This window comes from Amblyomma mixtum, chromosome 7 (assembly GCF_055824585.1).
Source record: "Amblyomma mixtum isolate Tamu chromosome 7, ASM5582458v1, whole genome shotgun sequence".
Classification (NCBI taxonomy): domain Eukaryota; kingdom Metazoa; phylum Arthropoda; class Arachnida; order Ixodida; family Ixodidae; genus Amblyomma; species Amblyomma mixtum.
Window position 1 is genome coordinate 93721449 of NC_143018.1, and position 144179 is coordinate 93865627.

General features: G+C 46.5%; 2 protein-coding genes and 1 pseudogene across 3 annotated transcripts in view; all 3 read right to left on the bottom strand.

Annotated features, from left to right (window-relative positions):
* Positions 1–15846: 15846 nt before the first annotated feature.
* LOC149336877 (ATP-binding cassette sub-family C member 1-like) lies at positions 15847–76225 on the bottom strand. Its single transcript, XM_089554783.1, has 26 exons — positions 76070–76225; positions 73734–73868; positions 62666–62806; positions 61323–61454; positions 60894–60961; positions 60130–60246; positions 57317–57445; positions 53477–53633; positions 52048–52305; positions 50339–50542; positions 49526–49672; positions 47730–47823; positions 45424–45620; positions 40559–40735; positions 38883–39050; positions 36677–36855; positions 35435–35510; positions 33094–33301; positions 31640–31950; positions 30600–30947; positions 29675–29776; positions 27114–27320; positions 25575–25733; positions 24321–24487; positions 18964–19158; positions 15847–16182 (listed from the first exon to the last, which is right to left on the bottom strand). The coding sequence occupies exons 1-26, from the start codon at positions 76223–76225 to the stop codon at positions 16011–16013; spliced, it is 4404 nt and encodes a 1467-aa protein (XP_089410909.1). The 3' UTR covers positions 15847–16010.
* A 12273-nt stretch (positions 76226–88498) lies between these two features.
* LOC149336878 (uncharacterized) lies at positions 88499–109343 on the bottom strand (annotated as a pseudogene). The gene is made up of 11 exons (XR_016284523.1): positions 109273–109343; positions 106626–106652; positions 106223–106314; positions 101372–101533; positions 100565–100811; positions 99124–99280; positions 98449–98561; positions 93670–93798; positions 92810–93013; positions 90864–90986; positions 88499–88697 (listed from the first exon to the last, which is right to left on the bottom strand). The product of XR_016284523.1 is annotated as an uncharacterized LOC149336878 (transcript).
* Positions 109344–129930: 20587 nt separating this feature from the next.
* The window catches only part of LOC149336879 (nose resistant to fluoxetine protein 6-like), a 55800-nt gene continuing 41551 nt past the window's right edge, over positions 129931–144179 (bottom strand). Inside the window, exons 9-14 of the mRNA XM_089554262.1 lie at positions 143445–143610; positions 142957–142962; positions 142550–142632; positions 139517–139642; positions 136396–136516; positions 129931–130134 (exon numbers count right to left, since the gene is read on the bottom strand). Coding sequence (XP_089410388.1) covers positions 129931–130134; positions 136396–136516; positions 139517–139642; positions 142550–142632; positions 142957–142962; positions 143445–143610 — 706 coding nt within the window. The remainder of the gene's footprint in view (positions 130135–136395; positions 136517–139516; positions 139643–142549; positions 142633–142956; positions 142963–143444; positions 143611–144179) is intronic.

Consider the following 144179-nt stretch of genomic DNA (forward strand, 5'->3'; position numbering starts at 1 on the left):
CTTGATTGACAGCTCTTCCAATGTTATTCCAGCTAACGAATGTGCGTCTGTACTTAACGAAGTTTTCCTGCGCAACTTTTCTTCAACTACCAATATTACGCCCCAATCTACGCACAACAATGTTTATCCAGCAATGTTTCCCATAACCATTGAAGCAGAAGGCATCGAATCAATAATTTCATCTCTAAAACCATCTTCCGCTCCTGGGCACGATTTAATCAACGCGAAATTTTTGAAAAACACGAGCTGTTATTCTTCCATTTTTCTAACAAAGATATTCCAGCAGTCGCTCGAAAAAAGTTCTTTGCCGGCTGAATGGAAGGTAGGGAAGGTGATCCCACTCCATAAATCAGGTGACAAGCATTGTCCTTTTAACTACCGGCCTATCTCGCTCACTTGCATCCCATGTAAAATTCCAGAACATGTCCTTGCCTGAAATCTAGCTAGCTTTCTCGAATCTAATTCATTTTTCTCACCATCGCAACATGGCTTCCGCAAGACTTATTCATGTGAAACACAACTAGTATCATTCACGCATGAGCTAAACGTCATCCTTGACCGCTGTTCACTTGCCGACTGTATATTTTTAGATTTCTCGAAAGCATTTGATAAAGTATGCCATAACCTTCTAATGTTTAAGTTACATCAACTTAACATTGATCCCAAACTGCTTGCTTGGATCGAATGCTTTCTTTTTAACCGTTCGCAATTTGTTTCTGCTAATGACTCAACCTCGCAGCCAAGTAAAGTACAGTCCGGCGTACCTCAAGGGTCGGTACTTGGTCCTCTACTTTTTTTAATTTACATTAATGATCTACCCTCTTGTGTTTCCTCTAACATTCATTTATTCGCAGATGATTGCGTCATCTACAGGGAAATAATTTGCGACGATGACATATCTTCTCTTCAATCAGACCTTAACGCTATCTGTATTTGGTGCCAATCATGGTCAATGGAATTAAACATCAAAAAATGTAAATTTCTGCGTGTATCAAGAACATCCGGCCAGCTACCTTCCTATCACCTTAATAATGTCCCTCTAGATCCTGTTTCTTCTTACAAATATCTTGGTATCCATATTACTAGCAACCTCACTTGGTCCATTCACACATCTTACGTAATTAATAATGCTAATCGCATGCTGGGATATCTAAAACGTAATTTCTCTAAGGCACCTTCTTCCCTAAAACTACTTCTATATAAGACACTGGTCCGCTCAAAGCTAGAGTATGCTGCAGCAGTGTGGGATCCCTTTCAACAAAACCTAATTCACTCATTAGAAATGGTCCAGAATAATTCTGCTCGTTTTATTGTATGTAATTATAACCGAACTGCCAGCATCTCTGCAATGAAATTAAATCTCAGCCTGCCATCTTTAGCATCTCGCCGTAAAGCCCTTAGACTATCACTTTTTCACAAGATATTTTATCATCCTTCACTTCGCCACGAACTGATCTCCCCTCCCCAATACATTTCATCAAGGCTAGATCACAATAACAAAGTCGGAATTCCATTTTGCAAAACCAATGCCATGTTTCAGTCATTTCTTCCGCGCACATCTGCTGAGTGGAATCACCTTCCTGCATCTACCGCTACCATTACTGACAACCAACGCTTCAAAACAGCATTAGAAAACTTTGTATAAGTAGGAGCATCATCTTCTTTTTTTTTTTATTCTATATTCTTGTTGTTTTTTGTACGAGCGTTTTGTTTGTTTGTTTTTCACTGTATTGCTGCGCTGTATTTTGTGTATTATACACTATTAACCAGCACACCAAGAACCCAACAGCTAATAATGTATAACTAGGAGCAATCATTTTTGTATTACTAATTAGTTTGCTGCACTGTACATTTTTTTTCTTAAATTTTTGTAACCACTCCCCTCTATAATGCCTCTGGCCCTGAGGGTACACGAAATAAATAAATAAATAAATAAATAAATACGAGTAAGTTTTTTATTTTGCCGTGCTTACGTTTGCTGATGTGAATTTCTGCAGCGGCCAGCAGCAGTGGCAGGAAAGAACCTAGTGATCCGCGGGTAGCTGACGCCTCGTTTTGTCTGTGATGCTTTGGAGGACTGCTGTACTTTTTTTCTTCGTAGGCGCTGCGATTCTCGTTTGTCCTGTTTGGGAAACCGAATATTGGTTTATAGTCGCAGAAATGCAAGGCTGCTGACATTGTCGACATTCCTGACACCCGTCTTTGTACACGCGTCTTTGAACACCGCTACTGCGGATAAGCGATTAAAGGCGATACTCTGAGCTCACTTATATGATATGCGGTGGCAGGATAAACTGCGTGGGCAATGTTTCTTTTGGTCAATAATCTTGCTGAGAAGCTTGAATGTGCCCTCTGTCATCGGCTGTTGTCACTAAAGCCAGACGTAGGAACATGTTTGAAACATTGGGTTGCAGTATGATCCATTGTAGCGCCCTTAATTGTTCTAGTTAACAGCAGCACTGTCTTGTTTCGTGTTGTTGCGTTTTATTCTTTGAGTTCCAACAACCTTTTTTGAAGCTCGCTGTCACCGTACAGGCATGGTCGTTAAGCTTTGTTCCTGAAGGAAAGGGTGGTAATGCCTGGTTACAGGGTCACTGCTGGTACCAGCTACAGGTGTTTGCTGGTTACTGGAAGCAGCACAACAGAAAATGAGGCAAGTTGGCTCTACGAGGCGGTCCAACAACACATGCCGTCGGTGGGATCCGAATCCACGACCTCCGAATTTCGCGTCCGGTGCTCCACCAACTAAGCTGCGGCGCGGCTGTCCAATCTTTGTGGCTTTACAACCGCTAGACCTCGCGCGGGTAATTAAAACTCCCGAGAACGATTGAAAGAAAAGCGGTCGAGCCGGGACTTGAAACGCAGTCCCGGGGTCCTCCTCGACGACTGAGGAGCGTTCATAGGAGGCACTCTGTGTCCTGCGGTAAATGAAAGAAAATATACAATAAAATAAAGAACAGTGCCCGTGTATGAGAAGCGAGACGCAAAGAAGACCCAGAGCCGCAGAAGGGATTGGCAGAATTGCATTGTCGTTCGAATTCTGTTTCGTTCGAATGTCGGCAGCGCTACCAAACACAGATAGTTATTTCCCATTCGTATTATTTTCGGTCCTTTGACTACTCGATTGATATTCGATTTCGTTTTAGCACCACTATTCGTAATCGATTTGTTTCTGAAAAAGTGGTATTTGTGCCCCCCTAAATAAAAACTGTTGCAATACATTTTCTTTAGAAACATATAGCTAATATGAGCAAATTAACACATTTTCGTGTCTAAGAAGGGTAAAACTGCATAAATACTCAGGTGCGGACAATAAATCAATAAAGCAATCCGACTGCTCAATCATCTGCAGGCGCAGCACTGCTATCATGGAGATTTTTCTAACTTTTGCTATCGGCTAACTGCTGTTTGTGATTGGTAGGTCAGTAGCATTAATCGCGGTACTTGCGGTGTACTCTTCTAGGAAAGTAAACACTGGAGCTAAATAGCAGTTTGCCGAATGGGCAACATTTCTACGATAGGAGCTGTTCTTTTGAGTGGAAGGTAGTTCGTAACGGGTGAAAAGAGACTTTTACTCTGTTAAAATATGGCTTCCTGGAGACGGTGTCGTCTCTTCGGTGATACCATACTTTCGTAACATTTAACCCAATTAATAATTCTTTGAGGATTTAAGATTTAAGATTCACCACAGCCAACAGTGAATTAGGTTCCTTCAGTTTATTCTGTCTGAGTAACTTCAGTGGGGGAGAAATTCGCACAGTATGTGGGCGTATGTGGCTTATCATTGCGGCATGACTTTTTTCGAAATTGCGTTTTTCGTAAAGAATGCGCCAGTGGCGTCATTTCTACGTCTGGTGCGCCAATGGTTGCCTGGAAAAAAACGCTGCAGTGGTGATGGGCAGCTACGTTTTTATCTCTACACAAGATAGCATAACAAAGAAATGATTATCACACTAACTTGGAGCCGGCAATTATGGTAACATGTTGTCCCCTTCTGTAAGGACCGGCACCTTGAGCTGGTTCTGTTCCGCATACTTTCGGCTGTTTTCTGTTTCGGTATACTTGATAAAAGCCAGGCTTGCAGCTGCGCAGGTAGATGATTCTGCAACTCTGTAAACTTTGTGTCCGTTCCATCAATCTCAAATCACGTAGCAATCGCAGCCTAAGCACACTCACGTAGTTGGAGAGGAAGGTGGCACTGCTTTCCATTAGTAATGCGGTTAGTTGTATCTTGTGCAGCAACGTCCCTTCGTCATATATTTTTCGGAGATTTAGGTTGCTCACTAAGACAGGTCTCATCGCAGTTGATTGACTGGTGCTGTTAAGCTTGAGATAAGACGTCTTTTCGGGATTAATAATCAGGCTTTTTTTTTATTGTCTGATGCTGAAAACATAAGCTCATGTATAGGCTGAATAAAGATTTTCTTTTTTTTTGTTTCTAGTGGTGACAAGGACACAGACGAACCTCCCTCCAGAGGAGAGGAGGAATTCTGCGCTTTTCTCCGAAGTTTTCCCTGCGTCAGCCTGTCTGATCTGCAGGGTCTCATCGGGCAGTTCAGAGGTGAATGGAAAAAAAGTGTCGGCTTGGATATCTCCCATCCCTGTTCCCACTCCAGCAGCAGCCCGACTGCTGGATTCTTTGCTGCCTGTCACCGCTAAATAATTACCTACACCAAGCAAGTGTTGACGTTGCAGAGTATGTACCGGCCTACTTGAAACTCAGCTCCATCGACACCGGCAAAAAATATCGACACGAAACAGATTATCTTGTCGGCTCCTTCGTGGCACTTTTTCTGGTGAAGACGCATCGATGTGTGCAGTATCTCGAGTTTGACAGCACAGCACTTGTGTTCCACTATTCGGACGCTCTGGCCTCGTCGATAGCTGAAGCACCCGGTCTGAGATACTTTAGAGTGAACCCAGATCTAGATTTGCTGGAGTTCAGCTTTCTTTCTGTCATAGCTGCACTGAGGCAGAGAAGGGAGTTAGAACATCTTGATCTATCTGGGTTCGTGCTTGACAGCCGCAACTCAAGTGAATTAGCACAAATACTGCCGAATAGCAGCATTCGCGAGCTCTTCCTGACGGACATGTCTTCTACGGCGGCTAAGAAGGTCCTAAGTGCAATCAACAGTTGTGCTTCTTTAAGGACACTCTGTGTACACTACCGGCTTTCCACGTCAAACAAAGTGTCAAAAGTTCTGGCGAGTGCATTAGCAAAGAACAAGACTCTGACAAGTCTATCGGTGACCGGCGTCACGTCCCACGGAGCGGACAGAATCCTGCGGGCATTGAAAACTTGTGCTCTTAAAAACTTGGTATTGCTTGGTCTGTTCGGTATGCAGGGGTCCCTGTCGAGGAACGCGCTCCGGCATACAGCCGCGCGACTGACGTCCCTGCAGTTGTCACTCCCAGTAATTGGTAGCCCATGTGCGACTTTTATTGCCAAAGCACTCCGAGCGAGCTTGTGTGTACTTGAGAAGCTTGATCTTTCTTACAGCAGTGTTGGCGACCGGGGTGCAGTACGCCTGGCTCAAGCTCTGCTCGTAAACAGCACACTGAAGGAACTTAATCTCGAGGGGTGCCGACTGACTGCGCTAGCTGTAGAACCATTTGTGGCATCCCTGGCGCAGAACTCCACTATAGAGTGTATCCGGCTTGGTGCTCTGCCCGTGGACGAGACCCGGTCGTTTAGCCCCGTGGAGAGAACGGTCGGGAGACTGGTCACCTCGTGGAATACGTGTGGCTCTCGAGACCTCGGCCGTGTGCTGCGCAGCGAGGATTGCACCGTCACCTCACTTGAATTGGCTTGGACAAGAGGTGTGGCGATCAGCTGTGTTTTGGACGTTTTTCAAGCCTTGTGCGGGAACAAGAACATCATTGAACTGCACGTGCGGTATACTGAGGGACTAAATTTCACCTCAGATCTCGTGTCTTTACTGCAGAGCACGCAGTCACTAAGGCGGCTGATAGTCCTGAGCGTATTCAGAGCCGCTGATCTTGTTGAAAGGGTTTTGTACGCACTGTCTGAAAATGAGACTGTCACGGAAGCTAAGTTCCCCGACCTTGCATTGTTCTCGGACGAAGCTGTTAGTGCTCTGGAATCTGTGCTGAGACTGAACAAGCAGGTCACCTCGCTGACCTTTAAGAGGTACTACCTTGACGCGAGCACTCTAAGGCTCTTGGCACAAGCTATGTTGGACAACCACGTGATAACAAAACTGAGCTTTATTGACCCCATGATTCACACTGAAAGTTATGCTCTCATTGCTGACATACTAAATAGGAACCTGAGCCTAATGAACCGCGCTACGCAGTTCCTGAGGTTTGAAGTGTTGGACTATCTTGATGCCTTTCGAAAAATTTGTGATAGCCATGCGTTTGCAGCTAAGTACGCCGCGGCTGAAAACATTCCTGTGCAGGCAGCGAGAGTCGCCATCGCAAAAGCATTGGATTTGTATGGTCGTGGCACAGAAGGTGAACACGTCCCCTAAGCAGTCCACTATTTGCCAAACTACAGGCATATGCACGGTGTGATTCCTAGTTTAGGTTCATCTTTTAGGTCGCTAATATCTTGAGGACAGTTTTTAGCTGTGTTTTATGTGAGACATGTCAAGTAAAGTGATGGATTTTACTGTTTCTGTGATTGTTTGCATGATCCGTGTAAACTCACGGTGAAGCACGACGATAACAGCTTTTGGGTCTATGACGAGTTTCGCACAAGCGTTCTCCGTACTCAAAAAAGAACACGGATATGTTTTGAACGATGCCGTATTGGTAGGAAGCCCACTAGGGCAGACTGAAAGGTACTGAAGTGCCCACCACAAACCGTCTGTCTCCTATTTGGCTGCTCGTTATTGCCCTGATCAGAACATCGTTTACTTCTTACTGCATTGAATAATGTAGTCTGAAGAAGTTCTCACTTTGTCAAAAAAACGAGGTGATGCGTCTAGTTGAAAAAGGAAGAACTTGCGAACGTTTGTTACCTACTCGGACAGTTTCCTTCTTTCACCACATCGTTCTTAGGCAGCAGATTTCAGATGACTCCAGTAGTAGCTCACTGAGTGGTTCAACGGAGGCCGAGGAGAATATATATTCAATCTTCGTTCGTGGTGAAAAATTGGCTGTGGCTGAACTCAGTTACGCCTGGATGTGCGTAGCCAGAGGTACGGTTAATCTTATTGTTTAGCTTGGTTATCTCTACGGTTACATCGTTATTGTTTAGCTTGGTACGTTAGTGTTTAGGTTTTCTTGTTACCTATCCTTAAGTCATGGTTACAATAAAGACAACATTTTTAAAGTGTAACGCATTTGGTTTCAAAGTCTTCATCTTGTTGTTTCTCAGTTGCGACAAAGACGCTCCTATTGTCAGTGAAGTAGCAAGTAGCCGTCTCAATGGCTCCAATACAGTACTTTGAGGCCAAGGTTTGTGTCTGGTAAGCCCGGTCAATCGTGGTTCCCCATTGTGTAGTCTGCATGTTAGGGTCACTGGCCAGATCTAGGTTGAACTTATATTTAAGTGGAACGTTAAACAAGTCCGTGGTCCGGTTAAAGTGTCCTGCCACGACGGACAGCTCCTCGGTAAATCCACGCTTGGGGATACAGGTGGCCATTACTTCAATGATATCCTGATTGGTGGTTCTGAATGGTGGGGTGTGACGAAGTCCGTGCTCAAGTTTTTGTGTGAAAGAGGCCTGGATACCCGTCTGTGAGCGCCTGTCGCTACCTACATGGATTGCACATTTTACATGGTTCCCATTTGTGTTTTCACGGAGCCACTACTTCAGTATATGCTAATGACATATGTCGGTGTGTGTTTTGAAGACACGAGTTTTACATGCGTCTACTCACCGCGATGCGAGTGCCAGCCAGAGTGTGTGTGTGGACATCACCCATGAAACTCTTTGTGTCATACAATCATCAACCTTCATTCGTGCTTTCCCTTTCCTCTGTGTGGAGTAGCAGACCACGGCCGTGTTACCACCGGCCGACCTCTCCACCTTTTCCTCTGATTAAAATTCCTTTCTCTCTCTCTCGTAGATGCAGTTGCTTAGTGACACTGCCAGACAACTTTCTACCAGCGAATTTTTATGAAGGCGAAATTCTAGAAGCCCGTGTACTGTGCGATGTCAGTGTGCGCGAAAGAAAACCAGGTGGTGACAATTTCCGGGGACCTTCACTACGTCGTCTCTCATAGTGTGAGTTGCTTTGGGACGTTAAACGCCGATAAACCATTACGCCATCTACCAGCCGGACGGCACATGCATCACCGTTGGAACTGCTATGGAAGGCAACGCACTGGCGGCGATTCCTTCCTTAACGTAGACGCAGACTCCGTCGTTCTTGAATTGAAGAAAATAGCGCCAGAGCATGCAGACCACGAAAAGACAAGGACGATAGACACATAGCGCTTTGTGTCTCGTCCTTGTCTTTTCGTGGTCTGCATGCTCTGGCGCTATTTTCTTCAATTCAAGTATGCACCAACTCGCCCAAGAAGAAGTGTTAATCCGTCGTTCTTGTTAGAAACTCCACGGCAACGCCTGCTCCTCCTCCGTTGTTGCAACGCGGTTTCAACGGCTCCTCCTCTGACGTCATTTCTGACAGCGTGGCGAGCGGCACTGCCAGTTGCGGCGGTTGCTATACAACGGTTCAGCTCGCGGTGTGGCCACCGGGCACAGCGAAACGGCAAGAATACGGCCAATGTAGCTCTCGCTACAAAATTGGGTTGTCAGGGTGTACAGCCGGCGTGGGCAGGACTTTCTTGCAAGTTCCTGACCAGTCCGCCCCCTTGTGCGCCATGGTGGGTGGCTGGCACCGTTGCCGAAAATATTGTATGCGTCCTGCTCGTTCATCACAGTCGCCCACTCAAAACAGGACGAACCGTTGTTGCTTTAGAAAAAGAAGCAAAATTCGCCGAGGTTCCATGTGGCCCACAGGGAAGAAACAGAAAAATCCACTAGAATAATCTCCCCATTCAGCGTGGAAAAATTTCTGACATGTACCTTGGACTAAAGGCTATAAGGTTTCAAAAATGGCCACCTTTGAACTCAGATAATATCCGACACTCAAAACTGTCCAAAACATCGTCCACATACCCGTGTCTGTTACTACCCACCACTCCCTCAGTCCGTGGTGCGATTTCGGAAAACAATTTCCTCTACCGTACTTAACAAAGAAAAGCTTGCTGAACAAAACGTCATTGATCTTCGCAGGATCAAGATAAGAAAAGCGAGCGAATTAACCCCTACAAAACATGCCGTTTTGACATTAGTGCGTAGTGCTCTCTCCAGGTCAATTGATGTGGTTTGGTTTGGTTTGGTTTATGGAGTTTAATGTCCCAAAGCGACCAACGTTATGAGAGACGCCGTAGTGGAGGGCTCTGGAAATTTGGACCACCTGGGGTTCTTTGACGTGCACTGACATCGCACAGTACACGGGCCTCTAGAATTTCTCCTCCAAAGCAATTGAACCGCCGCGGCCGGGACCGAACCCGCGTCTTTCCGGTCAGCAGCCGAGCACCATAACCACTGAGGCACTGCGGCGGCTCAATTGATGTGGATTACCGAAAAATCAATGTGGGACAATACATACCTAACCCTCGACGATGCTTTAACTGCCAGAGGATCGACCGTGGGACGCGGAGCTCTCTCGGCGACTAAGCATGTGCAAAATGCGCCTCTAAATTGACCGGTCTTAAAACTGCAAAGTTCCAGTGCACTGCGCTTACTGCGGTAGGGAACACCCTGCATATTCGAGGTCTAGCCCAACGTGGAAAACAGAGAATGAAGTCGCAACTCTGAAGATCAAAGTGGGCATATCGTTTTAAGAGATGCGGAAAGAAATGGCGTTGACAAAGAGCACTTTCTTGTTCATAGCGAAACCGATCTTCGCTGATGTGGTGCGTGGGGGTGGTGCACTACACCGGACTCCGGCCACTGCCCAGACAAAGTCTATAGCAGGGCCCTCCACGTCCCTGGCAGGTACAACTGATTTTGCCCTGTCATCTTCCTAAAGGTCCCTCGGGCCCTTGTGGCTGCGAGCAACCAAGCCTCTACACCTCGTCCGACGAGGCCCCAATTCCGTACACCCTCCTCGCGGGCCTCCAGCGCCTCGAGCGAAGTGATGGATGCAAGCCCCAGTAGTTCTGCACTGCAGGGGCGGCACAACTCCCTGGAGCGTGTCTAGACAAAACCAGAGTAACAGGTCCGAAACAGAAAACTTTTTCATTGAAATCGTAAAAACTTACATATGGCTTGTCTAGTTGAATGGAACTGCCGAGGGGTCTTTATTACCCATAGCGTTATGTCTCTAAGAAACCAGTCGAGGTTCACAAAACAAGAATACCCTGAAGAAATACAAAACCTTCCATCGAGACCTAGAGAAAGCTCACCTTTCAGGTGGCGTCACAATCAATACACAAAGCGACGTTCCAGCACAAGAAATAGAACTAAAAGCTAAATTCGAGGCTGTTTCGGTCACTCGTCAGCCACAAAGCAGCAATACGCTCTATGTACATCCCAGAAAACCTGATAGCATCAATATAAGAACTAGAAAACCTTTTCGAACAACTACCACAACCACACCTTGTACTCAGCCGCTGCGGTGGCTTAGTGGCTGTGGTGCTCGGCTGCTGGTCCTAAAGACGCGGGTTCGATCCCGTCCGCGGCGGCTGAATTTCTTTGGAGGAGAAATTCTAGGCCCGTGTACTGTGCTATGGCAGTGCACGCTAAAGAACCCCAGGTGGTCGAAATTTCCGGAGCCCTCCACTACGGCGTCTCTCATAGCCTTAGTCGCTTTGGGACGTTATACCCCATAAGACCAAACACCTTGTACTCGGGGACTTCAATGCTTGTTCTCCTTTTTGGGGAAGCGAGTGGATCGGCAGCAGAGGACAAAACGTTGAAGATTTTGTATTCCACCAAAACGTGCTCATTGAAGATAGGAAAGGCCCAAGCTCTAGAAAAAGAGCTGTCTTGATTTATTATTCACAACTGCTTCAGTTTTAATGTTTTTATGGGATATTTTAGACGACCCCTGAGGAAGTGATCATCTGCCTGCAGTTATAAAGTTACCCTCCTCATCAGCGCCTATCATCCTAACCAGAAGACGACGCTAGGAATTCGATTTAGTCGATCGATCGCAGTTTGCAACCCATGCCACATTAGGCAGTGTTCTGTGAGGAGCTCAGCACAGATGAAATAAATGAAAAACTCACACTTGAATATTCTCTGCTGCAACAAAAGCTATCCCTCAAACTTCAGGGTTTGTGCCAAGAACAGAAGGTATAGTGGACTCAGTGATGCACAGCTGGAAACAAGAAACAAAGGAAAGCATGGGGTGTATTTCGGAGGTATCCTATGGCCGAGAACATACTCAGTTTAAAAGAAAATGTTTGGGACAAAGCGCCCCACATTCGTCTAAACGATTGAAAAGCTCACGGCAGGAATGTTTCTGGGATCAATAGTTTGAGGTGTTGAAAGATATTATGGGAGCAGGCCGATAAAAAATGGGCCCGCATGTCCCCGACATTGAAAACTGGCCGCTGTCTGTTTTGCTGGCCGAAGTCGTCGGGTTTAGTGGAGCGGCTCTTCTGTTTCAGGAGCCCTCCAAGGAGCCAGCATAGTATGCCTGCTGGCCAAAGCAACTGAGCAGCTTTTCCTGGTGTCCGAGGCGATACAAAACAACACGAAGCTACATAGTCAGAAGCATGGGAAGCGAATATGCATTGAGATTAGAGTTTGCTAGAGATTCCTTTAATATGTGGGAGAGAGTGATTCAAGCCGCTCCGAGTTCAGTTGAATACAGCAATGACTAATTTCCAATAAGTCGCCGACATCAGTGGCTAGAAGTTTTCCGTGTTATTTGCATTACGAGTGTCAGCTGAACGACTTATTGAGCGAATAAATGGTTCACTGGAAGTCTTTGTTGTCTTCATGTCTCTTGCTCCATTTCGTTCAGGGTCAACCATCTGGAGTGACATCCATCTAGCTCATTTGATTTTGTTACTTCACTGAAGCTAGGAGCGTCTGGCTAAGGAGCAAGGCTGATGTTCGCTTTTCGTCGGCTACGGTATGGCGCAAGAGAATAGAAAGAAAAATCGCACTTAGTTTAAGACTCGCTCGTCACGGTTTCCTTCAGCCAGTTAAGCCTGCTGGTCAAGGTAAAAAATATTGTTTCATGGGTGACATATATGTAACATCTAGTTAGTTCTCGCATAGCCGAGAAGGTTTTCAAAGTTTACTTAAAATACAAAAAAGGGTTACAAACACAGGAAAGCTATATGCTGTAAGTGCAGATAGTGTGGCATCATTACTAGCCAGGCCTGGCTACAGCGGGGATGCTTCTCACAAATAAAATCATGACGCGATAACTCATGGGGTATGAATTCAGGAATCATACCCGGAACACATGCACAAACAACCTGCATGGTCCCGTCCCAAGGAGCAGCGAACCTGAGAGGCATGCAGCGGCCGCTCACAGAACGTCAAGCTGAGACATGCTTACACCACTGCATGTGTTCTGCAAACTATTAATAAACAGCAAATGAAGAACTACATCAACGGCAATGCAGCAAGCCGCAGCTACTATTCAAATAGACAAGCTTTGTGACTAAAAAACTTTCCTCGCGTTTTAGTTCTACAGCTGCTACATATTCATCTCCACTATAAGGAAACTCGCGTTCCCGAATAGGTTGCCATGTTATGAACGTCATAAAACTCGTGCCTAATCAGCATGAGGAGCTCATTCACGATCATGTGATTATTTAACCTCAGATCATAGACTTCTTTGATTGGATAGGCGCTCACTCGACCGCACTCATCCGGACTCGAATCATGATCGGAATTCGAGCCTGGGCTCAAGATTCACATCTTAACGTGAGCTCAAACTGACGATCCGAATCGTGATTTGAACATGATCTGAATGTTACTCCGGACTCACGACTCGGATCATATCTGAGCGGGCCTGAGTGAGTGGTCTCATAAGTCCGCCCACCTGAGAAAGCAACAGTTTAAGTGGCTGCTGACTTTACGTGTGTGTCGTAACGAGCCCCACAGTCCGCTGTACTCCTTTACTAAACAGCTTATCGGGAGGCTCGATTCAGGCAGTCTTGAAGAAATATCAAGCATACAAGGGTTCTTGTACAACTTCCTTCCTCACCTTTCGTTCCCCTCTTAAGGTGGATGTTGCTGTTACTCCGCCGCATGCTTATTGACTTCGCATACTGACTTCATTTTCCTGCTCTTTGACCTTTGTACCAACTCATTCCTTTCCTACAATGCAGGGTTGCGAACTGGTTTGTTGTTCCGGTTAACCTCCCTGCCTTTTCTTCTCCTCTTCGACCTCCTCCTGCTACGGCCGCCGCTCTAGGCGAGGGTGGCGCTGGTGAACACACTGTCTGAATTGCCTGCCGCGCGGTGCGGATGCAAGATTGGGTGCGTTTAGTTATGCGCTTGGTGATCGGGACGCGACGGACTGACGACAGCGGGAACGACGTGACAGCGTCAGTAAATGAGTTCTTTTGTTTAATAATTTAGTAGTTACGTGTATTTAAGTGCAGCTAGGGACAGAACACCGATGTCAAGAGCGCAAGTTTTTTGGGGCACAACGGAAAGCTTTCTCTCTCAGGTAATCAGGAAGAGTTTTCGGAAACGCAGTAGGAAATTTTTGCAGAGAACTTTTAAATCAGGGCATACCCCGTTGTTATGTATCCTAATGCTGGAAACCATGATCAGGAAGCGCGAGGACGATTGTACGTAGCCAAGAGTGCTGTAACGAAAAGTTATATACATCTCACCTGCCAGAGAGTGATGAGATATTTTTAGTATATGGAGTAGCGTCCATTTCATTTTCTATACAAAAGGTGTTACGGCACAGTGATTCACGCCTCGTGGACGAAAGTTTTAGTATGGACCGTTTCCAGCGCGCACTTCTTCCGTTTGAGACCAGATGGCGCCACAGGTGCGCTCGGGACCTGGCTCCATGACGGGCCTCGCAAGTCGCCGGTGTGAAAGCAGCGACGTGTCAATAGAAATCATGGTGCCGAACCGGAACCGAAGCCGAATTTTCACCCGGAACCCGAACCGAACCGAACGAATTTTTTTTTTCGCCAACTTGGAAGTGAACCCGAACCGGAAGGAGCGGTTCCGAAACGGTTCGGGACTCGTTTCAGCCCCACTTTTTTTTTGCAACGCGGCATACTTTTTTTTTCATGCCAAATGAGATGGTCTGGCGCATAGGTTTACCCATCCGGAGGTGTCTGCGCTGGAAAGTGGACAAATGGCACCCGTTTTGTGCGACAAAAAAAAATTTAAATCTCGTGTATGGGAAGAATCCTAATTGATGCTTTTGTGTAAATTACTAGCGCCAATTCTAAAGATCGTACGTCAAGCTTACGTGAAATCTTCAGTTATTGCTACTCCTATTTTACAAGTTTGCTTATGGTTTAACTGAAATTGTTAGCACTGATCTAACTCAGTAAAGGGCTACTGACACCAAATTTTTACTTGCGTGTTTAATTATTTCAAAGATGCTTTCAACATTGGTGTACATGAAGCACCGTGGTATTCGCTTACGACGAATAAATAATTTATATTTTAATTCCTTTCTGACGCAGTTCGTGCTTCATCAACAAAACAATTTCTGTGACGTGCAGTTGAATTTCGGTTACCCGAGGGACGAAAAAAAACGCAATATAATTGCTAATACGTCATTTGTTGTAGTTCTAGTTCTTTAAGTAGGCTGGTTTATGTGCGTTAGCGAGTCAGAACAACGTACCAGCGTTTATATCACACTTTTTCCGCGCCTCATGAGACCCAAAGTTCAACTACACGTCACGGTCATTTTCTTGATGCAATAGCTGCCTGGCCTAATGGGTACGATTGTTGGGTCCATTTCAATCCAGTTGGGTCCAAAAGGTGAAGTTTCTAAAACACAACAGGAACCGATTGGTTACAATTGAGGAATCCAATTGGAACCAATTGCAATGTCTAAATGGTTCCAATGTTTTTTTTTCAATTTATTCATGCAGAAATAAAATAAATCTTGCCGCGACTGGGTTTCGAACAGATCAGTTTCGTTAGCTACTGCACGAGAGAACTATGCTATCGCGGCAGCCGATAACGCCTAGTGTTGTTGTTGCCTTAGTGGCATGGCACATACGCACGACGGGGAATTGGCCAGGGTTCAGGGAGGAGAGCCAAAAGAAGGTAAACTGGGTCCAAACTAATGGTTTAAACGGCAAAATACTTGCGCTGTGCATTGCACATCATCGTCTTCATCATCCTCCATCTGCGGCGCTGAACATATCAGATCAGCTTAACGTGTATCACAGCTTAACGTGAGCCTGATATTTTCGCCAGAAGAGCTGACGACCCAGTAAAGTAGAACCATGAGCCAACCAGGCTAAACACATGCTTCCGTACGTCTTCTCTGTTGAACTACGCTAAAACGCTACCAATTTTTCAAGTATATTTCGCTATCCGTTGTTTTCCTTCGGAAATGTGCCTTTAACTACGGGGTCATTACTCTCTCATGAAGGAGAGGACAGCAGTCTCCAGATAGTGTTTTTACTTTTGTAGCTTGATTATATGTTGCTATTTTAGGTTTAGCCAAGGTGACCCACAAGGTCACCCGTTCATTGGCTACAGCTGGCGTGACGCTCCTCCGAACTAACCCGAGCTTACCCGAATTACTCCGAGGCTTCACACAAGATTTTTTGTTGGGACCGTGTTAAGTTGCGCTTTCGCACTAAGACGTTTGCGACCAGAAATCCTTCAAAGAAAAACGCCAGGATCGACACAACTCATTGTTTTTAGTGGAATCGGCTGAAGTGGAGTTTATTGAAATACGGCAGTCATCATCTCATTAACATTCAACATACGATTTCAAATAAAAATGCTGTACAGGTTTCACAGAAAATTTGTAGTGGTGAGACATTGCGCTCATTGACACCAGTGCCTCTAGCAGCTGTAGTGAGAAAGCTACCGGGCGCGTTGCGCAATAAGATATGCCTAGAGATGCGTGATGGATCCCGTGAAAGGCGATGGGTCGTCGTTGGAAATGCGGCAAGGAGGTGTGATCCCAGCCTTGAGCGCCATGTTGTGGAACTGCGAGGTGCGGTCGCTGAGCAGCTTTTCGACGGACCCATATTCCGCGACGCCTCCGTCGCTCATCACCAGAATCCTGGGAAAAGGAGAAGAAAAAAGTTGCTGGCCTCGTCGCTGCTGCATGGTTTGTACTACAAAATGGAAAACGCTGTGCAGGCAGCCTCCTTCTCAGTTAAAAGACCGTATCTCATTGGCCGAAACATGCTTGGAAGAAAGGAAGACAGTCGCGCAGATTCGGGGACTTCAACTGGTGCCTACTTCAGGGAAAGTACGCAGCATATGCGGCGGGAAAGACGAAAAACCAGAACATAAAGGCATGTCGCATATGTTGAGGAGTTGTGGCACGAATTAGGTACTGACGCCATCTCCCTCGATAAACAACGGGCCAGAGGTTGCGCTTTTAGTGTTCCTGGCTTGGTGCGACAAAGATAGCGACCGGCGGTGACGTGGTTCCTCTTTTTCTTATTTCATTGCCCCCTTGGAGAGCTTGGCTTAATGTGCGTGAAAGTGAGCTCTGAGAAATTATGCTTGACTTTCGGACGAAGTCATGCTAAAAGCTACGTACGTAGGCTGTGCAACACTTGGCATGTAGGAAATTCGGCTGTCCGGGTACATGCCACTGTGACAGGTTTCGAAGAACACTGAGCGTTTCTCAAGGCAACACCTGGCGGGTCAGCACCTGTCCAATCAGTGACTGGAGCAAGCGTCTATCGAATTTTGTTTCCGATCTGTGCATTTCCGTTCGGAATGAAAATATGCGTAGTATTTTTGTGCGACTCTGACGGAAGGCAGAGCAACAGACGTATGCAATAGAAGAGCAGGCTGCCACAAAATTCTGCTTATATGTGCGAACTTGCGCTGACGAAGCGAAAAAAAAAAAAAACTTGGACGACGCTTTCTACCCTTAAGTGTGCCATAGGATAGCAATAGAGGTCCCTCCTTCTGTCGCCTCTGTTATGCCTACGCGCCGATGTATGAGGAACTGGTCATTTTATGCTTTCATAGTTGAAGTGTTTACTTGGGTGTAATATTTAGTCACTTAATTTTTTCAAAAATGTGGGCTGCTCAGACGCGAGAGTAGAGACTCAAAAGAAAGGAAATAACTTCGTTAATACCGCTTGTGCGTGCCAGCTCACTCAGCATCCGTTGATTAACCGCTCGTGATTTCGAGGAACAGCCCCTGTTTATTTCAGAGCTGTACAACTGCAGTTTTTCTAGAATCACAGTGACCACATCCACAGCCTAATGGTTAAAGTTACATAGGTAGATATTTTCAGGGGCCAAACTTACACTGCTGCATGTGCGTGTTCGGACATCTGATATATTTTGACTAGTCGGTGCCCTAGCCGTCGCCAATCATAGTGATAGTTACAGGAAAGATTGGTGCGTAAAATCGGCGTATGCTCGCCACTATAGAAGACAAACAGTGCTGTATCCAAGATGCGATCAGTCCCGAACCGTGTTTTGTAGCAGGCAGCACTAAATACTTCTTTTCTACCGTTACATTTAGCTGAACATCTTATATACGAACATGGTGCCAGCTTGCTCCCGACTTTCGGAGGCAACAAAGCGGTCTGGCTGTATCTCTAGAGCAGTGGCACCCACATACGAGGAAGAATAATTTTTCGACGATTTGTTTATTGCTAGTAAATCAAATTCAGACTATGCAGTGCCTGCTGCGACTCACTGCCGCAAGTTGAGACAATTCTGAGAACCATGGCGTTGAGCAAGAAGCATTGTTAACTTGATTAAGATAATTTCAAACAAGCGCCACTAAATCTTAAACTAATACTCTACCTGACCAATGCCCAGCCCATCCTCGAATACTCCAGTGTCGCGTGGGACCACCAGGTAAAAGTTCTCAATAATAGATAGGAATGAATTAGGAATTGCGCCGCTAGCTTCGTATCGAGATGTCACAAATTTTTAAGCATATCTTCGATTTTAAACGTCGGCTCAAACGACCTATCTTCACTTTTCGCAAGATTTTGCGTCATTTTCTTTAGGGAACTCAGTTCTCATTGAACAGCCTTAGATACAGATTCATATTTCCAGGCTTGAACTTACGACTCCGAGCGGCGTAACCCCCCCAACATTCAGGAAATATTTTCCTATAGTTCATTTAGAATGAGCCCCCCCCCCCCCCCCTTCTTTTTTCTTGTGCACATCAGCCAGTGCAATAAACTTTTTTCCGATGCAGTGCTATCTGCCATAGTTGCAACGTTTTATCCAGCATTAATAACTCTCTGTAACTTCCTTATTTTCTGGATGTGCATCTTACAGATATCTTTAAGCTGCTGCTCTTCCGATGTTCATGTTCCAATGTGGGTTGCGCTTTCCTGTGTTTTCTGTAATTACATCTTTTGCGCAATTCAAGTGCTCCTTTTTTCGTTTGCCCCCCCCCCCCCCCCTTACTGCAATTGCCATCAGTGATACTTTGGCATCAGAATAGTTTAATAAATAAACTCGGTCTATATTACACCTGCCCTTTATCCATTCACTAGCAACCGCCTAAATATCCACGATCTAATACAATCACCACATAAGAAATACTTCAGTAGCTTACCATTCCCGGTGATATCTTGTGACTCCCGGCCGAGGCGGCCGAATTTCGATGGAGGCGAAATTCTAGAGGCCCGTGCAGTGTGCGATGTCAGCGCACGTTAAAGAACCCCAGGTGGTCGAAATTTCCAAAGCCCTACACTCCGACGTCCCTCACAGCGTGAGTCGCTTTGGGGCATTAAACCCCGCAAACCATAAACGATATCATATGGCTACCCTTAGTTCGGCTCGTTAATTCGGCTTTGTGCCTCGTGCAGCGAGTGAAAACCTCTACTGTGATCCTTCGTTAGCTCACCTGTCGTAGTCCAACACCGAATGAAGTCGGTGCGCCACGGTGAGGAGGGTGAAGCTTCCGAAGCTCTCCCTGAGCGTGTCCTGTATGAGGCGGTCCGTGTCTCCGTCCATCTGGGAGGTGGCCTCGTCAAGGACCAGGATGCGCGGTCTCCGCAGGAGGGCGCGCGCAAGGCACACCAGCTGCCGCTGGCCGGCACTGTTCAACGAGAAGATGCGTGTGAATTAGTGTTGACTGTCACCTGAAGAGTGACACTGCTGCTGCAGTTTGACACTTGATATAGAGTTTTCAGTAGTGGTAACAGAGGATTTTTGAAGTAAAAGACAGATATCTAAGCGGTATCTGAAATTGCATCCGAATGTCCATCATTTTTTAGTGGGCTTGCTGCCTTGTCGATCTCCGCGACGTCACCGTTGATGATGGCCCTAGGTCCTTAGGGTAAGTGACTGCTCGCAACGTGGTCTAACATATTGGATGTTTTCTCAAGCAGCCGTTCCGCGCAGATAATAACCCCTTTCCACTTTGTGAGGGCAGATTAATAGGGAGCAAATACCTGCTTTTCTGTACTGTACCCGCTAGCGCAGTAGGACAAGAAGCAGTCGTGATATTGGTTGATGTTGAGCCCATCTCAGAGGATAAACCAGAGAGACGCCGTTTAAACGCTCGGGAGTTCGGTAAGGATAGCACTTCCAAACAATGAGGGGCTGTATGTGGTACTGCCTGATCATGCCACTCATGGGACCTTTCAGACTTCTCCTTTACGGATATGAAACCGCGAAGGAGAAAGACTAGTCATTACTGAAAGCCATGAATAATATGACGTGTCAGGAAAACATCAACGGGACGCAAAGAAACAAATTCTGCCAGCATATCTAACGAGGTGCTCGCTACCACGTGGTAATGTCATCCTGTTGGTTCCTTTGCTTCTTATTCTTTCCTTTTCTTCGTTTGACTAGCCATATGGCTATCGGTGTAAATGTTTTTTATGCAGTGCCTTCTACGAAAAAAAAAATGTAGTTTGGACATTGTTCTGCGCCAGCATCGTTCTAGCCTGTAATGGACATAGTGCTGGCCGGCCTCAAGTGGAAAATTCATATCGGACACTTAGATGATCTCGTCGTCTTCGCCTCCAAATTCGACGATCAACTGAAAAGACTGCTAGTAGTACTGGATGCAGTCAAGACCAGGAAAGTGTAATTTCGCTTAGGAGAATCTGTTATTTCCCGGCCACATTTTGGGCAAGGATGGAGTACGCTGGAACTCGCGGAAAGCAGAGGCTATTCTGTCGTTTCCACAGCCGGCTGACCAGAGAGTGGCATGCAGATTCCTGGCATTGTGCGCATATTACTGACGGGTTGTAAAGAACTTTGCGCGGCCCGGTAAAAGGATTGACGCAGCTCACAGAGTCAGACGGGCCATTCAGTTTGGGTACCCCACACCTTGAAGCATTCAAAGTCCTTCAGCATTGCTTACAGTCGCTGCATGGAGACTTCGACGAAACCTCCAAAACTGATTCATACAGACGAAAACAGTGTGGGCCTAGGCGCAGTTCTCATACGGAAGAACGAAGACCACGGGAGGGTCATCACGTATGCCAGCCAATCTTCCTAGAAGCCAGAGGCCGCCTTTTCATCGAGAGAAAAGAAGCGCTTCGCGATACTCTGAACCACGTCAATATTCCGCCTGTAGTTGGACGGCGGTCTTTTCGAGGTTGTGAGCGTTCATCATGCATTTTGCTGGCTAGCAGACATGAAGGATTTGTGTGGGCGTTTCGCTCGATAGAGCATGCGACTGCACGAGTCTGATATCACCGTGGTCAACAAATGTGGGAGCAAGCACTCCGATCAATACTGCCTGCCAGAAGCCCTCGCCGATATACCAAGGAATTATGATAATGACGACGCCTTCCTGCGACACTAGTATCAATTGGAACCTGAGCTGCAATCTCTTTTCGAGGCCATCGAAGGCAAGGCTCACTTCCCAGATTGTTCAAGCGCTAGTTGGCGTCTTCCTCCTAACGAAACGCCGTCCTCGTTAACAACAACTTCGCACCTAACACCTGTTTGTTGCGCCTACAAGCCTTCGAGAATGAATTATGCAGGCTTCACACGACGAGCCGACAGAAGGACACCTAGGTGTCAGGCGTACGCTGCACCGAATTCAAGACAGGGATTACTAACCGCAATTAGCCGGTGATGTCGGACGTTGCGTCAAAACTTGCCGTGAGTGTCAGCGACAAAGGCGTGACCGATGAAGCCAGCTGGAAGATTGAGCCCCATACCCCCACGGAGCAGGCCTTTTAGACAGATCGGAATGGATTTCTTTGGCTCCTTTCCAAAATAAACATGTGGTAACAAATAGATCACTGTAGCGAGCGAATACCTCACCTGCTACGCCGAAGCAAAAGCCCTGCTAGTGGTACTGCTGTGGTAGTCGCACAGTTTTTTGTCCAGCGTATCCTTTTGCGGCAGAGCGCTGCAGAAGTGCTCACTACGGATAGGGTAGCATCATTTCCGGCCTAACTTACCCAAGCTATTCTGAGCAACAGCTGTACAAGCCACTGGCGAAGAACTGCGTACCATGCACAGACTTGTGGCCTAACGGAGCGTCTGAACAAAACCATCGCGGACAAGCTTCCCATTACATCAATACCGAACACAAGACATGGGACATCGTCTTGCCTTACGGGGTCTTCGCCTACAACACCGCCGTCTAAGAGACAACCGGGACGGCCACATTCCAGCTCGTATATATAGGGCCGGGAGGCCACGACAACTATCGGCACAGTGCTGCCGGTCGTGACAGAAGAGAATTAAGACGTCACCGCCTACCTGAAACGCGCAGGAGCCTGACAGCTAGCCCAGCTACGCAGTAAAGACCAGCAAAGCACCGACGCCCGACACCGCAATCTACGCTGACGCCACATGTAATACAAACCGGGTGAGCGTGTGTGTGTCTTGTCGCCGATTCGCCACCGTGGACTCAGTGAAAAACTTCTGTGCTGCTATTTCGGCCCCCACATGGTCCATCGTAGTCTAAAGGCCCGTTCACAGTTGCTAGTCGCAGAAGTTGTGCGACCTTTTTGATCTAAAAGGTGCAGTCGCAGGCAAGTCGCACGCTACTCGATTTTCTAGCCCTGCAACTGCGAGCCGCAGACGGCTAACCAATCAGCGGCGACGCGGTGGTGCACAGAAGTGGAAGCGGACGAGTGCGCGGCTTCATTCCTCGTGGTCGCGCTCTTTACCAGCGTTCCTGTGCCCTTTACCGCTTCCGCAGCGAAGCAAGCCCTCGAAGCGGACGCTGACCTAGGCATCAGGACGAGCCTGAACCCACAAGAACTCTGAAGGCTTTTGGAGCTTTGACTAAGAAGCACAGCTTTTTCCTTCAAAGGAGAATTGTAAGCCGGCCAGTGGCACTGACATGGGCGCCGCAATCTCGGTGACTGCTGCCAACCTTACAATAAAGGTCATCGAAGAGGAGGCACTGATGTCATTTCAAGAAAAATCAAAAGTTTTCATTTGTTATATTGACGACTGCTTCTGCATTCTGAAGACGTCGCAGGTCGAAAATTTCCTTGCACACCTCAACTCATTGGAGCCTTCTATTCAGTTCACAGTGGAACTAGAAGTGAACAACACTTGCCATTGCTGGACGTCTTCATAAGAAGAAAGGGGGCAGATCTAAAGCTCGGTGTCTACAGGAAGCCAACCCATACCGGCCGCTACCTAAATTTTAATTCCAACCACCCTACTAGCTGCAAGGGATCCGTCGTATCCTCTCTTCTGAGAAGAGAAAAGTCAATGTGCTCCTCCAAAGCGGAGAAAAAAGTAGAAGGGGCTACCGTTTTCGCCGACTTATAGAAGAATGGTTACACACGTGGCTTTATTCAATTCGTTGGTCGCCGTCAGGCTCGGAGGACAGGGGGAACAGCCAACAATGAAACAACGAAACGCGCACGCGTGGTGCTTCGATACGTGAGGGGAACCAGCGAGGCACTTGCACGCATTCTGGGAAAACATGGAATCTTCGTGGCTCACAAACCTGCTTCTTACCACGACCAAAAAAAAGACCGCGTCTCCAGAGAAAAAGAACCGTGTGTCGATTACAAACTCCCATGCTCCAAGTGCCCGGCTTCATACATCGGCGAAACAAAAAAACCTCCACCAAAGAATAACGGAACACAGAAATGACATCCGGCTAATGAATTCCGAATCCAACCCCCTCGCCGAACACTGCGAACCCGCCGACCACCGAATAGCCTTCGAGAAGGTGGGCGTCTTGGCCGTGGAGCCAAACCTGTGCAAGAGGCGACACGTGGAGTCGTGGCACATGCGGCTCACAAAGGCGGCCATGAATAGGACTCCAGGAACGCTCCCCTCCGCGCACTTTAGTGGACTGAGCGAAGTGCTAACAAAGGGAGAGCGAAGGCAGCACCTCGCTCCTGCTGGCACACTTCAGTCACCCCTGAAGAAGGGACCGAGTTAGCACCGATACGTTGGGCAAAGTTAAAATATTGGTAGGCGTCAGTTTTCTCTCAACGATAAACGGTCTTCTTTGTACTTGCAGTGTTTGTTTTGGATTGTTCGAGTTTATTTTTGCTCGTCTTTCTTTTCGTGAAAGCATCGGGTCGGTGATTCTTTGAGAGATGAGTAATACCGCAAAGATTTGTGCTGTTGGCTTGTTCATGCTAAAGACGCGGGCAGAAAGCGTCCTGCGTACATCGAAGGTGGAAAAGGTAAGTGGACGGAGCCAGTGCAACCGGAGAAGTCGTCAGAAGAAGACGCGTGTAACCTTTCCTTGATATATACAACGTTTCTGTTATCGTTATTCAGTCTTTGTCCCCGTGTGATTTATCGGGTATTTTTCGAACCCTAAAGTTTGAAGTTCAAAGTTGAAGTGTTATTAGACACCTTTATCATACCGTGTACTGTGTTACCGTTACCGGAGTACCGTAGGCCCGCGCGCAGCCAATGCGCATGCGCGAATCGCCTTGACGGCGCCAGATGGCGCCACATACCTGGCAGCTGCGCGCGAGCGGGGAGCATCTAAACTAATCAGCGCGGGCTCAGCGGCGGTGGGCGGGCACCCAGTACTCCGGTAACGGTAACACGGTACACGGTATGCTAACTGTGTGTATTGTTAAATTGAGAAGCTACTACAATTCCGTCAGCTGTAGCACGCCTTCGGAAGGGCGGACGCTGTTGGTGGCTCGCACTGTGCGTGAATGCGCGTGTAACCGCGTGATGCTTAATTTTACTTTTGCTTCGATGAGGACTTTGTTGCGTTCGGAGTTATGGCAAGCTGAGGTTCGGTACTGGGTAAAACTTGGAGTGTGGGAGCCAACAGCCCGCCACTCGTACCTGAGGTTCCCACCGCCATCTCCGGTTTCCAGGAGTAGCTTCAGCGGCTGCTTGGATACGAAGTCCGCCAGATGCGCCTGCTGTAGCACTTGCCACAGCTCGTCGTCCGAGTGCTGCTTAGTCGGGTCCAGGTTTGCGCGAAGCGTCCCTCGCACCAGACTTGGGTCCTGCGTGGCGCATAAGATGGATCCTATGATTTAGTTGAAATTTTTTTCCCCACATCTGAGCACAGTTACACTTCTGCAATGTTTCGTTACAACCAAGTAGATGAGACCAAAGTATTGCCGCAAAAGTTTCGTAGCCTACTGCTCAAGATCACACGTTGATAGACGGTGGGTAGGTCATAGCACTTACCGAAACACTGTGCGAAAAAATGCATGGGTGAGACAGGGCAAAGGACAAGCAGAGAGTTTCGCCCTCCGTCATGTTCGTCTTTTTACAATCGTTCAGGAAAACAATGCAATACAACAATTGTGAGAGCACGAAGAAGCGATAACCATGCTTGTCTGTAGCGATAGTTTCAGTGCTTCGATGGCGCTGCGTACTACGTTGTGAGGTTGACGCATTTGCTACGCGTGTTTGTGGTGGACATAAAAGGAGACAAGAGTTAGCTTGATTATGGCATCGACCGAAATTTTACAGCGTTAGAAGTTTCCTCCCACTTCACGGACAGAAATCAACGATGCAGCCAGCAGTTTTATAACCCTAGTGCGCCGAGTGGTTTCAACCGCTCAGTCCGAATTCTCGCCATATTCATTGCGTTTGAAGACGTCCTAAGGTTTTGCAGTCCATGCATTAGTGAAAGGAACAACGCAAAAAAACCAATGGACAAGAAAAAGAAACAGACCCACAGGCGTTGTCACATCATAGGTCAATTTAAATAAAAAGCAAGAGTCTGTGGTACACGACACACTCAAGTTCCAGAAGTGTGTACGATGCCCCTGTTTTCGCCAGGAGCGAGCATGAAAGGAGCACTGGAATTCTGCCTCTTTTACGAGAAAATGGATTTATTCACGGAATGTTTATGTCATCTGGAGATTGCAGTAAGAACAGTGTCCACTTGTATTTCGGGTATCTGTATTCCAGCTTGCTCGCCTTAACACAGCGCCTAGTTGTTTGTTCACAGATGTAAAGGTTTTAGTGTTTTTGAGAAATCAGTTGATATCATTGGAAAACCAGCAGTTTTGGAAAACGCAGAACTGCCCTCTCGGTTGTTGATCTTCTAATTCATTCTGCGGAGAGAAAAGTCCTTGCCTGCGGTATGACTGTGATGGCTGTGCGGAGCCTAGAAAGCGGAACCGAGGCGATGTCCACTCCGTCGATGAGGATGCGTCCCCCGGTGCTCTTGAGCACCCGAAGGAGAGCCAGCACCAGGGACGACTTCCCGGCTCCAGTGCGACCGACGATGCCCACCTGTGATGGTGGGAGCGAAGCGTGGTTGCGATTAAAGCACTTTGGAAACTCTTATCAGTATGCAGTTAGGTGCTTGAGCGGTGTGTTCGTTGAAACGAAAAATAAAGGTTCGCGCATATAGCGATTACTGGAAGTAACGTTTCAACTCCGAAGCGTGTACTAGGGTACTGAAAAAATCTTAGCGTAATAAAGTTCAGTATTGATTATGTTAGGGCATTGTACTCAGCACACAGTTTCCACAGGAATTGATGGGAAAACTCATCTTCCGCTAGACCATCCTGGGGTGATTTGGCTCTGCCCTGCTGTGTTGGCGTCGAGGCTACACTATTGCAAATTAACCCTTCCCCTGGAGAACTGTTCTAACCGCGAGCTCATCACAGTGTGGTCATGATGGCACTGCAGGCTCGTCTAAAGAGCGGAAACGACATGCTCCTAGGAGCCATAGGGAGGGGACGTCGGTGGGACATCGGTATCGCCTATAAAATGTTACTTCATATAGCGTAAGCAGAGACGTAGGGGTGACGGCACGGGCGCTACTGGCGCTCGCTTCCTCGAGGTACCTAGAAAGGTTACCATTGTTGACCAGCACCGCAACCAACTTGAACATGCCACAACAGCAAAGAAAGGGTGTGCGAAAACCCAAGTAAAGCGCGGCGCGCGGCAGCGCGCAGAGCAGGCGGACGACGATAAATCCACCTGCCTTCCCTAGCCGCCCCGATTTTGGACCAGCCCGGGCGTGAAGCAGATGCCATGCAAATTGCCCCCACGCCCGCGTATTTCGGTCGTCCGCTATCATGACGATTAATACGTCGTAGCTGCACCGCCAACAGTTATGAACGTAACTGAGGGAGGAATTGTCGCTGCCTTCTGAACTGGCGTGAAATGTCATCTGGCAACATTATAGTACATCTGATCAGGTAATATGCTAATAAGAACAATTGGAGACGCTGACGGGACCCAATAATGCTGTCATGTTATATCGTTAAAGGCGGTGATTAAATGTTCTCCAAAATTTTTTACACCGTAAAAATGATAGGCGTAACGTTAAGAGACTGGAAGCGGGCAGAGTGGGTGACGGAACGAACGCAGGTTAATGACATCTTAATCGAAATCAACAGGAAGAAATGGGCTTGGGGCAGGGCATGTAATGCGAAGGCAAGATAACCGCTGGTCCTTAAGAGTAACGGAGTGGATGCCAAGAGAAGGCAAGCGTAGCAGGGGGCGGGAGAAAGTTAAGTGGGCGGATGAGATTAAGAAGTTTGCGGGGATACGGTGGCCGCAACTGGCGGAGGACAGGGTTAACTGGAGAGACATGGGAGAGTTCTTTGCCCGGCAGTGGGTGCAGTCAGGATGATGATGGTGAGCGTACAATGTTCTCACCTTCTCACGCGACGTCACGGTGAAGGTGACGTGCTTGAGCGAGTCCTCGAGCACAGTTGGCCGGTACGAGGCGGAGAAGTCCTGGAACTCGATCCTACCCTCAGTGGGCCACGTCGGCTGGAGTCGGGGCACAGGAGGGGCGGAGCCGCCCTTGGGTTTCCAGTTGCCATTCGGCGTTTTGTCGGTGGACTCCCATTCAACGTCTTCCTGCGTGAGGGACAGTTTTTCTCATTGGTTGTCGCGAAATCGGTTCCAGACGTTTGACTTAGTGGGCGCACGTATGTCTACAGGTAAGTTCAACATGAAAGGGAACACATTATCTGGCTTCAAGCGAAAATTACTCAAGGAGTCGGAATGAATTGCACACTTTTTTTATGGTCCTAAGCAGCTATTTTTTGGAGGGACAATGCCTAGCCGAAATTTTGACCTTCAGTGCTGAAGTAAAATAGAATTCACTTACACTTTCCCTGCTCGAACTATAGAGACCTTCAGAAGCTTATATTTAATAGATGCTCATCAGAATGCGTGAGTTAAGTCATTCCATAAATAACCTCAACTTGAGCGTTACTTTTGTAGGAGAGGAAGTAACCGTCCCGCCAGGAAAGGTTCATTGTTCTATTTCGGCCGAATGAAAGCGACCTCTCTCTTAATTCCATGATTGCGCCTGAACAGAAGCACCTAAGTGTTAGGGAGTATCGTTCCTGTCTGCGGGCGTGGCGTGTGCGCTATGCTGCAGCACATATGTCAACAAAATATATCGACACGTCAAAAAGCGCATGAAAATGAGTCGAACGGCGTATTTCCTGCTAACTGCTAAAGGTTAAGTAAAAAAGACTAAGAAAAGATTTTAAAAAGACGTGTAAGACATTAGAGGCGAAAACAATTTTGATTTTATTTCTAGTGCTTGTTTCTCACCGCAGCTGCCACACGTTCCACATGTATGATGTATGCGAAACGTGCGTTCCTCTGCATTTGCAGTTGCGATTTGAATTCACACTTCGGCACATCTTGTCTCGGCGCCAGAGGTAAAATGCAGGCAAGCGCGGAGTTACTTTAGTGGAGATGACGCCTGGCTGCTAGGAATGAGCTCTCTGCTGCATGTGTGTGCAGCCAAAATGCAAAAGCACCCTTGTTCTTAGACTTATGTCCTGGTTCGGCGGGATCTACACGACAGCCTGCGTTACCATGAATTCAAGACAAGCGTTTCTAGTTCCCTTAGATGCGACCACGTGGCGCGTGGCTTAGAAAATTCAAATATAGCGCGTGGACGTCATCAGGGAGGTAAGAAATGGTTTGGTTTGGTTTATGGGGTTTAACGTTCCAAAGCCACTCAGGCTATGAGAGACGCCGTAGTGGAGGGCTCCGAAAATTTCGACCACCTGGGGTTCTTTAACGTGCACTGACATCGCACAGTACACGGGTCTCTAGAATTTCTCCTCCAAAGAAATTCAACCGCCGCGGCCGAGATCGAAACCGCGTCTTTCGGGTCAGCAGCCGAGCACCATAACCACTGAGCCACAGCGGCGGCCAGGTAAGAAATAATTACAATGACTGAATGGCTGTTTTTGATGCGCTACAGGCCGCTAGGCTTAGCGATACTGGCTGACCGCCGTCCCCAATTCCTGGTAATGAACCGCGAATGAAAAAGTCCTGTCAGGAGTGACGTGCCGATCGTCCGGCAGTAGCTCGCATGACCACGGCGGACCCCGAGAAGTAACAACGAAGTGGACGGACCAGAAAACTGTTGCTGCCGCTGCCTTTCTGGCAGCGGCAGCGACTGCCTTAATTGGCAGACTGTGATTATTTCCCTTTACTTCTCTCTTTCCTCTTTAATTCCCCTCATTCCCTTCCCCTGTGCAGGGTAGCCAACCGGAATCCTTTCTGGTTAACATCCCTGCCTTTCCCTCTCTCTCTCTCTCTCTCTCGAGGAGGAAGACAGGTACCGCAGCCCACAGGTACACCATCATATAGGAAACGGGCAGGCGATGGCAGCACCACGTTGCTTTGCTGACACAAAAGCGCCCTCGCAGTAGTAAAAAAAAAGAACGCAAATACCATTGCTCCTTCACTCGGAAGTGTTAGTTATAGAAACGCCGCCCATTGCCTCGAGAATCCCAGAGGGAAAAGGCGCTCGCCGTCTTCCGCTTGCGATGTCCGCTAGCAGAAGCAGCAGTTTTCTCCGTCTTCTGGATCCCACTTTGAAGAGCACCAGTTGGTCTAAACTAATGTCAAACCGATGTACTAAATTGACACGAAAATGTTAAACACTTTCTTGTCAGTTTTTTTAAAGCTTATCGCAGAACATGGCGGCAGCGACAATCATGAAATTCTGGTGTTCATTGCGGGAGCCGGTGTGCGTCATGCAAAGCTTGTGCTTTAAGCGTGCAGGGGCTTACAAACCCCGTTGCCGTCTACAGTCTGCATCGCCTGTGACAATGAGATAACTACATGACTCGAACAAAATCACAAAGCTGACGCTCTTGCTACATGGTTTTGGAATTCCAAAAGCAGTATTCATCTAAGGTAGACTAAAGTTAGAAGCAGTGTCTCATGCGACTCACCTCTTTCCGGAGTTCTGTGAACTCCAAGTTTCGCTCCAAAGCCACCATAATTTGCGTCATCCCGAGGTAGGTGACACACAGCAAACCCATCGTCATCGGAATCTAATCAGTGGAAAAGCAACGGTAACCATCGCCGTAAGCGTGAGAAGCACATTTTACTTCATGTTTGAAAGCTGCGAATTTCTCCTAATGTCATTTGCTCAGCACATTGAAGCATTCCAAGTTTCCATTCGTTTCGCGCTGCCATCTTCCAGCCCCCTGGCCAACCCCACCGTAACAAGGCTAGACGAATTATTTATGCGCCAGGGCGCGTATTTGTTCGGCTAAAGTTTGCCTAAGTCTCCAAGGTTTTCTTAGTTGCGACCTTGGAGACACAAGAAAAACTTCGTGCCTAAGAGAATACCTCCAGACAGAGGGCAAAATTCTATCCAAATGAAAGCTTTCTACCCTGCAGATTGGCAATAACTTAATGCCCTCAGCCAATTTAGGCATACTAGCCTTTGCGGCAAGGTAACCAATTCCTGTGTGCCCACTACATTGTATTCCCAACGATCTCGCTCGCGTTATTTGCGTGTACACTTATCTATTTTCTGCACCAAAAAACATTACTTCGTAACTGCTTAATAGAAAGATGTCCGACCGCGATAACTTATTTACCACGTCAATCATCTTCCTCTATGCCCCCGAAATGATGAGCCACAGTACCTGCTCTTTCCAGGAGACCGACTTCTGAGAAGTCCGTAAGACTCGGGTGCTACGCCTACACATCTATCGACAAGGTAATGCTTTTTTGGCGCACTAGTTCTAATATTCTGCGCTGTTTGCCAATACTGCAGTTGTCCTTAGTTTCAATGCTTTAGCCTGAGAGCTCGCTGCTAGTAACACTGTAAAACAGGCTGCTAATTGTGGGCGCTTCCGCACTCACCGACAACGACGAGTTGAGCGCCAGCCCGATGCCGCTAGAGCGTGACACGTTCCCGGACTCGTCCCCTTCGGCCCCCAGTGCCACGGTGAAGATCAGCGTAGCCAGCACCACTGTCTGGCTGCACCCTACGGCGAACGTCCTCGTCAGCCGGCTGCACGTCACCGAGGCGAGGGAGACGCGCAGATTCTGGTCGGCCAGGCGGCAAAAACGCCTGTAGAAGCGCTCCGTCATGCCGAACAGGCGAACGATGGTGAGGGAATCGATGGTCTCCGTCACGTGCTGAAGCATCCGCGAGAAGTGGGCGCTCCGAATGAAGCGCGTCGCATTCACCGCACGCGTCAGCAGAACCTGCGGCAGAAAGAGTCTTGATGCGCGAGTTGCTTCGCAAACACTTATTCTCATGTAACTGCAATGGGAGACTCTCCAGCGTAGTGTACTATGTGTGAAGAGACACCTTCGCAGCCCCCTTCCTGTCCAGGTTGAGGGAATGGGCCGGGCACACACTAGTCTTCGGTTTGAAAAAAAAAAAAAAAATGCTGCGAGCGCTTATGCCGTTCCGAATGAAAAATCAACAACTTCGAGAAATTCTCTGGCTCTGAGGTGCATCAAACTCGAGATTTTCGCGGAATTTGTACCAACCACATTCCATGCTGAAATGTTTCTGGCACATTAAAAATTTCCACAAAAAGGAGATGTATCGTTCCAAGTTTTTTTATTCCGCTCCCTGCGAACAATAACTTTCGAAAAAATATCGGTTTTACAATATTTATCGTTTCCAACGCCTGTGCAATATAATGAGTTTTAAACTTGCGAAGCCAGTTCTCGCTGTGCTAGCAGGATGCCTGGTTTTGACCTATGCATATGTGTTCAGCTCCAATGGCTGAACGCGATTTTTACGTACCGCCTGCTCTGCGTGGTAATATACCAACACCGGCAAGCTAATGAGGTTAAGGGTCAAAGGCGCTGTCAAAACAATTTTGCATCTTTAGAATAAGGAGCACAATCAGAATACTACTCTGCTATGATAATATACAACGCACCATGCCGGCGAAGAACGCTATCAGCACCACGCCTCCCACCACGATGACGGCGAGGCTCTCCGTACCAATGACCGCGAGCCGGGAGATGGCCACCATGCTGTTCTGGATCAACTGCCGACCCAGCGTAGCCACCCGCATGTCCACGCAAGTGAGATCAGAGGTGAACCGGTTCAGTATCCTGCCCCGTGGCGTCGCGTCGAAGAACGACACCGGGCTCAAGAGCACGTGTTCCAGCATCACGTGGTGTAGAACCCAGGACAGTCGGTGTATGGCGAATGAGAGCAACACGTTCCCCGCCATTCTTGTGACCACTGCGAAAGAAGGCACACGTTACGGTCTCGAAAATCTTCTGCAAGCTGCCCCAGATGCAGGTGACATGAGTGTGTATGGTGGACAAGGAACTAGGGACACCCATGTTCTCTGCACAGATCCTGCACCACTACCTCACCATGCGGGAGACGTAACAAAGGTGGTGGACAGAGACGGTGCTCATCAGTTAGCCGCCTCATAGCTAGACGTCAACTGAATAAGAATCGCAAATGTTTCTAAAAAAATCTAGAAATAAAGGCTTAAAACTCTGAATTCGAGTGATTTTGATTCTAACCTATTTTTGGCATTGTCTGAGAGTATCATGACGCCTTTATGCTTCAAAATTCATTATCTCCATAACACTATTTCTGCAGTCATCACTCGTATTGGAGTTCACCGCTTTGAGCGAGTGCACTGCGTTACTTTGAACTTGTCTTACCTCTTTTTAGTAGGCCTCTTTGGAATTTAGGCACCTCCTAGAAGGTCAGCTGACAGATGTCCCCACTTTTTGTTCCTGATGCCTTTCACGGGATTTTGCTGATTACAATGGCCACATTAGCTAACGGCGCTCCTCAGCCGGCTTCCAAGGGAAGGATTGGGCGTAAACGGGTACTCTTCTCAGGCCTTTCTCTGCTAAAGCAAGCGCAAACTTGCAGCCCAGCGCGCACAGTTATAACCATTACAAAAATAAGTCGCAGATGTGGGATCTAGTCTAGAGCTGCTTTGAACTGGCCATCTGCAGGTGGGAGTGCAGTGTAATAAACGCACTGATTTTACGAAGCGGAGTTGCCAAAGATAATTTGCGGATTTTGGCTGGTTCCGCATCTTTAGTTTTTATCACGCGTGCAGTGTGATGCAGTAAGAATAATTGAAATATAAACAACATTTTGATCTCAGTTTAGGACCTCGCAACATAGCTGGGGTGCTGATAATCATGCGCTAACTTTAACTTGGTGCGAGAACCGAAGGTTATGGCAAATGATTAGATGAAGGATAGGGGGCGCCATGTGGAGGGCACTGAGTTAATTTTGACCACCTAGGATACTCTCATTTGCACTGCTGCTGATGCAAGTGCATGTGGGCAAGGATCCAGGGACCAGAGGAACATTTCATGAAAACGATGCTACCCTTCTGTCACCACTTACCGGCGGCCGCGGATATTCCTACCAGGCCTTGGATCCAGCGGCTGTCGTACGGGCTACTCTGGCTGTCGGGGCTACTGGCATCGGTCCAGTCCTTGATCCACACCAGCTGCCACGATGTCGCGATCGCGCTTGCGGCCAGACAAAGCGTACCTGGCCACAGCCATACTCCGCACATCTTCACTGTCTTCCATATCACCTCGAAGACGCTCTGGGGAAAGAATTAGCGCATGAATGGTCACGTACCGGCATCAGCGGCATCGCTGGCGGTGAAGCTCCAACACTGATTTTCAGTTCTTGCAGCTTTCTTAGCCGGCCGCCGCTCTTTATGCTGCGGTTACCGATGCCGTAGTGGTCCGTTGGCCACTGCACCACCTGCTGTCCCGAGTGTCCCTAGCATGTGATCACTTTGGGAGTGGCGGTCATTCCTTATTCTATAGCATAATCAACGATATCGACCGCTTGGTGCTACTAAAATGCTTCGTTGATTTTAACGGCAGTCTGATCGCTCGTTTCGGAATGGGATCCTACCCTCTTTGCTAAGACTAGTCGCGATGCAGCGCCACTTGTGGGTAGTGGTTCCTTACGTCACAGCGCGATCTGGTTACGTGAGCACTCCTCTCAGAGGGCCTGCTCGCGAAGAAATAAAAAAAACAGAAATTTGGTCACTCAGTAGCCCTGTTGTATGACTACTTAAGTCATGCTCTCTGCAGTTCACGGGCGGTGGAAGCACGCAGGCTAGCTAAAGGAACAAGATGAAGGAAGTGCATTAGGAAACGGGTTTATTTAGGGGAATGCACGCTGTAGCTGGCACCGATATCTAGAAGGTGTTAGCAACAACAGATCGCATAAAAAGGAATGCACCCTGATGTTCTCGGGCTAGTTTGCGTCTTTTTATACCCTTGTAATGCTGCTGTTCTCAACGACGAAGTTTTTGTTGTTGGAAATCTAACCCTGTAATGCAGAGAGAATACAAATGTCGGATATAAGTGGTGAATATCCTGCACTTAATTACTACTTGCTCCCGCAACGCATTAATATATTTTAAAAAATTCGAGGGACACTTTAGCGCCGCTGTAAGGCGAGATGACGCGTAGCGTAAATGCGTCCCTTTAGCTGCCACGGGTCCTCCACAGACAGTGTTTCTTGTTTTTGATTTGATTTATCCGGTTTATATTTAATTTTTATTTACCCCGAGACACACAAGGCCTCCCTTTACCCAAGTTGAACGAACGTTCCTCAGTGGTCAAATTTTATGTATGTTCATTAATTTTATTAAAACACGTTGCGGGGATAGTTGGTGATGCATTTTATTTTCTTGAGATTTAAACAGCGCTATATTTTAGCCGAATACACGTCCGGTCCTGTCTTTCTGTGTATTTGTCTAAAAGTGTAGTGCTGTTAAATTTCATTAATTTTGACTACTCAGGAGAGTTTGTTCAATTTGAGTAAAGGGAGACTGTGTATCTTGTGGTAAATGAAAAATGCTACCAATTTGGGCTGTTTCTGCACTTGTCGTAACAACCAATAAAGAAAAAAAAGTTCCTCAGTGGTCGAGGGATAGCGCGCCCACCTCACGACTCAAGGAGCAGCGGTTTGAGTCCCGGCTAGGGCATTGTTCTTTTCAGTGCAATTGATTTTATTTTTTTCAGAGGCACTACGTAATGGTGCTGGAATGACGTCACGATCCTGCGGACCATTGAGAAATTGTGTGATTACGTCATCACTAGTATGCTTTCTGATCGTCGAGGGGTTCAAGAATTACCCGTCGTTGCGACGTTTCTGAACGCCCGACCGTCTCGACCAATTCGGATTTTCTCGACACAACACCAACAAACTACAACGGCGGATTTTCAGATGAGGGGATACCTTAGCATTATCGCGTTGAAAAGTAGTGGCCTTGTTGGAAAAACGTAATTGCTGTGAAAATAAGTTTAACAGAGACGCCCAATTTCTTAACGTCTGAGAAAAATAGAATTGCGCTCTCGTACTCAAGCACGTACATGGAGTCAATAGTAGTATTCAAATTCATTGCGGCTTGCATCGATGCGGAAGCAAAGCCGCTGAATTTTGGGCTAGTTGTGCCGGTATCGTTAGCGCTTGACGTCAGATGTCTTTCAAATTGTCTTCTGAACGTCTGGCAACTGACATTTGCGCTTCGCTTTAAAGATCCGTTGTAAAATTAGGGTTTGTGAAATGCCTCGACGATTTAATAATCTTCGAAGTGAAAAGTTTAGCCTTTTTTACCGCCTTTATCGCGCGTGGTGCTCTTGGTGTTACAACCTGTTCGTAACTGAAACTGCAAGAAACTCAGAAGGTGACGAGAAAGCATGCACGCTCGCACCTTGGTCGATACGCTTTTTTCTTCCTTGATCATCTTCCCCTTGGATTCGTCTCCGCTGAAGTCTCTTACTTCGGGGCTGGAAGCAGATGGGTAGAATTTGTCACCACGAAGTTAGTCAAAGTGGACTCTAAATATTATGGACGTTGTCCTTCCAGAACGCGCTAATTAACAGAAATTAAACACCTTTCTGTCGACTGCTTAAGGAGGAGGACGTCAGACAACAGAACGTGTAACACAATTACAGCGCAAAGAAGCCAGAAGATGTTTAGGCTAGATTTTATTGTGTGAAGTTGTGATTACTGTTTATGGTTAATGGGTTTTAACGTTCCAAAGCAACTCAGGCTATAAGGGACGCCGTAGTGAGGGGCTCCGGAAATTTCTACTACCTGGGGTTCTTTCACGTGCACTGACAACGCGCATTACATAGGCCTGTAGAATTTCACTTCCATCGAAAATGTATAGTTATTTACTGGCCTTAGCAACGCTTTCTTTTCGTTCCTTTTGTATGAACGAGTGCAAGGCCTTGACTTTTTTTTATCTTAGAAGTAAAACAGAAAAAGAATGCGTGACGTAGGGCATAATGCTTTCATTTGCTTAATAGTGCCGACATGAATAAATTCAAGCAATCTCTTTCATTCAGTACCTCGGTTTTGTAAAAGAATTCAATTTGCAACCATTTAATGGTGTCACAAATATTTCTGGAGGAGGGGCTCAAAATTATTATTCTCAACGAATTGCCCAGTTTCTGTCGCCCCGAGAACATACACCAAAAACGCGATAAAATAAAAATTGGGTTTGCTTTTGTTTAACAACAACGCATCAGCTTAGGCTGAAAATAAACATGCGCTGATTCATCTTCAGCTGTTGTTTAAACTACATCAGCGCATGAGTCATTTTCTTATACACACGTAAAGTGACTTGCATGTTGTTTAACATGAATCTTGCAACGCTAGTTAGGCATCTGTAGGAATAAGGCGGGTAATTAAGTTGTTCGGTAAACATTTTAAACTGGACTTGAGTGCAACACTGTAATATAATTTCGTAATACACTCGCCATTTCTCGCCCTGGCAAGAATTCTATCCATTCAAGCACATTATGCAAATCTGAGAGTGTAAGTACAGTTATGTTCCAGTTTTTATCATTGTGCCAGTGCAGACTGTAACTTCATTTCGCCTAAAGCGCTTACCCTTGAAACTACTCGTGCATGCGTGTAAACGTCAACGTTATGACGTATGGCTCACGTTTTCTCCAGTTCCAGCGCGGCCGCGCCGGACAGTCCGAGCGCCAGAGTGGCCGGCGCCCGGGTGTCCTTCAGAAGCTGCGAGGTCCTGCTGTACGAGACGCCGCTCTTGCCACACATGAGGTACAGCTGGTCAGCGTGCTTGAGCAGGTACCCCTGGTTGGTCACGAGCAGCCGTGTCTGCGGAATACATCGCGGCTTTGCTTAGTCAACTCTATAATAATTTCCCTCTATTGGGTACCTTCTCACGAACGAATATTTTTCGTGTAGATGACTTGAAAGAGCGTAAGCTGGCAGTAGACTTTATTATTCCTACTCAATGCTGCATCCACGTCAGTAATGCGACCGTGATACCACCGAATGTGCAGTAGTTATCTGATGGGCGGCTTATTTACGGCATGTCAGACATGACTTCACCAACGGAAGTACGACACATCAGCAAAAGAAGAACACAGGACAACGCTACCGTCCTGTGTTCTTCTTCTCCTGGTGTCTCGTACTTTCGATGGTGAAGTTATGTCTGATATACAGCAACTAGTCCACATGGTTACCTTGTTACAGTTTATTTACGGCATGGCTTTGCTTAACGAAATTTTGAAATCCATCTAAATCTGCAGAACTCATGAATAAGATAACAACCTGGAGCGGAATGAAGATTGAGGTTATCAATAAGTATAATGATCTTAAGTCGCCGCTGCAAACTACTTGCAGGCGCCGCTTACGATGAGTGAACCGCTCAAATCAACGACTTTTTTCACTTTTTGTAAATAGCACGGTGTTATATCACTTGTCCCTTTTTTATCTGAAAGGACTACCGCTTAAAACGAGGACGAAGAAAGTAAAAGAAAAGCCGCACAAGCTATCTATTAGCGTGCGTGTTGTCTTTGTTTTCCTTACTGCCCATTTGACACGATGGTCGCTTGGTATTAAGATGAACCACGAATTATCTCAACATCCCGGCTTAACCTAGCTCCCACTTCACTTTTATCTTTTGCAGCCCGTTCTGTTAACGGCGTACGGTTATCAAACAAGGCAGGGGGCAACGACAACTTGGTGCGTTTGCCATCGTCAGTCGTCCAGGATGTCTGCGATTCCCCATTTCTGGGAGGAGCTTCTGGTATATATAGGAGCGTCTGGAGTATATCACTACCTCTTTTACTTAGAAGGCAAGCAATACTAATGCTTGATTTTTAGTTAAAAGACAGAGAAAATCATTGATATTATCCTGCTATGATGAGTGAACCTTTTAAAAACTGGTTTCCTTTAGCTGCCTGGGGTTCCCTTTACGCATCACTTCGCCTATATTCTGCCTACATGTGCATATATCAGGAATTGGTCATTCTCTACATTTCATTCATAAATCGCAGGGAGTCCTCGTACCATTCCTGGTGCAGTGGTGTAACGGTTAAGCGGTGCGCCGCTGCCCGGGCAGGTAGCTATTTCAAACACAGCCACCGGTCGGGCTTGGGAGTCCCAGGCTGACTGGTTCGAGCAACCTCTCGCCACAAGTCATTATTTAACTGCCACCAGTCACGGTGGGCAGTTTGCGTACAATCCGATGGTCATTTTGTGACCGTGTCATAAGGTCACGTGATCGAGGTGGCAGAAGGGCCACCTGGTTATGGCTCACAACACCGACGCTGGGTTTTCAGCAGAACGGGGGCCTTAACGCTGTAGCATTAAAATTTGCCTTCTGGGCGCAACTCTATTGTAACTAAGCTATTGCAGCAGCGTTCCGACTGACGAATTTCACAGAGCAGCTTACTCTTAACTGGGTGCAGATTTGAGAAACCTCGTGCGTTCAGTGAAGTTCCAGAAAGCGGAACTATCTATAGTCTGTACGGCGTTTTGCAGGACTTCTGTGCACGTGACGTCAGTTTGATGTCTTGCTACTGGAGTAGTTGTTCGTGTGGAGTGATTGGCCCTGCATTACCAGGAACGTTGCATGCTTATACCACATCTTTTGATGCCAAGTTTCCCGGAGAGCTCAATTTATATACTTGCGTTTACCATCAAAATAACCGAAGTATATAGACCTGAACGTGCCTTAGAGTCACACGGACATCGGTACACATGAGGGCCTTCCACCGCATGTAATGCAGGGAAATAAAGGTCGCCTACACTAGCTAGGTACGCATCGTTGTGCATGTTATTCGTTCGTGTCTAATATGTGGCCACCTACCCCCTTCTCTAAAGATGCCACGTACCTTCTCTCTCAGCAGGCCGTTCTTTCCGAGCAGCTTCTTGAAGACCTTGGAGCCGACGTGGGGGTCGAGAGCGCTGAGCGGGTCGTCGAGGACGTAGATGCTGCTCTGGTGGTACGCCGCCCGGGCAAGGGACACCCGCTGCTTCTGGCCGCCGCTCAGGTTGTAGCCCTGCGGGGTGATCAAGGTGACTACGCAGTTGCGCGCGCCGCTTGACGGTGGAGAAACTCGCAAGGCTCTGTCACTGCGACAGCCTTCACTTCGATAACCTGAACTGGTTAAGAGTCGGAAGGAACTTGTGTATTCGCTTGTTCGCGCTAGCATACCATGTATTTTCAGTTGCGGAAATGGCGTTTGCGGCATATTAGTACCAGTGTTGGCAGACATCAGAAGACAGGTGAATCTTATTGCTGCAAGCTGAATAGCTATATTGTAATAGCGTTTGACTTTTATAGCTATAGTCGCGTTCTTAGATATTTGGGATCTTCAGAATATTTAGATATTCACGTTGCGTCTTTAGGATGATATATTTTTTATACCCACTTTAAACTGATATATAAGTTTAAGAGTTTCACGAAAGGGGCTGTCCTCGCTGCTGTTCATCAGGAAATCTTGATCACCTCGTGAGCTATTCAAAAACATTGCGGGTGTGGACCGGACACACACATGCCCATGCATAGACTTGACACCGCGGTGCACGTGTCACGTGACCTTGTCATTCCAGCCATCACTGCGGTCCTTGCGGCTCCTGCCAAATCTGGACATGCTCATGCGCGCATGTTACTAACGTGTTGCGATGTGTTAGCAGTGAAAAAAAAAAAAAACGTTCATACCGGGTGCTTTTCGTAAGATTTTACACAACTGAAAAAAAAATTAGCTTTTCAGTTAGGACATCGCTATTTTGGTCATAGTGTTTTCAGTGGTGTAGTACATCAGAATACAGCTATGAGCTATCTAGCAGGCTAGTTAACTAGTACTGAAGAGTTAAATTTTTGACAGTTGCTGTTAGGCTCCTTAATTACATGTAGCCCACCGTAACATCCATATCAGTTTTTAGAATTTCGAAAGCGGGTTACCCTCCGCGCTGTGGCCCAACAAATTTTGCCTACATCAGGCGAAGCTTGCAGGCAAAGCAACCTCTTCAGTGCATATGACTTGTCGAGATAGCCGAAATTGTTGGGTCACAGCACCGAGGGGAATCGCGTTTTCGAAATTCTGAACTAATATAGGTATTACTCGCGGTGCGCAACACGCGTCTTAATAATTAAGGTGCCTAACCGTAATAGCTAAAAGTTATCTTTTCAATATTAGTCAACCAGGCTTTCAGTTAGCACGTCTTAGCTGTAACGTGATGTACTACATCGCTGACAATGCGATGCCGAAAAAAGCGTTCTTCTAACCCAAAAAGCCTATTTTAAAAAAAAAATGTGCAAAATCTTTGGTGGAGCACCCTGTATACTTAACACCCCTATTTTTAAAACTGAGGCATCTCCCGGGCAAAAGTATTCCTAGCGCCCTTTCTCTCAATAAGGCTGGTTTTGCCCTGACGTTAAATCTTACCAAAACCAAAGGAAAGTTCGACTGAGAGGGTCATGACAATATTTTCTCAGTGTTCGTGAAAGCGACACAGCTTCATTCGAGTCTATTTAGTATAAGGTGACTATTGAGCGTCAACTCACTTTTTCGCCGATTTCGGTCAGGTCTCCGGCTGGAAACGTGCTGATGTCCTTGATGAGTTCGCATGCCTCAAGCACGTCTCTGTAAAGGATCGGGTCGTACTGCTTCCCAAAGAGGATGTTGTCCCGCAGCGTAGCGTTGAACACAGTGGCCGCTTGAGGAACGTAGGCGATGCTACCCTGAGAGTTAGAAGGCATCTCTATCTATTGGTCTATTGAGGTTTAACGTCCCAAAGCGACTGAGGCTATGAGGGGCGCCGTAGTGGAGGGCTCCGGAAATTTCGACCACCTGGGGTTCTTTAACGTGCACTGACATCGCACAGTGCACGGGCCTCTAGAATTTCGCAGTCTCTTCAGCAGAGCGCACTCTTGGAGTGATTGGTACTATTCGCTAGTGGTGAATTGTTTCAAAGGGCGGGGTACCTTTCCTTGAGGGTATAAAGGGATTGCGTTCAGACTTTTATCGACCGCACTTTCTAGGCAGCAGTCGAAAGCACCTTGCCGAAATAAACGTACATTTATTTATTTTATTTGTTTCAAAATACTGCAGGCCACCGCAGGCCCAAGCAGGAAGGGCACGGAAAAATACAAATCACAACACCACGTGAAAACATTTTATGTGACACGCAGCAAAAATAAAGCTTAAAAGATGAACATGGCAAAGACAAGTAGAAATACATGCTGAAAATTGAATATTGGAGAGTTAATTCATTTTTAGTGCAACAAAAAAGTTTTTAGCGCCTGTTCCACGTTAGGAGAGTTAAAAATCGATTCAGGGAGTGCGTTCTAATCTGCGGTAGTTTGAGGGAAGAAACTGTGCTTAAAGGCGTTTGTTTTAGCGAAAAAAGCCTGTAAGTAGTGCTCCCTACTATGGCGGATCTTTCGAGCCGTGGAGTGCCTGGGGAATGAAGGGGGAGAAATGATAAGCCTACCTGCGATAACTTTATGAAGGAAATAAATACCGTCAAGTTTTTTGCGCGTACGAAGCAACGAAATGTTATTGTCTTTCATGACCTGTGGTGGGGGGGTCAGATTTTCTATATTTACGAAAAATGGAGCGTACTGCCTTCCTCAGGATGAGCTCTAGTTGATAGACATCTTTCTTGGTGTGCGGGTCCCAAATTTCAGAAGAATATTCAAGTTTAGAGCTGACAGAAGTTTTGTAAGCTTACAAAAGTTTAATATTGCTAGGTGTATGTTTTAATTTATGTCACAAGAAACAAAGCTTAGAGAAAGCGGCTGAGCAGATCTCATAAATATGACTTCCCCAGGTTAATCGGTTTTTAAGAGTAATTTCTAGATATTTATATTGTGAGACTGTGACTGTGGTGACCAATGTGACTAATGTGACTGTGTGGTGTGTAATGTAATGTGACTGTGTGGTGTGTAAAGATTTTTAATGTGACTGTGTGGTGTGTAATGTAATTTGACTGTGGTGACTAATGTGACTGTGGTGAAGACAATTGGTAATTACTAACACTTTTTTTTTCTCGTAACTCGGAGAATTACTCTCTTTTAAATGTGTAAATCCATGTTTCATTCTTCACACCAGTGACATATTTTGAGCAAAGTTTCTTGAAGAAATTGATGATCTCCAATTGATGCTATTTTTTATATACTACGCAGTCATCTGCGAACAATGGCATTGACACAGACGGAGGAATGATATCTATTAAATCATTTATATATATTATAAACAGCAAAGGTCCTAACACACTACCTTGAGGAACACCGGAAGTACCAGGAAGCAATTCAGAAAGAGTACCATCTGTAGGTCTCAGAAACCAGGGAGAACAATTGAAAATGCGTTTTTCTTATATGACAATGTTGCTTTCCAGCGGCAGTCGGCGTTTGTAAACAATGACATGACCGACGGTACGCGGCGGGCAGTGGCAATAACCAGCGTGACGCTAACCGAGGAGCGTAGGTTTTGATAAACTATTGATCCGAGCACCACGTCTGTTTTAAGAATATTGCCAATGTGATCATACTGCTGTTTTACAACACAGGCAGCAGCAATCGTTTTTTTTCGGTAGCAGCGCTGCCGATGGCAGCACCAATGTCAGCTTAGTGGCCGTCTGCTTTTTCAATACATCCCAAGAGATGAAGAAATATGCATGGTTAAGCCGCACCAGAAAAGGTGACTAGTGGCAGGAGAAAAAAGTGGTAGGGTTTTAACATAGTTAAATCGAGTAGACGTGCGAAAGCATGTGTTTAGTCTGGTTGTCTCATGTTATTGCTTTGCCGGGTCGTCGGCAGATCTAGCCGCGATGTTAGTTCGGTACTAGAATTAGCTGATGAAGGCGACGATGGTCAATGCGCAGCACGAGAATGTGTTGCAGTTTAACACGAGATGTGGTGAGCTGCAGTGATTGCGTAGTGCAGGCATTACTTGTCCAGAAGCGGAGCGGATCGCGAAAAATAAGCATTTGGCGCCATCGTTCAAATTGAACGACTTGACTAGCCCCGGTATGGAAAGAGTTAAGGCGTCTGAAGTTTCTTCCAACTGGAGTAACACTCTGTATTGTGCTCAGTCTTATTCGTTAACTGTAGTGTGCCTACTCAGGCGGCATAGCCTGACTGCTCGAAGTTTGAACACAGGAAGAAGCCTCCTTCGGCTCAGGACAAACCTCGTTTGCCAATTTCAAATATGAATTTCTGCCAAAACAGTGGTTTATTCCCTCGCTATATAAAGATTTACACGAATATGCTAATACTTTTGTAGTTGTCTCTAATTGCAGACGGTCCGTTGATACAGTAGTCACGTGGGCTGCATTTGAACGATTCTTTTGTAGCGGCCATCAGCCGGCTGTATAAGAGTCATTATTGACGGCATCTATTGGGCGGCACCGGTAGTAGCAGTTGTCAGCTGTGATGGAGCGGGTGTCTTCTCAACAAGGCCGAAGGGGAGGGAACAGCCAAAAACTTTCGGTTATCGTGTACAGTCAGCGAGACGCGGTGAAGAACAAACTGTCGTTAACCTTTCGTCATGGAAATAGCGACTTTCGTTCAGCTTCTCCTCCATGTTCAGGGAAGTATGCTCTGCGTTTGCATAAAGCTGCGCTTCTACTGCTTACGTGTTCATAATCTTGTCGTTCCTTGTTAAACTTACTCTTCAAAAATATCTGGCCTTCGCATATTTTTTTTTTCCTTGACAGCATAAGCCAGAAAAACCATTCTCAACAAGCGTATAGTGTGACCTGGCTGTTACCCGACATTTTATGAAAAGAAAACTTTCTGGCTGTGGCTGCGCTGGCAGTGACCTTAAAGACCTATGATATGCTGCAGAGATCGTAAGTCTGTACGTATAAAACTGGTGTTCCATCGGGATCTCAAGTTTGAACGTTCAAAAGGCTTCTTCATTCCCACTACCGTTTCTTTCCGGTGTTTATTATTTTGCCTGCGGTATTCTCGCGTCGTGCAGATGTTTTATCGCAGTGACATCAGCAACAACCTTCTTAACCACGATAATTATACCGGCTTTCCGTTTTAGCCGTTCATGCCAGAGCCCTTATGTCAGAAAGAACTCGCCGTGTTGGCTGTGTGTTTACGACGTACGACTACTGAGCTTCAGGTAGCGGGCTCAAATCTAGGCTGCGGCGACTGCGTTACAGTGAAGGGGAAATTCCAAAACCGTCGTGTGCGGTGCAATGTCAGCGCAGTTAAAGAACCCCAGGTGGACGAAATTGATTCGGAGGCTTCCGACACAACAACTGCCTGCTGGTTTGGGACCACTCTTTATTACGATACGCACATTAAACATTGTTTTGAGGAAGAAACAAGTTATACTTTATAGAAATGGGAGAAGCATGCTGCAAGCACCGTAGGATAAGGAGAAAAAACTTGAAGGGACATCTAAGCTCCACCTTAACAGTATGACACAGTAGAGTTAACGGGGGATCGCTGCAGCGGCCTGGGGTCCTCTATCATTTCGAAAAACAGCCACTGTTCTTTCTTTCTCCACCATAACATTTGAGATCTTTCCCGCGCAAATACTCCTCTGTCGCCTATGTTCTGCCTACATGTCCATATATGCGAGACTGGCCATTCTCTACTTTACCTTCATAGATCGCTGGGAGCCCTCATACCACTCCTGGAGCAGTGATGTCGCGGTTAAGCGATGAGCCACTGCCCAGGCAGGTATGTGTTTAAACACAGCCACTCGTGGCGCTTGTGAGACCAAGGTTTCTTTTCCCGAAGAACCTCTCGCAACACTCATTAATTTATCCGCCGCTTGCCACGGCAGGCGGTTTGCTCTCAGTACGGTGGGCGGGTTGTCATGATTTCACAAGGTCACATGAACTCGGTGGCACGTGGGCCATCTGCTTCTCTGGGGATTTATCATTCACTTCAGCGCCGCCGACAACGACGTCGGATTTTTCGCTGATCGGGAGAGCATAAATATTGTTTTACATGTGAACGCTAGAAGAAGGCTATGGGGTGCGCGTTAATACTTCCAGATTGAATTCCGCCCCCCGGAGTTCTTAAAAGCGCACCTGATTTTCACTACACTAGACTGTTCGCCTTTTACCGCCATCAACAGGTGCCAGCTGTAGAACATAGGCTTCCCCCACTTTGTGGTCGTCAATCATTGATTTTCTAGGCCAGCTGTGGCCATAATAAGCTGGCAATTTTCCAGTCTGACCTGCTAGTTGACTCTGCCGTTTCATGCAACATTTACACTTCACATCAATAAGAAGACGGCCGGGCTAGCAACTCGCGACCTCGGTTGGAGTAACTGCACGAAGTGTCACTGCGCCAGAAAAGCGCTGTATGTTGCTTCCAGGTACCGCTAACTAACACCCCTGTTTGGCGTAGATTATGCCTACCGCCCTAAAGTATGCTTATCGCCCGTGAGTCACACTCACGCTGATGCGAACAGTGCCTTCCACTCGGTGCAGGTCTCCCAAGATGGCAGAGAGTAGGGTGGACTTGCCGCTGCCCACGAACCCCACGATGGCCACCAGAGAGCCCGGCGGAACGCTCAGATTGATTCCTTCGAGAGCTGGCGGGCAGTCATCCCGGTTGCTCCTAGAGAAGGTGCAGTCCTTGAGGAACACTTCGCCTGTACAGAAAATTGCCGTTGTTAATTAAGGATCCAGTGGAGCCGCACTTTCAGAGTGTCGAAGGTTCGTACTTCGTTTAGATCCAAAATGGCTGGTTCATTATAGTTAGAGCAATTATCATTGTGAAGTTGGCCCGAACCTCAAACACTACAGGCCGAAAAAGTGCTTATGTCTTGTAATATGACTCTCGTTATCCGATAAATTAGATAGCCATCTCTATGTCGAGTATCTCCGGCAACTTTCCGAAACTCTTAAGCAACATGCAGAGCATACAATGCATGATTAAGAGCGAAACTGATTAAGAGCGAAACAGCAGCGAGACTGTTGATGCAAACTCTTTTTAGCAACGGACTGCATCAAGGATTCAAAACATGTAGCTTTGCTGCAATCTCAGTGCTGTATATGATCAGCAAAATGTTTACACAAGACCTGGGTTGAAGTCCTCATTGTCTGTATTTTTCTTTCCAGCAACATAAGGCTGCCACAGGCCTAGAAGCAATTAGAAATCCCACAACTGCAGCAACTGATCAAAAAAAAAAGGAAAGCAGTTGGATTGCGTCTACAGGCTTAAAAGAACAATCGTTGACTTGTAAGGGGAGCGCCATCTATCTCAAGCAAAGTTTCTTTAGAAAAATGCAGCGTTTCTACGCCCACGCAAACGCAGCTAGTAATCTCAACATCAAGAGTGCCCGTCCGACCACTTTGTGTTGGCTTCCCTTTAACAAGGCACATGATAATGCAACCGTCGGTTTGCTGTGGGCAAAGTTCACAGAGTGCTACATTGATTCGGGTATAGAGCGAAACAGTCGTCGGCGGTCATTTTAGTATCCGTATAAACGACCGGACCATGGTGAAGCCATGCGTCTACACATATGCTACGAGCAATTTAGTGCGTATTCCAAGATGGAAGATAATACTGAACAGCCTTACGGTCCGTTTAATTAGAGGTAACTAATTAGGATAGGCTGCGCCGGTAATTATAGCGACCGCTGTCGCAGTGCTGCGCTTGCAAAGGATGGCATGCTTAACTATGCACATGCTATCCTTCCAGAGGTAATCAGGCAAGGCACGTGAATTTAGCGGAATCTCTCAAGTTAATAGGTGAGTAAATATTTATTCGCATCCACCTGTGAGCAGTCACAGGCTAGACAAAAAAAGCTACATATATTTCTCAGATATTTATTATCCCTAATGTGTCATGGTGGGTGGTCAGGCGGCAGAGTCCGTCGACGCCATCAGTCTCGTCCGGCAAGAGTTTTTGAAGTTGTTAAAGAGTGTTTAAAGCTCACTACGTGCGCGTTTATCATGGTACCGTCGGGAAGAATCATAAACCACGCCCGTCCTCTGCGCGAATTTTACATGAACTGACCGTAATGTTGTTCGAGTCCACCCATATCATTTTCGGCGAGCCGTCCGGAAAAAATTACATATTTCCCGAAAAACCTCGAGCATTGTCGTAGGCAGTCGTAGGTGGTCCTTGCTTTCTGAGCGAACTTTACAGCGTGCGTAGCGAAGAACGTACAAGGGAGGCATGGGTATCCGCGTGATTTCGCATTCTACGTTGCAAGCCAACAACTTCCTTCCCGTCGCCTTGTTATTTTTATAAGTCAGCAGGGCTAGGTCCATGCGATTTGACACGTGCTGCGGACAACCCGCCTTATCGGCTTCATATAGAGTGGACCGGGAATATGCAGTTGTATATGTCTGTATTCTGGTAGGCTTCTTAAGGTGAAATAGACAGTTGCGGTGTGAACGAACCCCAGAACGAGTTCACTGGTTGCTTCGACAACCTTGACAGCTGTTCGCTAATTCTCTGTTTTTTTTATTCAAGTCGTTGCTGAATCGTTTTTAAGGTTTATTTTTACTGTTTACTTCCCTATTCTGTGCAAATATTCTGCCTAATCTATGCATCAGCACCAAGAATAATCCGTCTTGCATGACGTAATTCGCCTTGAAAGGCACACCAAGGAATTAACTCTTTTTCTCTTACTCCATAGAAAAAGTTTTACGTTGAAAAATTGTTATATATTTATTCTGAGAAGATGGCCGCTGTTTAAGTGCTTGCTAAAACTTTGACCGTGAAATTGGGTGCATTAAACGGCACATACCTCTTTCGAGAGCGAAATCTGCATCCTGAGCCTGGTCGTCCGTGGCTTCTTCACCAGTACAGAGGCCGGCTACTCGGCTCAGTGCCATGCTTGTCTGATGAACAAAACAAACATACACAGGAAACTTCACCATAAACTGAGTAAGGAATCTGAAGGTGGTCGTTTTTTGAAACCACTTTCTTTCATGGCTGTAGAAGCATGTTCGCATATAGCTAGTTTTATAGCTCTTCACTGTTGGAGATCGACCCAAAAGAAAAAAAAAATATTTGCCACCGAAATGAGTAAGTCTTGCGGCTAAACTCTATATTTACCGTACGAGTTAGATGAATCATATTCTCTACTTGAATGAAAATAATGCCTCAGAATGGTGCCGCTTCATGCACCACAGCCTGAGAATGAGTACTGCTTAAGACACATCATCAGAGCCTTATGCTCACACAGCAGCAACTTGGCTTATGGTTTATTAGGGTTTAACGTCCCAAAGCAACTCAGGCTATGAGAGACGCCGTAGTGAAGGGCTCCGGAAATATCTACCACCTGGGCTTCTATAACGTGCCCTGACATCGCAAAGTACATGGGCCTCTAGAATTTCGCCTTCACCCAGATGCGATCGCCGTGGCCGGAATCGAACCCGTGTCTTTCGGGTCAGCAGCCGAACACCATATCCACTGAGCCACCGTGGCGGCTGACACAGCAGTAACTGCTCATTAATTTCCCCGTTGGTTTCAAGTGGGCGGTTTCTGAAAGATCACCTCACTCGTTAATACACTGAAGCTGGTATTCTGGGTGCGCAGGTGATTTTAAATTAAGCTTGCCCGATGACAGCGTTCTCGTTACGGATAGAACCAGATGTTGTTCGTTATAAGGCTCATTTTAAAATGAGCTTGTTGTAGGGGCTCGTGGTATTGCATCAGAATTTTAAGGTTGCATCAGAAGTCTACGTCTGGAAGCAAGAATGTGCGGCGCCTTAATCCACAGAACGAAAATGCTGGCTTTCGAACTGTAGTATCGCTCCTGTGGCTCCAAATGGCTCAGATATCCCCATATTGAATTGGGAAGCCGGGATTGGCGTGGCCCTATTTTAAGTAGCATGTTAATATCGCTTGCGTGAGTGCTTCCATGCTTGAAATTCGCTGTTTCTTAGGAATTTCTGATCGTAAATCGCGAAAATTGTTGGAAAGAAGGAGCTCCCTTTCAACCTAAAAAAGCTAGTTCAGACTGGAATCATATGTTCGAGTCGAATTCATTGCAGATTAGAAGCTAAAGTTTGCTATTTGGCACAGGCGCAATTGACGTGCAATGGGGATTGTTCTTTTAGCCATGTTGTCTGATATCGTTTGTTTAATTCATCGTGAACGGGGAGGATCATAAAGTGAATCGGTGTTTAAAGTGCAGAATGATAAAGTTACCGTCAACCCTTACCAATTTTCGGACATTACGCTTGTGGTCTTTAGTGATTTGAAACGTAAAACGGTTTGCCTGTACATATTCGCTGCATCCAAAGGATTTTACTTAGTAGAGCTGCAGGCGATGAGTGTGAAAGTAATAGGGTTTCTTTAAGAAAGTGATTCAATAGCGCTCCTTAAATCCAGAGTGGTCGTTTCTACATGATGGTGCTAGTGGATTGTATACAGCATGGTGTAATGTTTGAACATTTATGCTAAAATCAGTGAAAATTGTCATGGCCTAGACATCTCGTGTGAGGCTGCTAAAATGATTCTTTACTGCGTGCTCAGTGGCCTGCAAGAAATAATTGCCAGTGTGAAGTTATTCCATAAATGGAATATGGAACTCACCCCATTCATAGATCGCATGGCTATGGTTAGGCTGCCGCAGAAGCCTTCGATGAGGGAGAGGAGGTACACGCTGGAGAAGGCCTCGGAAGCCGTTAGGAGTCGCGTCGGATCGAAGAGGGCCAGTGTCCCGTACATGATCATGGTAAGCTGCGCGCGCGTATGTTTGAAAGAAGGAGTAATAAATATATCGTCCTAACGCGTGGAGCCGTAAACTGTGTCAGCGGTTGTTTTGAAACGTTTAGGGTACGATAATTTCAGTCGCAGAATAAGGCTGAAAGATACGTTGTGTTCCGAAATTTTGGGTGAGCGCTAGGAAATTTTGAGCATTCTGAAAATTCTGAAATTTTCGAAGCATAGCAGAAAATTATATTTTGGCAGCTTAAACATGTGCTTAAGCATGTTGCCTCCCCGGTTACTAGTGCTAATAAGCGTATAAAGGGGTTTACCACCCAATGAAATGAATAATAATAAATCGCCTGCTTTTTTACCGGCACCGTTAAACGTTCTCTTTCTGACTGCCACTTTTTTTAGAGGTCCTCAAGAGTAGGACAACAATACAAATCTGGTAACACTCATTAGATGGCAGTACATGCTATAAAAGTTGTGAGAAAAGGTTTTTTTTGGCACCAAACGTCCTTCCATGCCTGTCGTGCCAGCCGTGCAATTATTGGACAGATTTTCCATTGGCTTGTTTTAGGAGCATGCTATATAAAATTCTAATTTATTATCCTACAGAAGTCTTAGAAATTCTCCTATGGCGCTTTGGCGCTAGCAAACACCTGCGGTAAAAGCATGGCCGCAGGAGCGGCTCACCAGAGAACTGATGGCGCTGTAGATGGCGTCGACGGCTCCGTTCGTGACGTTGATTTTGAGCACTTCTGTCAGTTCCCGCTCCCTAAGTCGCTTGAGCGTCTCCAGATGGCTCTGTTCCCAAGCGTACATCTTCACAGTCCGGATGGAGCTAAGCAGGTCCATCATGCGCTTGATTCGTTCGTCACGAAGTTTTATGCTGCGTTTCTGCATCGTGAAACGGCGAATCAATGCGAGGCACCGTATATTATGCGGAGTAGGATTTTTGACACTTTGTCGCATTGATCGCGGCTGCAGCTAATCAACTCTGGAGAAATTTAACTGCTCCTTCTCGCCCTTGTCCGGGGATTGAACCTAATGCTTGTCCGCGACGAGTATCTGTCTGGACCAGTCGCTCTGGGAGCGTACCAAACCAGGGCGGGTAGCATATTTCTATTGGTAGCTACTGCAACTGCTCCGGACAGGCGGCGGTCCGGGGTTTGATCTCTGGACCAGGGCAAATTGTTCTCGGATTGTCAAGTTTCTGGGAAAGCTGTACATCTCCCTCTGTAGCGGCTTGGTTGTCCTTTGCTCTAATCAAATGCGTATTTGCTCCCTCATTAGCAATTTATTCCACCTTTAAGTTTAACGCAAAACTAAATATTGTTTCACTCATGTATGCATGCCGCATGTGCGGGCTATTCAATGATAATCTTCAGCCGAAAGGGTGTCCCATTTGGGGAACAGTGGCTTCGAAAATCGTAATACTGACTGGCATTACGGAAGAACCTAGCAGATAACGCTCAAGAGAGAGAGAAAGGAGTTTTAATCAGGGGGAAAGATGGAGATGTCGGCCGGTGCTAACATGGCCCTGGCCTGCTATTCCGCACAGGGGAAAGGGAAGGGGAGGAAAGGTAAAGTGCTAATGAACGTTCACATCTTTGTGGTACTATAGTAACTGCGAAGCTGCGCTCAGAGAACTGGCTTACACTTCTCGGACATATAGGGAGCGTATACGCCGTAATGAAGGTTTTTTCGCGGATAATGATAATATTTTTATCAAGCTTCGCAGTTATTATGACCAAATGCGAGTTCCAAGCGCATTCGGTTAACCCTAACGCCCCAAAATGAACACGATAACTCTCGCATAAAGAAAAGGTTCTATTCTCTACTCCCCATGCCCTCCCAGCTACCGAAGACAGTGCACTTTTTACGCTACTCTTGGACATTAGGCTATCTCGTTGCTAAACAGAACGAATTGCTCCCACGCTCAGAAAACATATGCGGCCGTTTGATTTGGTGTAAGCGCAGTGAAAAAATTGATGTCCTCGAAATTGCGTCTTGTCGAAACAGAGAAACTTGGTAAAAAGTCGCGAGGCTCGACGGCAAGCTGTAAAAACACTTGAGCGTGAAATAAATGACCTGAAGTTAGAGTATCACTATGACTACGACGTGTCCACAATTCTTCCTGTGGAAAGGGTGTTATTAATTGGGCTTTTATGGGGTGCGAAATGTCATTCCTTTCTTATTAAGCCCTCCGTTATTCCAAAGACTATTGCGAGTTGGCACAGCAGTCATATTTTCTGGCGCATGCAGTCCGAGGTTATATTAAGGATGTTCCAGGACTGCAGTTGACATCTTTGATCATTATCAACTCTCGCTGGGTGAGCGAGCATTTTTATTACCCGCCCGGTATCGAGAATCGATTCCTCCAGTCAGGAGGAGGCGTTTACCTGGAAGGTGTAGAAAACTGCGACGAAGATCCAGAAGCCGAGGAGTGCAGCCACGAGCACCGATGCGCAAGACAGTCCCGGACCGACACCCACACGAACAGTGAGCATGTAGATGACGAGGGGCATACTTAACATCCCGGACAGCGGCGAGAGCAACAGCTGAGCGCTGAAGGCGATCTGAGAGCAGTCGACCCCCATCACGGACACCACGTATCCCGAAGAGATGGATGCCCGCGCGATGGGAGAGTAGTTGAGCACCTGCACGCGACAGCGCGCAATCGTACGCGAGATGGGGAGCAGTCTCTGTGATTTAATCCCCTAAAAGAACTATAGCATGCGAACGCCATGCACGATGGGGTAACATTGATCTCACCTACGTTAGGGAGAGGCCAGGGAAGATTGAATGCTTGACGGCACAAAATGAACAATGGGGGCGGAGGGGTAAACTTTTATCCGCTGGCAAATTTTTCAAGAAAAGGACGCGCCCAGTCGAGGACGGGGCTTCTTGTTGAAGTGTTTGCTAGTGATTTAGAGTTTCCACCCGGCGTTGCTCATTTTGCGCTGGTGTACCTACAGACTCCACACTTGACTTCTTTCAAATTAAGACCAGACTGTCCAAGGCTGAATACTCTACTCATTGTGTTGCGAATTTCTGAGCGCCTATGCCGGCATCCGGTGGCATGTAGTCCGAATATACATGCTATCCCCCGTCTTCCTTGAAAGATTCCGAGAATGCTAATAAAAGCTAAGCTGCAGTAAAAAATGGCAATGAACATAACTTTCTTTTCAAGTGTTCTGCACAAGTGAGCAGCGTAGTGGCTTTTGTTAGAGAAAAATCATCTTGATTATACAGCCGCTCATTGGGCTGAGGAATGTCGATCAAGAAGACCGCAAAAGTTCACCATTTAAAGGCTGCTGTGTTTTTCTTTACCTTCTTCGCTATTTACTGATTTGTGGATTGTGATTTCCAATCTAAAATGCTCCCTGTCTTCATTATAGAGTAATAGCGGAGGCAAATGTGCTGTTCTGACGACGACTAAACACGAAACATTACCAGGAATTCGGAACAGGTGCTTCTAGGTTCCCTGGCTACCAACGCGTGGCTTTCAACGTTCAAAAGTACCGCGCTGACATCATCCGTGACGCAGAAAGATAATGGCCGTGTGGCTGCCATTGATGCGCTCTAGGTCACTGGTTGGGCACTGTCCCGAATTTCTGTCAATGCTAGCAACATTGGTTCGGATAAACTGTCGGCATTACCAGCCGTTGGAGAGTTTAATTTCGTGGCGTGATCACGTATGTTACTGTATACATACAATGTACCTCTTTCGTAATTTCAGTGCCTGGCTATGAAGGAGTTAAGTTGAAGGAGTGAAGGAGTTAAGGAGATAATTTCGCGGGCGTAATTTTGGTTGTTGTCGCACTCTACCTTTCTTAGAATGGCACCTTGCGTCAACACCTGGACTCGTTCTGCGAACCGCAGGCCCAGATGGTTCGAATAACAGGTTAAGGCTCCCTCGGCGATACACGTAATTGCGAAGAGGAGCACCATGCACGACGTGTAAGTTGCTCCCGCTATTAGCGTCCTGCGAAAAGGTGAAGCACACTCAAGTTACGTGCAACTGAAGTCTGTGTTATAAGGAGCATCATCTGTATCGATGGGTTACGCCATCAGCCCCAAGTTTCTTCGCCGGAAATAAGCACTGGCATGTATGAATTCGAAGACATGGACAGAGCGCTGTTCTTTTTCAATACAGACGCCATGTGTCCGGAACTGAACTCTTAGACGTCTTCGCGTGCGTTCTGTCGAAAGAACAATAGGTGTTTACTAGCCATCACTTCACGGTACTGAATGAAGCTGCATCCAACTCCGCAGCGGGTAGCAAGATGGGCTTTTTTAGTAAAACAGCGCGAACAACGTCTGACAAGAACACGAAGGACACGGGACGAGCGCTGTGCCGTGTCCTTCTTGTTCTTGTCCGACGTTCTTCGCACTGTTTTACTAAAGATTCATATTTACCAACTTGCCCAACTGAACGTTCTACTTAGCAAGGTGGGCGTTGTCAGCAAAAGCTGGGATTGTTGTCAGATTTCGTACCGATCGTCACTTAACTACATCGGAATCAAAACAGCCGTTGACAGGATCGCATTTACAGGCCCGCTGAGGGTTTGCGGTTTTGGCTTCCTTGTCTGGTCGGATGCTGCCAACTCAAGCTACTGTCCGCCCCTCAGAACTTAGCTTAGCTACCTGGAGAGCAATCGCTGTGGAAGGAGCCCTTCTGCCATTACTGCACTGAGCCAAAAAATTCTTGATATCTTTTGCATGTTTTTTTCGATATGCGGGCAAGAGAGAGCACATGAAGGGACTGTCGCTCACTTACATCCCCACTGCCTTTCATCATCAGCCTGACTACGCCCACTAAAGGGCAAAGGCCTCTCCCATGTCTCTCCAATTAGCCCTGTCCTTTGCCAGTTGCGGCCACCGTAGCCCCGCAAACTTCTTAATACCCTCCGCCCACCTAACTTTCTGCCGCCCCCTGCTACGTTCGCCTTCTCTTGGAATCCACTCCGTTACCCCTAAGGACCAGCAGTTATCTTGCGTTCGCATTACATGCGCTGCGCAAGCCCATTTCTTCCTCTCGATTTCAACTAGGATGTCATTAACTACCGCGTTTGTTCCCTCACCCACTCCGCCCTCTTCCGATCTATCATCGTTACACCTATCATTTTCCTTTCCATAGCTCGCTGCGTTGTCCTTAACTTAAGCTAAACCCACTTTGTTAGCCTCCACGTTTCTGCCCCATAGGTGAGTACCGGTAAGATACAGCTGTTGTATACTTTTCTCTTCAGGGATGCCCCAAGTCACTGCCTTTACGCTGATAATATTGTGGGCGTCACGGCGGAAATTAGTCTGAACTAGCGCATAGCAGAACCGGCTGTCCAGTTTTCGATTGAATTCGGTATAAAGGCCCGTTCTCGATGCGTTTCAGGACGATGTGTGTCTATGTTGTGTGTCAGGTGTTGGCACTGCCTGTGGTGCTCATCGTGTTGTGAATTCTCTCCGTCCATGCTTAACCACTTCCCTTTCTGTGTTTCACTCTTTCCAAACTATGGAGCTGTCGCATAGCGTTGTGGTCCTGCCGCCGAACCCACTAAACTCCCCCTAATTATAGAGGCCGCTAGGGCACCTTAAGAGAGAGGTGCCTTGGAAAGAGTCTGTTCTAAATGCACAACGGAGGCAAAGCATCCACGTGTATAACACTGAACGGCTGCCATTTCCATCAAGTAAATGCCTTCTCCGTTCTTCAAACAATTGCATCTGTGCCAGCATTGTACTCCGCTTGCGACGCCCAGGGCTTTCCGCCATCATCTCTCTACACCCAAATGCAATCTCCTCTGTAGCTGAATTGGTTGTCACCAACAACAGTCCCAAACATCGCGTAGATGTTGCCGCGCAATACGTTGTCGTGCAAGATAGGGATACTTTATCAATATCCTGCTGGTGTTTTGTGAACGCACGCAAAACAACTCGCAGAGCGCGTTGAACATAATGTCTGTTGCAAAAAAGACCAGCGCAAGAAGAAGACGGACGCAGAAAGAACAGACACCATAAGCGCTGATTCGCAACTGGTGTCGTGAGATGTCTGGCGTTTCTACCTCCGTCTTTCAGAGCAGCTTTTTTCAGGATTCTGTACCAAGCAGCTCAAGTTTCGGCATTATTTCTGAACGAAACGTGATTAAGGCCCGTACCGGTGGCGATAATGCGATAGCACAATTAAAAAAGTTAAGGTGCCAAGAACATTGCGTTTGCTGCGTTGAACTAAACTTATTTTAAACGGGACACATGTCGAGCCAGAGTAGCTTCAATGTTATGTGCTGCGATACGTGACAATTCTAATAATGCAATGGGCCACCATCCTCGAGCTGCGTACTGTACGATAGTACGATATGTTTGCCCGTAGTCTACCCTGTTCAAGCCGTTTAAGTACTTCGCTGCGTTTCGACGTCGCAACTCTTTATGTAACCAGCACTATCCGCTTGTTTCTTGTGTGCTATATCTACAAAACGCACTGTATATTGCTCCTTCTCATTGATAGCGTCTGTAGGCACAACGCTATTGTTTCAGTTCCCGCGTGCCGATGGAGCGCGTAGTCGGCATCACACCGGCACTCGCTCGCATGTCTTACTTAGTCCATGTCTATTCTTCCGTCCTAATCACTTCTCTATCGTACTACTTTTGATATCAGCACCATTACTGCACTAAATATTTCGTCGGAAATTTCAGTTACGAATGGTGCCATGGCGATCTCTTATGCATCGCGCACAAGGGAAAACTGGCGAAGTATATTTCTGAGCAATTAACCCGCGCACACGTAGATAATGCTTCCATAGAGTGGTTAAAAGCACTTCTGCTTTTAAAGCTCGCTGTCATATCCAATGCACAGCCGGTGTGCCAAAGGTTCCGTGGTAACATAGGCACAGATGCCGCGCTAGTTCGTCCCTGATATGTCCGTGTGCACTAAGCGTAGCTTAGTCAGAACTGAAACAAGTTTTGTATAGTGGTTCATGCAGCCTTTCAAAGCAACGTGTGCTGAGCCATATGCAACGGAACAAAGCATAGAGAAAACTGCACTACAAATGTGCTCACCGATGCATCATATTCCGATGCGGCATATTCCGTGTGGTGTCTTTGCTTTTTAATCCCTATTATATCACAGTTCTGCTAGGGGTGCCGTTACGTTATTCTGACTTTCAAAAGAGCTTGCATTTTGCACGTCGCTGGGAAAACTATCCCCGAATGACCTCGATCCTACTGTAATTTTGCGTGCATTCATGAATCCTGTGGACCAGTAGGGATCCATGGCTGAGAGAGAGAGAGAACAGGGCAGATATACTTATTGAATAATAAAAGGCACGATCTTCGTTTTGTACTCTTGGCCAGAAGTCTAAGACTTCTCTCCATCCTGCCTCGTGTTCATCTGGCGTTTTATAAGTGTTATGCGTAGGAGCACGCCAGTAGTGTACATCGAGATGAGTGGGAGAGTCTAAAGGACTTTCCTACTCATCTCCAACTAGACTAGTGCTGCTTGCATCCGCGACCAACCTGTCTCGGCAAATTAATATAAGCCGCGCTAATTAAAAAGCACGTTGCAAGACAAAGCTGACAACTTTCCTCCTTCTCTTGTGACGCTAAAGATTCCCTTCTTCATGCGTTCCTAAATGCCAGATCTGTCGGCTGCTCTCAATGGCGCATTGCAGTCGTACTCACTCCAACACCAGAGCCCTGCCGATGATGACGAGGTAGTAGGCGAAGCCGGAAGCCATGATCCACATGAGCTCCGGCCAAACGATGCACCAAAGGGCGAACATGAGGCGACGCTTGCTTCTAGAGGGTATTCTGCGTTTGGTCCGAAATACAGTATAGCCACAGTCCTTCTCAAAACAGCTGGAACAGATGGGACTAAGGAAACATTCAGGACGCTTCACACTATTTGAGCGGAGGTGTTAAAAAAAATGCGGCACCGCAAATTCTGTATTTGTACATATACACTGCTGCCATACTTCTCACTTTCTTACTATCTATTGCTCCACATTTCTTTCTTTCTCCCGGTCTTCTCCCTGTCTTTTTCTTACACTAGACAATACAGGTGCTTGAGGTATCGATGGCAGATGCGGCGGCTAGCAACATCTTTTCCTTCTATTGTTATTTTTTTAATAAATAGCACTAACGACAACAACAACATATGCATGAAATCCGTCGAAGGGAGCGGCGGCCGCTCAGTTCGAGTCTCTCAGCGCGCAGCATTCGTTCGTTCAAAATAAGGTTGAGAGTGCCGCATTACAGCAGGGAAGACCGCCGTCACGTGGGCTTGTCTTTTTAAATACAGATTTTCCGGACGTCGTGCGTTTTTGTCTGGTTCTTGGCTTTTTGGAAAGGAAATGGCGCAGCATCTGTCTCACATATCTTGTTGGGACCCCTCAACTACGCCGTAAGGGAAGGGATAAAGGAGGGACTGAAAGACAGGAAGGAAGAGGTGCTGTAGTGGAGGGGTGGCAGTCCCGGACTTCCTTGAAATGACAGAAAAATGGGCTGCGCAGGAGGTACGTTTTTTCAAAGCCCTAAATCATCTGTTTCTCAGACCCCTCGTTAACTCACCTAAAAGCGATTAGGCTTGTAGCAAATTTTTAAAAGTTGCGTGATTAATATTTGCTAATTACTAGTTAGGCGGGATGGATAAAAAGTACCCTGAGCTGCGCCTAGCGACGGCAAACAATATGCCGTTGGTTTAGTACGCATCGGCGGTCTACCTCTCTTTTTGAGATTTTCACAAAGTTACGTGTCACAATCCCCTACAACGCAAGGAGCGAAGATAATTTTATTCTTTAATAACGTGGGAACATAAACATACCATTTCTTTTCCCCACAATATTCTCACTAAGCAAGACTTAACTGCTGAACCATTGCTCAAAACAAACCACCTAATGAAACAGCTCAGATCCATTTTTTTTTTCAGCAGCTCTACAGACATATGACCGAAAAATTAGCAGGTGCACTTGCCGATTCAGCAAGCTTTTACTTGCTACCGCATGCTCGTCCGAAGTAAAATCTACCCCACATAGTACAAGAGCGAGTGCCCGTGGTGTGGAGACAAACCAACATTATACCATACCACATGGGCATGCCAGAAAATAGACAAGCTACCGATAATTGAAAACCCGAGTGCGGAACAATGGGAGAGGATGCTATCCAGCGACATCCTGAAAGTCTAACAAGGACTAGTAAGGCGTGCACGCAGGGCAGCTACCCTCAGCGGAGCCCTGGACTAGGGGAACCGACCCTGATGATAAGATGGAAGACTCCATCTGAAGCCGCAAAAAAATATTATAAAATAGAGCAAATAAACGTTTTCCATCACCACCACCGCCTTGTCTGATGTATAACGATATTTCTCCCAGGGAATACTAGGAAGAGCCTGTCGGCTGTCTTCCTTACGTTTTCTTAGTCCTTCACGATCGCAATTTATTAAAGTATGGAAGTACGTCAAGTCGTCCTCCTGTGTGCGTCGCTAGTTACGTGGAAGGGCGTTAGAAAAGCTTTCAACAAAGACTCCGTTCCGAGTCGGCTGGATACGTTCCTACACTAGGGAGTGACTGAAAAATGCTCCTAAATAACAAAAGAGCAGAAGTCCATTTGCGTCAATATGCGTATTTTCCTGCGGTCATATACCTCGACTTTTTCGCCATTTGCCGACTCCACAAGCGAAGAACATCCATGAAGGTAGTGGTACCAGGATCCACAGTTTTTCCAGAAAAGCTCTGGGTCTTGAACTTATCCGCGATTGGTTTGGAATCTACAATGCGGTGATAGAGAGGAGCTTGGGTGGGACGTTCACTGCAGGCACAAGCTGTCATTATTATCGACCTCAGCTTCAATGTTTGTTTGAACGTCGTTGCTTGTGAAAGGCAGGGGCCTATACCTCTCCTCAGGATGGTCCCTCCAAAGATCCTTAATTGTCGGCGTGGATGTACTAAGGGTTACACTACACAGAGGGAAAAAAAAGACGCAGGAATTCACTTCGCTATAACAGCAGCCAGCTTTAGTTCTGCTGTGCTTAGGCCAGAAGAAAACAGGAGCGGTAAGCTTCACCTGAACCATGCCAAGTAAGTATGTAGGAAAAGCCCACTAGCGCCATCTTCACCGCGCCGCGTGGCGCTGTGCTCTCGAATGAACATATAACAGAGCACAATGTCACGTGGTCACTCGTGGCCCCATCATCCGCACTTCGATGAATGCGAGATGGAAAACAAGTGATGTGCTGACCTTTTGATCTAAGCTAAACTACTGCAACAAATCTACATCAGCGTGCATCCCTACAGTACCATGCGCCTCATTGCCCATGGTGTTCGTTATGAAATGGATTCAATTTTTGATCGATGCGTTGCATTTGTAACTTCAAGAATGATGGGATTTAGGAGTTTTAACGGAGCCGGAAAATCAACGCACTTCTTTTCTTCACGACGCTGCTGATCGTAAAATATATAGCATGCGCACTGCAAGCCTTGATGGGAAAGTTAACTTACCCTTTTTTAACTCTAGCGTATAGCTTCACGACGGTTCTTGAGCAAAGACTGTGGAGGCTTGGCTTTACGAAACGGCGGACTTCAGTCTTGGAATTGCTGATGATGTTCTTCAGGTTCCTGAAAAGTAGCAGTTGCCATGTTAAACACTCTTGCGCTTTCTTTGTTTCAGTCAAGTGTACACCTAGAATTGTCCTACACTGGATGAACACCTATTTAAAAACAACTCAATTATAAAACTTAAGGCGCTGCCCACTGATAAAGCGTTGACTTGCCGCGACGTCAATAAGCACAGTGATGACTTTTCCTGATTTTTGATTGTGATGTGCAAGGCACCACTCCTTGTTTACTCATAGCAGGAACAAATCAAAATTCGTTCCTGCTCAGTGGTTATGGCGCTCGACTGCTGACCCGAAAGACAGGGGTTCGATCCTGGCCGCGCCGGTCTAATTTCGGTGGAGATAGAATTCTAGAGGCCCGTGTACTGTGCGATGTCAGTGCACGTTAAAGAACCCCAGGTGATCGAAATTTCCGGCGCCCTTCACTACGGTGTCTCTCATAGCCTGAGTCACTTTGGGACGTTAAACCCCAATAAAAAAATGGTGTGATTTTCTTAAAACTTGTTAGCTTTTGCTTTTGGAACGAAATGGTGAATATCGGAGAAACAATATCAAGGTAGGCGAAACAGAACGAAGTAACAGCGAATGTGCTTCCATCCGTAAACAACCACGGGTAAAAGTAAAGAAAAATTTGACTGTGCATCTCACCCGTGTATCGGTGCACACGCGAACAGGCCCAACGGAGACCACGACTCTTCTTCCCCTGAACGCTTGAACTGCAGTAAAAGAAGGTTGCAAATTCTTTGTCTTAAGGCTGTTGAGACGGAGTGGACGTACAGTTAGTCCATAAACGCATCTGCGCTCGACAAAAACCGAACAGAACTTGCGGTGACATTCCTAAACCGCATTTAACAGCTAGCATAGGCGGCTAGACAGCTTTTCAGTTTGCGACGGCTTTCAGTCGTCGGAGGCATTGGAGTCAACTTGCGTCAGGTGTAAAAGAATGCCTTGTCGACTACAATGTCATATTTTCTTATTACATCGACATCACGTCAGCCTTGGTTAGTATAGTTCATTTCTGCTATAGACACAGGTAGGAACGTTTCCAAGAGTATCAACTCTGGAACCGTGCCCTACCTTGCATGATTGGCGATCGAAGACGATGGTGTCCCGCAGCGCGCACAGCACCATGTTCCCAGCTGTGGCACAGAAAATCAGAAGGTTTAAGACCAAGAGGCTGTTCTTGAAGTCGTCTTCTTCCGCAAGTGCCTGCACAGGGTTCACAGAGTTGCTGCGATTAAGAAATCGCGGTTGGAGCATTTCGGCGTTAGATACACGTAGAAGTGCCGGAAATTGTTTTCGGAACAACAAGAAAAACAAGAAAAAGGTGAAAGGTTTCGGAACAAGAAAAAGGTGAATTTACTTGCTGCGTAGAAGCCCAGCGGGCGATTAAGGTGTTCATTGTTCGTGTTGGGCTGGGAAGTACAAAGCACACCCTTCAATTCATGGTTGCATGCTTAAGCTGCGTGGCAGTTAAGTTTTTTTTTTGTAATTTACATGTTGCGACAACGTGTCAGGGCTCTTCTATCTGCACTGCACGAGGTAATATTGAAATATCTGGCCAAAAGAACGTGGCGCTTGGGTGATGATCTGCTGCTTACACTGGAGTAGGAACAGTTATAAAAAAAAATTTATAAAAAGAAAATAACATGCTACCATCTGTTGTTGAGTTAATGAAAATTATCCGCCTCTTTATTTTTCGAAAATCGTGCCCACTGCGTGAACATTAAAACTAAGTCAGACTACTTTCTTGCTTAATTTTAATTTCTAATTATAAACTCGTCCCTCCAGTGCGCTTAGCTGCGTTATTTCCCCCGGTGGTCTCATCTAACGCAACTATTTCTGCACTCACTGCACTGTGATAGGTATGCCTTTGTATTTCACCTAGTATGAGAAGCTAGCGACCTCAGCAGTGGCCTTGTGGTCAGAGCATCCGCCTCGCAAGCGGTAGGTGCGCGGTTCGATCCCCAGTGTCGCCGGGGGCCCGCCGGTGATACAATGGGTAAAAGGTTTACCCTGGTCTGGTGCTCGACCTATTTAGGATGAAATGCTTGGGGAAGGGGTCTTTGACCCCACGCTGACTAGAAGAACATACCTTGTGCTATGGCGTTTTTTGGCCACTGACGCCTGTGTGCCATAAAAATTCATCATCATCATAATCAAGCTAGCTCTTATCATTTGATGGCAAAGCATCGTTTTAAAGTTCGTGAGCGTTCTCCTGGGAACAGTAAAGAATGAACTGCTGTTGTTGACCCAGGTAAAGTGGTTTCTGGATTTAACCAACCTTCACTGTAATTGGCAGGTGGCCCGACGTAATTCGTGCATTCACCGTGAGTGCCGATTCAAGGGGGATTTTGGAAGCAGTAACACTACAAGAGAGGGCATTCGAGTTGCTTAAATGTATGCAGACGCTTACTGACCCCAGAGTGCTTCAGTCGTCCTAGAAACCTGCAGAGGTCCGTGGCCGACGCCGTGAACACCACAGCGAGCACGAAGAACAGGAAGGCGGAGGTGTATTGCGCCGCGAAGTATCGGCGCAGGGACGCCACACAGACGATAACCTGCATAGAACGTTGTGCGGTGGTAGAAATCAACAAGACCGTTGTAGTGGCTGAATTCAAAGGTGTCATCTTGAAGTCGAAACTGGAGGTCATTTTGTAAAGTGCCGAAATTCTTTATTTAGCCTTCTAGAGCAAGATGAGCTCATAGACATGCTTGTATGAGCAATCTCAACTGCAAGGCGGACGAAATAATTTTCTGCGTTTGGAGAACCAGTATTAAAGTTCTAATCAGACTAATGAATAAAGGCGGGAAGGAAATAAAACAAGCGAAGTTAACTGCACCGGCCACTTTTTTAACACAGCGTTTTCTTCCATAGGGGAAATGCACAACCCCAACACGCAGCTGCAACGGTAACATCCTATAGAGCTTTTATTCTATAGCATAAGGAGCTCGTAGGCTCAACTGGTAACGTCCGGTGGCACACTCAGCCGGGGCACGACATAAAACAAAATTGGGCGCGAAATTTGAGCCCGCGACACCGCGAACAGTTCAGCTTCTCTGGCTGCTCCAATAAATCACTACGACATCGCCGCAGCCTTTTTTTTTTCTATATAGGAAGGAAATGCCTCACCTGCTTGCTTCACAGATACCGTGTATACGCGAATAGAACTGCGACATATCGACACACATTCTCGTGCCTTCATCACATCATTCCACCCCAACATCAAAATTGCTCGAGACATATAAATGCGCCAAGAACCGGCAAGCATAGAGGAAGGTGATGCTGCGAAGGATAAATCCCCATCACCAAGGCAAACTGTCCTCTGAACAGAGACGCATGGCGACCCATCCGCCACGCGGTACTTCCTCAAGCTAAAAAGTCCAGATTGCACGGAATCTTAGAGTCTTTCAGTACAAGCAGGAATCTTAATTTTGAAGGTGAGATCGCAATGTCCTTTTCAATTGTCTCTCGAAGTATGTCCCAGAGAAACACTGCATCACGGCACCTTACAAAGCAGTGATCGATCGTCTCTGGTTGGTAACACAGGCGGAAGTTCACCTGCCATGGCACGGATGTCCCCTTGGTGCGCATCCAAGACTTGCAGTGTAGAAACGAAGGGTGGAGTTCAAGAAATAAGGTTTTTGCGGAAGATTGAATGTACAACCGCTGAACTCGCTCCGATACACTAGATTTGATAAGCCCAAGGTACGGCTGCCGATACAATGGCACAGGGAAAGAGAATTGGTACCTTTGTCATCTCACTCCTTGACAGGTCTACAAATATTTTTGCGAAAAGCAGACAGTAAGGAAATTAGATGTATGCCGCAAACTCGTACAGGAAGCCTCGCAAAGCTCGCTCACGGTCATGACCAGTCGCCGAAAACAGATAGGCAAACTACAATTCAGTCTGGTTTTAAGCACAACTAGCGGGAAGGGATGGCTTGCAGTTTAAAAAACCGAAACAGTGATACAAGCTGGTGAGCAAAACTACCGGGGCACTTAAGTGTCCATGTCCTCACGTGCTATAAATGCGAAAACTTCGCGGGTGGAAGCCCATATATTCCGAAATAGTCATTCTCTACTAACATTCATAGATGGCGGTGAGTCCTCATACCACTACCAGCGCAGTGACACAGTGGTTAAGTGATGCGGCACTGCACTGGCAGGAGGCTGTTCCTCTCACAGCCACCGGCGGGGGTTGTGCGACCGATGTTGCTCTTCCAGAGCAACTTTTCGCGCAGCTGGCGCGACGCTCCTCAGAACTTAACCGAGCTTCCTTCCATTGGGTGCGGCTTGCGGGGCGCTCCTCCGAAGTTACCCAAGTTACTACCGAGTAACCGTGTAACCGGTGTGGACAGGAAGTATGGACGCTTTCAGCGGATCCCACGCATACGCAATGTAATGTTTTCGCATTAAAACTAGTGAATAAGATCAGCTCCTTGCGACTACAGAGGAGGAAATAAATCGTCTTGACGGACAGGCTTCGATTGAGAGACCCACACAAACGGCGGCGAAAAGTCGCTGCAGCGCTTGTACCTTCTTTCCTGCACTGTGCATGACTTGCAATACAGAGGTGCACCCTGGAATAATTTCGACCACCAAACGAAATTGTTCCGGAGCCCCCCTCCCTCCCATTACGGCACCGCTCTCTTTTTCCTCTTTCACTCCCATCTTCCTCCCTTCCTTCACGGCGCGATTGAGGCGTCCACGAGAAGTGTGCCAATTACCGCGCCTTTCATTTCCTGATAAGCAATTATTTTTAGGCGGGCTCTGCAACCAAGAAGAAGATCGCCGAAGCCTAGCATCCCACGTGTTGAACTGCAGTCTCTCGTTCCATGCTTTGGGTATAGTCGTCTTCATATCTTCCATTCGTGCGCAAGTCATTCCGAAAGGAGCAAACCGAAAAGTGAAAAAGCCAAAATTTTGGACGCGTGGCCGCTTAACGGACAGCAACAACAGAAAAGATGCTTCCGCCATCTCGCAAGCACGCAGCACATCACGCGAAACGGCGGAAGGTTTGAACAAATCAGATTATCATTGTGTGCATTCTATGCTATCACATTCTGTGTCTGGGTGCTCAGAGTCCTTAGAGTTTTTCTAGTTGCTTTTGTGTTGTCGAAACCCTCTGATCTGTCGAAAAGATACTAGCGTCTGCTCAACCAACCAGCAAGACATATTCGGCCTAATCTTTCAAGCTCGTGTTCGTTCTAGAGTACCATGACCGTGACAAACGCACCGTTTATCCGGACCATCTTTTCTATTTCTGCAAATGGACATTCTTGTACCGTCTTCACGAAGGGCATCATAGTTATGTCCTTGGGAGCCCTAAAACACCAGCAATAGGGGTGACGGAGGGGACCAAACTACAACACTAAGAGTTGAATGTTGGAGAGTTGTTCGCGGTCTGAAATCGGGGCCATTTTTCAGGTGTAAATGGACGGAGGCAGAAAGAGAACAACGTCATTTTGGGGTACGCAATGAGCTGAGCAGTGTTCTAACGTAAACAACTTGCCGAAGGGCTGATTAGCTAATAAGCGCGCTTAGTGCTTCAATCTGCTATTTACTGGTTTATTGGGGTTTAACGTCCCGAAGTAACTAAGCAACTCAGGCTATGAGGGACGCCGTAGTGAAGGGCTCCGGAAATTTCTACCACCTGGGGTTCTTTAACGTGCACTGACGTCGCACAGCGCACGGGCCTCTAGAATTTTGCCTTCATCGAAATTCGACCGTCGTGGCCGGGATCGAACCCGCGTCTTTCGTGTCAGCAGCCGGGCGCCGTAACCACTGAGCCACCGCAGCGGGGCAATCTGCTATTTAGTACGTAAAATGAATATAAATTTTATTCTTAACGCAGCAGCGTTAAGGCTATCGTTTTGCACAAACTCTTGTGTCGCCGCTGTTGTGCGCGAAAATCGTCGAAGAAGCAACCAATGTGGGCTACCAAGATCACATTACCTTGTGGCGTCATAAACTGCCCGCCGGATTGTGAGCAAACTGCTTGCCGTGGCAGTTAAATTAATGACTGGTCGCGAGAGGTTGCTCGGGAAGATCCGCCTGGGTCGCACAAGGCCCACCGCTGGGAGCACCTGCCATCGCAGGGCAGTGGCGCATTGCTTAATCGCTGCACCACCGTGCCTGGAGTGGTAAGAAGACTCCCAGGGACGCATGAATGCAAAGTCGACAATGAGCGATTCCGATATATGGGCACTAAACCATTATTGCTATCGAATCCAAACACTTGAAGCGTTGCTTAAAGGGGCCGTGAAAGGATTTTGATCAACATATTCTCGTGGTTCCTTGTAGGTGGGTTTTGTGGTCTTTGTGGTTGTTTTTGCTGTCTTTGTGGGTATTCTAGTAAAATTTGAAATCGTTGCATCGTCCCTATAATTTGGAGACACTTTTTAAAAATCGCAGTTCGCAGTAGCTCGCCATCGATTAGGGCGCGTTCCCTGGTTCCATCATTGCGCGCTCCCTACCTCGATTACGTCACTGGGAAATGGGGCGAGCTGGAAGGCTAGTTCTCCTGCCTACTGACGTTATCGTGGTAGACGACGCGTGGTGAGGCGTATCGCCCTAATCGGTTGCGAGCTACTGTGAACAGTGATTATTTTAAAAAGTATTTCTAAATTACAGTGCCCGCGCAGAGCTTTCATATTTGACCCGAATACCCAAAAAGGCCACCTCCGCAGATCTGTTGCTCTAGAATATGCGCATCTAAATCATCTCAGGGTTCCTTTAAGTGTCCTTCCAATCTTTCTGACTCAGTGTTCTCAGCGCCGCTCTACTGACGGATGAGCCACACACCGAACGACGACACTGAAGGGAGTACACGCGACATTTTGTGACCTCCTTTGAACGGCTGCTGTGACCTATATCACATTCACACGAACTCGCAAACATCACAGCTTGTGCAATAACGCCGCACATGTGCCCTGTGTCTCCTTGCCCTTCCCCGCGTACAGATTGTTCCGGAATCATACGCTCACCCATTACATTTATGTGGGCACGTTCGCTACGTTTTGCTTCAAAACCAATACCGGCAATGACGAAGTTTCTTATTTATTTCACCTGAAGCTGCAATCACAGCTACCCAGAAATGTTTCACCTTTGCAAGCGGAAACGTGAAAGCCGTGACGCACTTTTTGCTGTTTCTTTGGCGCTAGCCACGTGTAGAGCATCACTCTGGTGCTTGCTGTTAAAGTGTACTTCCGCTGACGCCAGCTGTGGCAAGTTGCCTTCAACTCGGAAAGCATTGAAATGCTGCTGAGCTTTTTGGTACTGAAATGCGCTCCTTTACCACGAAAATTTCAAGCGAGGCTTAATGCAAACGTAATGGGTTGAATGAGACAGAGAACGCAGTGAGCATAATTCGAGTCCGGTAACAAGACACCAGCTCATTAGTCGGGAGACTAACAACCAGGGTTGTGTGGGATTGCATATGGAAAGCTTGCAGCAGGATAGCCAGTATGCACACTTAGCGGCGAGTCGGTAAAACTCGCCTCCTCTACGCCCCCTCAAAGAAAAGAGAGAAGAAAAGCCGAGGCCTGTTTACATCACATGCCCACAGACCACGTTATCGGGATTGCCCGCCCACTCACTGACTTGGAGTTTTTAGTAAATGTTTTGCACGTTACTTGAGGGCCATTACAGTAGAAGCATTAAGAAAGAGAACATACAAATATCAAGCATTTCTGTCAGCGCGTTCTTTGTCCGTCGTCGGTGCAGACAATGCGAATTTCTTATGAATTTTGACCCCGTCACGCATGTATCCAATCTAAACAAAAATTACCGCCAAATGCAACATCTGTGTTAAATTTGAGGGCGATTAAGACGGTTCAAACGAGATCAGCATTTTAGGAGGCCGCCTGAGTGATGCAACGCTCTGTAGTTAAAACAGTAAAAAATAACAGCAAAAAAGCAAATAACAGACGGACAAGAAGAAAGGCGGACACAGTGCGAGCACTGACTGTCAGCTGTCTATATTAGCAAAGCGTGCCATTTACAACAGGGACAATAAAAAATTCTGCGCGCGGTCATGAGGGGTGAAAACAGACAAAAACTGAAGACATGCATCCGACGCTCAAAAGTTGTCGATAAACGTAATCTCCTTACAGACAGACAGATTGAGGGTTTACTAGCGCAGTTTTCCTGCTCACTCGCGATATGAAAAGCTTCAACCACTTCCTGTGTTTACTGCTTCTTGTGGTTGTGCAGTATCTGTGTGCGACGAAAGAAAGTAGTGCCACTTTTTTTCTCTTCGCTGCTTCGCACCCTTGACAATGAGTCACCATATCAGAGAATCCGTTGTGGTTCTATAAATTTTTTCTATGCTCTTAAAACCGTTTGTTCAGGCATCGCCCAGACTGGCTGATGTACCGGACTCCGCAGGAGAGGGGAATGCTCTACACGGCACTTGTGCTACAGGCAACAAAGTTCTCGCTATGCGCGACGCGGCGTCCTTTCCTTGCCTTGGAACTTTTTTTTTTTCCTATTGCTGGGCAAATATGCTTTAGCTTTATAAGATCTGTATATGTACATCGTACTTCCTTGCTAAGTTCTACTGCCCGTGGGAGACGTGGTGCAAGCATCTCAGAATTGCAACCTTTTTCTTCTATTCAACACAACTAACCAGCCATTGCTGAGCGTCCTGTCGCTTTACGGCCTGGACTATTCGAGAGAAAATCCTGGTTAATGCATGGTCTTGGTATTCTGGAATCCTAATTCTGGACAACTGCGTACAAAAACTATCTCTACAAGCGTGGTAGCAAGACTTGGTCAATGCGTTTCGCAGGCACAAAATTTAAATGCAGTTTTTTCAGTAGATTAGAGTGGCCTGAATATGAATAGAGAAGTGCCTTCGTCGATCCCGAGATGTATTTCAAGCATACATGATCGCGGTCGATACGCAGCCTGCAAATCCAAATATTGCAATCTTTCGCCTAATGTCGCTTCGAAAGTGAACTGCAACCCTGGTCAGCACTACTGAACACTTCGAGAATGTCAACCATGCGACCCACAAATCTCCCGCTTTCCGTAAACACCAAGTAGTCACCAACAGACCGAATGTTCATAAGGTGTTGCCTTCCAGGTCCATGTCGACATAAATAACGAAAATGTCGCTGAATAGAGGGGCAACGCTGGACACAATAGAGACTGCATTTTTCTGTGAAAACTGCTTGCCTTGCCACTCTATACGAATGTGGAACGCAAATAAAACCCCAGATTCTCAACGAAACGTTCAACCGCCCTTCCATTTTGCGAAAAACGTGAACTCGTCATACTCTTCTGTTATGCGCATTTTTACGCGTTTCAACATGCAGTCTTGCAGTAGCCTGCAATACAAGCCTGCCACGTCGTCGCTGGAGGTCACGTAATTGCTTCGGTTGTGATCCGTTAGGAAAGTCACGAGGGTGTCAGATTTAGGAATCCTCAGAGAGCTCAAGGCGGTCAAGGACGAGTAGTTTTTTTTTTTTGTTTGTTTATTAGGGTTTAACGTCCCAAAGCATCCTTGGGCTATGACGGACCCCGTAGTGAAGGGCTTTGAAAATTTCGACCACCTGGGGTTCTTTAACGTGCACTGACATCGCACAGCACACGGGCCTCTAGAATTTCGCCTTCATCGAAATTCGGCCGCAGCGGCCGGGGTCGAACCCGCATCTTTCGTGTCAGCAGCCGTGTGCCGTAACCACTGCGCCACCGCGGCGATCAAGGACGAGAAGTGTCGTTGCAGAAATTTCTACACGTGGTGTTGCCAAGGGCTCTTTTTTTACATGATGACCCGAAATGCGATGTCACCTTAGGAGTATTTGGATTAAAAAAAAAAAAAAACCTCTAGGTGCAATTTCTTCCCCTGGTTGTTCTGTGTACAAAACCGTTCTAAATCGAGGTCACTAAGAAACGCGACAGCTTGCTTCTTAGCAGTGGTTTCTTTCAGGGGAGATAACTCGAAGTTCTTCATACCGCTGAAAGGATTCTTTTTTAACTGACGTTCAGAAAAGAGGGTAAAACATCCTTCTTTATCGGATAAAATGACTCTAAGCTAGGTCATTTCAACACGTCTATTTGGATATGGTGTTGACTGTACTTGGTTTAACAGGTTTTGTTTATTGCACTATAAACCTTTCATGCAATGTGTAACTCAACGGAAGCTTTCATTTTCTTCCACATTTGTTGAGAAGTTTATGGCTGTAGCGCAATAGTTGTGTAAAAAATTACTCTCACCTGCAGAGCCCGGTACATAGGCGAGACTGCGCAACGCCTGAACATGCGGTTGCAAGAGCATAGAAATCATTTATGGAACGGCAACAAGTTGTATTTTGTCAATGATCCGAAGTAACGAAGAAGTCAAAGCAAAAGTGGACAGCTTTCTTTCGTCACACAGTGGCAGTGTACTCCAAAAAGAGTCCACACGGGAACTGGTTGAAGGTTTTTACATCGCGAACGAGCGGGAAAACCGCGATTAATCCGTCTTGTAAAGAGATCGTGTTTAAAGACAATCATCTGCGCGTGCTTTTTAAGTGTTTTTCACCCCGTATGATCACGTGCAGGTATTTGAATGTTCCCTTTATTAACGCCAGATTTTGCAAATAAAGCTTCAGTTGAGGATCGGCGCTTGTCCTGTGTAGTCCTTTGCTCTTTTCTGTGCGGTATTTATTCACTGTGAACCTTTACCAACTCGTCCGACTCAACATTCTTCTAAGGAATGTAGTTGTGGCCGTTTTGTTCATTTTACATCTGCACATCGGACCCGTATGAGTCGCGAAAGATTGTTTGCTTTACATTTTTGATTTCTTGTTCGTTCTTCCAAAGGGTTTTCTCGTGTTACCGTAATGTTTTAATGTCCTAGCTATGAAGGAATCAAATAAAAAAAACCCTACCTCCTCATTATGCTAGCTCATGTACCCATGTTCAAAAGGGAGTCTCAAAGGTATGTTAGGGAAGTTAGAATTTGAGAAGTCAGTATATCGCCAATTCGTAAGAATTTGCAGTTCGTCCATTCTAAGCAGCTGGTCGTAATTGTGGGAAGAATTAAACCATTGGCCTCGAACCAATTCGAAGAACAGAGGACTGCAAACGATTTTTTATCCATCAAATGTCGTGATATTTTCCTCGCCGTGTGTTTAAAAAAATGGGAAAGGAGGAATTGTTGGAGTCAGGCTTGAAGTCGCCGATTTGCGCGTTCCTTTTGTTCACGCAGTTCGCTCAGAGTTGCGCCAGGCTTTCTGACCTCACAGCGCTAGCTGGTGAAAACAAGCGGACATTCAAACCGGATATCGCAAGTTCACCACACAGGGCTCTAAACTATTAAAACAAGACCACTTGCAGAATAAGCAGTATTAATATGGTTAAGATGCTCATGGAATTTAATAAAAGCCCGAGAAAACCCAGAGCCACTCAGCGCTCTTAGATTTCTGCGAGCTATCAAGTGTCAAATTTGAAATGCCTTCCTCTGGAAAATGTAATGTATCCTATAGATTTTGAATGTGGATATGGATCCTATCATTCCCGCTGCTAAGCTTACCACGTTTTCAGAGCACGAAGTTCGGTGTCACTGCTGAATAGTTACTGTAATTTCTACTGGCTTGTTACAGAGATCCTGCATGCGTTGTGGTACGTGTTGAGCGTTTAAAAGCGTTTGCAGTGCAGGTTGCTGACGGCATCCTTGTATGATGGAAGGCCTTTTATCTGGATGTTTTTAATCATGATGAGGACGATGAGAATAGAGGCCACCGACAAAAGTTTGCTGTTTTCTTGACTTGATGAACAGAATAAAAGCGTTGGAGGACTCCTATGCTGCCCTTATGAGTTGACGCAATAGCGTACGCCGTTTGGTGCGCCATCTGATGGTGATGCGACTGTGTAGGTTCTTTTCTGCAATTTTTTCAATCAATTAATTGCTCAATTACACATTCTATTTTTGTTTAATTAGCATCACCTGAACATTTTGGCACTTTTGAACCCCCTTTTTCTAAATGTTTCGTTTTTTCATTACTTTAATGAGCAATTAATAGATTAATTACAATTATTTAATTAACTCGTCAACGCCTATCACACACTATTCTGTGATAAATGACTAGAACCAAAAAATACCGTGATATACGGAGCCCCTGATTATTTCCGACACGTGGTGACGACTACGCCGACGATTTGTCGACCGAACGAGCTGTGTACGCTATCGCGTACTATAGATCTCACAGAATGTTGGCCTCTACAGCGAGGCGACTTGCGAACTATGGTTAGGCGTCGTGGCGCAGAAAAGCACAGAATGCATTCAGTTTTACAAAAGAGGTGAGGCATCGGTGTTCTCTGCTTCAATACAGTGGCGCGGGCCCCTCCGTGAACTAAACGTCTGATAGATAGCCTGATAGAAAAGTGGTATGCAGGCTCATGCTCAACCGAAATAACACAACGAATGCACGAGCGCTCATCCGATTCCTGGTTGAAGTTTAACTTTACCGATGTGGTATGTGTGAAAAACAGCAGATGCGTGGAACCCTCTGATTAATTCCACGGTCGTGTAGTGTGCTCTTCCGGTTGTGTATTCCAGCTTGAGTTAACCTTTTTGTTATCGTACCGCTGTGCACATATGCACCAATTTAAGCGTCTACGTTGCCATTGTCATCTGCGCAACGAGTATTTAAGGAAACGCGATGCCTACAAGCGCTTAGCAGCGGCTTCGTATAAATTAAAGCATGCTCCTGAAGCACGTCCTTCAAGTCGCATTAAATTTCCGTCTACTACAAGAATGGTCAAAATTAAACTGCAAATGATGCGTAAAGGCGTGAATTCTCGCGTTTAATTACTTCTTAGTGTTCCTTTTTATTGTGAGAGCATGATGTGTGAAACCGTGTGTTGTTGCATTTAGTTACTTCTTAGGGTTTCTGTTTATTGTGAGAGCAAAGAAGATACCACAAACTTAGACATTTCAACTTTGCGTTTATCCTTTGTCTGTATCGTAGTTTGTCTGTAATGTGCGTCATTTGTGGCGCTAGAGAGGTGACAGTATAGAACACAACATTACTTCTCATTCGTCTTTCGTGTAAATAAAACTTATTGATATTCGGACTTTAAAACGGCAGTTAGCTTTCCGACAAGTGCATCCAGCGCAAATATAAATGAGTTCAGGTTTTGCGTATTACTCTTTGAGGCTACATCTATTCTCAAGCACTCATTAGTGTAGCATCTGCGTAGTCGCTGTTCTGCCGGGGCAAAAAATAGCATGAAATACCTTTGCTACAGAGGTGTGGCCACTTGAAGCTGTTTTCCCGGTCTCCCTTTTTGCGTGGAATTACGCAGAAGAAACATTTCAGATGGGTTTCTTTCGCGTACTCTCTTCCTGTGTTATAGGTGATTTTTTCCGTAGTAGCTTAGGTTCACGAGTACCGACTTCATAAATTTACGATTTCAGTACATTTAGTTCGCACTACACAAATCATTTCTCTCCTGTTAGAATTAATAACCAAGCAGGCGAGTCGTATTCTTACAATGGTGATGGACACGAAGCAGTCCCCGACAGCCGCACTGAGTAGAGCTCCTGGACCTTGAAGAACAAGCGGATCTTGTGGCCAGAGGATGTAACACTTTGCAGAATACAGAAACGCTGAGAAAATGCATACCACCTGCGGAAGAAATAGAAAGCGGAGTACTTTACTGCATTTCGGCAAGGTACTCAGGCACACTTAGTGACATGCACGTGAAAATTGTCCTACAATGAAGGCATCCTTTTTAAACATGAAATTGTCCCGAGATGCCCTAATTAACATGAGAGGAAGCCCACGTTGCAGCAGCAACGCTAGCGTCATAGACTGTTGCGGCCGCGGGGAAGAACAGGTTGATCTTCGTCGGCCTCAGGAAGTACAACGCGTTCGGACGTTTCGGCTCTGACTCCGGTGTACACCAGCGGGGCAAAACTTCGTGGGAACACATCTTGCGAGCTCGCGCCGTCCTGCGTCAAATCACAGAGCAGCACCACTTCCCCGCAGTGTTATAACTTAAAACTTCTGTTTCGGCAACTGAAATAAATGCTCCTAAAAAGGAAGCTTTTGGCAGGCCCCTTGTGACCACTTTGGTTCAACGACACCCTGAATGCATTCTATCCTTGAAGCACCGTTAAAATTCAATAGCAGCCGACTCTTTAACTCGCAATTTCTTTTTTTTTCCGTATTCATCCTCGAGTGGTAAGCAATACAAGGGGAGAGTAGTAGAGGATAAATGGGAATTTACTGCACGGTACGTAATATTTTGGGCAACTAGAGAGGAAAATGGATCGGCTTCAATTTTACAGTGTTCAACCGGTTATATGACGTAATATTTCTTCACTGTGGAGTATACCATTCACTTTAAACCATTATATCGCTCAGTAATAAGATCTCGTGTGAAAGGACCGCTGATTTTTCTCTGGTCGAAAGATTTTTGCACTTTGGTCTTCGCTAAACATCGCACAAGAATTGCACTGTCGCAGAGATTTCCTTGGAACCCTTTAGTTGTCGATAACAAATGGTAGGAAATAAAAACCCATTTTTCTCAAAACGCTCTCATGAGCTCGAAAAAATAGCTCTCCCATGACGTGATGGAACCGGTCAGTTAAATTCGGAGTTTGTTATAGGGTTAAACTCCCGTACTTGCAAACTGTGGTCGGTTAAGCTTTAAGCAGAATGAAGAACTTTGAATAATGGGTCTTGGTTTGCCGCATGTTTTTTTTTTCCTGTCCGTTTTTCTACCTCTTTTTTTAAAGACGTACTACCTCTGCGAAAACCATGCTTAGCGTTTGATGCTGCCGGTGTGCTCGAACTAACATTTCCGACCATGAACCCCACTCCTCCTCCCACCAAGAAAATAAAAAGCTAGTGCTGCTGATGTAGGCCTGTCCGAGCATCTAATGAACTAAAGAATGCGATTTCTCTGAGCAAAACCGGATCCACACAGTGGCATGGTTGGTATCGTCGCGGTCAAAGGCGTTCTGTGACTGAATCGATGTCGGGAAAAAATGCGTCGAGCAAGGTCCAAAGGAACTGGTGGGATGAATGAGCGCATCAAGAAGTAGGATGCATCGTTTCTTGTCGAAGCGCACACTTCAAACTTGCCCGGGTACTTCTTGTTATTAAATATCAGCCGCAAATATCCGAGTTCTACACATTTATGAGCAGTAAATTTCGGAAAATCGGAATGACTGGGCCTAATTGCTCTGTTGTAGAGCGAGCAGCCATGCTGATGTGTTTTCCTTAGTTCCCTAAAACTAATTCGGCGTGAAACTATCGTGATGAATGCTCTAAAAAGAACAGGATAGCGCAAGTTAGAACAGAAACAAAAGGTGCCGGTTTTGTTTTGCACTCTTTCTACAGGGATACAAAAGTTTCAGACACAAACACTTTTCGTTCGCAACAACCGCAGAAAAGATAGCGGCTTCTTTTTCATTTGCCAAGTGCACAGAGCACATATCAGCGAGCATTTAAGATTGCCTAAAAAAAGTGAGAAATAAAGGCAACTGTGTTTGTTCCCATCACGTATCGCTAATCCTGTGCTTTATCAATATAGAGGCAGTCAGTCTGAAAGAATCTGAACAGGCTTTCATTACTGCATAAAGGTGTGCAAAGAAACACTTGTTACTCATTCGAAACCGGGGGCGCTTCTAACATGCTACACGAAGCATATGCTGCGATGACCAAAATGCGTGAAAGAGTTTTATATTCATAGCTTTATATTGACTTTGCTGCCAAAAAGGTCAGTCACGCAGGGGCCGACAGGAACCTGCAGGAACCAACAGAAGCGGCTATCCAGTAAGGTATGAGATGGCGGTAAGAACGATGGGAAGCTCCCTCACCAGGTTCCCGAGATCCAGTATTGTCGCGCCGCGCGTACGGCCCCGGATCTTGGTCTCCTTGCGGCCCAGTTCAGCCCAGCCGACCAGCAGTAGGGCAGCCAAACCACCTGCCTTGAGGGCGGCTGAGGCATTCTCTGGGGTCAGTGTGATGACCATGTTGCTTCAGGAGAAGAAGGCTGAAAAAATTATTGGTTAGTTGATTTATTGACTGAATTTCAAGTGGGAAAGCAATTCCGCGGATTGTGAGTAGCACCAGTGTCGCGGAAGCTGGTCGTCCAGTGTGGAAGACCAGCGTCAGCTGTTAATAACAAAACTGCCATGGTTTCGCTATGTCTGCGGTCACTTTACCTCCACTACAGGTGTGAAACAGGAGTTCGGCAGTTAAAGAGGACACGGGAAAAAGGGAAATGCACGTGTGAGAGGCGGCACAGCTGGATGAGATGGCATGGCGCTTCAGACGCACGTCACAGGATTCAATGGCCAATCACGGCCATGCGGCCTGGGTCTCTTGCATGACGCGCCGATGTGGCAGGCCAGTCGAGGTCCCGGCTGCCGCTTTTTGATGCAGGCGGAACGGAAAGGGCAGCCGTGCATGTGCTGTACGATGTAAGCGCACGTTAAACATCCCAAGGAGGTCCAACATTATTCCGGGGTCTTCCACTAAACTTTAAACAGAGAGGAGTAAATAAAAAATGAGTAAAGCTGTCCTCTATCGCACATCCTTTTATAAAACAGAGTGCGCTTTCATATAGGCGCATTTGTGATAAGTGTGTACGGTATCTTCCTCTCTCTTCTTGCACTCCGACCTTCCTACCTTCCCTCACGCAGAAGTTAAGGTGACCATCGTGAAGTGAACCTCCTCTCTTCAAAACCAATTTTCAGACAGGCTAAATGCAGGGCATGGTCTAAAAATATATGCAGGTGTCGACAGTCACCTCCCGCCATGGCGACAGTGTAACGTTCTTGACTGCTAAAAGATATATAGCGAAATTGGGGCTTCGTTGAAGGAAGCTATTTTATTTAACTCGACGTTTCTATCGGAGGACCGGTCTTTTTCAAGAATCATTTGTCTTCGTTGCCGTTTCTCTTTTTATAGGGGTTGGACACAGAACACGTGAGCGAAAAAAGGACAGAAAATAGAGAAAGAGGTAAATAGAAGTAGAAAAATAAATGCACATGAGTAGGAAGGAGGATAAAAGGCGTGACAAATGGGAGATGCATGAAAAAGATAGTGTGCGTAGAACATGTAAGCATTATGGAAACACAGTACCGCGTCGCGACCCCTGCTTTGTTAAATAACGCATGCTTGCTTTGTGACAGGAGTTCCGAGCATAGATGGGCGGCAGCGTGCGTGGGCGCGCAGCTACCTTTGTGGAAGAATGCGCGGCCTTGTAACTAATCCTGGCCGTGAGGGCAGGGGTAGATTACTGACCCAGCGATAACGGAAGCAGGGAAAAAATGCCTGCAGAGACGTTTTTTTTTCTTTGAATTGGGCACTGTATTGCCCGTCTCTAATTTAGCCGCTGAAGCGGGATTTGGGAAGTAAAAAGAAAAAGAAAGAAAAAAAGGGGGGGGGGGGGTAATCCAAAGGAACGTTGCAAGCGTAAAAGATAGCTGGTAGAGCAGTAAAAATGGAGAAACAAAAAAAAATGTCAGTCGATTCGGGTAAATAGGCCAAATGTGGATATGTGCGCCAGCATGACTTTAGTTGTCGTTTGTAGGTACGACCTACTAGGTGGTACCAAGCTACCACTTAATTAGCGCCCCAACTTCTTCCGTTTACTTACTGTAATAATTTCAACAGCGCATGCTACACACGGAACCAGGACGAGAAAACACACACACGCGAGCGCTGATACTGTGCAAGCATCATTCCAATCTCGTTTTCCTCCTAACCGCTGCTGCTCATTCCGCTTAGCTCGATGGGCTTGACTTGGGGGCGTTGCCGCTTAATTAGAGCCCATGTGCTCACCTGGTTACTACCGGTTACATCCTGGCAAGTAAGCCACCCGGTGGGTAGGTGAGGAGTGGCACAAGGCAAGTGCTATGGCAGGTGTTGCTATCGGTGGAATCTGGGTTGCTCTTCCAGAGCAGCCTCTCATGATTAAATGGGCCGCCGCCTGACACGGTGGGCAGGTAAACAGCCTGCCACAAAACCGGCTTCAGACAGACAGACACACACAACACCCAAATGCGGGAACTAGCGGTGCCAGGGCACAAAAATTTCGCGGGCGATTTAGCATTGCACAGCATGAAATATTGTGCGAAAGGTGCTTCTTGAAGGTGGACACCATCGCCACGTACCTGAACGCTGAATTGAAGTGTCTACTGATCCAGGGAGCCAGTTATGAGCGTCGTCTACTTTTAAGTGTTAATACGAATTCACCCAATGTACGCCGGCGGCCTATGTTCCACTGCCGCGTTTCTGCAGCAATGTTGTGAACGCCAACACGTATTGCTCTGGTGCCGTGTTTCTGCCACAACGTCGTCCACAACGCATGCAATGCTCATCTCTGTCACTACCGCCACATAGCTCAAAGTGCGACTGTTAGTTTGACAGTAGTGTTAGTTAATGGAGAAGGCGATGTGCGATGCACGGCGCAATAGTGTGTTGCAGTTTAATGCGGGACATGATTGGCTGCGGCGATAGCCTAGTGCTCTCGTGCAGTGGCGCGCGAAGCTATGTTGGCGACGCCGCGGGTTCGAATCTTAGTAGCAGCGGTATTTACTTTATTTATCATGGATTTACGGTTTGTCGAAGGTGACCCTCAAAGTCAAACCACATACACCGGTGATGCGGTTTGACCTCAATCAGCAGTGTTTTCGCACAAAAAAAAAGGGGGAAGGGGGGACATGTGGCCTTCGCGAGGAGTGTTTTCCAAGCCTGCGAGGCAAGGAGAGCTAAACGGCAGGTGGAAATAACTACCCAAATGTTCCATGCAAAAAGGTTATGACCTCAGAAGACGCAGTCAGGGGTGCTTTGTATATTAGAGTTGGAATTTTTGTAGTTCGGTGACCTTTGAAGAGTAGAGAGGTTCCATGGCTTTTGTTTATGCGCGCTTGCACAGTAGTAAATTTAAAAACGCAAAGTATTAAATACAAAAATTGCAAGTAATTGGAGGCATGGATTGCGAACAGTGGGGATAACAGTTAATGGAGTAGACCTTAGTAATCAGTGATGCGTTGATGACATTGGCTTGCTAAGTGCCTCGGGAGATGAACTGCGAAGCGTGATAAGTGAGTTACGCAGGCAGTGCACAACGGTGGGCTTAAAAACAAATAAAAACAATTGGTAGGGAGGGTATGGAAATGGTAAAGGAATACGTCCACTTAGGGCAGGTAAGGACTCCAGATCCGAATTACAAGCGCGAAATAACTAGTAGAATAAGAATGGGGTGGAGCGCATTTAGCAGGTTCTCTCAGATCATGAATGGTAGTTTGCCAATATCCCTCAAGAGAAATGTCTACAACAGCTGTATGTTACGGGTACTAGCCTACGGGACAGAAACGCGGAGGCTAACGAAAAGAGTTCAGCTGAATTTATAACAACGCAGCAAGCTATGGAAAGAAAAATCAGAGGTGTAACGTTAAGCGACTGGAAGCAGGCAGAGTGGTTCAGGGAACCAACGCGGGTTAATGATATCCTTGTCAAAATCAAGAGGAAGAGATGGGCTTGGGCAGGGCATGTAATGCGAAGGCAAGATAACCGCGGGTCACTAAGGGTAACGGAGTGGATTCCAAGAGAATGCAAGCGTAGCAGGGGGTGGTAGAAAGTTAGGTTCGCGGTTGATATTGCCAAAAAGTTTGCGGGGATACGGTGGCAGCAGCTGGAGACGAATAGGGTTGATTTGAGAGATACGGGAGAAGCCTTTGCCCAGCCGTGAACGAGGTCAGACTGACGGTAATGGTGAATACAAGCTTTAAATAAGGCAGGACGCTAGAAGCAGCAAAATACTATACGTTCTGCTCTAAAATGAAAACAACCTTAGCATTATGTCGGGTGCGCGCTCTCAAATGTGGAACCGTAGTGTGCGGAATCTCGCCCGCCTTCAGAGGCCGCTCGTTAAGCACAAAATGTATTTCGCTGACACTGTCGGCTGCCTACTCGCTCATTTAACAGAAAATTTATTTCGCATACATTCTTTACTGTCTACTTAGAACATCGTCGGGGAATCGCGGCAACGTTTGGTACTCACACCAGAATTTCAGTAAAAAATTTGTTCTTGAGCTATCGCTCTTTTCAATTCTTTTAGGGTTCCTTATTGTTCAATTTCTCTGCTCTAAATTTCCTCCCTGGTAAACATATGCCTTAAACCGTTCGCTTTATTAATTTTTTTTTCCTTTGGAGACTTAAAACACAAACCCTTTCCTTAGCCATTACGCTTGATAATTACCGGAAGTAGGGTACCAAGCGCTTCGAGCCGGGCCCTTCAAGAAATATCCGGTATACAAGCTTCTCCGCTTTGAAGACGGCAAATGAACGATTTCTGGTGCACAATGCTTTTATTTCCGCTTTCTCGAAACCGCTACTGAAGAAGCCGGGAAATGACGACATTAAGGCCGCCACACTTCTCTGAATAAAGTGTGACCTGTTTTGTTTATTTGTTTGTGTCATATTCCCTGTCACAGCGATGGTCTACAAGTAGCACTCATGTGCTTCCACTTATCCATTTGTGCATGCGCAAACTATGCTGATAAATGTCTTCCAATCCTTGTCTGCTGTATTCTGTTTGATTGCATCTGTATTTCCAACTCCTGACTAAGGGCTCAAATGAAGGCTGGCAGTACCTTCGCAATAAATCAATAAATTCAGGTAGTACATGTGCATGTCCTCATCCACAAGAAGCTTCCTAACTTAATCGCAGCGGGAGAAGTGAAGACAGTGACTTTGATCTCAGTGGAAGGCAGAAAAACAAGTTTACGTACCGGTTCCCGACACCAAAACGGCGTAATCTTTGAAGAGCGGTAAAACGTCCGTAGCACAAACTGTCACAAACTGTTCTGCGTCCGGGGAAGCGTAAGGAAGTTAAGAACTGCCAAGAACTGAAGTAACGGCTACCGCCGTTGAATTGTTCTCGGGAACTTTATCTGCCTTTCGTGAGCCTCCATGATTTTGTTTTGTCGGCTCTGTTCCGTTCGTCAGCCTGATGTTGCTTTCCGAACGAAGCTCACACTGCACTGAGGATAATTCCGACTGTGCCTCTTCCGGTCTGAACGCTCCGAGCTTGCTTGTGCGTGTGCGGTGCAGCTTTCGAACAGCTGCTTCAGAAAGACAAGGATGAGTAAGTGTCATTTATCTTTTAGTATGGCCTTCCTGTACCGTGCACCCGTAGCACGTGAGGGCCGTGAAAGTTTCCAGGGGCGCCAGATGCGTCCCTAAACAAGCCTGAAAACACGCACTCTGCACTGAACGAGCAAGGTAACCAGCTGATGACGCGCCCAACATTGGACCTTCTCTTTTATCGGGACGCAGTGAGATAGCGCTAATTCGTAGCTTTAAATGTGGGCAGAATAGCCACGTGTTTGCGTAACCTCGAGGGCACTGCATCTTTCCTATATTTGTGGTTTTGTTTTATGACCATAATGCAGGAAGCATGGAGTCTTGTGTTTATAATATCACTTATTTAGGCGAGTGGCTGTCTTTAGGTTTGCTCGTTATTGTCAATGTTTGTTGCATTGCATGTTTTTTGCTGTTTCAAGTTTTCTCGTCTGTACCATCCTGACCCCCTCCCCCCCTCACCTCTGAGAGTACGAAAGTACCTTTAGAGGCATGTAGAGTAAATAAATACATTACACCAGTGTTTTATGACCGGGCAGCAAACTGTACGTTTCGCCTGTCGAACGATGAAGATGCAATCCAATTTAAAGAGGGCCTTCCTGACTAAGGAGCCATGTGTACCGAAGTTATAGGAGGGGCGGAGGCTGCAAGTACGATGCTAGCACACTTGCGCAGTAACCGTGTGAGCCAGAAAGGAACCACCGTTTTATATGAGTGGGATTGCAAGTGTCGCTCTTCCGCGTGGTGTAAAGAGTTCTTGACACCTTTTAGTCCCGGATTACGACGAAGTGAAGGAGTAGTTCTTGTTCGCGTTCATGTGCTCTATGTGCTCTTTTCCCCCGAAAAAAAAACTGCCGTTTGGGTGCCAGATGCTAGATTGTTTGTTTACTCTAAACATATGCTCGTAAGCCACCAAAATATCCAAAGGAAAAACCAGCAGCCTATCTGGTCGTCGAAGGTAGGAGTATGTTCGAAATGCAGTGCAAGAAAGGCTTAGAACATTCTATGGCATCTGATAGATAGGGGTATGTGCACCTGCGTATTGGCCATGCCTTTTGGCTGCTTGAGGCGGGGCCATCTTTGCCCGTTTCGTTTCTTCGAAACTCCCCGGCTGAGGAGAGGTGGCCATTAGCACTTTCTCTTCCAGCTAGACAGCGCACGATGTGCGCTTGATGTGCTCCATATTCAGCCGGTTCACTTTTTTGTTCTCTGCAGAGCGGACAGCGTCCCTCACTCCTTGACGCGCCGTAGCGCTCATCCGCTTGTTTTCGGCCGTAGCAGCGGATTCGGCTGCCTTCTGACCTCCCTGTGCTGTTACTTAAAGCTCTAGTCGGCGATACAGGGGGCCAACTAACCTCTCAACTCATCTGGCCCTATTGTTCGACATTGAATGGATGGTACGTTTATTAACTGGAAGGGCAAAGAAATCGGCCGGAAAGATGGCATAGCTGGCCTGTTGCATTTCAATGCGAAAAGGGGAGAGGAGGAGAAAGGACGTCGTTCCAACTGACGGTGTGGGGAGGAGAGAGATGAAATAAGCGAATCTGTTGACATCACAACCGCGAGCTGAGGCTCGCGTCGCTCAAAAAGCATCACAACGAGCGCGCTTTGCCTGAGGAGCTATCCAACTCTGCAACCAAGCCTCTAGCGGTAAATACTCTTAAAGTGGCCTGCTTCGAAACTCTTCAAGGAAGCCACCAACATAGTCTTTCGGACGTGTAGACTGAGCACGCCACTAGTAGTGTTTCCACAGTCTCAGCTAGGCCGCAGGTGGAACCGTTTGAGGAGTTCTTTAGCCCAAAGAAATGTAAGTGCTTGCGCATGAATGCTACGTCCAAACGAAGTCCACGCATCAAGCAAGGCAGATGTGCCTGGCGTCTGCCTAGGCCCACTCTTCGTAAAGGAGAGATGACAAGTGGTGTCTGGTCTGGAAAAAGGCCTGCAGCAAAGACAGCAGTGTGGCTATCGCAGATTGTTTGGAAGCGCATAACGAACGGTTGAAAGACAACAATTTAGTCGCTATCAAGACAACATACCAACCAGAATACTTGGCGCTAAATGCTACTGCGGTGACTGGTTGGTCTGAAACATCCGAAAACGAAAGTGACCGATTTGTGCCGGAAGTAGTTCCAATCCAGCTCGGAATACTTAGATGAAAACATGGTTGCCGATGGATTCCAATGGTTCGGAAAATTTTGGTATGTCAAAAAAACAACTCTATTTTGAGTTTCGTGTTTAATTCGGTCCTGAGCTTCGGCATTGTCTTTGCCTCAAATGTGGGACTGTGTTCGCCTGAATTTGCAAAGGGTGTTACCTAAAAGCACTGAATGCTTGAAGTGCCCCTCTTGTTGGTCCCTTTAGACAATTGAGTGCGAATCAGTGCCGCAATTGGGGCTGAAGCTCGCCAGCTTTTATTTGCGGGAAGTATTCTGAAACAACCGCTCAGCTCTCACCTCACATTTGTATCCGCCCGGCAGCCTCGTGCAGCGGATTTGACCCGAGCGACCCGACGACCGGAAGCTGCACTGTTTCATAGTCTCCTTGCATCGAGGTGAAAACTACAGGTGGCGGCAAGCCTGCTGGCTCATTCAAAGGATGTCCTTTATCGTGGTCACGGATATCACGACTCACTAAGAGACGGCCTTGGTCCCATGGCGAAACGTTCTAACATGCGAACATGCTCGGCTTTCCTGGACGGACGAATGGATGGTCGGATAGATGGATGGAGAGAGTGAGAGAGAGAGAGAGAAACTCTTTAATGAAATACAGAGAATTTAGCCGGCGTTTAAAAATCGCTGGCATGCTACTGTACGTAGGGAGGGGAATTTGGGAGATAAAGACTGAAGGAGAGCAGTGTGGAAGAGCTAAAAAAACGAAGATAAAATGCAGCCATGAAGTGGGTACTAAGGATGCAACAGCGAGTATTGATGTAACCTATGGAATGATGGTGTGCATAGTCCGACAAATGGGCTGACGAAGTTCACTGCATGAAGAACGCATGAAGGTAACGTGCAAGTGAATTTAGAGCTTATCGAGATGTCCAATGTCTTTTAAATATGTAATTAGTTCATTGCAAGTCTATGTTGCCTGAGTCCCATTGTTAGGGGCACTGGGCAGAGTTTCTGCATGCAATGTTCATAGTACGCACGCTCGTTAGCATACGCAGGGCACTCAAGCAGGATATGTTCCACAGTTTCTATCGAGGCACAGTTGTCACAGTACGGACTGTTCATTTGTCCAAAACGGTATCGCAAGCCGTTTGTATATGGAGCATTCAGACGAAGTCGGTGATAAAGTGTTTCCAGATGGCGAGGAATTCTGGGTGAGTCTTGATCTCAGATGTGGGTCGATTGAGTGAAGAAATTGATACTGATGTGTCGGCAAACTCCAAAGCCGATACGTTTCTTCGGAGGCAAATCTTTTAGCCATTTGGGACGCATGGATGAACACGTGCGACAAAGCGATCGAAATGCGCAGAGCATTCAGTTTAACTACCCTTTGTCTCGAGGTCAAAGCTACAGCTGGCGCAAAACATTCTGGCTCAATCGAGCGATGCCCCTGATGATTCTCCTTGCCTGGAGATAGAAGCGAATGTGTTAACCTACGGCTGAAACAGGTGTTGCGCTTTATAGGCTTTTGAAGGGAGAAGTGTTTTGAGGCCACGACCATTTGTTTCCCTGTTTGCATTTCTGTTAGAAACACTCAATAACCGTGCCTATCGTAATCTGGTTTGGTTTGGTTTATGGGGTTTAACGTCCCAAAGCGACTAAGGCTATGAGAGACGCCGTAGTGGAGGGCTCCGGAAATTTCGACCACCTGAGGTTCTTTTACGTGCACTGACATCGCACAGTACACGGGCCTCTAGAATTTCTCCTCCAAAGAAATTCTAGCCGCCGCGGCCGGGATCGAACCCGCGTCTTTTGGGACAGCAGCCGAGCACCATAACCGCTGAGCCACCGCGGCGGCTATCGTAATCTCAGTTTTATTCTAACACAGCAAACTGTTTCTCCACTGTGTTATTCTTGGCAGTGTGCTAGGTGCAGCACAAGTACGTTTTCTGGTTTCCAGGAATTATGGGTGGGTATAATCACTTTGCCGCATTGAATGACAATTATATTGTCACAGAGGTATTGCTATTCTCTGTCAGTAGACTCAATAGGGTTGTACACTGCCGCTGCGAACACTGATTTGACCGATGTATTATAAGCCCTGCGACTGCGTCGCTTTCATGGACGGTGCTTTTGGAAATTAATTGATCGCTGCCCAAGAGTACTGAATTATTATAGTGCTCAAAACGTCGGAAACGCGATGTATGTGCCGTAAGGTGCGAGAGGCGCTAGGCTATATTTAAGGGCCTGCTAGGAGGGCAAGCAGGCCCTATCTGGAACGCGTTCTACACAGTAGAAATAAAAATATAACCGGAACGGTGTTCCAGAGAAGCGTATGCGGAACAACCTTCTCCAGAAAACTTGCTATCTTACCGGCATGTTTGGATGTGTAAAGCTGTTATTGCACTGAATGAAAGAGCCAAAGAATCTAGGAGGGACCTTACGTTTATAGAAACGCAATATATATAAAGGAAAAACACAGCAGTGGCAGCATGAAAAAACAAACAACCAAAAAATTCACACTGATAAGTAAACGAAACAAAACTGGCAATAAAATATACGAGCACGAGAAAGTACGCGAAAGCAAAAGAGAAAGCAAATTATTTTAAACTGGTGTATCGAACACTACTCTTGAAAATAATTTGGAATTGTTGTACAACCTGAAGCTGCGCGAAACAAGTGGGAAGTTTGCCGTAAGTAGTCCTTGCATAAGGAAACAGGTAATTGTTCGGATATGCAAAATGTGTTTGAGTTGAGGAAGTTTGTTACGTGTTAGTAAAACGAACGGCAATTTCTCATTGTAAAATGTGAATACTACGGTGCCAAGAGAATATTTAATGAAATTGCAAATCGACAATATCTTATACTACCGAGTAAGGGCTATACACAGCCCTTAAAGCTACGGAATGTAATAATTTAAAATTCTCGGATTTGAACAGTTAGAGTAGATAAATGCGTAATATTTGACCTCAAAATGTGATACAGTAATTGATATGGCTGTGAAAGAAGGCGTAGTAGAGCGAGAGGAGTGTGGGAACCTTGAACTACAAGTTTACAAGTTCTGACTCTTATTCGGATTCTGGTTTGATAGGTTCCTTCTTTTTTTGAAAGAAATGCGCTCAAGAAATTTTAATTCTTTATCAATTATGACACCGAGAAAGACAGTTTGATCGACAGCTGTGATAACAGTAAAACTGAAGACAAAAGATAAGTGATCAAAGGTGTGTTTTTGGGGGGGCGAAAATGAAGCGAAGACGAATTTTAGCACATTGATTGGTTGGTTGGTTTATGGAGTTTAGAGTCCCAAAGCGACTCAGGCTATGAGGGACGCCGTCACGAAGGGCTCCGGAAATTTCGACCACCTGAGGTTCGTTAACGTGCACTGAAATTGGACAGCAAACGGGCCTCTATAATTTCGCCTCCATCGAATTAGATTGGTTTGGTTAATGGGGTTTAACGTCCCAAAGCGACTAAGGCTATGAGAGACGCCGTAGTGGAGGGCTCCGGAAATTTCGACCACCTGAGGTTCGTTAACGTGCACTGAAATTGGACAGCAAACGGGCCTCTATAATTTCGCCTCCATCGAATTAGATTGGTTTGGTTAATGGGGTTTAACGTCCCAAAGCGACTAAGGCTATGAGAGACGCCGTAGTGGAGGGCTCCGGAAATTTCGACCACCTGAGGTTCTTTAACGTGCACTGACATCGCACAGTACACGGGCCTCTAGAATTTCCCCTCCAAAGAAATTCAACCGCCGCGGCCGGGATCGAACCCGCGTCTTTCGGGTCAGCAGCCGAGCACCATAACCGCTGAGCCACCGCGGCGGCTAAAATTAGATTAATAGGAAGCAAATTTCTTCGGCACCGCACATAGTTCTAGACGCGTCAGCATTGAAGTTGTTAGTCAAAGAATCTTATCATTTATCAGAGCTGAAAATTGTGGTGCCATCAGCATATAAAATACACGTAGAAGTGAATTTAGGGAGTACATCGTATAAAATAATAAAAAAAGTTGGCAGAGACACTTAACTGCTTACGTGTGAGAAGGCGTAGGCCCGCTCGCAGGCTTGATGAACGCAGTCGCCGCGCGCTGCGGCGTGACGTAACCCGCTGCCACGCAGCTGGCAAATCTACCTCTGCATGGCTTTACGTAGCCCCCGCCGCGACGCCGCCGCACCGCTTCTGATGAGTTGCTAGCTGACAGCCGTGCGGTGTGGACGCATGTTTCGGAGCTACTGGGATTACTCGGAGTGACAGGGACCGGACGGACTGACGACTACGAGAGCGACGTGACTGCGCCAAATAGATGTGTTCTTTTCTTTAATGTTTTGAAAGTAAGGCCTGTTTAGATTTAGGCTAGTTAGGTGAAGTGTAGACTAAAAAGCAGAGTTTAGGTCACTGACGTAACGACCGGGTCTATTCTGGCCTGCAGCTGTAGGAAAGAAAGTGGCGCAGTATCTGTCTCACATATCTCGGTGGACACCTGAACCGCGCCGTAAGGGAAGGGAGGAAGTGGGAGTAAAAAAAGAAAGAGAAAGAGGGACTGTAATAACTATTTTTGTAAGAATATAATCATTCCTTTTCTAGGTGATCGGCATTTGCGGTAGGCAGAATTTTATTTGAAGACATGTTTGGAAGTGTTTTTTTTTGCGCCTGCAGATTTTCTAGCATTTTGTGGTAGCAATAGTCGAGTGCTGCTAAGATGGTCAAACAAGTGAAGGTTAAATAAATGCAAGGAGTGTGAGGCGTCGGTGAATTCGAAGGAAACGCGGTTCAAATCGGTCGGGGAGGCCGAAGGCGCGGAGATTAAGTGCAAATTTTGCATATTAAGTGCACGCCTGGACAGGGCTGACCAAGCCAACATCAAACTTTCTTTGAAATGCGCCGCTTCCACTTCATCGGCACTTGGGGTAGATTTCACTGTCATAAATAAAAGCAGGACTGTCCTTAACCGGTTCATCCTTTGCGATTCAAGAAAAATGATTACAACAGTTTATTTTTTTTTTCATTTTCAATCCATGCGTTCGGGACGCATCAATTCCCAAGTGAGTACTTCACAACGCGCAGTCTTCCATTGTCGTAGCTGAAAAATTGCGGGCGTTGAAGGCGTTCAGCAAATCCTTGAGCGCCCGTAGGCGGGAAAAGCTTCCCAGGCCGCAGTGGTCTGTGCCGTCCTCGTATTCCACGTTGAATGCAGCGAGGCCGTAGTTCACTGCGCTCACGTTTGCCCTCGCAATGCACAACTGAAAACATAAAAACAAAAAAAGAAACAGGAGAGGTGAAGTAATAAGGGAGTAATTACTCATTGACGTCCACCCGAGCGCAGCCATACGGCCACAAAGGAAAGCTATACAGCTTTCACAATAACTTCGTAGTTAAAGAAAAATTCGTCCTGGTCCGGGGTTCGAACCCGGGACCACCGCCACACCGGAGCAGTCGCTCTACCAATTGAGCTAACCGGGACGGCAAGCTTATGGTAGGGCGAGAGCGAATTGATCTATAACTCGAAGTGGGAACAGTGTTGACCTGGACGGCAAGCTTATGGTAGGGCGAGAGCGAATTGATCTATAACTCGAAGTGGGAACAGGGTCAACACTGTTCCCACTTCGAGTTATAGATCAGGTCAACACTGTTCCCACTTCGAGTTATAGATCAATTCGCTCTCGCCCTACCATAAGCTTGCCGTCCAGGTCAACACTGTTCCCACTTCGAGTTATAGATCAATTCGCTCTCGCCCTACCATAAGCTTGCCGTCCCGGTTAGCTCAATTGGTAGAGCGACTGCTCCGGTGTGGCGGTGGTCCCGGGTTCGAACCCCGGACCAGGACGAATTTTTCTTTAACTACGAAGTTATTGTGAAAGCTGTATAGCTTTCCTTTGTGGCCGTATGGCTGCGCTCGGGTGGACGTCAATGAGTAATTACTCCCTTATTACAAATCTACTCCACCTTGGGGGATTCCCCTAAAATATTTGGTCAGGAGAGGTGAAGCTTTGCTATCTATCTAGAGATCCTATCGTAGCTGTGTTCTATGATGTGTAACATGCTAGCGCCCCCTCAGGGTTGCCAGCGACAGCTCCCGCAGAGGCACCGCCCCAAAGTTCTTCGATACATTCTGTATACACCGTCATCGCCGGTGTGTGCGGAAAATCGCGATGGGTCGAGAGGGTCGCGACGTCCCACGTTGAGATGTGGAGTGAAAATGATCAGAGCAAATTCAATTGTGATCACTAGGTAGTAGAATGACTACAATGCCATTATGACAAGGAAGGATGTAAAATAAGCTAATTACTTCGAAAAGAAAATTGCAGAAATTAAATGAGAATTGAACCCATGATCTTTCGGTTGCGAGTTAGATTGCTATAGGCCATCCATGAGGCACGTTCTTTCGGCTTGGTTAAAGGGAGACCTTGTGTATCTCGTGCTGAAAAAAGTATTAAAAATGGTTTAGTTTTTAGGGGTTTAAATTCCAAAGCGACTAAGGTAATGAGGGACGCCGTAGTGGAGGGCTCCAGATAATTTCACCACCTGGAGTTCTTTAACGTGCACTAACATCGTACAGCACAGTGGCCTCCATCGAAATGCTACTACCGCGCCTGAGATCGAACCTGCGACACTCAGGTAAGCAGCAGAGGACAATAACCACTAAGCGACCAAGGTGGCAAATATAAAAATAAAAAAGGCAAACAATTAAAATAACAGTAGAAAATAAACATCTAGAAATAAAGAAGATTGGCCGTACCCGCGAAATGACATCTAAAGAGGGTCGTAGGGTGCTGAAGGGTCCCGTTAACGCTATCGCTTCATACCCTTAAGGCGGAGCTTAAGTATTCCCCGAAATTTTTCTACTCCCTCCGGCAGCTGGAAACAGGCGGGCAGTTAGGTCGAACGCTGTATATTTTCCGCTAATTACTAAAAGGAATTCAAGAACGTGAAATTTCGACGTGCATGATGAATTCGGTCGAGAAACGTATCTGCGATTGAGCAAGGTGGTACAAAAATAAGACAAAAAATAACCCCCGCGTGTGGCGCTATACCGGGAAACCAGCAAGTCTACCTCATTACCAAGGAAAGAGCTAGTGCGTGAGCTCTGGCAGAGGCTGAAGGTTTTGCAAACGGATACTGTGGTCTTCGCAGTAAGCATCGGAAAGCGTTGCCCTTGATCGCTTTGAAGATGTGCTTTATTTGGCCAGCCAGACGCTTGCAGAGACTTAATGCAGCTTGTGAAGTTTCTACTTCGCTGCTTCACAAGCAAGGACGCTATTCGGTGAAATGGTTTGATTACGGAAGCGAGTCGTCAGGCGCCGCTTTCTCTCAGGGGTTGGCTCCCTTCACATGGAAAACCACGTATAAATACACATAAAATATTTCCTTTAGATATATACAAACGATTACCCATTTTCAGCTATTACCTTATGCAGTAGAGATTCAGCGCTGTCGTAGGCGAGGAGTTTTCCAGCCGCCTTGCTGTACGCCACGGCACCCTGGGGCTCCGTCTTGTGGTGGGCTACAGTGTACGCCGAGTCGCGGCAGACCTGCGCAGTTATCCGCATTGAAGACGGGTAGGGGAGTCACCAAAGTCTAGCACCCGTTACTGCCTCCTGCGTTTCGGGTCCCTGAGGTCAAAACGTTGTCCACCTGATTGTCTGTAATAACGAATTGTGTTAACTGATTAAAATTTCTCTCGGAAGACATGATCGCCGTGCGCCCCCTTACCCATCTCACAAGCGGCCTTCTATCACGGGACAAGCGAAAGTCTCGCCGCGTCTTGCGAAAACTCGACATGGAGGAGACACATGTGCCGGCATTGTGTAAGCTGGCACTAAACGCAAAGAAAAGAATGCAAAAAGAGTGTTTCCCCGGGGGCGTATACGGAATTGACTGCTCAAGCTGAGATGGTGTTTACGTCGGCGAGTCGGGAACTCAATTAAATCATCTTGTTAGGCCGCATGCTTGCTATGTGTATAACATAGATGTTTGCACAAACCCTCCCGCAGAACAGGCTGTCAAGATTGGCGGTCAGACTGACTTAGATGAGGCAGATATCACGGCAATATAAATATCAACATCACAGCTAGACCTAGAGTAAGTTATTATACAATCCACGCCTTATACTTAAATCGTATGGACAGCCATGTGAACCTGATATATGCACAAAATTTGAGTTAGTGTATCTAAATGATTTAAAACCAGTCACTTTGATGATCACATCACTGTGTACAAGGCTTCCGTCCCGGAAGAAAAAAAAACAATGTTTGAACTTAGGTGGTCAGCGTTCATATTTTTTCCCTAATATTGCCTATTTTCTCATACAGTGTACTTCACCTAACACTTAACACAATTTTTAAAAATAGCCTTTTTAAGTGAGAAGAGAGCTTCTTTTCAGCACATAATTGTCGTCGGAGTAGTACATCAGAAACATGAAGTGCTAACAAACTTTTTACCTATTACTGTTAGGCTGCTTACATGTACAGGCGTGCAGCCCACCGTAAGAAATATTCATTTGAGTTTTGGAATTTCGAAAACGCGGTTACCCTTTGTGCTGTGGCCCAACAAATTGAGGCCATTTCGACCAGTTACGTGCACTGGAAAGGTGCTTCGCCTGCGAGCTTCTCGAAAACGCATGTATTCTGACGCCATGTAGCGAAAATTTCTCGGGAAACTGCGCCGAGGGTAACGGCGGTTTCGAAATTCTAAAAAACTGATATGGATGTTACTTACAGTGGACTACAACTGTGTAAATAATTAAGGAGCCTAGCAGTAATAGTTAAAAAGTTACCTATTCAATAGCAGTTATCCAGCCTACAAGTTAGCGCGCCTTAGTTGCATTCTGATGTACTACACCGCTGGCAACGCTGCACCGAAAAAAGCGTTCGTCTAACTCGAAAAGCGTATTTTAAAGTATTGTGTAAAGTCTTAGGCGGAACCAGCTGTATATACGAATTTAAGGAGCCGGAGTACTGCGTTCTTGAGCTTATCAGTTTTAAAATAAGGTTACGTGAACTACCGCATCGTATTGGGAATTTTTACAATCTAGAGGGTGCGCCTAAGTAGTCCAGCATACAGCAATTAGCGATAGCAATTAGTTAAGCCTACAAGCATATATATCAATTACACCAATATTGAGTTTGACATGATGGGTTTCGGACTAGCCCACTTCAAGCCAGCATGTGAAGTACATTCACAACCAAGGACAAATATTCCAGTGGTTAGTCACGGAGGTACTCATTGTAGCTCCGCTTTTCTAGGTTGCAAGCAGGAAAATCGCTGCGCACATTACGTGTGTTGCGCAGCATAGGCTCCTCTTTAGACGTTCACGAGGAAATCTTCGGGTGGAAGCTGAAAGTAAGAGACGCACCTGCACGGGGCTTCCGAGGGCTTCTTCGGAGTCGTGCCTGCACTTCTGGAGGAATCCGAATCCGCTCCGCGACCCACTTCGAGCGCGCATCTCCGCGTTCTGGTAGCGCGGCTTGTACCACCGACCGAACATCGCAACCGAGACGAACAGCGCAGACTGGATGCCCCTGGTATTCAGCTTACGGACGGTGATGTGGGCGTCCGTCTGGGTAAAGAGCGACGACACCATCACGGTGTTGGATTTCCTATGCGGCATTATGCATCGCACTGTTGCATAAGTCCAGGTGCCATGCTGGTGTTCTCACTGGCATGCTTTGGTCTGTTGATAACTGCAAAGAAGTGCTAGCAAACAGTGGCATTAAGGCTCAGTACCAGCGTTATCGACGTATATCGCTTCACTGCTGAACGGAAGATGTACACGTGCAACTATGGAGAACTAATGGTTTGACTTGGGGTCTACGTAGCTTACTTCTAAAGGTAGAATACATGGCGGCGGCGTAGTCAGCCGACCAAAATGGCGACAGTTCACAGTGAACAAATATTATAACATGCAAAATGTGTAAACAAAACATGGCACTGGAATGGCCGGCGCCATACCGCAACTGCTACACGAATGCACAGTAGTGGAGCGATGGCGTCTAACTGTCCGAAGGGGCAATGAAGAAGTATAGACCGAAGTTCTTCGCACAACCGGAAGCCGTGTCTGCTGGGGGCAGAAGATGTCGCAAAGCGGTATACAAGAAAAGCGACGGGAGAAATTGAGCAGACTCTCTCGACAAACATGTCTTTGTCAGTGCGCAGAGGGACATCGTACATGTCTCTAAGCACTTGGCTGACGTAGGCAGGTCAAGCCGCTCTCACCAGGCTTGGTGAACCGCGGCGCGAGAAGTGCACGAGCGTCGTTGGCGGTAATATTTCGCAGCTCACGGACTCGCTCTCAAGGCTGGACAGGTGACCCACCAACACACAGAATCGGGCTCGAAGGTGTCCCTGGAAAATGCAGGGAAATATTGGTTGAGCAATGCCCAGAGGTTTGTGTAAAAATGGGTTGTTTATCAGAAACGAGCCTAAACTTTGGAAGCATGCATGTCTCTAGAGATGTCCATGCCATCTGAGAGGAGGATAGGAGATAGGAGATAGGAGATAGGAGATAGGAGATAGGAGGATAGGAGAGGAGAGGAGATAGCTTCGGTAGCTGAATGCTTGCATCGCAAAAGGAAGGAAGCTTCTCGCCTGAGTCATGAACAAAGAGCAGAGGACAGGAAAAAGAAAAAGGATAGAAGTGAGAAAGAAAAGTTGGCGGTGATACCTTACATGCATAAGGTATCACACAACCTCAAGAAGGTGGGTCAACGGTCTCATGTGAAGGTCGTGTTCACGGCTCCTGAGAGGCTGGGGAGATTGTGCAGAATGAGTTGCCCGATCAAAACGCGTAGACCCGACTGTAATATCAGACATAGGCAGTCCTACGTCCATTGTCGGCTGGGGGTAGTCTACAAGATCCCCTTGTCCTGCGGTAGATTCTACATCGGGCAAACGGGCAGATGCCTCAACGTACGCCTAAAAGAGCACGCGAAGAAAGTCAGAGGTGGTGTCGACGGGCATTTGGCTTTGCATTGTAAGACATGTGACTGCGACCCTCCTTGCCGTCCAATTTTTGAAGATACTGTGATCTTGTATCATCACCGCGACCAACTCACCAGGGAGATTGTTGAAGCGTCGAACATCGTGCGCTTTGGACCGGATTGTGTCAGCGAACCTTCCGTTAATTTGTCGAAAAAAGAGCTTGCATATCTGGCACGATAACCAGATGGCTGTCGAGGGGGTGTGTGTCTTTTTGATGTTATCTTCGATCCTGTTCTTTGTTGCCTATCTGGACATGTGTATATATGCTCCCGATTTTGCAATAAACCGTCTGTTGAAAGTTAGCGCTTGTCTGTGTCTCCTCGCTTGTCCCGTCTTCTCTTGTGCGCTATTTATTTCCCTTAAGTATGAGAGGAGGAGCTTGTCAGTTAAGCAAGTCAAAAAGACGGTAGCCAATATAGAAGCAAAATGAACGCTGGCAACATGCGGCTCCTGTTAATACGCTTCATTGTTGAACATTAAAAAAAGTTCGTTTTGAAACCTAAACATGCCAGAGTAACAACGAGGGAGAAGGAGCCCTACTAACGTTTAGTATCGAATTGTTATTTTTAATCGCCTCGCTCGGCCTGCGGGTTCTGGTGCCAACCTCATCACTGAATTGTGGCCTGGGGCCACAATACGCCGCAAGGGGGCGCCACTGAGGCTTACTATTACTTAAAAATTGGATGAATTCAATGGAAAAGAAACATAGTGTAGAACTATATCGATACTGGAAAAGGCAGATCAGGAAAGAATTTTTCTATGATAACTCAAGAGGCAGTGCCCTACTTTTGGAAGCTAGGTCAGGGTGTCTTAGAACACGCAGCTACAAAAATAAATTTAACGAAGAAGATGACACATGTGCAGTGTGTGGTAGATCTGGTTAAACAATTGAACATCTCATACTAAAATGCGTGTGATGGTATCCATCCGGATGTCGATGCAGGCACAGTCACTCTTCCTGAGGCCCTAGGGTTTAAAGATAACAATGGTCATGTAAATAAATCTGCAGTGGAAGTTAGCAAAAAGCGATTGGAGGATTGGTGGCTGAAAAACAGAGATGTGGGATAAGGTTAGAATTGTAGAAAACCGTAGGTAAAGTTGATGGCGAATCTTAATGAGAATTGCCAACACAGTAAATAAAAAAATAATACAGAAAGAAAAGCTGAGCATGGTGGCAATTGCCACCACCCTGTTTCAAAGGGGGCGCTCCTATCCATCCATTCATCCATCCATCCATCCATCCATCCATTTACTTGTAGTTATCGTGATAAGAGCAAGAAATTCAAGCAGCGTGCTAAATGAACGCATGCATCCTGCTTAGAAAGGCGACTGCGAGTTTTGTCTTACGCCCTCTTATTGGACGTGCATACCGGTTCCTGAAGTACGGAGTAGGCATAGGGTTGTTTGAGAGCGAGTCTCAAAATATAATCATGTTCAAATAGGACACGATCTTAGCTCCGAGTTGGCCTCACGTAAGCAGTTTAGGCCGGGTGGCATCTCCAATATCTACATATTTCACAGTACTGTTTTCCATTATCGCACGCTACCATCTTTGAGACACAAAATGGCTGCATGTTCCTCACAAACGTCTGAATCGTGAGGTAGTTTAACGTCTCCAAGTGATTTTACGCTAACAGTAGCCTCCCGACTCAAGCCCAGAGAATACTCAGAGACCCGAAAGCTGCAATTTGAACCAGTGGAATTCTTTTCCATTGCTCTACTTTATTTTCGGTTCTCGGTTTTCGGTTCGGAAAGTTAAACTTTTCAACAACTGAAGCTCTAAAGCTTGATACTCGGAATAACGCTCCCAGAAAGGTAGTGAGGTACCATAATCTAATCAGGCCCAGACAAGCCTATTTTTCGACGGGAAATTGTTTATGAACGCAAAGTTTACATGTATTGTAAGATTATTTCGATATATCTGCAGATCTCTCTTCGGAAGGCTTGCAGTGTTTCCCTGGTAACGTTGTTGTCGTATTAAAACACGTTTCCTATTGGTTTACTTAACTACTCGATACGAGTGATGCACAAATCTTCGTATCGCTTCTATGCAATTTCTATGCATCGAAAAAATGGGCCATTATTTTCAATATTTTGGTAAAAGTACCTTGCAATATTCTACAGTTGCCTCAATATTAAAATTTATGTCCAAAAATCTTGTACGCATTTTCTGTTGCAAACATATCGAGAAGGCAGTCATTCGCTTTCCAAGAAAGCGGGTGTGGAGAGAAATAATAGGGTAGTCTTAAAAGAACTTCCAGACGCACTCGGACAGGTATGAGTGTGCTCTTAAATGGTCTAGTCACTGTGGATCTCATATGGATTTTATACCAGTAGCGGAAGGGCTGACTGAGGCGACATTTATGCATTCGAGTGTATAAGTCCCCTTCCGTTGTCCTGATAGCATATCCGGTGGAAATGTAAGCTCCGTACAGTGAAATTCTCGCAGTTCGAAATTGGATTGCCCCACTATGCTGCGGTTGAGGCTACATCGGTCGTGGAGGGGCTTAAATTTTGTCATGCCTGCGCCATATTAATATTTATCTCTTGTTGGCTACTTAATAGCGTAATGAAAGCAAAAATAATGAATCCTATGCACAAAAAGTGTCGCAGTTGCTTGGACTTCCAGCAAGACGGGGCTGAACAAACCCGCATTCTTGCGCTGCATGTGTGGTTATTCTGTCCACATGCTTTTTTTCTGTCGATGTGCATGAGTGACTGCTTCAAAACAATCTTAATACTTGCGAACCTGTTCACAGTGCTTACATGTGCTTACCTGTACAGAGTGTTTTTACAGTGCTTACAAGCATACATGTAAAGCGCCAAGAATCACGTTGGGAGCAAAAAAAGAAACTAGAGCGCTCGTACTAAACAGCAACAGCACCCAAACTAGAACCCATGCGACTACAAGTGGACTGATCAGCTCAGCACAGTACCCATTGCGTAGATCTAGGCTGCATTTATTATAGTCAATGTGGTACCACTAAATGAAGCCGCTGTAGGCTACCTACATGAGGCCGATTAACGGAGCACACATGGGCTTGAACGGCCTCCTTTGTTGAAGACTACAATAGGCCTGCCCACGATGGAGCAAAGTGACCTATATGTGCGCAATATAAGATTTGTAAGGAGCACATGAAAGGCGGACATTAGTCCGACGCAGGCCAAATTTACGAGACCGATATTGGTCCCAAATGGATTGCCTACAACAGTTCAAAATAGGACTGGTGTGGATACATATTACAAAAATCTGTCGCAGCGCGAACGAAACGGCGACAACAAGAGACAACAAACACGACACGAAGCAGCAATCGTTCTGTCGTGTTTGTTCTCTCTTGTTGTCCCCGTTTCGTTCGTGCTGCGACAGATTTTTGCATTATGAAACTTGCCGACGTATGTGTACAGCGACCGGGGTACGAAAAAGAGTGAACACAACACCAATCAAAGTTTCGGCGGTGGTGGGCGTCATAAACTGTTCAGAGGAGTCCTTTAATAACAATATAATTGGAACCCTTTTAGTAAGGAGGAGGTACGTGACGCCTTAAGTTTAATAGTTATGTGTATAAAATGTCCGCTCCTTTTGGACTGGGAGCACGGATATTAAAATTGTTTCTCGAGACCAGATATTTTAGTTTAGTTTAGTTTAGTTTATGGGGTTTAACGTCCCAAAGCGACTCAGGCTATGAGAGACGCCGTAGTGAAGGGCTCCGGAAATTTCGACCGCCTGGGGTTCTCTAACGTGCACTGACATCGCAGAGTACACGGGCCTCAAGAATTTCTCCTCCAAAGACATTCTAGCCGCCGCGACCAGCCATCGGCCATACCATGCTGAATACCAGATATTTTCAAATTCGTGAAAAGCAAGTATGTTGTAACGTATATCTTCATGAAGCTTTCTCCAATCAAAATTTATTCTTCGCCAGTTGCCTTCTTTCTTGGCATTGCAACTATGAAATGCTCTGAGCGCCTGCTTGGGGTGACCGTTCTATTGAATGGGATAGCGCCCGTGCCCACCTGAAAACGTGCGCGGCATGCTTGATCCAGAGGTCGGTGTGCATAGCCGCCACCAGGACGGTGTAGGAGGGACGTTCGTCACCCCTCCTGTCCCGTATCATGGAGGACACGGTCTGCGGAGCAACCGAAAGCGTATACACTGAACATGCTTTTTTTTTCGAGCTTGACATTTTTGCACAAGACACAAACTCCCCACCTAATTTATACCTTTTTTTCAATTCTTAGTGAAAGATGGCACTTGTACAGCTGACATCACATGAAGATGCTAAGATAAGAAATCAGTGCCAACACTGTTTTTTCAGCTTTGAGCATATACAACTGAGCTGGCAGGTACAAATGGCGGCCATAATTTTTTATCCTAAGCTACCAAACGTGCCGAATTTTATTTATTTTTAACTGTTCCTTCAACGAAAGGAAACGTTTATTGAACTACGGTATACAAAATTTGCGATCGCAACTTACGAGCAAGTAATCGCGATTTTGGTACCTAGTAGGTCTCGTAGTGCTATGCTATACCTAGCACTGGAAGTTAAGCTGAGTTTAAATATAATGAAAAACATTAATGGGAAATTAGACGGCACCAAAAATATAAAGATTTGAATTTAACGCTTCTTTTCCCAAATTTTCTACAGTAGTTCGAAAGGTACAATTGATAGTTCCGTTGTAGACACTTGCCTTTAGGATCTCCATGAGCTGTGTGAATTTATCGTGCGAGAAGTCTGAAAACGGAGTGTTGATGTATCCGAAGTGAAAGATCCTCTGGTCCCAAAGGCTGTCGAGGTGCGCTTTGGCAGATGGATCGGAAAGAATATCGTCCATCTCTTCAAAGGCGCTGCAAAACGTCGTGAACGAAAAATAACATACCACGGTATACACTCCGCACACTATGCAAGGAGCAGTGGTCATTTCGCATTGAAAAAAATCTTTACTAAATTATGCGCTGGGTACATAGTGTGTCGGGAAGAAGTGTACACTCCGGGAGCTCGTAAAGGCACTAACTTTCCAATACTTATCTTTTTTGTTTGTTGTCGTTGGCGAGTGTATATTTCTTTCCAATTGCTACAAAAAGTCTTTACTCGCACAACCCGTCACTATCCACATTATCTCGGCTTTTAATACGAGCAAAGTCTATCGTTTCTATATCGCCAATTGGCGCATCTTCGCAATCTTCTTCGCTCTGTTTTCTTCTTGCACATCAGACGTCTGTAGCATGAATTCACAACCTTCCTTCTTGCGAGGCGAAACAAGGCAGTACATTGCTTAGGCCATTGTGAAACTAGCCAGGCTACGACACTTCCTGCAGTTCGACAGCAATCATCAGCTCGTGCTTTTCTTTCAGTGGGTTAGAGGAAAGAAACGCGCTATTCTGCAAATAGTGATGGCTCTCTATTTGGAGAATAGCGCATAGAACCAGTAACCCGCCGACTGCGAGAAGAAAACACGCGGAAAATATAGCCGTTGATGACCTCGAGACAGTGGGAATATTTTCCGCAAGGCGGGCGATCTTTTAAAAAAAGATATACTATATGGTGTTCACCTCTGAACTGTCCGCACAGCGTAAAGTTTAAACATTTAAATATTTGTAAGGCGTGGAATGTATGTCGTAATCTACGATGTGACTGCAGAAACTAACCGAACTGTTGTCTAGAACAACAGATCATGACGTGTGAGCCGGAGTACATAAGAATTAAAAAATGCAGCAGTTAAATGCAGCCAATCCCATACTGATCCCGTTGCGAAGGTGTGCCTAAAATTATAACATTCTGCCCTAGATTTCTTGTCCAGTTTTTTTTTTATTTTATTATTATTGTATATTTTTATCACTACACAGATCACATTTGAGCAGGTACTGCACTTCATCTTAGTCAATGCTTTGGTGCTCTGAAATCTGATCATGAAGGAAAAAGTGAATGGCACTATTGGTTGTCTATTTTGTCCAGCAAACCTGGTCCGGGTTCTCCGAAAAGCGCAGTAAGGACGAAAATATTCTGCCTGCGGTGAACTTGATGGTACAGACCTACGATAGATGTTTGCATATAGCAATAAGCCCAAGTCAATGAAAGGGGAATATTTTAGAGGGCTAGCACAAAATTTTAGCGCCTCCATGTCCGCTCACTTGTAGTCGAATCCCACGCCGTACTCGGTCGTCGCGTGCTCGGCGGCGTACCGCACAAAGTGGTGGAAGTTCTCCTCGAAGGGTCCGCCCAGCTCGTTGGAGCCGTCGCGCTGCAGCGAGTCGAAGAAAGTGAAGTCGCAGAGACCATCGTCGGGCAGCGGCAGGCTCCGGTTCAGCTTGACGCCCACGGTGCACAGAAGGGACCCACGGAGGGGAGCGCGACCTGCGTGCAGAGTTGGCGTTGCAAGTGAGTTATTCGCGTGATATATGTGAGCGAAAGCTACACGAAATGGAAAAGAGAGCACGCATTTTTTTATGTAAGAAACACTTGCAAGACTGATATGGGGATGACTACTAGAGTACGAGCACACGCTCTGCGCTGGGGTGTACATATTTGTCTTGTGCGTACCGATGTATTGCCCGAGTTGACCACACTTCGCCAAAAGAGAATTCTGTGCGCTAACAAGGCACGAACAAAAGTTTTCCGAGCAGGAAAATTACAACAAAGCCCTATTAGGGGTCATTCCAAACATGCGGCCACGAACTGGTAGGTGTGCTTTGAACTTCCTTCTTCCACCTGCACAATGTACCCCTCAATGCCTTGCTGTGCATCTAGAAAGCGAGGAAATCATGGTGATTTTCGTGATTTTCGTGTTTCGAAAACTTTGCTGGACACCTGTACATAATGAAGATAAGCCTTTAGAAACAGGCGGAGTGTTTACTCACTCGCTTTCATTGATTTTGTTGTAGCGAGTGTCAGCTTTTCAGAAGAAGCAGTCGGAGTCTCGTCCGAGTCTAGACCAGCATTTCGTGTCAGCTTTTCAGAAGAAGCAGTCGGAGCCTCATCCGAGTCCAGAGCAGCATTTGGTGTTTGTGCCGGTCCCTTGTCGTGCTCCGCTGGCCGGTACCTTGCCAAAGCTGTGGTGATGTCCAGTTCAGCCGTGCCCAGCGCCGAACGGTCATAAAGGGCTGAGAATTTGTTAAACAGAAGTTAACGCAGTGGTAAAGTTCTGTAAGAATGGTTCCAAAAATCTGACGAAAAAAGAAGAGAACCTGAATTCACAATTCGTGTAATGAGAGACTCGACAGAGGGTCATTGTAACGCAGGCATTACCTTTTCTGTAGTCGTAACGCTTTCAACGTGTATTTGACGAAAGGTTTCGCTTGCAGTGAAAATTGTCACAAACAAAAATGAAGACAATCGGAACAATCCGATAAACATGCGGCGCAATCTATCTGCCTCTGACAGTTATTCGTCGTATAGGTGGGCAAACTGATATGATTAGTAATTACCAAAAAGTATGAACTAACACGATATATTTGAAGAAAACTTGTCTTCTCGATTGTTCATGGCATGTGCACACACTCATTTTCGTTTCTTTTTGAAGGGAATCTAAATACCTGTCTTGTCCTAGCAACTGAATTTTAATGTAGAGGTTCATGATTCGAAGAACTTGGCAGGTAACATCAGCTATCTCATCACTCATCAGGCACTGTACTTTCTGCGGCTTCTTGGGCCAAGACAACCCCAATGTTTAGATGAAATAGAATACACCAAAAACCGCACTCACGGGGCGCTATTTAACAACTGAACGAGCAGAACGATTAAGGACTTCATTCGGCCGAACTTTGGAAACCGCACCTGAGTGCACCAAAACACAATAGAAGCTGCAGCTAATTCCGCGGTTGTAACAACGCCAAAAACTCTATCCGAAGGATTTAGCTCGCTCCAGGCAAATATGTAAGAAACCTGTTGAAAAAGTACAGAAATTTTATGCACTGGCCGTCGCATTCTCCAGCTAAGCGTAGGCCGCAGTACTGTACGCTCAACAGGCACTGAGAACCACCGTCGAAACACAACTTAGCGACGAAAGATTGATATCAAACTAGCGAGCTATGAAATTCGAAAAGTACTTTCAAGTCTCTTTTTTTTAAAGTCACAAACTTCCTTGCACACCACAAGCAAGCATATTATATGGTAAAAAACACTGCTTTAAAAACCTGCACCTGCTACAGCACTGGAGCACAATAAACAGACGACTCATCATCATCACCATCATCATCAGCCTGACTACACACACTGCAGGACAAAGGTCTTTTTCGTATCCCTCGAATTATCCCGCTCCTGTGGCAGCTGCGGCCTCCTTATCCTAATTCCATCCGCCCACGTAACTTTCTGCCACCTTCTGCTACGCTTGCCTTCTCTTGGAATCCACTCCGTTACTCTTAAGGACCATCGGTTCTCCAGGCGTCACATTACACGACGTGCCCATGCTCATTTCTTCTTGTTGATTTCGGCTAGGATGTCATTAATTCGTGTTTCTACCCTGCACCTATAATTTTTCTTTCCATAGCTCGCTGCACTGTCCTGAATTTATGTGGCACTCTTTCCGTTGACCCTCACGTTTCTGCCCGATAGGTGAGTCCTGTTCAGATACAGCTGTTATGTATATACATCTCTCTTAAATGACACTGGTAAACCCACTCATGACGTGGGAGTACGTGCCAAATGCGCTCCATGTTTGCCTAAGTCAGTGATCATGATCAGTTCGTCCCCCAGTCCAGATCTCTGAATGCCTCCCGTAAACATGCGGTGAATAGCACTGAAGAGATCCTGACTCCCTTACTGACACCCTTCCTTATTGGAATGAGGCTGTTCTACTCTCTGAGTCCGTAATGCCTGCATGAGTGCCAAGGCTTCTACTGAAAGAAAAATGGTCTTTCATATTCTCTCAAGTCACTATATAGGGGTTGTTTATATCCTGCGCATTTCTCTATCACCGGACAAATAGTGTGGAAATGGCTTATTGTTGACAGCCATTACGAAAACTACCCGGCCTTTTAGGTAATTGCAGTCCGAGGGTCTCCTCGTTCTATTAATATTTCAGAGAATACCTTCTCGGCAAAGTAAATTAAGTTTATTGTCCTAATTTTTCAAGTCCTTGACGTCCTCTTCCTTACGCAATAAGATAATGCTGAGATGTGATGACAGTCTTAGCTCTGATGACGCTCTCCCGACACGTAAATTGTTACCTCCTGTTTTCCTTTTCACATGTGTCAAGTGTTATTCGCTCTGCAACTAGGCCATCATATTTGAAAATTTGTAGTGTTTCGTGCTATAATGCCTAGCTAGCTAGCTCACCCATTTTCGATTGTTTTCATTTCTAACGGGTGAATGACCACAAGTAAATGGTTGCGAAAGTGTGCATACATACAGAAATGCATTTATCGGAGGAGCAGAATGTACATAGAAAAAGACCGCGAATTAACACCCCGTATTTCCCCGCAGAGTAAATGGTGTGGCTTCTATGTGGAGCTGAAGTTTCCGCATCTGAGCTGCAGCTAATGCGGTCTGGTGTGTTTTTGAAAGTTTTCCTGGCAGTACACTGTAACACCACTGCGTCTCTGAGAGAGATATGATGTACTTATTGCTGCCACTCCGCGCCCGCAGCATTTCTGGGCCAGTTTTCAGAGCGCTTCTTGCCTCATTGATTATGCCTCAAGAACGACTCGCCTTCCTTCGGTCAATGTTTAAATACGCCTTATCAGAATCCCTTTGTGAGGCCTCCCTCTGAGCGTCCTTTTCACGAGGTGCGCACAAGCTACCTCCACGCTTCCTTAGTCTTTCCTCGATCGGAGCGCATGCTTCATTACAAAACCCCCGGATCCGCGCTCGCGCACTAGAGCGACTCCGTCAGCTGCGGCGACGCGTGCATTAAAAGTTGGAGGGGACACTCAAGTTCGCCTTACGAGTATGACCTGATAGATCTAATGGGTATATGTCTATATATGCGGTATTCGCCATTCTGTACTTTACACCCAGAGATACCTGGGAGTCCTCATACCTCTCCAGGCGCAGTAAATCAGCGCGATGTGCAGCTTCCCTGCGTTGGCAGGTGATGTCACCCGTGGGGCTTGTGCGTCGCATGTTGCTCTTCCTTAGTAATCACTCGCGTCAAGTAATTAATTTAACAGCCACCTTCCACGTTGGTCACTTTGCTCACAATATGGTTGGCAGGTTATGATGTCGCCACAAGATCACGTGACCAAGGTGTTCCTCCCAGATTGCCTGTCCGGGGTTTTTTGCTCACAACGCCGACGGCACCAGATTGTCTGCGAAACGTGAGCCTTAACGCTATCACATTAAAATGGTAGCTTCGTCCCTGTTAGGCTTCGTAACCGCTGCCCGCACGGTCGACGAATTCGCCACACTTGTTTTTCGTGCGGTTTTGCTCGCTCATGGTGACGTGTACGCTCAGAGCTCTTTATTTTACCGGTTGCGAAACTTCCCCTATAGGGTCCATGTATTAACAAAGGGTGTTCGGAGTCGGCGAAAATTCGGGCGCTTACACATTGCCGCGACGCCTGGGGTCAGTAATGAAACAACCGCCTTGCAACAAATTGAGATAAAGTAAGAGGTAAAAGAAACAGTAAAAAACGCTCTTAAGAAGATGAAGGCGACGAATTCTGAAAGCTTATATCAGTCACTTCCAGAAGGCCCGACATCTTAAAGCCGCTGTAAACTGGCCACTGGAACCAGTCTCATTTGGAAACGGAGTTTCCCAACTACTATGGTCCAAGAGGTTTGATGTACGGGTCTTCTACAGTGATGTGCGAACATTTAATACCTGCTGACACAGCACAGAAAACAATTGGACGTTGGCAAGCCAACTATGCTTTTCTGCTAAGCCATCGGTAGCAGTAAAACAGTACATGCATATAATGCGTAACGAGCGCACATAGGCGTGCGAACCCCAAAATAAGTACCATGGTTTTAATGTGTTCGTATTTTGCGTAAACAGATAAATTTCTGTTATTAGAAACATATTCTCGATGTCAGACGCGCACCAGCGCCTTCTCGTCGCTCTGAGCGCCTCCTTACTCAAGAGGTGGCTAAGCACGGTTCTAAACATGGATGGATCCCATCGATGCCTCCTTAAGATAAGGTAGCATGCATGGAAGGCTCCTCATGTTTCGTCAGGAAACCGGACAAGTTAAGGAGCGCTCTGAAAGTTCACCGTTACACACTGAAATATCAATATTAATTCGCAGTACACCCTTCGCTGTGAGGCAGACCGCGGGATATATCTCGCGATCTTCTAGTCTACAACTTACAAGGTGACCTGGTTTTCCGAAAAAAAGACAAACAAGGCACCAGCTATTCATTAATAAAACTTGCGGACTTCTTGATGAGCACCTATTTGGAAGCTTGGCCACAAAAATGATGTAGTGCAAAAACGCGATCAGCCGACAGGCTGACTGGCATATAGTTGTTGACGCTGGTGGTTTATTGTTATGCAGGCGAGTAGAGAACGCTACGTATGCTTCGGTGGTCGTGAATCTTAGACGTCGTCTGCTCTCGAAAACCGCCAAGTAAGTTGTGGCCCGGGACGATTACTTCTCAGTGAACGAAGGATGACTGCAGTTTTGGAGTCTTATGAAAGCTCTTTTGTAGTGAGTGAAGTTTCTTGTAGAAAAGAGTGTGCAGCAATTTGAGAATTTGATATCGCACTTTGGGTTGCTCAGGAATAGCGCACCAACACCATTAACTCTATGCCAGTGCCCCTGTGGGCAGCGGCCACTTCTGGCTTCTCGCGGCCGCTCGCGCATTCTCCAACTCCGATACTCCTATCTTAGTTCACTCTACTGTGAACGTACCATTTGAGAGCGCCATGGAAGCGAGCAGGAACAGCACCATCACGGTCAGAAGACCAGCATACATGACCCACGTGGAGCGCCAAGGGTCAGCCCTGAAAGGAAAGGCGGGAATTTTTGCCATCGAAGACACACTTCCAGGTTTCACTCTCACTTAACCAATGCGCTCTGTAACACCGCTGAAAGGTAAAATGAAAAAAAAAACGCTTTTCTGCAGGTCATCATCAGAATGTTTTTCGACTTCACAACAGTACAGCATTAAAATGCCCTCTTTTCCTTTTTAATTTACTTACACTGGTTTAACTCCTTCAGAAACTGTAAAAACAAATACGATTAGGCAAGCAAACGTGAGTGCCCACTTTCAGCTTCAAGGCTTTTCCAACTTGTGTCCGATCTGTTTACTTACCGGTAGTTGCAAGAGCTGTTGTGCTCTCTGAGAATACAAATGGAAAGCATAAACAAGCTTGCTTTAACTGATTGCAAAATTACAATCGTCAACGAGAGTGGAAACAATTGCCAAAAACTATTTCGGAAATTACAAAAGAGGTAAACTACAGTGCAGAACGTAGGATAATCGCTTTAGATCACTCACTTGTTTCTTCCTCGTCATATTCGGCCATAACAGTCTCAGCCGGAGCTCCTGCATCTTCTTCAATAGCGATCTCCACTGGGCGGGGAAAAGAAATGGTCATCGTGTAAGCGTTTTTGAGCACGGCATTGATTTCGTTACAACGTATACTTTATGTTTCAAATTATTCAATACAGATTCTTTGTGGAAAAGCTATGAGATATACGACAAAGTTGTTTGTGGAGATAGATTTTACAACATGGCGGATATTATTTGCATGAGAGAGCTCTATAATAGAATAGTTAACTAAATTTAGCCAAGCAAAAAATTAAAATCGGGCAAGGAAATAGCGAAGTACTTGTCTTACATGGGGCGGACACCGAAACCGCGCCATGAGGGAAGGAAAGAGAGAAAGAGGTGCCGTAGTGGGGGGCTCAGGAATAATTTCGACCACCTGGGTATCTTCAACGTGCGCTGAGATCGAACAGCACAAGGGTGCCTTTCTGCATTTCACCTCCATCGAAACGGTGCCGCCGCGGTCGGGTTTGAACCCGGGAAGTCAGTGCACTTGGCTACCGGAAGAGAACTGGCGCTTAAAATTGAATGATTCCTGCCCACGCTCGTACCGCGATAAAGCGGCGGCGGCGAAGGCGGAATTGCTTGAGGGACAGGGATACGAAGCGGCTCTATTTTTACCGTCGGCGATTCGAATCTTTTCTGTTAGATAACGTTGTCGTGACGAGGATACGACACTCCAACTGCCTTCCTTTTTGTCGCTATGGAAAAAATTTGTGGAGACACCCGTATTTGCTGCTCTCTAAACACGAATAGACCTCTGTGGCTGTAAAGAGTGAGTAAGTTCTCCTTAATAGAGCGAAGTACGAATAGTGCTTCGCATTCCTACCAGCTCCAGTGAGAAACTCCTGAAGCCAGGAGTATCATGCTGTGGAAGACTACAGGGGCTACTCTTAGACTGGTACTTGGAGCCCGGACCCTTTCACTTGCCGCGGAATAAATGAGCGCACGTTTAAAGAGGATGTAAGGTGAATGACGCAAGTAGGGTGTTTCAGTTGTTAAGCCCCACCGTGGATTGTAATGAAAGTGTGCCATTTTGTTTCACTGTCTCAATATCGCGGCGTCCGACTGTAATCCAGTCCTAACAATAAATTTAATTTCTGGTAAAAATTAACGTGCTTCGTGTCCATTCCGGATGTCCGCTGAATTCGTGGAAAACAAAAACGCGCCTCACTCCTGAACGAAGGTTGTGGGCATACTAAGCGGACTCGCCAGCATGGACGCATCTCTTAAGTCCGAAGTAGAAAACACGCCTAAGACCTGGCCTCGATCAGTTAAGGAGTGCTGCTACTAATACCGACGACCTGCTCCAGAATGCACGCTGCCACTCCTACAAAGCAATTCGTGCGGGCGCCAACTATCCAGGGAAGAAATAAGTTTGAGCTTTTTTTTTCTGTTTGCAATATATTGTGCTGCAAAAACAACAGACACGTAACCGGCCCATCGCTGCATGCCCTGGTGCATTTTTTTAGTTCGAAAGCACTAATTCATAGGGTCAAACCCAACCAGGAATCTTGAGATGCCCCTGACCTTGAGGGTGCAGAAATAAAATAAATATTGCGCTCTACCGACCTGATGGCGACATATTTGAAGCAAAGAGACTGGTACAGCAGCAATAAGGGGAAAAAGTACACAGTTCAGTTCGAATCGACGCAGTGCTAAAGAACAGTTCAGCGTCGAACCCCGATGTTCAGGGTATATTTAACAAGTTATTCTCTATCTTGCTCATCGCGAAGCAAAGAACAATGCATAGTGTTCTTAACAGTGCGCTAGCGCCATGAGCAGAATAAGCAGCACCACCGAGATGAGACCCACCGGTGCGTAGCAATAAGATGTCAATTGCTGCCAGATGAATTGCATAGCAATGCTATAACTCTTAGATGGAATGGAGTTGCAGTGAAGACTGCACGGAGCAGTCACATATGCGTAAAGACTCACTCATTGTGATGCAGCGAAACCGCTGTCGGAGATCCGCCTTTCTCTTCCTTCTCTTTCTCAGTATTCAAGAGTTCGTAACGGCGAACCCATGCAGTAACTTCGATTTTGCCCGAATCAATCTTGAGGCGCTATCAACATCCGAATGTCTTCTTTCTTGAAGCATTTCCTTGCTTTGGAAGTGGTCTTTCCTGCTACTATTTCTTTAACAGCAGCGCCTAGAAGGACATTCAGATGATGCAAGAAAGCAGATGCAAACGCAAGATTCGACCCGCTTCTACGCACTCATTTGCAAAGCACCCGCCCTATTCACAAGACGTGGCATCCTCTGAGGAGTGGCGATAATTCGTCTGCCACTGGTTGAAAACAAACGCAGGCGGGACACAGGCGGGATCTGGTTCCGCCGAGAGCCGCTGTGGGGAGCCAGCTGGCACTTGACAGCTGCCGCCATCTGTGGCATGCACCTGTCACTAACATGAACTGTGCGATCTGGTTCCGCAGAGAGCCGCTGTGGGGAGCCAGCTGGCAGTTGACAGCTGCCGCCATCTGTGGCATGCACCTGTCACTAACATGAACTGTGCATGCTCTGTAAGAGCTTGCGGTTTTATTTTCAAGCAATTAAGCTGGAGGAGGTGGGGCGCGCATGCGCAGAATGGGATTATTAAAAAAATTGGCAATGGTTTAGCTGTGGTCAAACCGGGTAAACTGCGTTAGCAATGGTGCGCGCGTTCTTCTGGCGGTTCTTCGGCGCGTTGCCGTCGCCGGGTAGCATTGCGGCGTTCCTGAGCAGTCAGGTGTTGAAATTCATCGGTGACCGATGACATGAAACCACTCTGCGAGGTAGACAGCAAATTCGACTTACTATATAACACGTTATTTGCAGTTAGTTTTGCTTCGGACATAAGTAAAAAGCTGCTTGCTATGCTCTTCCGTTTGGCACAAGTGCGCTCGGTGGTTGACCTTATCAGCAGCTTGGGGGGCGGATGTCGAGTTGCGCCGGAAGATGTTTCAAAGAGAACGCGAGGGCCGCAGAATATTTATTATTAGTATTTTGACGTCGACGCCGACCTGCGACTTCCGCCACGCGCCTTCCGCCATGTGCCCTACGTACAGGCCCATCCCGGACCACGCACGGAGGTATAGTGCCAACAGTTTAATGTTCCTAACATCTGGCGCGTGAAACATCATGATCACGATCAACCCGCCTGACGAACGTGGCGACAAACTTGTTCCCGAGATCACTCGCCGCGATTGAGGACGTTCCAGTTTTGAGTACACATTCTTCTTCAGCCTCCGCAGATGTTTTCTTTTCTCACTCGTGCTTTTCGGTAAGGTTTTTCATATATTCGACGCTTGCTAGTCAGTGACCAATGGCGGTCGAGGACCACCATGGTAGATGGTGATGATTTAAGTGGACTTCGAAGGTGGAAGCGTATCTTAGCCGAAGAGCGCCTTTGCTAACATATTTGGCGTGAGCAGGCATCAGATACTCATATTTATAGAAGTAGAGCGAGTTGGTAACGATCGATTGGAACGAACAACGGTAAAAAACACAGACTGAGGAAGTGACAACATAGGACGAGTGCTGACTCTCAACTAACTTTATTCGCCATGGTACTCAATTTATACGCAAGGGCGGCTGAAATCACGAGGATAAGGAAAGAAATGAAGGGTTTACAAACACGGAAGATTATACATGACAAACAGTCCCCATTTTAGGCATGAATATTGCAATTTTATTATGTGTTAGGCATATATTCGGTTTTTCCGATGCACGTGTCTCTATGATTTGGTGATGTGATATGAATCAACCCCTCTCGCGTTGTCTTATCGAAGTGCCTATAGAACAATTTTGTTGTACTGAGCTTTGGCGAGCATCCCTCGCACGTGAGTCAGTGGGCTACACCGCGCGAGTCTTTGTCGTTGTTTGTTACATTATTACTGTGCCCTCTAAGGCGTGTTTCCTGTCGATCGCCCTTTGTGGTCGTTTGTTCAGAAAATGTGTCTTTCGCGCTGTGTGTTCCAATGCACCATTATTTATAGTATTTCACACTTGACAAGAAGATCGCGAAGCAAGAGAAAGTCATTTGCAACCGCTGCAAATCTGGTGGCTCAGATGCGACGCTGGCGATCGAACCCCTCACCTTCTGCCTACAAAACGGACGGTGAAATCACTCGGCCATCTCTACTGCGGGGGCAGCAGAGTGGCCTGCAGCTCAGTAACACGTGATGAGTGAGCGAAAGCCTGTTTTGGCTTTTTCTTGAGAGCCACTTTCGCACATGCTACTTTCTGGTCATGTTTATCAAGTAGTCGTCGAACAGGCTGCTTTGAGAAAGGCTTGCCGAGTATTGCTGCAAGCTGCATGAAAAGCCACTCATTTCGTTGATCTTGCTCACCGGAAGATTTGTTGAAAATAGGCATTGCCATGAAGGAGTTTTCTGGTGAAATTTAGAGTTGCCGAGCATGGGGCCATAGGCTATCCGTGGTTCCGAGTTCAGCGCGCGAGAGGAAGTTTAGCAGGATTTGCTCAGACACTGCGTTGACACCGGTCTGAAAGCAGCAGTGTACCGACAATGCCGCTTTGCTAGGGCACAAGAAAAGCTGCTTGCGCTAAATTGAGTCTAAGAGTACTGAGAACCTAAGAAGAGGGTAATTAAGCAAAGTTTTGAAGTAAGGGTCGTTTTTAGTGGCGTTCCCGATCTTTTTTTTTCGTTTTAATTCAGCAAGAACACGGAATAAAATCAGTTTCTAGAATTGTACAGCCGCCCTCGTCGCCGACAGAAAAAGTAAGCACGAATGCTTTGCAAGTACCTGCCGTACCCTTGTAGGATTAGAGTCCATGGTAAATAAGGGTAGACCGATGGTGTCTTGAAACTCACAAAGTGGACAAAGGAGGGGGGAAGCCTCAGGGCCAACGTTTCGACTAGAAAACTTTTCATCTGGGCAAAGCATTCCTAATCCACAAATTCAAACCTTACAACCAGCAGGATAAACGTATCCAGAGGAAACATGGAATCTCTGAGGTACATTCTGGCACTGGCATAATCCTTTAAAAAGGTTTTGCACACGGTCAGAGCATTTCCCAGTAATTAATAACGCTGCTTTACCGTTTCTTTCTCCCTGCCCCTTCGCCCCGAACTGCCCTGTCTCCCTCAATCATCCTTTGTTCCTCTTCTTTCTTTTTTATTTTTTGTTCAATTTATGCCTCCATATTTACCTTCGTGCTATCTTAGGTACCCTTGGCTTCCGCACTGCTCCCTCTCCCCTTTCTTTCGCCCTTTCTCTGAAATCGTCCTCATTCTCTCTTTGCAGTTTTATTTCTTTTTTTTTCCTTTTTTGCCGTACTCCATGCTAGAGAAAACGTTTCCGGGGTCTCCGACCATCCAGGAGAGACCAACCTAACAGGGGAGACAATGCGCGCTCTCACGGTCACCCCCTTTATGTCTTGGTCTCTTTATTTATTTTATTTTCTGTGTGTAGACGCCCCACGTCTTACCGCTCGCGAGTGATGAGCAAAGCCGAGGTGACGAGATTGAATCGTTGCATGCATGGTATGCCACCGGCAATGTTCTCCTCCCCACCCTATCAGGGACCCCATTTTAATCCGGTCTGTATGTTCAGAGATATTACAACCTACTATCAAAATAGTCATCGCCTTTACCCTAGCCCATGTAAAGGCCTCGAGAAGGCGGATGAGGGGCTCCTTCTCCGCCTTCCCACCAAATACATTGCTGTACCCGGCAGCACTAACACATTTTGACCCCTCATTTAGCGGCAGCTGCGCGCATTGTAGTGCGGTGTCTTCGGACACCTATCACATGGTGTGGGCCTGCCCCTCCAACCCCGCTATTCCCCCCATCCCCAACCCAACCCGGGTGGACTGGTAGGCGACCCTGCTCGGCTGCCACGACTTACAGGCCCAACAAGCCTTAGTCGGGCGCGCCCGGGCGGCGGCCACCGCCACTGGGGTCCCAAATAGGAACCTATACCTAGTGTTTGTAAGGGTCGGTCTCTTACGGGCTGATCCAAACAAACCTCCTGTCCCTTCTAAATAAATGTTTTCACCACCACCACCACCATCATCGGCTTGGAAGGAGAAGCTTCGGAAGCCCGCACCGAGTGCCTTCGCTCCCGGAACGCTCAGCTCGGACAAAAAGTATCCCAAATGTTGATTCAGGTTCTGCTTCACGTGTTTAGAACGCCGCTCTTTGGCACCCGTTTCTGCGTTTCACGGCGTCGCCGTTGTCCGTTCTAACCAGCAGTGGACACCTTAGTCGCGCTTTAAGCTGCGAGACCAATTTAGCGGGAGCTTGGCAAGCAGAAGGCAAACTGGGTAAATTGGGTTTTGAGGAAAGGAAATGGCGAACTATCTCACACATCTCGGTGGACACCTGAACCAGTGGGCAGGTGCATAACTGCCCTCCTGGAAGGGTGGGCACCTCAAGCGTGCTTTAAGCTATGTGGGGGTAGGGACAGATGTGTGCTGCATGCGTTGGCATTGACAACGTTGTGCCGGCCCTGAAACCATAGGCCTTCGCAGTTTGTTGTGTTCATTGTCGTTGGCGTTGACAACGTTTTACACTCAGATCACTTTAGGGAACGGAAATGCGCATAACTGGCTCCCTAGGTCAGTGGACGCCTGAATCGCGCTTATATGTACGTGGGGTGATGAGAGAGATGTGGGCTGGCCTAGCCGTATGCGTTAGCGCTGACAACGAAGAGCGAACTTTCCCGATCAACCATGAGCTGCCACCTGCCAGGGTGGAAGGGTGGGGGGGGGGACTTTAATGTAGATATAAAGATAAACAGGAATTCCCTACCACTCGTGTGGGAGAACATCCCGTTCCTCTCGCTCGTAACGCCTCCCACGGCTGTGACGACCTCGCGAAATACTTCCATAGACCTCTCCTTTGAGAACCAGGCATTGTTGCAGCAAGTCGCGCATATATTTACCTCTTTCTCTGACCACAAAGCTTCCTTCATGACAATCAAGAACTGTTAGCGGAGTGTTTCTTGAGGAAGGATTATGTGTGAAAAATAAAAAGTTGTCTGTAATTGTACAACATATCTTACTCGCATTCTTTGCCTCAATCTATCGAAAAGCTGAAACAGCTGATGGATGGATGGAAACAACTTTATTACATAAAAAAAAATCTTCCAGGGTGGTCCCCTACTGGTCCAGGAGTCCACGGGCTTGTGCTTCACGTAAAGCCCGATCAACCAGCCATTTCTGGCCGGCGGGCTGAGCGGTCCGTAAAGCAGCCTCCCAGGAAGAATGAGTGGGATTGGGGATGGGGGGTACTGCCCTTGGGGTAGGACATTCTCAAAGGTAGTGGAAAAGTGTGGATCTGGGCACTCCACAGGTGTTACAATCAGGAGCAAAGGTGGGGTGAAAGCATGAGGGACGGTGGGGTGAAATAAAGCAGCCTGTCTGCAATTGTCGCCATGTGGCGCTGGATAAGGGCGACAAGGTACTGTGGGGTGGTGGCAGTGTCATGCGGCTGAATTTGTAAAATGTGGTAATTTGGTGATATGTAGAGAGGACCGAAGGGGCTTCTTGCGCAGGGTTGGGTGCCTGATCCTCCGGGGTCCGGGAGGAGAGTTCTCGGGCCAGCGCATGAACGCGCTCATTACCGGGGATCGAGACATGCCCAGGTACCCACGACAGAGTAACCGTTCGGTCGAGAGAGGTGGCCGTGGTAAGAATACGGTGTGTTGCCGGAGTCGCCACGCCCTTTAGGTAGTGGCGGTACGCGGCCTGTGAATCTTTGCAAATTTCGGTTGTTTTTGTCAATGATGGAGTGGGCCAGAGCAAGTGCGATGGCGGCTCCTTCCGCCTCTGCAGGCGAATTATTTCGAATAGTGGCGGCGGCCCTCACTGTGCCGTCTTCATATGCTGCGACTGCCGTGAAATATCCTGCTTTAGAATTTTGTGCCGCGTCGACATAACGGATATCGGAGCGGTTGCTGTATGTTTTGGTGTAATAGCTCGCTCGTGCCTGCCGCCTACCGTGATGGAGACTAGCACTCATATTGCGCGGTAGGGGCTTCTGATATATGTGATCCTGCGTGCGCAGAGAAATCATGTAAGGCGTAGGACTTGGTGGGGTGGGAATTGGTGGATTGAGACGTAGCTGTCGCAGTAGGCATTGTCCTGTTTTCGTGCGACTCAGGCGGACTAATTGGTTGTGCGTTGAGCCTCTATTAATTCGATCACTGTATTGTGGGTACCAGTGGCCAGGAGACGTTTCGTGCTAACCGTCCGTGGAAGACGTAAGGCAGAGGTGCCAGTAGTGCGTATTAGGATGTCTGCATGTTGTCTTTGCCGCTGAGTGAGTATGTGGTATGGAAGGTGGTATGTAATGCGGCTAATGATTAATGCATTTGTCATATTGAGGGTCTCGCGTTCAGACAGCCCATGATTGCGTGCTGCCACCCGCCTGATAAGTGCAGCGACCTGTTTGGTCTGTCTCTGCAAGAGCTGAAGGGTGGCGGTTGCATCGAGTGTGTTAATTAGAAAGCCGAGAATCTGCACCTGAGGCACAATGGGCACTGGATTCCCGTACATGTGCAGTTCAACCGGGGGTCACTGGGGAGGGGTTTCAGCTGCAGGAGTTCCGATTTATTTGGCGAGCAACGGAGGCCTGTGTTTGCTAAATGAGTGGTGGTGATGTCTATGGCAGATTGCAGGATATCCTGGGCTGTTCCAAGGGATCCTCCCGTTGTCCAGAGGGTTATATCATCTGCGTATATGGCTGTGTGGAGCCATGGGACAGCAGCAAGGGCCTTTGCCAGTGGCGCTAGGGCAATGTTAAAGAGTAAAGGTGATAGAACCGCCCCTTGTGGGGTTCCCCGGTTAGGCAGGGGGAAAGGCTGGGAGGCAATATCCCCAAGGTGGAGGTCTGCCGTGCGCCCCTCAAGGAAGGCCCGAATATATTGCCATATGCGGTCATGGCTTATTGTGTCGAAAGCCTGATGGATATCCAGGGCCAGTATGGCTCGCGTAGAGGCTGTACGACGCTTAGTGCAAAAGAGGGACTCCGTAAGCGCGAGAAGTACGTCTTGCGCCGAGATGTTTGGGCGGAAGGCGAATTGAACGTTTGAGAGAAAGCCTGTTGTTTCTAGGAATGGTTGCAGGCGATTGAGAATTACATGCTCGAAGAGCTTGCCGACAAGCTCGTTAAGGAGATGGGGCGCAAATTTTGAAGAGTGAGGGCTTTGCCCGGTTTGGGTATAAATCGCATGCTGGCATGGGTCCAGGCTAATGGGAGCGTCCCAGCTTGCCAGTGGTTATTAAAGAGCTCCGTGAGTTCCTGGAGGGAGACATCGTCCAGATTGAGTAGAGCCTTGTACGTTATGCCATCCGGCCCCGGCGCCGTAGAGCGGCGAATACTAAAGAGTGCTCGGCGGACTTCGTTTAAGGTGATGTCGGCATCAAGTTCTGGGTTAGGTGGAGGTAGATTGGATGGATCGGCTGACTGAAGAGATGTGGGTATATAAGTGTCCCGTAGTTGGCCAATTACGTCTGATGTGCTGCGCCGAAATTTCGTATTAGGAAGTAACGTAACCGTCGGCAATTTTTTCTCCAGTTATTGGCGGTTCGGAGACGATGTTCACCTGTGTTTGCGATGAACTGGAGCTAAAAGCATTTCATGTTTGTAACTTTCTTTCGTCTACTGCTCACTGTTTGTTAGGGTCCTTAACGCTTGTTTTACCTCAGTCCTCATTAACTGAAGGAGTGTACGATGGGGGCTAGTTGGTAATCCATGAACTAAGAACTAAAACCACGCAAAGGACGATACACAGGGAAGAAGTAGACAGGACGCGCTCGTCCTGTCTACTTCTTCCCTGTGTATCGTCTTTTGCGTGGTTTTCGTTCTTACCTCATTAACTGCTTTCTGCGACTTTGATGGCATACCGGCGTGCAGAAAAACGAGATATCCTCCACATCGCATCTACTTTCCTTTTATCACTAGCTGAACCTAATGTTTCAGCCTGTTGTAACGACTGCCCGATCGATGTGGCCGGCGTCAGACTGACAACCTCTGACAGTGACGCGATGGATCGGTTTACTCCGCGAAAGAAACGGAGAACGTCAAAATACCCTTTTTGCTTGTCTGCCGAACTGAGACGTTCTATGCGCAGGAAGCTGTACTTACCTAGGTTTGTACGAAGAATACGAACAACGGCGTAATAGCCGAGTTCGAGGCCTGCACAGCCGAAACTGAAAGTCTGTTCCGACGAAACAAAGATGCTGTTGATTCTTCGAGAAAAGCCTCACGCGACACCAGCAGAATTTCTGGCACTGTTTCGCAAGAGTGAAGCATCCTACTCCCCCGATAACCCTGATTTCGAAGGCTGGCTATGATATTGACGCTTCTAATGCTTGTGAGGTGTTTGTATTGTACTTCTCGTCTGTGCCTAGAGGAAATGCCACTGGCGCTCCTGCTCTAGGAGTGATGCCGCGTATTCTGTAATACAGCCCAGAGTTAGTCTAGAAGATGTTATTGACGCTATCCATCATTTAATATGTAAAACCTTTTGTGACGCTGAAGGCATCCGTCGTTTCATCGTCAAGGGTTGTTGCGACGTTCTGGTACCACTTCCACTGGATATATTGACGACTTTTCTTAGCACGTAAATTTTTCTCCCCGCTTGGAAAGAAGCTGTCGTAGTACCAGTTTCTAAGGCCGGAGCGAGCACTGCTCCTGGAAACTAGAGGCCTATCTCTCTGCTGTCTTTCTTTGAGATAGTCACACAGAACTGGAATTTGTATTCAAAAGTCACCTACATGACTATCAACGTGGCTTCCGAACCGGTCGTTCTGTCGAAAGTAACCTTGCAATTCTTTTGAGTAGTGTTGCTTCTGCAGTCTCCTGCCTAGAGCAGGTTGACGCTGTTTCTTTTTATTGCGGCAAGGCCGTTGATGTAGTAGACCACTGCATCCTTCTTGAAATACTGCCGAACTATGGTCTTTGTATGTCAATTACAGGTGGTTTGCGAGCTAGCTAAAAGGTAGACAAAGCCGCGTGTGCTAGGGTGGGCAAAAATGTCGTCCCTTTAGTGTGACATCTCGGGTTCCCCAGGGATCCAATTTGGGGTCTCTGGTTTTAAGTCTGTCCTTAAATGGCCCGTACGAAGTTGTTCCTCACTTTCAGATGTCCCAATATACTGACAACCGAAAGATATTCCACTTAATCCGCTGCCCGCTTGGCTGCAGCTTAAACAAGAGGATGTGAAGTCTGTGCACATGTGGTGTTTGGAAAGAGTTGAACGCAAAAAAGACTGTCATTATATAGTTTACGCGCAATACCTACCCTTTTCAGTTTCCTTGAGCTCTCAATGATCAGGCCATTATAAGAGTGTCTGTTGTTCGCGACTTAGGCCCCGAATAAGAGGCTAAGCTGCGTTTTTCGCCTCACATTGTGGAGGTCTGGAGCAGATGTCTGCACTTTCTTGGTACGGTGACCCGCGTATGCAGGGTTCTCCGCAGTACTGCATACCATGTTTCCCTGTACTGGAGCCTTGTCCCCCATAGAGGTGAGTATGCCTCTGCTACATAGAATTGGATCTGCCGCACTTCGCAAAACTCTAAAACGTTCGGGAAAGTTGTATGAGCAATGCCTTGGGTTGTGCGGTCTGCTTATCAGCTCCCCGAGACATTAAACGCTGCCCTGCGCGCTCTGGAACTAACCGACTTGGAGAATAGACGGCAGTCGCAGGCCCTTCTATTGATCTTCAAGTGCTTACATGGACACATTGACTGCATGCACCTAGCATATTTGATCAAGCTTCGGGTGCCTAAGCGGTTCGTAGGACAAAGCCGTGTGTTGGACTTAATGAAAAAAAGCCTCGTTGTACGAATGAAGTGTACATATAATATCATGGCACCATGGAGTCCTGATATATTTCATAAGGATTTGAAACCTCTCACGCGAAACCTTCTGTGTTCAAGGAGACTCTAACACCCGTTGACTGTTAACTGTTTCTATCATTAGTTGTTATTGTCATCGTCTTCACCGTTTGAATTAATCTTTCTTTTACTCTGCTTTATACTTTTCGTAGTTCCTTTCTCCTTGACTGCTCTCAGTGCGCCACTGTAAATGGCCTATGACTGTTAGTGGGAATATCACAATAAATAAGCAAAAATAAATAAATAAGTAACACTTTAAGCTAGAAAATATTTCAGCACTTCCTGGGGTGCTGAGATTTTACACGATGCTAAAAAAAAACTACACTTCAACCTAGGCAATGGAAGAAATATAAGGGATGGGTCACCCTCCCTAGGCGAAATAAAAATTACGGTGGAAAACAATGGCGCAACGCTTTATTTCTTTAAGACCAAAGTTCCAGAAGTAAATGGTTTGAACGGAACCACCCTCCCTATTCGTCCCCTCTAAGAGGTGATCCAAAAATCCACTCCTAAAGCTAGTAGGACGCAAATGTATTTTATGTGATCATGCGCTTGTTAGTCGTTCTCATAATAACACAGGCAAGATTGTTCTGAAGTTCATGTCTGGGATAGTCACAGTGGAGAATGATGGAATCTAGTTTTGAGTTTAGGACAGCATGAAGGAAATGTAGCCTCAAAAGTCCGTCGCGACGACCTCTTATTCTTCATTTCTGTTTAATCCATGTTTCGCGCCATGCTATGATTAACCTTAATTCGAAGTTTCAGTATAAGATGGACAATAAATGGAGTGGAATGACGTGAATAGCCAGCCATTCACTGTTACGGACGTGCGCGTATACTTTGGATAAGAAAATTTATTGCAGTAGGATGTAGAGCTTGGCTAGCCGGAAATACCCTTAGTGGATGGAACATCGCGGAAATAGGATGGCCGACAAATAGAGCTCATCAACAAGGCCTCAGTTATAGAATGCGTCCGCTGTGGGGGATACGCGCCCGCGGTACGTGAATGATTTATTAAAAGCAACACAAAACCGCGCAGCCAGATTTATATCAAGGCAGCACGCGAGACATGTCGGCATACCTGAATGAAACCCTTAGACGGCATAAGCAAATGCTGGCATTTTCTTCCCTTTAAATACACTTACTCGACAGGCATTGATAGGCAATATTACCACAGAACACCCCATTATATTTCAAACAGGAGAGACCGCAGTTTTGAAATGCGTGAAATTACATGCAAGACGAACTACCTGAATTACTTATCTTTTCCGAGTAGTATCTCTGACTGGAATAAAATGCCGGTCTAAGTTGTCTTTATTGATTTGCATATTTAAAGCTGATCAATGTTTTGTTAGTGTGCTCTTCTTTCAAAGCAATCATCGTAGAATGAATGACCAGTTGTAACGTCTCTTTCTCTTCTATTTCGCTTGTATTAGTAGATTCCTTCTTTGTCATCTCGCCGGTATTTTTTCCATGTGGTTTTTATTTCTATGCTGGTCACATTAATATTGCGCCCACTACCCTTCTATAATACTTCGGTGCTGCAGGGTGCACTAACAATTAACAAATAAAGAAGGCGACACATAGACTAGCGCAGTTATATGTGGCTTTCGTCTCGTTTTCACGTAGCTGCATCCACACCAAGAAATCTCAGTTCTTACTGTTATTCGACGACAGCGCCGGCAAATAGTGTAGCACCGGCATTGTTTAACCGGGTTACATTGTGCGGCCGATGCCACTACCTAAGCGCATTCTAGTGCTCGGCAAGGGATTTTGTGTGAACTCTCTTAAGGTTGCAGAAAAGAAATATTCCGGCCTTCTCTAACGGTGGTGCATACTGCAAGTATATCGCATAATGAAATATTTTTCGCAGACATAATTAGATAGATTTCACTTAGGTGTTCAAGAATGTCAGGCCTACAGAAAAGCTGAAATTTAAATGTTTTTATTTGCTCGCTTGGAGGATAACGATGTAGGACGTGACCTTTAAGGAATTTTAACTTCTGTGAATGCGGCGCAGAGGAAATTGCTCCCCTTTGGTATTATTCGACTGTTTGGCACATAATTCGCTGAAAAGAAGAAACTCGCCTCCTGAGACTGGCTACTCTCACCAAAGCTTCGATGCGGAAACGTTTTCTGGCATTACCCTCCGCGGTGGCTAAGTGGTAAGGCGCTTGTCTACCGAGCCGGAGTACCCGGATTCGAACCCGACCGCGGTGGCCGCGTTTCGATGGAGGCGAAACGCAAGAGGCGCCCGTGTGCTGTGCGATGTCAGTGCACGTTAAAGATCTCTCACGCCTCATGCCTCCGGTCAACGGCTAATCAGGCGTAGCCCCTATCGCCGGTCAGCAGTCGAACCTCATCTTTTGCACGCGGGGTGGAGAAATTTGTCGCTCCTCCCCCTCCAGACTTACGGAGAGTGCAGTGGTGGGCAGGTTGACTCGAATAACTATAATTTCGGCACCAAACAACCATCAAGCCGCCCACAATATCGTGACAACGACACAGGATATAAGCACAATCATATGATATATTACGTTTGCAGGGACAGTTAGAAGTGTGGCTGCCACTTTTTGTCTCATAGCAGTTGGAATTTTGAGATTAGGTGTTTGATAAGCGGTCATGACGGGTAGGATAAACTTTATTTCTACCGAAAAAAGTAGCAGATGGTGTGGGGTTATAGCCCCATCAAGTGGCCATGAGTCCGTGGCGTTCGGCGACTTCTAGAGCTCTTGTCACAACCCCGATATGTGTGTCCCAGTCGGAACTGAGCAGTTCGGCCTCCCAATGGTCTGGATTCGACAGCTGCAAACCTCTAGGACGGGAGTCCCGAGTGCAAGCCGAGAATATGTGGTATATAGGGGCATGTTGTCCACTTAGTTGACAGGAAGGGGAGTAGACCCCAGGGTATATGCGGGCATATATTTCGGGGTTGGGGAAGGCGTGCGTTTGGAGTTGCCCCCGCACAACCTCTTGGGGTATGGTGAGAGAGCGGTCAAAAATTACGCCAGACTCTTAAGGTCAAGAACGTGGTATATATAATGCTGGCTAGGTAGCTTTTATTCGTTCTCGGTCAGTGATGATGTACAAATTTCTCTACTGACGGATAAAAAGTCCAAGGATAAAATTTAACATAAAACCTTATGCAGCACGGTGGTGGTTTAGAAACAGCCCACGGACGTTTACGCCGGAGGTATTCGCAGGAGGAAGGACATGAAGCGCGGCTGCGCAATATTTCCATCATAAAGAGGTGCTGACGCAAATTGTCCATGGTGAACACTAGAAGAGCCGGACATGTCGTTTCTTCCCAGTTATCATGTCGGCATCGGTTATTAAAGGCACACGTTAGAGAGGTATAAACCGGGCGCACATGGAAGTTCAGTCTGAAGGCGTCATTGAGAAGAGGACAGAATGCGGCCCAGAGCCAAGTGCCAGTGACATCAGCATGGAAACGCTTCGAATCATAGAGTTAATATACTGACTCTAGAGGGAAAGCTGCGCATTGAGCCCATGCATGTCTGTGACCAAAGCGAGGACACTGGTTTGATCCAACGGTTTATGGGTTGGCAGCTGTTTAGGCGCTTGCTATATCTGGACAAGGAATTGAGTTAAACCTCTCAACGTTGCTTGTGGAAAGATGGCGGCATAGAGCGTAGCTGTCGACTGCTGCAAGTGTGCCGCAAACAACGGGCAAATTGTCGCATTTGGAGCATTTCTGATGGCATGCAGCGTCGCATACCTACGGTTACTTCCTATGGATGCCTTGTTTCTTCGGGACTGTTACTTAAAGGAGAGTACTGCGATTATGACACGCTTGGAGAGCATTTCGTCTGTCGAGCACACGGGATTACGCATATCCTATTTTGCCTGTTGAAAATACACGCCAGAAGTTTGGTTTCGCCCCTAGACGACGGACACAATTTCCAAAGGACACGAATTCCCAAAGCAAATGGAGCAACTAACCTGTCTAGTTTATTCTGAATGCTGAGCTTTTTTTTACATATACTAAATGTCGAATGTTTCTTAAACTGCCGCGAGCATCATGATTTTTTTAATCTTTGTTCTTCGCCGAGGACGACGGTTCCGTGTCTTTTCTGGCGCGGGACGAGCTCATAATGGGATTTTTCGTAGCCAGCAACGCTCACAACTTCCTCACGAACGATTGAAACAGCAGTTTGCCGGTATATGCACGAGCAGCAGCTAGGTGGAAGCAAAAATGCAAGAAACATAGCCAACTTTACTTACCGCATGCATTAATGCTTTAAAACATAATACGAAACGTATTTAAGCGAGAACACCTATGTCCTTTATAAGCAGCCCCGATGCGTAGTCAAGAAGATTCATGGTGCGTTCACACTTGGGCATTCGGCAGCAAGGGCCAGCGAAATCCGCCGCCGCCGAAATGCTGCCTCGTTCACACATATCGGCTACCACGTCACCGCTCGTCGTCTTTGTGTCATCTGTTCACGGCCTACGCAGAGGTTAATCGGTGCTGTCTACGTATAACCGTATGCACGCTTAAGTACTCTAAAGGCAGCTATATTGCCGAACGTTAAGTCATTTCTAACATTCTCACTTTTAAAACAGAAGCGCAACGATGTCTTAAATGTCTACGATGTTTATCCTTGTTGCGCCATCTAGTGGTTAGGAGGGGAACTATTGTTGTCAACAAACCCACGCCCCTCTTAAGCCTAAAGGGGTCAGAATCATCACTCTAAATAAAAAAAATTAAACCGAATTTATTACTCGTACGTTTTTTATGGGCGAGATGAGACGAAGCGAAAGACCGGTGGCCCATTTATGGCCAGTGACCGCGCTGAAGAGGGCAGTAACAACGACGAATTCATTCCGGAGAAAGGCGTCATGCTTCGAAGGGCGCCGCCATGTTTGTCGCCGCGGGAATGCAGCTTCGTACTCGTCGTCCTATTGCCGATGAGAATTGGCGTAAATTTTTCCGGCGGCAGAAATCGGTCCTTGACCGATCGTGCTTTCCGCTGGATATTCGGCGGAATCTCTGCTGTGGTGAAGGATTCCGCTTTCTCTCGCCGCCGAATGTCCAAATGTGAAGGCGCCTTCAGGGAGTGGATATAAGAAAGCGGAATTCCGTGAAAAAGTGAAGAGCATCAAGGTTGAGTCGCTTAGTGTGTTCTGCCTTTAACAATAGTTCCGAGTACGGAAGATTTTCGTTCACGCGCTTAGCAGTACTTAATTTTCGTGAAATGTGCAGATGTATCCTTTTGCACGTTAGCTCACAAATGATGCGATATGCCGGATCCTTTTGGAGCTAATGTCTTGTATACCTTGCCTTCTAGGTCTTACGCGACTGCCTGCTTTAAGTGGCTTAATCTGCAACTGCAACTTTAAGTGCCTTAATCTGCAAGTACATGCAACTGTTATGTGGCCGAAAACTTCACTTCTGGATTCGCATAAATTGCTTTCGAAGTTTGTACCCGTCTTAAGCAAAATAAGCGTTCTTTTTTTTGTAATAAAAAGAAAAGTTTCTACAGCAAATGCACATGAGAATGAGGACGCCCTCTGGACTGCAAACAAGCACAGGGGAAGGTTTGCAAATCTTTAATCTAAGTTGAATTCAATTAAATTTATTTCTGACATGAACAATGCGCATTATATCCATGAGCTGACAAAATGAAATTGCTACGTTTCTTGACGAGGCTTTCAACCGAAGCTTGCACATCCGACAGCCATCTCCAGGGCACATGATGTACCAACGGTGTCAATAGTAAGAACATCACCCCCCCCCCCCCCCCCTTTCTTCGTTTAAGTTCCGACCCGTGCTACTTTCCGTACGGGCGCCACCTAAGATGTCGAAACGGGCCCACTGTGCCGCTTTCGACACCGAATGTATTTTGTCAGGTGTCTCCCCCACGCAGAGCGCCATGGGTCGGAACATGAAATGGGGAGGGGGGGGGGTCTGATACTTTTGCCCCCTATGGTACGTAGGATAAAATCGTAATTACACGCACGTACACACACGAACCAACAGAAATACAAGCACTGGAACGAGATTACTTCACGAAAGGTTCAGGCAATGTTTAACTAACCTTTGTTGAGGCAATTACGCAAAATTCAACACGGCCATAATACAGGAGTTGAACAACGCAGTAAAAAATAAAGCTTTAAATGTATTCCCATGGCAGCAGTTAAGAGTTATGCCGAGTTTAAAGAGGGCAGTAAGAGCAGCCCTAACTGTTTGTAAAGCTAGGAACGGTTACGTGTAGTTCAAAGAGTTTGACAAGATTGTTATGCATTGCAAAACGCAGCTGTTGCATTATCTGTAGTTATCGTTCAAAAGTTCTTGGTATTTTTCTCGCTAGAAAAGTGCGTACGTTGCATTCTATGCTCATTTATACATTTGTTTAAGTGGAAGATTAGTGTGGCGAAGCAAAAAACTACGGAACAGGGAAATTGACAATGTATTAAGGGTCTCAAAGATTAGGTATATTACAAAGAAGGCGCGAAGATACCAGTCAGCTACTCAAGGGTTGAACTCGGTAAAAAAAACTAATTCTTATAACAGTACCCAGCGCCTTCTCCCCCTCCCCCACCGCCCACAGACGTATGATACTTTCAAATCATCTTTTGCGCATTCAAAGCCTAATTTTTTCCGCGTCCCTCAGACTAGATGGAGTAGGTAGAATGGTGAGAAGAGTGGAATAGATAGAAATATAACTGCTTTCTAATATGCAATGCCATATTGCCTTGCCACCTGTGTAAAAATCAGAAGATCTAGATAACATCACAAATTTATTTTCCTGCTCCTGATAACGAAGGTCTGCAAGAGTTCGTGAGAATGTCATGCGAGAAGGGTTACTTTTTTGTCGAAATAATGCAGACTGCTTTGTTTTTATGCTTAGGTTAATTTCATTCAAATATGAAGCTCTATATGCCAGAGACTAGCACGGGGCTGTAATGAATAAATTTCTGTATCTCAAACAAAAACATTAATTTGTTTTCGGCGTGCCTAGCAAATGCAGGGTTTAAAAACTTTATGAAAAGGACCGGAAATTGATATTGATTCTACTACAGTATTTATTCTTCCTATAGCTCGCTGGGCTCTTGTATCTCTGTCTAAAGGAGCACGAAAATTATAGCAGAGAATGCGAGTGGTTTAAACTTCATTTTGCCACCCTCTCAAGCAGCGAATACGTATGCTTACTCGAGGGCGCACGTGCAACACGCGGCTGAGCAGGTCTAGATTATTAATACTCGCCTAATGAGTGACCAAGGCACTATGGTACGTTCCGTTTAAGTTTTGGGGAAGCTTTACTGTACTCTACGAACGAGGTAGCTGTCTTAGTTTAAGCTCTATCGCATTTATACGCTTTGTAGTTTACTTCTGAAGCAAATTTTAACGCTTAATGCAACTGAATAGTTTCCTTAAATCAAAAACTATTTTCACCACTGTGCTCAAAGTTTTGAAGGATGTTTTTTGGCTATGCTGTGGAACGATTCAGCCAATTTTCCTGACTTGAATATAAATGTGGTTTAAAATCTCGTTAACATACTGTAATTTTTAGTTCTTCAAACTGGTGCACTCTATTATAAACAATACGCATGAGGATATTTTTTCAAAAAGCAACAATACTGATTTCGGTGAGTAGTTACTGAGCTCATTCATACAATTCTCTCAACATGCAAAAAGTGAGACCTTCAATCTTTCAGGAAACACACCAACCATAAGCATTTTATTACAGGTATTTGTAAGTGGACAGATTACGAAGAGTGGGGTGTCTTTAAAGGAAGAACGTTAATTCCACAGCTACCCGGTCAACATTTGCCTTCCTTGCGTACACAGTGGATGTAATCTTTTCGTATATTCTCCTCTGTTGCATCGAAAGATGGACCTAAGCTTCGCATAAGCCAGGCTGCAAGCAAAATCACGTAAAAACTTCCATGTTCCGAAACATAAAATCTTTATCTAGAGTTAGAGACCGCAAGCACTTGTCTATTCGGCCTTCTTAGCTGCTGAAACGTCGACACCGTTCTGCCGGCCCTTCTTCGACCAACTTCCACTGCCCCTGAGCCTGCCGAAGGCCAATTTGTCCAGTGCACAGGTGGGGGCCTCGCACGCCAGGTAAGCCACGTAGGAAAGTAGCAAACTCCAAACCAGAACCGAGAAGAAAAGGGACACCTGAAACAAGAGGCGTGGTGCGTCATTATGCGGATCCGGGAGACGACTGACACCCGGTTCAAATTTTGCCAAAGAAATCATCCCCTCATACTGCCACTGGGCTCTGTTACGATTCACTGTTTTCGCTAACATTCTTTGCTTATCAGTGCCAGCGCGCGACCATGCCATGTCAAGCTCCGCGAGCAATTTTTCTCCCAAATTGCTGACAATGCACAAGCGGATTGTTTGCAAGTGACCTCGATCTAGCCAGACCGTTTCACCAACTTTCAGTAAAGCTCGGGCAGGTTTAAAAGGGTCAATACGAATACTCTTTATAACGTTAAAGGAACTGCTCCGATTAACAACATTGCTTCAACAATTACTTGAACACTTTGAATCGCCTCGCTTCTGCCAGACTTCTAATGGTTCTATAGTTATTTTGGAACATTGACGAATTGAGTGCACAAGCACGGATATAAAAGCTCAAGAATTAATTCTTCCGACCGCCTTCAGTTACAAATAACGTGATTTAATAACGTTTCTATACGTTGTTCCAAAATCAACTCTGTTCCAAACATGGTGCCCAAAGTTCATGCCCTTATACCTTATGACACTGTTCTCCAGGAATGGCGAGCACTGCTTTTTTTTTGTCACTTTGCAGGCACCAATTATTTTTACGATCGCATATAGGACAGTTGGTGCCGCTTTATACAGAACCAAACCGCCGAGGCTACAACAGGTGCACATAAAGGAAGAAATCCATTGCGCACATCTAAGATCTTGAATAACACCATCTGCCGGTCTAGTTGGTTGCGATCCAGATGTATCAGCAGCGCGAACACAACACAGGAAGAAGAAGGAGAAGAAGGTAAAGAGCGCTGAACTTCCAACTTTTATTTGAACAAAACTGAGCCCGCACTTATATGCACATATCAGGTAAAATCCCACCAGGGGGAGTAATCAAGGGGCGCGATCGAACTGGGACCCACACGATGTCCAGGACATTAAAAAGATAACTAGAATCGCAGTATACAATGGGTTCCATGAAATGGGACGAGACAGCGCCGGTCCTGTTGTCCTCTTTTCATTGTCCTTCATCTTAGCGCTGTTTTTTTCCCAGCAACACGTACCAACTAGCTCAACTCTCCGTTTTATTGGTGCTTCTTCGGCAGCAGAACACGCAATTGTTTCGGAGAAAATCGCATTTAAAAAATCGCCTCCCCGCACCCTTTCAAACTCGTGAGGTCTACACTACTCCGTGATCACCGTTTCGAATAACTGTGCAGTATAGTCTAGCCTCCGGGATCCAGGTCAAAAATTGACAGTGGCTTAGCTCTGGTTAAACCTGGATATACAAGGGAAAAGCTGCAGTTGTGCTTTGTTTGACGTCACGGCTGTCGCAGTTCGCGCAATATGCACTGGGAGCACCACGATAACGGTGTAAACAAACGCGTTATATAGCCCTCTTTCCGCATGCGTAGTAACTGTGGCAAACACTCCGCTGCAACGAAAGGTCAAACGGTGGCGAGGAGGCGAGTCCGCAGTAGTAGCGGCTGTGAGGAGGTTGCGCACATGCGCAGTAGCGCTCGGCTGCGCCGAAAGGTCAGGCGGCGGAGTCGGCGCGGCGGCGGCTGCGGCCACCTGCGCCACGCGTGACGTCGCTCGGTTTCGCGCATGCGCAGCTGTAGCAAATCTTGGCTCCGACGGCTCACGCGAAGAGCGGCTGTGGTGCGGATAGTGAAGCTTTTCGCTTCAAAAACAGCGTCGCCGCACCGCAGCTTACTTACGGAACCGGCTCTAAGTGGCGATACGCGTGTTTGATTTCTTTGTTTTTCGCTCTTTATCGCTTGTCAAAGCTGCATTATTAGTGAAAGCAGCCTGTTTCTACGTTTAGGTCTATGGGGTTTAACGTCCCAAAGCGACTCAGGCTATGGGGACGCCGTAGTCAAGGGCTACGGAAATTTCGACCACCTGGGAATCTTTAAGGTGCACTGACTCGCACAGTACACCGGCCTCTAGAATTCCGCCTCTACGGAAAATCGACCACCGCGGCTGAGATCGAACAGCCTCTTCCTATTACAAGGCCATTAGCTATTGGTACAGGCCTACTCCAGTTTCTCCTCAGCGTTCCCTTAGCTTGTTTTTTGTGGCTTTCACGGGGATTAACGTCCTAAAGTAAGTCAGGATATGAGGGACGCCGTAGTTTCGGGGTTCACATAATTTCGACGACCAGGCGTTCTTAACGAGCGTTACATCTCGCAGTACACGTGCCTCCAGCATTTCGCCTCCATCGAAACGCGACCGCCGAGGCCGGGAATGAACTCGCGTCTTTCGGGTCAGCAGCGGAGCACCATAACTGAGCCACCGCAGCGGCCGGTCCTTTAACATCCATGTTCAAAAAAGCAGAGACAGCCGATGAATAACCGAAGTGTAAACTGCCCCGCACTCCAGACAAAAAAAAAAAAAAGCTCTCACGGCTACCCTGAAAGCGATATTCTATTCCGTGGTCGAAGCACGCCAAGCAGACCGATAGACTGAAGCCCCTCACTTTCAAGTATTTCATTTAACAGATCGCTCTGGCGGTAAGCGATTGCGCGTGCAAGACAAGCGAGTTAACAACATGCTTTCTCGCTACAAGCTCAAGCGGGCCCTCACTTGGGTGTGCATTGTCGGACACGAGGTTGAGCTTCGGTCGGATCTATTACATGCATACAGCTCATCTCTCGTTTCACAGGTGGTCTCTCTAAGAACGCATTGCTAATGTGCGAACGTATACCTGATTGAAGTGCGAATAATATATTCGCTCCCTGGATGAGCACAGCACGAGTTCGATGAATGGCACATGGACGATGTAGACACCGAACGACAGCTTGCTCAGCGGCACAAAAATGTTGCTGGAGAGGAACCTTCCGAAAAAGCCTGCAAAAAAAAAATTAACCCGCAAACACTGTATTTCAAAACTGAAAAAAAAAACAACAAAAAAACATGCCAATGAAAAAATATAATATGGAAAGTTGAGGTGGGTGATCGAGCCCTCCTCACCATCTAACCTTAGTTTAGCTTTAGCATCTGTTGCATTATGCGGAGTTCAAGCAGTCTTACCTCCTCTGCCCGTGGAACAGGCAAGCGTGATCCAGGCTAGGGCGATACACCACAGAAAGCGGTCGGAAAAAGCAGCCAGCAGAGTCCCAGTTACCGAAGTAGGACGCGAGCCCTTGTACCAGGAGAGCTTCATCAAGATGCAGCACAACATACTGCTCGCAGTGACACACCAGCAGCCTAGCTGCACGGCCTGAAAGAAAGATGCGAAACCAGGTGTGCGTTACAACGAGTGCACGTCCCAGATAAACTACGGTTTGAGTATGCTACGTCTGTGTTCTGAAGGAATTATCAGCGCCGAACTGATTAGGGAAATAGCGTACAAGGGGATGGAATCTGGAGATAATCCCTTTAGTATTAGCATAATCATATTAAAGTTCCCTAATGCGGTATCCTTTAGAAAAACGGTCATAGGCATGTGCTTAGTGCGGCACCGTCATTTTCTTTTTATAGTAAGAGACGATGACGCCAGAACAATTTTTCTTACTTTCTTGTGTAGATAGCAAAGCGATAGTTTGCAGAATGAGGTAGACCGTACCATCCACCGCTACATTCTGCCGCTTGTCGAGGCAGTCAATGACTACCATGGAAAAAACCGGAAATCTAGAAAACGGACTCGCCTGTAAATCAGCACGGCAGGTCGGTGAAAGGTTACAATACTGTCAGAACAGAAAGTATCCTGATTTCCATGCGACTGGGCGCTTCTTGGTTGGAAAAGTAAATTGAGCAGGATTAAATGACGGATAATGTGGCAGAAGGCTACGTTAAATACAGAGTTAAACATTTTTGTTTTATACGCTGGTAAAATAAATGTAGTTATTGCTTATTCCTCATTGCTAAATGCAGGTTTGGCGTCATATCAACATTGGTGTCTACGATGCGCGCCCCTAGGAAAGGCTGCGGTTTATTACTTCAACCGTAAACTTTTTAAGCACTTTGTAATTTCAGCGCATCAATAGTTTTTCTTTTGTGTTTCTCCTTCAAAATGTCCAAAAATTTCATTATCAAGTATATATACTGAGTTTCAGTTGCGCTACCAATGAAAATTGTTGCGTTTATAGGGGACACGCCTGTTTATAACAAAGATAGCACGCTCCGTAGCTAGGATGTCATACACTGGAGACTCACAAATGGACACAACTAAATTTTCTCTACCATTAAACAGCTGGCGCCAAAAAAATTAAGCATCGATACATTTCGCTGAACTAAATTAAACCAAAAACTAAATAAACTGAATACTTTGCTTAACTTTATGTATCTTCGTTAATCTTCGTGATTTTGCTGCCTGCGTTAAATAGGAGGTTAAATTTAGAAAGGGAGAGACTTTAATAAATAATGGAGGGGTTAAACTTACGGTGATCCATTTCATTGATGCGGAGGAAATGTGAAAGCATGTGCTTTTTCAAATCCAGTTCAGCAGCAATGAGTATCACATCACAGACTCTCATTACATCCAAGTCTTTCACTATATCCATAACATAAGAGTAGCGCAAAACAAAGGACGACGGACAAAAGGGGAGAGCACACTCACCCACAACACAGGCGCTAACTTCCGACCGACCAAGAAAGTCAAAACCAACCAAGTGAACGGAGCCTGAGCAAAAGTAGCGCATGCGCTGACCTCAGGTTCTCAGGTTCCGTTCACTTGGTTGCTTTTGGCTTTCTTGGTCGGTCGGAAGTTAGCGCCTGTGTTGTGGGTGTGTGTTCTCTGCCCTTTTGTCCATCGTCCTGGTTTTGCGCTACTCTTATGTTATGGATCGGTACCGACTTGCCCCCATATCCACCCTGGTTTCAGTATATGAGAGTTTTTTGTTATACCTGAATCTTTTGTCTCTTCCACCTCTCCTGTACGAGAGAAAAACGGGAAATTTCCCGCTATTTAGCCACCTGCCAGTTGTGGCTGGTGGCTCTTCTCATAATTAACCCCAGGAAAGACGGCTTTCTCGCTAGCCAGGCACTTAGTCGTAATGTGAATCCAGCGCGCAAGCATTTCGTTTTTCGCTTCTGACCAGTTTTTGATGCATTGCGCACAGGTAGAAGATGAAGACGGCGACGTGCAGAGCAGAGCGCGAAAGACTGATGTTCTGCTGCGGCGATAGTTCAGGTGGCGCGCCAGACTCGCATTGCGGCGATGATGCAGTCTCCTAATGCGGTGGCCCGCAGAGCGGATCCGATTGCTCCGCCACGGGTTTGAAATCCACTCGCGGTGGCAGTGTTTCATTCTAGTTTATTTGTGCTCCGAGGTTTCACCCCAAGAAAAGATGGTTTTTTCGCTAGCGCGGCACTTAGGGCAAGCGAACTAAAATAGTTATCTACGCTAGCAACATTATGGTTGTATGGAGTTCATCCGCCGCTCACGTTAAGCTCAGGCAGCGGAGTACATTAGACACTTAGTGCAAGAGAACTAAAATGGTTATCTACGCTAGCAACATCATGGTTATATGGAGTTCATCGGCCCACAACTTACATTAAGCTGAGGCAGCAGAGTACATTAGGCACTTAGTGCAAGCGAACTGAAATGGTTATCTAAGCTAGCAACATCATGGTTATATGGAGTTCATCGGCTCGAGGCTTACATTGAGCTCAGGCAGCAGAGTACATTACATATTCACCGAAGATAGAACCAAGCGTATGTCGTCTTCGGAAGAATTTTGCTCTTCCGCAGCGGTGCGCTAACAGACTTTCAAGGAAAGTCCCCTTTCTAGCTCATCAGAAACAAAAAAAAAGTTCTTCACAATACCGCAGCAGTAGAAAGTTGCCAGAGCTAAGCGTGCCGGCTGAGCGCATCAATCACAATTTTAAAATAGTCATAACAGACTCATTACGTCACAGGAGGTCTCGAGCAGTCGCTCAACATAGGACCTTCAGTTGAATGCAATCTATTTAAGTGCATTTTACTGAATGAGAAAACATGAAAAAAATTTACGGAAAGCATACTTCATGAATTGCGCTGGAATGCTAAAACTGTATAACTGAGACAAATTATTCACATTTCAACTCCACATCATGGATTTCTCGGCCAGTCGATTTCGCACCTTTATTGTTAAGGAGTCGCACCAAGATAGGGATTGCCAGAAATTTACAAGAAGTTTGCAGCTGTGGCAGTGTGCACTGCAGTGACAGATAGTTGGCGGAATAGCGACTAGAAATTGTGAGACAAGTGGCACCGATTCCGTGCTGTAGAAATTTAAATAGGTATATAGTGGCGCGATCCGCTGCAGCGAGGCGCCACAGCCCGTGTAGTTGAAACGCGCCGAAGGCGCCAGATGGCGCCATGTGCCCGTCAGCTGCGTGCACGCCTGCCGCGTCTGGACCACTCAGGGCGTACAGAGTGATGCCCGCGGAAACGGATCATGGTTTGCGGTAACGGAGTGTTGATCATGCTACGCTGTATGACACCTTTACCATACCGTGTACCGTGTTACCGTTACAGGTACCGGAGTACCGGGAGCCCGCGCGTAGCCAGTGCGCATGCGCAAATCCCCTTGACGGCACCAGATGGCGCCAGGTACCCAGGAGCTGCGTGTGCGTCTCCAGCATCGGGACCAATCAGCGCACGTTCACCGGTGGTGGACGGGCTCGCGACACTCCCGTAATGGTAACACGGTACACGGTACGCTAAAGGTGTCTAATGTGAAACGGTAGCGGTACAGCTGAAGAGCAGCGCGGAAGGCGCGCGAGCAGACAAGCAGCACACGCACTACCCTGTCTCCGATTCCTGTCCGTGACCTAGGGCGACCGGCTCACCCGGAGAGGATTCCTGGACGACTACAGCACGCCTCTTCCCATTTTCTTCTAGCCGGCAACTATCTCCCTCCACTCAGCCCTTTCGGGCTCAATCGGCACCCTTTCACTCTACGTAAGGGATGTAACGTACACGACGCTCTTCTCCTTATCTTCCCTCTCCAGCGGCTACCGGTATACGCACCTACACCGCCTCGCTATCTTACGCGCCTGTCGCTGTCGTTCATGGTTCTGCTAAGCCGCAATCCTCCGGTGTGCATTCGGACATCGCCTCACGCCTCAACATTGGGAAGAGTGCCAATGACAAATGCATATATTAAAGGGCGAGCCGATTTTAAAGCTATAGACCTTATGCAAAATTGCTGCCATCTATCGGAGAAAAGAAGAACCAGCGGAAATCCGCCATGTTGGAGGATGGCTGAAGCTCGTTCCGCCTCTGCTCTCTGGATTTAGGCGAGCCCTGCGTTAGCTTCCTTACTGCTGTGCTGGCTCGAAAATCTTATTTCCTGTCACTTGAGCCTGTAAACATGACTTAATGGTCAGTCGACCGGTTTCTGCTGCCGAAGTTTCCAAGCGACTTCACAGACACTTACTACGCGTCCAAAACACTGTCCGAACGCCACCGGGTACGGAGATAGAAGTTTTTCACGGAGTCCTACGTCAGTTTGCCGGCGCTGAACACCAAGAAATGTACGAAGCAAGTGTAATTTTCGTTTACGGCTAAAAATGTGCGCATTTCAGTCTAGTTTGAGTCAGTTTTTATTTGATTGCATACTTTTTGCGAACGGGCATGCCGCTTGAATTGCTGCTGTTGTGGTAGCGTTTTCTGTGTGTTGCGTCGACGCCGAAAGCGAACGATAGTAAATTTCACGCTCATGTTGGCAGTGTCGAAAAAAGTGGCCTGTCAACATGCGACGCTTTTCATTTTCCTTGAAAAGTTCATACAGCATTTGTTTGTTTGCCCTAGTGCTCTAGCGCCCAGAGCACCTAGTTTGCACTAGTGCCCTAGCAAGAAAAAGAAAACACATTATTTTTATTCCCGGGCACATAGTCCCCTAGGTCCTCGTACGACCCCACTACACAACTGTTTACCATTCTTGGACTATCGCCGTTAAAAACACGTAGCCCGTGAATGCAGCAGTGTCTATGGCTTTACCACGACGAGCAAGCCGTTGTGCACTGAGATTTTTGGAGGATTCTACATGCGTTATGCATTCCCGCTACTAGTTGGAACTATGGTACCGCTTAAGCGGCTTCCCTTACGGTCCTTTCTTTTTTTTTTACACAAAACAAGGTTTCGTGGAAACCGGTCGGTTAAGTAAAATAGCTACATGCAATCAAGCCGTCGCTCCACAAAATAGGCACCTTTCCCTGGTCTAACAGAAACGATTGATTGACTAGCAGTGCACAAACGTTCCGTGCCACGGGCACTTGACCCTTGCTGGTGTTTCCATCGAAACAAATATTCGCACTAAAAACTAACGCGTGAAATCGCTGCGGCGGATAACGATAGGAGCGACGGTTCTCACAAAGCGCGACCCGTACCACTGAACAGCTGATCACGATTACTCTCTTGCGAGGCCGATAATCGCAGCACTTCAGGGCAATCGCAGGAGAAAAACTACTTTTGTGTGATATTTTCTTCGTGCCTACAAAGCTTATTTCTAATTTCATTTGCTACATGGCGATAACGAAATGTGTTTCGCGACGTCTCGACATGTAGCGACGGTACTGCAACAGTTGTGTCGCCGATGTCGGGGATCGCAGTTCAAAAATAGAAATGCGCTCAAATCAAGCCCTCTGGCCTTTTTTTCCCCTGGGCGTCTTTGTGACCCTTCTGCGTATAGCAAGGCACTAAGCAATATGTGGGCATACTGAGGACGGTGAAACTCGAGCGCGCGCGACGAGCGTGTACCAGTACGTGCTGTGAATCAGGCGGCTATCCTCCAACATGGTGGATCGCGCGCGGCGACCGCTATATGGCAGTGCATTTCGCATAAGGTCTATAGCTTCGCGGTTCCTGTTGTGCAGAAAATCTTAGTCAACCGTGGTGAGCGAAAAATTCGGTTTTATAGAGAAGGTGTCTACATCACACGAGAAGCGGTGGATTTCAAAAAATGATCAAAAACAACAGAACTGGTGATTAGAATATCGAAACCTGACTCAAATGGAATTAGGACACGTTAGAATATAAAGTAAATCATTTTCCTCCGAAAGAAAAGTGAGGCAATTTGTCGGGAATCGAACCCCTGACCCTAAGGTTTAGAGAAAGACGCGCTACGCATAGGTTTCCCAGGCGTGCTTGTACAGCTTGATTAAATCGAGGCTTTATATGTATGTCATGTCGTCTTTCACATAAAATGGAAACGTGTCCGTGTCTGCGTAGGCAAGCGGAGCCGCTGCCGGGGCCCTTTAACGTACGCTATTGAGCCATACGCTAGAAAGACGGCGCTAAACTATCCCCCGAATGTTTAGTCGATGGTTTTCCTCCATTTTCTGTCAGTCCGTGCCTTGATTCTTCCGTTACAACGCTACTACTGTCCGGAGAAAAATGTGAGATTATAGCATTGGAAGTATAATTCTTGGAGATGTAATGTTGACGTCAGGTACCTCTAACAACTCTAACAAATTAGCTCCCTCCTGCTTGCGTCACAAAGCTGCTGTCTAGCGTGTGCTTATAAGATGGTTTGCTGCTTTTGCTCGCGCAAACCTTGGGGATCCTGAGCTCCCTGAAGTTGTCCATTAAGAGGAACGTGATGCAGCCTCCGAAGTAGCACAAGCCGTGGTAGAAAGGCCGTTCGTAGTATTGATTGACGGTCTTCAATGTCCCTCTGTAAGACAGAAAAGAACGCGTACAACTGCGTAAGTAAAACACAAAATGTCACTTTTCGTTCAGCTTCTGAATGCTCCACAGGTTTCCTATATAGTAACTTTTTCACGTGCGGCGCTTATGAACTTGAGCAAAGTCGCAGTTTGGGCTAGTTGATGACGCATGATTTTTTTTTTAAGGTTTGACGTCCGAAAACGACTCAGGCAATGAGGGACGCCGTATGAAATTCTCCGGAAATTTCGACCACCTGGGGTTCTTTAACGTGCACCGACATCGCACAGTTCTCGGGCCTCTGGAATTTCGCCTCCATCGAAATTCGGCCGCCGCGGCCGGGATCGAATCCGAGTCTTTCGGGGCAGCAGCCGAGCGCCATAACCACTGAGCCACCGCTGCGGGTTGGTAACGCATGATTCTAAAGGGAAGCTTAGTTCGGCAAAAAGAGTTCCAAACAGGGACACAGCACGAGTACGTATCACCACGTAAGGTTTGGTTTATTGGGGTTTAACGTCCCAAAGCGACTGAGGCTATGAGAGATGCCGTAGTAAAGGGCTCCGGAAATTTCGACCACCTGGGGTTCTTTAACGTGCACCGACATCGCACAGTTCTCGGGCCTCTGGAATTTCGCCTCCATCGAAATTCGGCCGCCGCGGCCGGGATCGAATCCGAGTCTTTCGGGGCAGCAGCCGAGCGCCGTAACCACTGAGCCACCGCTGCGGGTTGGTAACGCATGATTCTAAAGGGAAGCTTAGTTCGGCAAAAAGAGTTCCAAACAGGGACACAGCACGAGTACGTATCACCACGTAAGGTTTGGTTTATTGGGGTTTAACGTCCCAAAGCGACTGAGGCTATGAGAGACGCCGTAGTAAAGGGCTCCGGAAATTTCGACCACCTGGGGTTCTTTAACGTGCACTGACATCGCACAGCACACGGGCCTCTAGAATTTCGCCTTCAAGAAATTCAGCCGCCGCGGCCGGGATCGAACCCGCGTCTTTCGGGACAGCAGCCGAGCACCGTAACCGCTGAGCCACCGCGGCGGCCGAGAGTAGAGTAAGCATGAAATGTTTACGGGCCTAACACAGGCTCCATTGCTCGGCTTAAGCAGCTGTGACGGTGTTGTCATTGAAATCCAGGACGATGCAGAAGCGTACGCGGACACGACGAGACGCAGGCCTGACAAGAATGTATATGCAGCGCGTTCGAATACTCCGCGAGCGTGTGTACATCTGTCTGCAAGAGGGGGAAATGGCTTGAAGAAGGCCAAGCGGCCGGTCTTTTACATGCGTGAGTGTGGGACCGCAGCGCCATCCTTGGGGAGGGAGCGAAAGTTATACGCCGAAAGCCCTTCTCGCCCTCTTTCTCTAAGCGGCCTTCTCTCAAAGCCCCTAACATATCACGTGTGACAACGAAGTGTATTGTGGCATGTATGTGCTTTTTCCACGCGTTATTAGAAATCGGAAATTATAATTCCGTGCATTATAAAATGCACAGCTTGACTGATATCTTGATAAACATTGAGAAGACACTGGCAGCAGTTATTTTTTGCGACTCGTTTGGAGAGCGACCGGCGCTTGTATGCCGGTCTCGTAGGAGGGCTTAGAGAGTCTCGTTGAATCTCGTTAAGTCTCGTACGGTGGCCGGATGTTCTCGTTTGAGAGCCCGGATGAGTGGAATTCAGTGCCCGGATGAGTGGATTTCAGTGCCCGGATGACGGCTCTCGGTCTCGGCGTGACGTCACCACAATGCCGACAACGGGAGCTAAAAGCATTTCATGCTTAAAACAATTCTCTTCTTGCATGGATCGAAGCTTACCTATGTGGCCGATCCCAATGCGTCAGAATAGATCACGTGTGTTCTGCTCCTGCGCCTGTCAAGTCCGGTATACCGCAGGGATCTGTTCTCGGGCCCTTATTCTTTTTAATGTTTATTAATGACATAGTTCATAATCAACCCGTTAAAATCAAACTATACGCCGATGACTGCATTATCTATCACGAAATTCACAACTCCAGTGATCAGGCTCTACTTAATAGTGCCTTAGCAAGGATTGCAACCTGGTTCTCAGATTGGCAGATGTCAATAAACACGAAACAATCTGTTGCGATGACCGTAAAACGCAAAAGGCAACCACTAAATTTCTCATATTCCATAGGCAGCAGCACTCTCGCAGTAGTAAACAACTATAAATACCTAGGCATAACCATAACATCGGATCTAAGGTGGAATGAACATTTATCGGATATTTTGAAGAGGGCCATGCGGAAATTAGGTTATTTAAGAAGAACTCTGCGACAATGTAAAAACGAAGTTAAACTAATAGCGTACGAAACCTTAGTTCGACCAGTACTAGAATATGGATCAATTGTTTGTGACCCGCACACTCGTGGCAACATAGACAAGCTCGAATCTGTACAAAAGAAAGCAGCTAGGTTTATATACCGATCATATAGCTGGCGTACTTCCGCGAGTACTCTAGTAAAAAAGGCCGGTTTAGACAATTCACAAAAACGGCGTCAGTACGATCAATTAAATACGTGCACTTGCTATTTCATGACAAACTAGGTATCCGAAAAGACGATTACATAGAGCCTGTACACCGACAAACCACCCGATCGCATCATAGCAAAAAACTTCACAGCAAACATCATAGCAAAGATTATTCCTGTCACACTCAAACCTTCGCTAACTCTTTTTTTTCCGAAAACTGTCCGTGAGCGGAACCGGCTCCCGGCCAGCATTGTAGAATGCCCTACTACTGAAGCATTTATGAATGCTGTCAAATTGTAACTGATGATTGCTTGCGATTGCTTTGTGTTTCTGCACGCAACATTGCATTATCTATTTTTGCTCGTGAGTGCATCTCATATGTTGTGAAAGCAGCTTGTTGTGCCTTGATTTGTTTTGCGCATGTCACTTATGTTTTTTTTCTTCTCCCGCTCCTGCTTACAGCCTCACCTAGAGGCTAGCAGTACTGTGTAAATAAATAAATAAATGTGGCACTCACTCTGGTGTTGCCCCGGGAGTGATGATGAATGGATCGATGTCAGGATCACTCGCCAGTGTCCACACAACCACCGCGTAACTCAGCAGAGACAGCAGGACGAACACTGCCACGGCCACTGCCTTTCGACTGTACAAAAGTAATTCGTGGTTTATGAGTTCCAGGATTGAAAACATGGAGAGTCTACCCGCTGCTGAATCAAGAAAAAAAAAGACTACTGTTTAAAGCATTCGAGCACATTGATTTTTTTTTACATTTCGAACGCTTCTTATCTCTTATTGTTAAATAACAATCACTGATTTTGAACTCGCTCAATATTAGGCATGCTGCTGGGGTTTGGCCTATTAGAAAGATAATATCTGGTCATATTTCAGGCTGCCTAGATTCTTTTGTCACAAGAATACACGCTTTTTACTCTAAATCTCCCGCCTTTTCTGATTTTCCTGTATTTGTTTATTGCCTCATTAAAGGGTGACGCACCTCTCTTCCTGAGCAACGAAACCCTTAAAGAAATATAAAGAAATAAAGAAACGAAACCCTTAAAGAAAAGAAGAGCCTGTCCTTTTTCAAGCCTGTCTTGAAATTGAAAAAGGACAGGCTCTGTCCGAGCACTAAATGTTCTCCTAAATGAAGCGTCTCTCAATTTCGCATATATATATATATATATATATATATATATATATATATACATATATATATATATATATATATATACATATATATATATATATATATAATCAATTATCTTAAAGCGATAACACATTCAGTAATACTACTCTCCATTAATCAGCACCATAAAGTAAATAGGTATTTAAAAAAAATCCCCTGTATTCGCTTGGTTTCTTTGGCTGTTGGCTTCTCTCATATGTATAACGAGCCCCTCATTCCCCTTCCCTTGTCTGCTAAATTGCTTAACAAGGGCCTCGGTTCTGGCAGCCTTGATTAGCAAGCACAAGAGCGTACTCACACAGCTTCCACCCTCGCCGTTCTATGACGTTCCACGTCACACCAGCGGTAACTCAGGACGAACTACGTCCACCGCTTATGAACGTGGGTGGCGCTGATGAACACTCTCCATGTTAAATCAGTTGTAAACGTAAATACCGCCGAAAGCAGATTTGACAGCCACCGCCGTAGCTCAGTTGATAGAGCACCGGCCGCATAATTCAGAGGTCGTGGGTTCGGTTCCCACCGGCGGCACGTGGTTGTTTTTTCTTCTGCTTTTCTAATCAATTATCTTGAGACGATAACACATTCAGTAATATTCTCCATCGATGAACGCCACAAAGTAAATAAGTACTTAAAAAAATCCCCTCTATTCCCTTGGTTTCTGTGGCTGTTGACTTCTCTCTCATATATATATATATATATATATATATATATATATATATATATATATATATATATATATATGTTTCGAGAGCATGAAGTAATAGACTGCTTACAGGAGTATATAGCGAAGTATGTTTCCTTTAACGAAGCGTATACTTCGCTATATATATATAACGAAGGAAACGGAGAAAGAACGAGAAGAATGAGATCCAGAATAGGAAAACACCGAAGGAAAAGGAAGCAAGAAAGTGAAAGGAAGAAAGAAAGAGCAAAAGAAAGAAGGAAAGAAAGAACCGAACATACACTGCACAGCGCACCGCACTTCAGTTAACTTCGACTAGCTTCACTGCGTGCCCTGGGCATTTAGGGAAGAAGCGAAAGTGAAATATTTAATCGCGTTAATCAATCGCTTGTTCTTTTTGGTGCAGGATAAAATTTTCGCGTAACATCGCTCTTGTAGCCAAACTCGCGTGTTCGGGTTCAGATCTTCACAGAATAATCGCGTTGTTTCATTGCAGCGAGCAGTGCTGTGGTGATGTCTCCGATGTATGCGGCAACGCTGATAATTTTGCTGTTAATATTTTGCAGCTGAAAACAAAGCAATTGAAATAACACATTTCTCCATACCTTCTTTTTCTGCAAATGGAATGTCGATCTGCTTTCCATGTAAACATTGTCTCGATGTGGAATATTATATCAGATCCTCAGAGAGTTAAATTTACTGCACCGAGTAATCTAATATTAATTTAGAGGCACGTTACGGTAGCAAATAATCAGGCCTCACGGTTCGTAGTCTGTTACCTAGTTTGCTCATTAGATGGCAAGAACTAGTTAATGTGAAACTCTTCTCAAATTATCCTTTAAAGAAATTTATTATTTTGTGTACCGCCTTCATTTCGTGTTTTAAATAGTGCTTTCTCAAACGCGGTACAGCTTAAGAGATATCATTTGGCGCATTTTAAGAAACACATGCGCGAATTAAAAAGACAAGCACCTTCTCCCTTGCTTACCAAGGGCGAAATGATGAAAGATGGAATAGTATGCCCTGATATACGTGGCTTAATGTGCCAAAACGATACGGACTATGAGAAACGCCATACTGGAGAGCTGTGAAATAATTTAGACCACCTGCAGGTCAGTAACGTACACTGAAATCGCACAGTGAATTGGCACTCGTAGTTTCGCCTCCATCAAAACGCGGCCGCCACGGTCAATACGCAAGCCACGCCCTCGGGACCAGCATCTGAGAGCTCTAACCACTCAGCCACCTCTGCGGGTTCAAATGGTGAAGGAATATCGGCTGCTCATACCACCACCGCACGCAGTTTTCAGGCAAGGTAATAATCGTAAGTAAATACATGTCATACGGCACGACTGCAGTCAACTGGAGAATCTCGCCGAAGGACGAGAAATTTTCGCATAGGAAAACAGCTATTATTCAAGAACAATTGTGCACAATCGTTCGGAGAGTAAGTCGGGCCTAAAATTGATTTTGATCTGAAAAATCGCAATCTACTTGTTTGGGTAAGCCTCTGATGCAAACCGCAGTTTAAGACTAGCTTCTTAATCGCAAGGACTCAAGACAAATGCACATTTTGATGTAACTCGCTTTCACTAAATTTCCCAGTATACTTTATTTGGAGCGTCGTTCGGAAATGTTGTTTACATCTTTGTTCCTGGACCTTTATATAAAACAAAGCTCACCTTTTAAGAAGCAGCAAAGTAGGAAGAGCGAATACAAATAGTTGGAAGTCTGCAGACAGGAACCACGTGTGACCAAGCAGTACCTGTTGTAGACAGAAAACTGCATTTTATAGTTTGTCACACTTCACGAAGTCAATAGCATGCCCAAAAATGAGGACAAAACGTTACACTCGGGAGCATAATAAGATAGGTCTTGTCCTTTCACACGTTCCATCCTCAGAATACACATGCCAGCTGCAGACGCTACATACGTGGAGGCCATTCTCTCTATGAGGCGAAATGTAAACGCTCTATTTTGAAAAAGAGAGACCCGAATGCACAAAACTCTTCAGCAGACGCTTGGGCGAGTTGGTAATCCATTAGTCTAGACCGCGCATAAACGTCGGATACGTGGGAAGAACACAAACACGTGGCTCTGACTTTCAACTGAAGCTTTATTGCTTCAGCTGGCGTTAACAGTGAGGTAATTAAAGTTATTGGACGAAAGATAATGGCGCCGCTGGTGCAACATTCAGCAGTCGTTAGCATATATCTTTTCATGTGATTGTCTTCATGTTTTCTTTGGTTGGTTGTGCCGATGTATATAGTTTCACGGCCCAAGCATTAAAGCTTCAGTTTAAAGTACAGCGCTAATCTGTGTTCTTCCTACGTCTCCGTCTTTACTGCGCTGTCTACACTCCAAATGCACAGATTCCTACAAACACAATTTTCTTCACTACAAATGCAAAATATACAGATTTGCTCAGACGCTGCGCAGTGTTTTACACGAAGTGTTTTGAATTGTGTGCGTTGGCTCTGCCTTTCCCAGAATAGGGATAAATTACCAATTAGCCCGACAGATTACTGTGGTACTTTTAGCGGTAGTCGTAACGCTTTGGCTTTGATGGAGGCTTACCCCCGTTTCCATGCTGTAGAAATTTTTTGTCTGTAGGAGCAAGTGCATCCAGTGCTCTGACATTTCTTCCTGAAATCCTGTGAAGAACGCCTTGCTGTCTGGCCCGGTGACGAACAGTGGGAGGACGTAAAAGCACATGAGGATGAAGAACAGGGGAATGCATGTTCTGGAAAAACAAAATACAAGCGGGCTTAAAAAAAATTGCCGATGATTACATTATTTCCTAATGCAAAATTTGAGCGCAGCTCATCAGCTGTTCCAGCTTTTCGATAGACTGAGGAAAGAATGCGAGCAAGACGTGTATGTACAATTACTGACAGCTTTTTATTTTTCAGACGTATTCCTTCTTCAAGAAACACTCTACTAACAGTAAAGTTAAACTTGAGAGAGATTACAATACAAAGGAATTATTGCACTTAAAGTGCACTAGCACAAGAGAGAGAGGCAAACAAACAAAACACAATCTGTTCACTGAAGCTTAAACGACGGCTCGGGTGGTCAACATCCTTCTTATATAGGCTCGCTCCACGTCTGTCCTTCGCGCCAAGACAGGCATACACATACACACACTGTCGCCTGTGCGGTCTCCTTCTCGCTCTGGGCGCGCGTCGTCATTGGTCAAAGGCCGGGAGTGGCTTCAAGGACAATCAATAACTTTCTGTCGTGGCGCCGCCGCCGTCACGCGAGTGAAGAGGTTGAGGGCATCTCTTAGCGTATGCAAGGCTACTAAGTCTC

Excerpts from the sequence above, each read along its gene's own strand:
- LOC149336877 (XM_089554783.1), bottom strand. The coding sequence starts at position 76,225 with ATGGTCATCACACTGACCCCAGAGAATGCCTCAGCCGCCCTCAAGGCA. Across the intron at positions 52,306-53,476 it reads AAGGTGCCATTCTAAGAAAG|GTGCTCAACTACTCTCCCAT; the intron begins GTAGAGTGCGAC and ends TGTCGCGTGCAG. Across the intron at positions 50,543-52,047 it reads CAGTTTTCTACACCTTCCAG|AAACGCAGCATAAAACTTCG; the intron begins GTAAACGCCTCC and ends TTCACGATGCAG.